The sequence below is a fragment of the Syngnathus typhle genome, linkage group LG4 (genome assembly GCF_033458585.1).
Source record: "Syngnathus typhle isolate RoL2023-S1 ecotype Sweden linkage group LG4, RoL_Styp_1.0, whole genome shotgun sequence".
Lineage (NCBI taxonomy): Eukaryota > Metazoa > Chordata > Actinopteri > Syngnathiformes > Syngnathidae > Syngnathus > Syngnathus typhle.
In genome coordinates, this window is record NC_083741.1 from 17,622,405 (window position 1) to 17,766,583 (window position 144,179).

Genomic DNA, 144,179 nt, shown 5'->3' on the forward strand with positions numbered 1-144,179 from the left:
CAGGCGTCCCTCGGTTTCTTTATTTTGCAATCTGCATAGAACAGCATTTTGGATTTTTTAGACACGTTTTCTCCATGTGTGTTTTATGGCTTCGTGCCATCTGCTGCATCCCAGCCAATTCATTATGGTGATGTCAGCATGTGTTCGCAACTCACAAAGGGAGCGGCTATAAAGGCGCTCTCATCTACTTAACTAATATGTATATATGCGGCCGCACCCGTGTTTTCTAATGGAGAATTTAAACTAAAGAGTCTTCTGACAGCAGTAATGAGTCTTGGCGGGCCAAGCTGCATTAATTCGTGTAGTGAGTAGGAAAAACAGAAACAGGAAATGTCGACTTGATCAAAATGCAACTTCCAAGGTTGGCGTTGGAGGGCTTCCAATGCTAGTGCAACTAGACTTCTGCTTTGGAACTGCTGGAAGTTGGCATTTTCTCACGAAGTAGGTTAGACAACGTCAGGCCAAATGAAATCTAAAGTTATAAAAAGGAATATATGCTCCGATGTCAGACCAATATAAGAGCTGTTAAATAATAATTGGATTTAGTTTTGATTGACACGTTCTTCTGACAGTCTCATCTTGATTTAATGCTGCCACCTTCCATCTGAAGCATTTTGTTTTTTGACTTGAAGTTTTGAAAAAGTACCGTGATACAGATGATGATGTAGTACAAGTCAAGTTTTCTGCACAAATAGGATCTCGTGCATATTTTTTGACTCACTCATCACTTCCTGTAAATGTCAAACTGTGAAGGATAACAATTCTGTGCCTTATATTCTAAATTGGGTGTAAGAATGACAACCAATGGAGCCAAATTTAGGGTATGTAATATTATACTGTTAGGGTTCCCACAAAATAAGATTAGGGACAGGTTGGTGTGCTTTGGTTCATGTATGTCAAACTCATTTGTGTCGCGGGCCGCATTGTAGTCATATTTCCCTCCACTGTGAACGTTGTCTATATACATACAGTATCGGCTCCCCAACAAACTGACGGATAACTAGTTTTGAAATCAGAGACTAGCAAAAACTGTTCAAATAGTTTAAAAAGATGCTAAAAAAAAATGCTAGCAATAACTCTTATTTTTCAAAAAGTGTATACAATTTGTAATTTTAGTAATGACACAAAGTCGATGCAAAACTTATCTTTGCAGGCCAACATAAAATGATGTGGCGGGGCGTATCTGGCCCCCGGGCCTTGAGTTTGACACCCATGGAGATTCTCCAGTAAATGATGTAGTGAGGTTATTGAGCGCATAGTGGGCGTTTGACTGCCCGCTACTTGTATATGTAATGTCATCCGACACGTTAAGCCACTTAGTCTGAGGTTAGATTTCACACACTTTCATTAGGGAAATGTATGCATGTATACACCACATCTTCCAAAAGGTTTCTAACTGATTGATCTGGTATGAAATTCAATCCAAAATGCCTCTTTGTGTGTTATGAGCATGCATCCTCATTCCCGAAGATTCATAAGTGAACTCTAGCTCATCATGTCTGCTTGTGACATTTGCTCAGGTTCAAAAGAAAATCAGCCAGCACTATGGAAGATCCAATCCCAGAGTGGCAAGCCATTACTGTCAACTGAACACGTTTTTCTCCGTCTGACCTTTAAGAAAGAAGAAGATGGCATATCTCGCTTCTTCTGGATGACTTCCATGAATAGTGCCAGATAAAGCGATGAACAGAGAAAAAAAGGCTCTGATGAAGCTCTGCTGATGGATTGAACGGTATGTTCCACTCAGTGCTTTTGTGATGCATTTTTTGGCCCCGTACATGTGTACTTTGTCCAAAACACACAATTTAGCCTTCAACTACACTCTGCATATAATGTAATTAACTTTGAGACACGTTTATCTAATATATAAAACTGACATATCATTTGATACTGCACGGATTACTAATCAGAATGTGTAATCATGTACTCTACTTGAAATAATTTGTTGTATTGAAAGTGCACAATGTCCTCAGATATCTTATCTGATTTAAGCGTCCATTATTGTGAAGGAGCTTCCAAAGCTCATTAGATTGATTGGAAAGGATTGAAAAAAAAAAAAGGTATACTCACACAATCACAGTAGCCCCGCCCACTTCATTCTCGGATTCCATGACACAGGCAATGATACAATTTCCCCTATGACACCTGGCACATCACATCTGAAAGAGGCAGAAACATAAATTCACCATTGCGTCTAATTCTTGTTGCCGTGGCGAACAAATTGCACACGCCCATCCTGTTGGTGTACGGATGTGGGAAGAACAAATGTCTTTTATCCGGGGTGAGCCATGATATTGGATAACCCCACGGAGGTTGGCAAATTCATGTACCGTATTTTCCGCACTACAAGGCGCACCTAAAAACCTCCAATTTTCTCAAAAGCCGACAGCGCGCCTTATAATCAGGTGCGCCTTATAGTGCGGAAAATACAGTACATGTGTGGGAGGGAAACCTTGTTACTTATTCTGGAGTAAAACTAGAAATATAAAATACAACTTTTTTTCTAGAGATGCGATGTGATAATATTCATTTGATGTCATAAACTTTGAGGGAACTTGAGAAGTACATATTCTCACATTTTACATCCATCTTTGAGTTTTCTAAAATTCCGTTGGGTCATCAGTGAGTGGTGAGATATTCTCTTCCTGACAGCCAATCACGTACGAGGAAAATCCAGAAGCTGAAATGCATTCAATTCATTTCAATTTTACCAATTGACCATTTTTAGACACATTTTCCTCGTCTCCTTATGTGACATTGGATATTTCTTTGCATGAGATTTCTTGTTTGGGGAAACAAATTGAACATAAATGAGATTCATCAAGAAAATACATTTCTCGAATGTCGCTCCGTGAAGCCAAATTGGTAATACAACAAATCCATCACAAGAAAGCAATGTCCCAATAGAACGCTCCATGTGGTGGAAAACTCTGAAAGTATTAAACACTGAGTTTTATTTGTTTTGGGGCTGTACATCCCAACACATCATTTATAGGTAATAAAGAAAGAAAGAGTCTATTAAAGACAACAACTAATTCAAAGCCACTCGGCTTCCCACTGGATTCATCTCCTGTTCGCCGGAAAATCATAATTACCCGCCGCAATGTGACGCTGTGATTGCTATTAAAAATGAAGAGATACCGAGTCAATTGTCATCAACCTCTCAGAGTCACTCTCATCAGGACTTGTTTACTTAGTGCTCAATTAACACATGCTAGCTGCAATTCCCCATCTTGCGAGCATTCACACTCCTGCCTCTCCTATCTAACCAGGTAACCTCCTTATCTGGTGGCTACCAATTGAATTTCTTTGCGCATAACATTCAGTACACTCTTTTTCTTTGGGTGTTATTGGAATGGATTGATTTTTTCTCTCTCCACTGTATAGAGAAAGAAAACCCATCGAGGTGAATGCCCACATTAATAGACGAAGCAAACAAGGGGCACACAATACGAAAGAAAATACTCCAAATTGTGTCTTTTTATTGGGTTCATGCTTTTGTTTAATGTGTGTGAATGGCTTTACACATGCTTTACATGTGATCTTAGAACAAGTTAAACTCATATCCCAAGGCAACACTGTATTAGGAGCACATATTATTATGCAAGATGTGGTTTTCGTCCACATTTGACCAGTGAAGTACCGTTTTTTTCCATGTATAATGCGCCCCCATGTATAATACGCACCCTAAAAATGGCATGTCGATGCTGGAAAAAAGCCTGTACCCATGTATAATACGCACCCAAATTTGGACTCCTACTTAAGTCTGTAAACGTAAAATTATTTCAGAAAAAAGATCATCTTTGGGAACAACCGGATGTTATTCTGCCGGTCAGTATCACTGCTAGCAAACTCGATAGCGAAGAAATGTTTCGGATTTGTGTAGGGTACATTGTGACAGCAAACGAGCAGGTGATCGAGCAAGCGTCTGATACGAGAGCATTGAGTTCGTATGGAGCGTGTTTGAAGTGAACAGCAGAGAAGAAAGCGCATCTGTAATGGCGGCCTCCGTGTCATATCCGGAAAAAAAAAAAATCTTTTTTTTTGTACCCATGTATAATGCGCACCCCAGATTTTAGGACAATAAATTAGTTGCGCATTATACATGGAAAAAAACGGTAATTGATTGCGTAAGAGATTTTCAAGTATGCCTTTCACATAACTACCATCAATCGAGGCTTTTGGAGGCAAGTGTTTCACACACACACACGCACACACACTCGCACACTGAGTGCACTTCTGGGAGTGCAGAGACCTCGAGACACTCTTTGTGGCAAATCATTCATTATTAATGAGCAAGATTGTCACACAGCTTTTGATGTCGTAGCAGTCAAGCATCTTAAAGTGTGTGTGTGTGTGTGCTGGTTGTATGCTAACTTCTCGGGGGCTGTGAGCGAGTTGATAAAGCGCATGGTTTTTATCTGCGGGGTCAGAAGATGAGGGCTGACATTTCTCCTCCACTGATGATTTCCTGTGGGCATCGCAGCTTTCAGATGGCTTACCACTAGATCTGCCGAGGTGGGCCGTAGCTTGTTTTTTGTGGCGCTCACTCGTACCATTGCACGGGAGAATGCAAAGCTAATTGGAGTAATCACTCGTCCGGCTTTCGAGTGGTTTTCTTGTTAAGTGCTCGGGATGCAATGAGCTGACCCTGGAAATGCCACCACAACAAGGATCATCCCCTCAGGAGCCAATCTCTCCATTTGACTGCTTTCTTTCTCCTCCTCACCCCTTCCCTCCCTCCTACAGTTCCAGAATAGGCTTGTTACAGAAATGGAGTGTTGAATGCTTGTGCGCTGTTATGGAACAAAAAAAAAAAAAAAACAGAGGCCGAGGGCATTAGTGACCAAAGTGAAAAAATGAAGAGACTTTTTGAAGTAAAAGCTCCTGTGGTGTCAAAGTTGTGAGCAGATATGTCACACAGCCCCATGGTGGTGCATAAAAGTTAACGTCTTCTGTTTTCAGTTTTTTTCTTCTGCGATTTGGAGTCGAAAGAAACACTGAGGAATTTGTCAACATATTCTTTTAAATGGAAATGCAAAAAGTCGGTTGTCTTCTTATTGATCCTTTTGTTGACTAAAAATATTTGTTATGCTTCAGCCGTATATTTTTCATCACGTTATGGCAAGAATTGTGTCAGGTTTGGGTGGTGGAGCCTGAGGCAAAAGATCCCAAGTCCTGGGAAGCAAAATGAAGCTTAGACAAAAAGAAGAATGTATTTTCAATAAACAAATATCCAATATTTTTTGTTTGGAACAACCTAAACAAGCAAACAATCACTTTTAATAAGCACTCAAATATGAAGGAGAGCACAAAAATTAATAGAGGCTAACCCTTTTTTCCCCCCCTACTTCAATGATTGATTAAAAATGACAGGTTAATAGTTTCAAAATGTCTTTAAATCAATTATTATTGTTTTTAAATGTTAACATTAACCATGCATCGTGAATGTAATGACTTTTTAAACGACAGAGTGAGTCATTAACAAATCGTCACCGACTGATTTTTTTTCCTCTGTCCTTGTGTGATGTTTTTCATTCCCAATCAGTTCTTCCTCACCTATTCCTCGCCTCTTCTACACGTTGCATCTTTCCCAGCGCGCTGATCAGGGTGTCAGCAGCTGTCGCGGTAATGAGGATCAGTGTTGTTTTAAACATGAAATGGTGAGGAGAGCAAGAGAGTGAGGAGATCAATAAGAGCCATTACTTCTCCTCTCTAATGATGCAGCCCCCCCCGTCTCATCCCCCACCCACCAGCTCCTCACCCCTTGTCTCAGACCATTTCTACACACAATCCGATATCGGAAGGGAGGAGGTTATGAATTATCGAATCCCGAGAGCGTGTGCCTTTCCGCCAATTACCCAGTGAAAAATGGCCCTTTCTGGTTTTGTGTGTGTGTTTGTGTGTTTGGTGAGAGGAGAAGTTGATGACGACCAGCCAGTCCGTGGACAGCCACAACATTTTGTCTCATGTTGGTCTGTCTTGCAAATGTTCCATAGATTTAATAATGTCTGAGTGTTTTCTAATTGTTACCAAGCCAAAAGAAAATACACTATTTGTTTTTTTGACCAATCACATTTAAGATTCTATTTGTTGCCATGTAAATGTAAGAATCCGGAGTAATGGTGTCCAACAAACACACATTGTTGAAATATTTGTTTATTTGATTTTTTTTAGCTAGATTTTCGATCCACCGCTATGATTGGCTGAGCTAAATATGCACACCAAATATTTATTTCATGTTGTCGGGTGTGATTAAAAAAAGTATTTTCATGGTGTTCTAGACAGATCCACCCACACCTTTGATGGCTAGCTTGTTTGAAATGGACAAATTGGAATGATATAATGCATAAAGAGACATTAAGGATCATTTCAAATGAAGCCTTTGTTCACTCCAGTAGTTCATTAGCACAGTGTCATCTTCATCATCCACTAATTCCAATCTATTCTTCAAACGTGTTTAATTTGCCATGGAGTCTGACATCAAAGTTTAATAGTTGTCTTTCTTTTGTATTTGTCTAACGCACGTGCACAAATACAACGAAGTTATTGATGGTCTCAAGTGTATCTTTCCTGTCCATTTAGCCGTGAGTGTGTGCGAAGTGCTCAGCGCTGATATACAGCACTTGGAGCTCTTATTGAATTGCACTGATGGAACATCAATTACAGGCCTTGGTGCCAGAGAAAAAAGCGTTAACTAAGCTCCTCATATCACATTACAGTATGCAGCTCTCTGATGGCTGCTCTAAATAAAATCCCATCGTATCGAGTGTTTGCTGCATTGTCTCTAAGTTGGTCCACCGCAAACCTCAACAATGATGGACTGTGTTGCTTGCAAATTTGTCTGGGCGTGGACTTTTTTTTTCTTTCTATTTTCTAAGGAAAGGGAAATCATGAAAGAAACCTTTTGAACATATTAAATGCATACACAAACAAAATAAATATGATATGTCTTAGTAGCTGCTTATCAATAGCTGCACTTCCCTAATGTATCTCCAGTTTACTCATCTCAGACGTCTGCAAGAATATTACCCAGATGTGATTGCGTGCATTAGAGTCCAATGTCATTTCTTACAAGGATACTTTAACCATTGCATTAAATTATGTCCAAATTGAATTGAGGCTCATTCCTGCTTAGTGGGGATGCAGGATGAGAATTCAAATTGTGTTAATGTCATCACTTAAAATTGTTTTACGTACTTAACGCTTTCAGTCTGCACTCACTGGTCAAAGGATACGATTATATTTATGTTGCGTAACTGTGAGTGTAGTTTGCAGCGAGGTACATACAGTACGTGGGTCAAAATATTAGGAACACGTCTCAGTGTAATGCAATGCAAACAACCAAAATTATGATCATAACGTTAAACTGATTGATCTATCAGTACTATTATGTTTTGTGTATTTGTCTATCCTGATAGCAAATATGACCTATTGTTTACATGACTCATACTTAATATTAACAGATGAATATATCGCTCTGAAATAGACTACAAGCATTAAGCATATAGCTAAAGATGTACTGTGCTTTATAGTTGCAAGCAGACAACAACAATAATATCATGATTGCATTAATCTGTACATCTTAATATTAACACAATGTCCATATTAGTTAACCAAAAATATTACCAACAATACAATGCAGTAAGGAGCTGAGAAATAAATAAAAGCACAAACTCAGTGTTGAAGATGAGATTTGAATAACTAGATGCCTCCTTTGTCATGCTAATAAACATGTGGTTGACCCCCCCCCACCCCAATATTCTAATAGCCCATTTAAATAAATGTCACAGAAAAATAATTGAAGCTACAATTCTTAAAACACTAAACTTGGTACTTTGATGTCACACAAGCATCAACGGATGGAAAGAGTTTAAACTTCTGACTAAAAATAGTGTAAATTAGTGTACCCATTCACAATAATACAGCTCTTTATAATGCAGCTGGGGTACCTAATATAGTGTCCAGTTGAGTACAGGTACAGCTGTGTTGAGCTGAAAGTGTGCCCTCTTGTGGACAAACATCTAAGTACACCATTCTGAAGTAACAGCGAGAGGGGAGGGACGGAATCAGTGCGGAATCTTTTTCTGACTGTCATTTTAATTGGTCTGCAGGCAAGGGGGTTAAAAAAACTTTCTTAGCTCCTAATTGGTGTTGAACGCCTCCCAAATGGTGCACAACTCCCCATGGTGACCCATCGGAACCAAGAGGAGAGCTCCCTGTTCGTGTTCTTTTCGGACAACCTGTTCCTCGCGACCTCACCACTGTGGAGTCTCTGTTGTCCTCCCTTTCGCTCTCCTCCTCCCTCTCTCCCTCTCCATCTCCTCCCTCTCTCTCTCTCCATCTCCTCCCTCTCTCTCTCTGCGCACAAACAGGCACGCTCGTTCTCAGTCTGCGCACATCTCGCACTTGGCCAGCATCACTTGGAGTCCACAGACACGGCTCTGATTGAGCCTCCTCACCAGAGCGGAGGTCCACGCCGCTCCACCCTCAGCCACACACAAGCCTTGTAAGAGTCGCACCGTCATCCGCGCAACAATTGGAGGACTGTGTGAGGAGAATTGCTTTTATTGATTTGGGCTTTTTTGTTTTGGTTTGAATTTTGGCAGTCTGGATTGGAGCTGGTGTAAAAGTGTTTAAGGCACTGTGGAGATTTCTCTCAAGTCGATCAAGTGATTTACGGGAGGATTTCTAACTTTTCTCGTGGTGCAGAAGCGGGAGCGGTGGAATTTTCTGAGCGGAGCCCGGACGAGAGCGCGCTGCGCGGGGGAGCTGGCTGACCCACAGAACCGCACCGAGATAAGGTAGACGGACACACGGCACTGTCTAGTGGACATATGAGTTGATTTAGTCGTATCCATAACGATTTATGTGCAGGATGCATGTGTACGCACTTTTGCATGCATTTAAAATGGTTCAATGATTAAACACACCATGTTTGAAAATAAACTGGCGTCATGCCGAGCAGCGCTATCTTTGAAACAGTCATTAAAACAAAACTACTATATTATAGTGCTTTATACAACTCTCGGGTCATTTTCGTTGAGGGAATAGCATTTCTTTTTTTTTTTCTTCTTTTTTTGAGGTTTCCTAACGCGGAAAGTTCGGTCAAAATATTAGGGACACCTGCACACTTCCTGTTCAAGTCGTGACAGCTGAATGAATTGCATTTGATTGCGCAATCATTCCATATACGCCAATTGCATCGCTAAGCAAACACATTAGATAAAAAAAAAAAAATCGAGGATAAAGTCACCTGATGATCACTGGATGCGAAACATTGCGTGCACAGTGCAAAGACTGTAAGTTAATTTGAGATCAACTTAATTCATGTTTATTGTTGTGTTGCCAAACTGCACTGCATCATATGAGGGGGATGTTCCTAATATTTTAGTAACCTCCAAGAAAGTACCAAAGCACATTTGCAGTAATATTTCCTGTTTTTGGTTAACTGTCCACCAATTTTGTTTGTGATTACATCCCTGAGAGATTTGCACTCTTTGTGCAAGTGTACCTAATATTGTGACATTCCTGCATGTTCATGTATTTAGTTTCTTTACTGAGTGATTATAGCAACTGTCTGTGTTTTTGGGTCATCCCCTCCGATTACTACAGTCCGGCTCCGGTACTGACTTGGACCAGGACAGTCACGCTAAATTACTCCCAAATACAATGCATGCCCGTTGATGCTCTACCATGCCTTGCTTGTAAGCTTCCTATAATCCACCGTTTGTGATTGAATTACCCGCCCTTTAAATTGAATGAAATGTTGTAGGCCATGCAGTGGGAGCTTGTTCGAGAATATTACTTTCACGGCTTAAAGGTTTAGAATGGGGGGGGGAAAAAAACAATTGGCCAAAAAGGTTTACTGTACGAGTGCTTTCATTGTTTTTCTTGTTCATGACAGCAATCGCTCAGCTTTTTAAAAGATGTTCTCTCTTTTCCTTTGTTTAGGTTATGACGGAGCACAGCTGAACATGGAACCTTTTTGGATTTTGTTGTTTTCTACCATCTATCCCTTTGCTCGCTGCCAAGGTGTTTACGGTAAGATTGAGATTTTGAGATTTTTTTATTTTTGTTTTTACAAATCATGCTCTTCCTGCATCCATTTGGACTGAATGAATTCCAATCCTAAAAGATATTGCTTATCTGGAACTTTAGCTGTGGCTGTGGAAATGAGTGCTTCAGGAGAGCTCAAGTTTTTCTAAGTTACTTTGGCGGATTCTTCAGATCAGAATTGATTGTAGAAATGATTCTGTATGGATAAACATTTAAAGTGATTAGTCATGTTTTTGAAATGGGAGTGTTTTGCTGTTAAACTAAATTGAAAGTTGCACTTTTGTGCAAGTGGAAGATTGATTGCTAAAAACTATAATGGCAAGGTTTTGTGAGAAAAAAAATCCCATTGTCATGCATTTTGTTCAACATGACATAAGCAATGATGTCAGACGCAGAACTAACTAACTTAATGTAACATTTTTTTTCCTTGATTGTCCGAAATTAAGCACTGTCAATGGTCAAATTCAAACCTAACAAAATGTATTCACAATTAATGTTTTATATTTGGGGTAATTCACAAGTTGGGGTTATCTCAAGGCACTTTGCATACAGATCAAGAGACATGCTCCTTACGCGCTAAGAGACCAACTGAGCCCCCAATGAGCAAATGCTTAGAAAGAGAAGCAGGGAAAAACTGAGACTCAGCGTGAGGCAGCTGTCTGCCTTACTGAGTGTGTGTGTGTGTGTGTGTCTGTGGGAGGTGTGGGGGAGGTTGAGAGAGTGACAGTCAACATCATATCAAAAATCATATTGCATAGGAGTTCAATTAAAATCGCACGTAAAGATTAAATGCAAATATATTGCATCTTAAAGTTAAATACAACTGAACTGTAGTTAAATCATAGAATCAAAACAAAGTTGAAGCCACTGTAATACCACTAAGTTTTAGCTTTTAATTCAGCGCTTTACATATCACTATAGGGAGCCCGCGTAACTTTACATAACGTTGCATGCATATTTATTTTCTCAATTTAGTTTTTCATTTTATTGTTTACATTCAACATTAGAGAACATTAGTCACATCATGAGTTATCTAGGTATGGACTCTACGTTGAGGAGCAGAACTGGTGTTGTCTTGGTTTCCCCAGGCATGTGCTCCGCCTCAAAGCAAACACACGCGAGCCAATCTGTCGCCTTGGATACGCCGACTGGGATGTTCGAGGCGTTATGGCAGCCGTGGCAAACAAGGTCTGTTTTGTCACGGTGGCGTAGACCGGCGTTGTCATGAGCCAATCTTACTTCACCACACTTGGAAATCATCCTGATATCATTTTCAGTGTTACAGTGAACAATCAATACCGCCTTCAGTATCATTTGTTTTCTAGAATTAATGGACAAAGAAAGACGAGAAAATAAAAACTCTAGCCAGTACTCTAGCTGTACAGGCTAAGCCTTAGACGAAATGGATGGATTGGATCTTGCATGCAACTCGAATCTTGTCACATCTTAAAAACTCCAACAAAGATTACAGTTGTGTGCAAAAAGCTTCAAGTATCTGAATTGTTACAGATTCTGAGCAGCAACTAAATCGTAAAGTAACAAAATTTCGGTGGCTCCCCTAGTGGCCAGATGGTGTCTAGCAACTGCTCTGTTAACTTAGGCTTCAGACTCACTCCTTCGCTGGCATAGTTGAGCGGTTTTTCTTTGTGGTTTACAAAAACTGTTGGGAGTCTCCTGGGCTGTGTCACACATACAGAGTGGGTCACAAAGCCAGCCTCAGTTACTTTTGTCCATGAAGTTCTGGAAACATTCTTGTGTTTGTTTCATAAGTGTTCCTTGGATTCTTTGTAGCTTTGTATTACTTTATTTTGCAATTCTTTGATCACAAACACTTTTATATTCCTAACAGAATACTATGATGTATAAATTTTAAACTAATGCAAAAAATTCCCTGCTTCACAAGGCAAACCTCCATTCATTGCTGAAGAGAACATCACAGGAAAATGTAGGCCAGTATTTAGTGAAGATTTTTTACTTTGTGTGGTCACACTCTCTTTTCCTAGCCGCCATTCTCATCCTCTTGGCCCTTGTTTTGAATCTACGTCCTACGTCGCCTCCTCTCGTTTGATCATAAATAGCGAAGAACGCGGCCCATAACCCATAAACTATTATCTTGGGAAAGGGTGTCATAGGTAGTGCACAAAAGCAAAGTGACTTTTCATTTTTGGCCCATTTTTTTAAAAGGTGCTTATCAAAATGTCCCTATCATCACAAAGCTTGCGAAAACTGAGAACTTGACAACTTGTAGACAAAAACGATTTACAGTTGTGGAAATGTGGAAACAGTTAAGCATCCAAAAATGTTCTTCTCTCTTTTATTAACACAGTGGGATAACTTTGTTATACATATGTGTGTCAGTTAACAATGTTAAAAAAATGTTACTTAAAACAAAACTTACAATGGTGTTTCACCGTTTTATATTGGGGGACAAATTTTAATTGAGTTATATTTCCCTGCTGGTGCACAGGTATTGAACAAAGGTTAGTTTTGCACCTTGAACATGTGGGTACAGACATGTGCCAAAGCAAACACTAACACTGCATGTTATTTGTGCTATCAGATATCCTTCTCACAAATCCACTCTAATTCCTCATTGCAGGACTGGTCTTGAAATCTCACATTCTCATAACCTGTGAGCGTCGCACAGCTTTGTTTATAGTTGTACATTACTGGGTACCCACGTTGCCACAGATTTCCATGGGGCCCATCTGTACCATCCACCCACCTCCACACGGAATGTGGACGACGAGACAAACCGATCCATTGGTTTCTAGAAGACATCGTATTGGACAACTTCCTCATCAGCCTTTCTGTCTTGACAATTGCCAATCGACCTCCTCGTCTTTCACAGTCATATCGACTCTTGTCCCAATAATTTGTAACGCCCCGCTTAGAAAAGTAGTAGCATTTAGCACCTATTCGGTTCGGCATGACTTGTGGGCATCCCGTTCCTGAAAGAAGCACAAAGTTGATCATTTAAATGGAACAAAATGCATTCAAAGTAACCCTTACTTACTAAGTCTTTCCAGCTTTGCTGCAAGTTGTTGTGTTTCAGCCTGCATGTATTCCATCTGACTTTTGAAGGCATCAAGCTTAGCTTTGAGGTTGTCTCGCGCCACCTCACGAGCAATCTTCTCTTCAGTTAGAAAAGACAGCTCGGTATCCAGCTGATTTTTCAATTCTAATGAGGTGTTGTAACTGCCTTGCAATTGGAAATATTGTAATTTCAGATTGGGACACGCGCTAAAATCACTGGTTTGTTCCATGTCATTCCCACGGCACGGTCCGATGTCTGCAACAAAACAAAGCATATTGTAAATCCTTCAAAGAACCACGTAAGAATGCAAGTGTTGGTACAGCACAATCATGTACTCACAATGGCCCAGCATGGCTATGATGACACCCAGCAGGAGAAGAGCGACCAGCCCCAGGCACACTGCAACCGCTCCACTCCGCCTTGCTGAGTCACAAATACAACATTAGCAGTGTTTAAAGGTACTATTTGTTTGGAAATATCATTATTACCTGATCTTCGATATCTCTTCGAACCATCTGCAATCTGCAATTTTCTGCGATACGCCATGAATGGATTGATTTGTGTTGACACCCACTTGGATGTTACCCTACTAAAAGTTGAGGTTTGGAAATCAGGCTGAATCAAGAGATCAAAGTTTAGCTGCGTCTTTGGATGACCTGTAATGAATGTATGCAGTATTAAATAAAAAACAAAATAAAACACCGCTTGTATTATCTGTCAATTCTACTGTAGGTGGTCAACACATATAATTGCGCGCCATTTGGGTTCTGTCTTATCGCTAGAAGGCCATCCATAAGATCACAGCACAGTCCAGCAAATTTCATCTATCTTTGCTATAACAGCCCAAAGTCAATTCCTCAAAGTATTTAGGATAGAAATTTGGTCTGGCCCAAAAGTTTGCCTTTAAACTTCCATTTGTGATCCTTTGTGCCGCTATCTGACGAGGACACTTTGTGCGTTCAGAGAAATTCGTGGGATAAATATTAGTATTTATCAATTTCTTCATACTTCAATTTTGTGCGTATTCTCATTTTTTTTAACCTCCTCAGATCAAGTGAAACACGCTAAAGAATGAACTCTTGAAAAAACGGCCAACGCGTCTTTTAGCTGAATTGTGGTCATTGACAGAAATAACTTTTAATTTAGCTGAATTGCAGTCATTGACAGAAATAACTTCACATTTTGGATAAGTTGTTTTGTGTTCCACTTACCGATGAAAAAGATACTTCACACCCTCGCTCGGTGTGTGTCCACCGTGTTGTCCGTCCAGCGTCTGTCTGTTAAATAGTGTCATTTAAGAACACCACTGTGCAGGTCAGCTTTGATCATGTACCTAGAAATTCATCCAGCCGCTTGTGTTCAGAAAAAAACAAAGACAGGTACCGTAATTCTCGGACTATAAGTCGCGTTTTTTTTTCATAGTTTGGGTGGGGGGGCGACTTATATACATATATATGTTTTTTTTTTCACTTTTTTGGGCATTTTATGGCTGGTGCGATTTATACTCTGGTGCGACTTATAGTCCGAAAATTACGGTACATTTTTTGTTTTGTATTAAAGTCAGTTAACAAAGCTTAGGATCATTTGTACAAATATAATAGTCCACAAATGTCATTTCAGGAAAAAAAGAAGAACGATGAAAAAAAGAATAAAAGATTGTGTAACATAATAATTAAAATACTATATTGTAAACAATTTGAAAAAAAATATTAAAGCATTTTTTTAAGAAACTTAGAGCATCAAATGTGACTTATGCCCCTGATGGCTTGTGCACGACCAGGATGTTGACTGTCATTTACAGATTTTAGCAATTTCATCCGTGTCGGGTTTTCAAAAATTGGAAGATTGATGGAAAGCCCATTAATTTCTGTTAAGCAATGTGCCAGTTCATGTGTTTCTACTGTATTGCCGTGTGTATGCATCCATTAAAAAAAAAAAAAAAAGATAAATCACAAATAAGAAGTTCACCACAGTTCCTGCGCTGGCAGCCCATGTGGGACCAGGCTACATCTTTCCACCATGACCACAATGGCAAATAACCACAAGCAGAGGCAAATTTAGGAGAAAAATAGCCAAAAATGCCTGCAGTCGTATTTTTCCTCACATTGTAATTGTTTCTCACTCACTGTGGTAGACAGATGCGACCACGGCGTCATTCGGGAGGCCAAGTGTGAAAGCGTGCGTGATGGATTTCAGAGTGTGAGCTTCATTTACTGTTGTCCTCTCTCGAGGCGGTCCGTGCGGACATATGCAGGTGGCTTGTGCGACTGTGTGTGTGTGTGTGTGTGTACGTTACACGGCAACAGTTTGCTGGCTCAGCAGGGACTGAAGCATCAAAGCGTGCTTTGTCTTGCATCTGTCTTGTAATAGCTTAGCAAACATCGGGTGCCATGATGTAACATATCTAACGTATATGGAACAGGACTATGCAACACATTGCCATCAGTCTGCCATGATAGTTTGAGGTTTTTCAAAAACAGTCAGGGTCAGCAAAGTCTTCTCTATTGGACTAAACATTATCACGACCTAAACTGTAAGTGAATAATGAGTTAATTTTAAAGAGGGGAATCTGTAGTTTTTGTGTTTTGACAGAGAAATGTTAGAAATAATGTTTCAATAAAACACCTAGGAACTTTTTGAATTTGTAAAAAAAAAAAAAAAAGTTGCTTTAAATCTCTACATAGTCCCCGCCACACTTCCCTGCCTCCATATTGCATTTATGCCTTTTTCCTGTCCATTTAATGTGGATGGAACATAATCCGTAGGCATTACACGCGTGAACTGACACTTGCAAGCGCTAACTCGCAACTTAGTGAAGGATTAGGAGCAATACGCCGAACTTCAAAACTCTCACACACAAAGTGACTCTTCAACTCATTCAACACAACACGCACGCACACACACACGTACACACGGTCTATTTCAACATAGATTTTCTTGACAGTTTACTCCTTGTTACCTGTAATTTTCATGCAGTACTTAAGTAGCACCTTCTTACGGCACCTTACTCCGCAGTTGACCTAGAAATAGAAATGTTTCTTGGTTTCCCTCACTAGTTTTCCTGCAATGTTAACTCTTCACAATCTCATCATCAGCACTTTTTTTTGTTGCTTCCTCTTTTCATGTCCATTGCTGCTCAGTTTGTTTGGGATGCTGAATATTGCCCTTTTCTAATAAGCATCTATAATTTATCTGCGGCTCTGAGCCGGAGGAGAGGAAGGAAGAGGAGAAGGCAAAAGGAAGCGACCGGAGTATTAAGGTTGAGATAATTCCGATTTTTTACCTCCTACATGTTTAACACTTTTGAGCACACGTGCAAACTTAAACACACGACTGAGTAATTTTTCTTTCAATGTATGCTCTACCTGATTGTCATCTGTATCGTCAGCTTTTCAAGTGACATTTTCCTCAGTAGATATCAAAATTAAAGTCTGTGTAAATTTAAAAGTACACCCTGTTCTGTTTTCTCAAATGTCCACTTTATAATTCAAAGGCCAAAAGAAAGTGCAAGTGGATGGAAGTGAAATAGCAGACGTTCCTCTGGAGGAAATGAAGGTCTTCTTTCTTATCCTTAAAATTGTCACATGCTATTGCCAATCGCATGTCCTAAAAATACCAAATAATGCAAACCATATATGTAGAATATGACCAAGATATGCATACTAGGTCGACAATTAAAATTGTCCACAGATGTGAATGCTTGTTGCTCTCCACTTAAAAAAAACACAAATATATACATTGTGACCCAAGTGAAGATAAGTGGATGGATGAAAGGATGGATGAAAGGATGGATGGATGGATATATATAGTACTGTTAGATTACTATCTAGCGAGCTAGATAGACAGAGACGTTTTTATGTGCCCACAAGGGACGAAAGCATTCAACCATTCAACCAATCAACAGTATCCACAGAGACAGTGCAAGACATTTGCCTGTCCAGTCAATATATTATTGCTTTTTCTATTATTCCTTCTAAGCGGGAAAAACATACATTATAATTATGAACAAAATGATTCTACTAAATGGCTTGACTAGTTCCCCAAGGTTGGATGTTATCTGTTGCAATGTATAGTCAGTCTTCAAATACAAGGGAATGGAAAAAAGAGAAAAACAAGGTCGGAGATTCTAGTTAGCCAAAGCAATTTCCTGTTGTTTTCTTTAATTTATTTAATGATTTCATTCATCAGGTCTAGATGGGAGCTCGCACATGAGAGCGCTTTTTATCTTTATCCTTCTCCTCATGTATCGGTCATCCCCCGCCCTGTTTCAAATGTTGTCTCTTCACCTGATGTCTAAATAAGCTCTTTAGTCAAGGTGTTTTTGTTAGTAGAAGCTGTGAGATGGCTCTCTGCCTGCCTGTTTTGGGTACTTACTCAGCACATTGTCCGCTACTATCATCCCTGTGTATTCTTCCCATTTTTTCCTCTGCTCCTTTCCTTGGTGGATGGCTGAGCGCATATGAAAGCCTGACGACGTTTCTATTAACCCGCAGGTCAGCCAGAGGACTATGGCCGAAGTGATATGTTGACCGTGGTTTACACTAGCCTTGCTACCTGAGGTTAAAGGATAAGAGCGTTTAGATGACGTCTTGGGAGGTGTGATTTATCACCTCGTCCACCGGCGTCAGCAGTTAAGAGTATATCTTCTTAGCAAATATGGCAGGTGCTGCCTTCCATTCAAGTGACTACGCATATAGGAGAATCCAAAATAGATATTTCACTGGAATAAAATGCTTTCGGTGTAAAGTCGATCTCGCTAAAATAGCATCTACTAAAATGATGTAATGGTTAATCATTTTAGTTTGCAACATTTATAATTACTTTTTTTCTTTTACTCTAAGGGAAATGACACAAAACTGTTATTAGTTACAATCTTTTTGTAGCTCTTTTTTTTCTTTTAATTGAATATTTTGATTGCAGGGTGTCCTGAGTCTCCTTGAATTCCATTTTACAAAGTGAAGCCCGTAATTACTCTTAAAAATAGCTCTCCATCTGTCAAATCTACCTCTTAAAGGTTTTAAAAATACTCTACAATTTGCATGTCATGTTAAACTGGATCTTTCTTTTATGTTTTCAACAATTTGGAGGTTGAAATGTATGAATATAATCCAGATTTTCACACAATTAGAGCGTGCTTTTCCATTAACTAATAACAGCCATATGTTTTTAATGAGTCAATCCATTTAAAACAAAGACAACAAAAGCGAGCATGGTCGTTACCATCGCAGCAATTTATGTGAATCGAATGACACGAAAATGAGAAAAAAAAGTGTACCGTTTTATTGATGTCATCACATGGGAGCTTGTTTTTAACATGGCAGACATTAATGTGTGAAGATTTTCGGATCAGTCGCTGGTTAACAATGTTGATGCTACTCAACAAATTTGTTTGACCTTAGAAGTTTTCTTTTTGAGTGAAGCAAACTTCCACTGACAGCATGCATGAATACATCATGTGTGGTACACCTATTGAAGTGTATATTCCGGGTTAAGACTGGAGCAAGTCAGAATTCACAAGTTTGATAAGGAAGATCTTGCTTTTGCATGGTGGTGCCAACAGAATTATCTCTTTTGTTCAACTCTTCATTGTTATTTCATGTTGCCATCTTTGCTTCGACCAACTTTTTTACACTGTTGATGATCAAAGATCATTCTGCATTTTCACCTTTGGATGAACTTTCTAGTTTATCTCCCGACTTAGTTGTGTCAGGACCGCACACGTACACAAACACGCTTTAGGATATGGTTGGGGGTAACTTACACAGGTTGAATAGATCTTTATTTGCTTGTGACTTTGGGCATAGCTTGTAGACAGCGACTAGAACAGAATACTTATGAAGGGTTTGCACATATGTTATTAATGCCGGCGTTAAGCTTTAATTAGTTGCTATAAATCATCAGATAAGAACAGCCAGGGTGACTTCCTGCCTGCCAAATTGTGAGCCCAAAATTAGCTCTGCTGCTGAGACTCTTTGGTAGTTCAAATAGTAGCACAGAAATTATATCACGCATAGCCTACTTTTTATTTCATTCTACATTTATAATGCGATGATTTTTTTTTCACGCTTTAAAATAGTTCCCTTGTGTTTTAATAAAAATAAATCTACATATAATAAATAATCAATAAATAGTTAAAAAAATAAATAAAATAAAAAACAATAGACTTTACACACCTGCTTTTTTGAGGGAGTGGCACTAACGGATCGGCCAATGATAAGTACACATTTAGTTACCATGACGACAAAAGGCGCAGAGCTCCGGGTAGCGATGCATTGAGCTGCATATCTAAAAATAAATCAACTGTGAAGCAGGCAAGAGGGTCCAGGAAAAAAAGCATGAATTATATTTTCCCTCGTGGAAGCAGCACTTCAACACCAAACCACCTAATTACTGTGTGGATCAGTATACGTGGTGCATGCAGCGGACACATCATCAAATACCGTCCCACCGTTCCCATCACACTGACAACTTCACTGAATAGTCAAGCATGTGCCTCTCATCAGAAGCTAACACTAGTGGTGAAGGGAATTTGAAATGCAGCTCTGCTTACCTATCATCATCTTTTGCTCAATGAAGTCCTTTAGACCTTCCTGATTGTGCCTCTTGAACGTGACTCTGGGGCTTCACCGAGCTGAGCTTCAAGTCGTGGTAGAGAAACTCTGAGGAGTGGTTTGTATGTACAATAGTGTCATTGCTATGTAACGGTGCTCATTTACAGAAATAGGTGGGAAAGGTGGGAAGGCACGCTATAGAACCAACTGTCTACATGCAATACAAACTTTTATGGAGGACTTTTGTGATGTGACACTTTGACATCGGGGCGGGCTATTTCTTTCCCAATTATCTAATGCGACTTTGCTCTTGCAACTTGTGTGTGTTGTGGGTGGCGTGCATGAAGCGGAGAGGGTGGGGAACATTTGGCATGTGACTTATTCATGAAGATGACAGGATGCTTGTGAACAGCGGCGCGAACACGATTCACATCAGAGCGCCCACCTCCTCCCGTACGTCGCTCTCACTGTCACTCTCACTCTTCTTCATGTCCTTCACGTTCAGTCTCCGCCTCTGCTTTGTCTTCTCTTCACTTTGACGCCGCTGTTCTGCGCTAACCAAATCAGTCGGGTCAAGCAGTAATTGGACAGTGCAATACTTTTTTGGGTCTATAAATAAACCATCCTATTGCTGTGTTCCGAACCAATTGGACTGTTGATTGACAGTCGCGCTTGACGGCCAGGTACGGCCTCTTGCCACCTTAATCCATGACGAATCAATTAAGCGGGTTCGAAATTTGCCACTGTTCTTTATTCACGTGTGTGACTTGCTGTGGCAAGCCCTGATGGAGCAAAAACAGAAAGTCAACCCATCTGCGTTTTTCTGCTGTATCATCGACCTTAGTGTTGGCACCCCTGTTCATTTTCGCCAACAGTGACTTTAGAGGTGCAGCGCCGCAGCCTGTTCAAACCACAAATCTGAGCAACAAAACACCCACAGTGCGCTCCTGGCTCCGTCTAAACTCTGTGACAGCAGGGAGGCATCATCGCTGTGAAAGTACCTCATGTGCCGAGACACGTCTGGCCTCAATAATTCAGCCTTTCTCACTTTCCCTCCACCGCGCACCCTTTCCTCACCCATGACGCTTTTAGTGAAAAAGAAAATCCTTCTCTCAGAGATTTTTAGCTCTCTGAGCTCACACTTGGCCATGTTTTTTTTTTCTTTTCTCAGTGCCATGCATCTCGCATCTCACTCACATCGAGATGCTGTTTGTCGGCAATGTTTGAGTGAAGTTTCTCTTCTCATCCTGCTCTCCTTTAGTTTACAGAAACTAGGACAACTTTCACAGGTCAAGAAAGAGGCTTACAACTGGTGCTTGACATGCTTGAAAATCCTGGAATCTTTTTGTGCTTGTTTTAAAGCGGGCTTGAAATTTGCTTTGACAGGTCGAAATACATTACTTGATGATGAGCAGAATTTACGTGCCTTCAAGCCCAATAATCACTTTTGTCTCTTTTTCATGGCAATTTGTAGCCACAGAGAAAAACAATCCTTTGATTGCTCTCGCCTCACTCAATCCATGCCGAACTCTGACATTTTCCAGTTTCGAAGCACTTCCTCCCGCAGATTCCGGTTCGTACAACTTCAGGGGCTCTTCACTCGAGAGGTTTCACTTGAGTTGAAACGTGCTTAAATTTGGTGCGTGAACCCTTAAGAAAACGTTTCCCCATCATTTCCGTCCTCTTTCAACTCCTCTACAAACAACTTTCCTTTTCCTTAGTGTTCCACTTAAATGTTGTCCAATCTCATCTTCTCAGTATGATCCCTCCTCTCTGTTTGACTTTTTTTCCCAACAGCCGCTATCTCTCTCCTCGCTGTCAGGTCCTCGCCGATTGATTCAGCGGCGAGCATCCGCCCACCTCTCCACTTAGTTCGTGTATACGATGAGGGGCCCCAATTGTGGCTGAAATCTGCAGACAGCTGTTGGGAAGCTGAAACTGGAAGGCTGACACGAGAAAACAGGCGAGGCAACAACAGCGAGTAGCCGGTCAAAAAAGAGTGGGTGGCAAAGTTAAATAATGAGGATGAGCGCTTGAATCAGACTACACAATTTGGTTGCTTGGCCACTAGGGGGTGCTTTGTGACGTTTTCCAATATGGGCAATTTTAACTTCTGACTTTAAAACATATCCATAATAGTCTATTTGTACTTCATGTTGTCCGAACATTGTATGTAATATGAGCACTGATTATTCAAAGAGAAAAAAGGCATAAAGAGTGCTGACCTTTACAAGCAGGTGCAAAAAAAAAAGGGAACACTCGCGTCTGACGTCAGAAGAGTAAAAATAAAAGCGAGCGAGTTTATATCCGCCGCACCACCTTTCCACCTTTTACAAGCAAAGTGCCATTCGGTTCCTGTGATAGGGATCTAGCTTATGACATTGTGGAGAAAAGGTGCTCAGCGGGGCGAAAAGGTTCAAATTAAAAGCAGACAAAGGCGCAGTGAGGGCGACATTGCAAAGGGCATCCGGAGAAGCCGAAAAGAAGAAATACTTCTCTGAAGACAGCGAGACACATCGGCTCCCGAAATGAAAAAGAAACCGAAGCAATGAATCAGTGCGATGAGGCTACTTCCGTTTCGGAAATATCGTTTTGGCTCCCGATTGTTTGCGCAGCAGTGTCAATAACAAAATACAAAGAGTGACTTAAAATGACTCAACTATTTTGATTTACTGAACCATTCAGACATTTCATTTACATCAATCATTGTGAGACTTCACAACCGAATTACAATTCAATTCAATTTGCAAGAAATTCTGTTCTTGTTGCATCGTCATTACTTGTTGCTGGTTGGAATTTCATTCTCGCATGCCAGATAATTAAAATTCAATCTGTCATAAAATCTCAATGTGTCTTTCCCTGTCCGCAATTTACATTACGGACAGGGAAAGACGGCAAATCAAGTTTGTTATTATTTACAAAACCCATGGCAGTGTGAAATCATTTGGAGTGACAGTGAGCAGAATATCAAGTTTCAGCATTCAGTGACTTTGGCACATCACGAGCCGGCTGTCCGCATCTTTTTCCTGATCCCCGCTGTGCCCGGGGAGCCTTCTCTCAATGTGTTGTCTAATTGGATGGCCGGCTGCCATTCCTCGACGCTTTGCCTCTTCGGACAACGTGGCTCCTTTGAGGTGACGCAGACGAGGGCCCACTTTACCACCCTCCAACCAATTCCCGCTTGTTTTTTTTTTTCCTTTTGGTTCAACTATCAAAAACCCTCATCTAGTAACTTCTGCTTTATTGTTCATTGTATCGTCTTTTTGTTCCTTCTTCCTCTGCTTCACTATTACCGCCCGCAGCACCCTGCAATGCAAACAACCTGTTCAGGGGGTGGAAAGTGAATTATTGAAGGCACCGCCGTTGTTCGCCGGGTTCAGAAGTGGGCTGTGGAGAGAAAGTCAGCAGAGGAGGAGAGAATAGCGCTGGAAGCGAAGAATGGAGAGATTTGTAAAGACAAGGGAATTGTAAGGTTAATCGACAGGACGTAATTGTGTTTACATGCTGCGATATGGAGGAGCTTACGTCTGTTTGTATTAATCGATGTGAACGAGGCAAACTGGCCCAGATAAGCCGAACATTTCTGTAAAGTTCACTTGAGGAAGTTGGCTCATGACTAAGTCATCCATTATCCATTCAGCTGCCTCGCATGGAAGTCTGCCTGAGTGAGAATTTAGTGGGATTTTATAGAAGATGGAAATAATTAACAGATATTTTGAAATGATTTTTCATAGTTAAGGTTATATGTAATTAAATACCGATTTGGGGTTTGAGTACAATTTTCAGGGAATAGGGATGGAACCCTTCATATAATAGATGCCATAAGAATCCAGACAAGCACTACTTTTGTCTAAATGACGCTTTTTCGCTTACTTTAACAAGTAAGTAAAGGTGGTTTTATTTCTTTGACCTGAAAACAAAACACTGACATTTTAGACATCAGAAAGATTACGAGTACCAGTTCTCAGTGTCAGTCAGTACTCGCGGAGCGAATATCGGTAGAACATCTCGACTGGAAATATAACATGGGTGCGTTGCTGGACGTTTCACAAAAGCACCTTTTTGTTTTGCTTTGAGTTTTGTTGTGAATAATTTATTTTATAACTGCCCCCCCACCTACCCCCCTCTGCAGACTTGACAGAGCGCCTTAATATCATTTTTCTTAGTGGGTACACTTTTATCCAGGTAGTAACGTGAATACAAACTGAGGAGTCTTTTGGTATTGAAATGCAGACTGCACAGTCTTTCCACCTGGCTGGAGGACTGCGCTTCACTGCCTACGTCTCATGTTTGATAAGTGTAAAGAATATTAATCATGACATTTTACATGAAAGGAGACATCATATGCATATATATATTTTTTTTTACACAATGTCGGACAGTTCTCAGGTGTCTTCATCTCAATTTTCTGTGGCTCTGCTTGTTGTTTAATGAAACATTTTCAAACTCCTGCTCGATTTCGAGCATATTCACACGACTTGACCTTTTTTGGTTTGTCGGTTGAATGCGGACATAATTCAAGTGAAAACAAAGGACACAATGACCAACTTGTTTACATTAATGGCCACTTTGTCATAAAAGATTCATAGCTAAGCATGCAACATAGTAATTAAATCTTATTGACAGAGAACTCATTAAAATTCCATATGGCCATGCATTTGCCTTGTTGTTTAAGCGTGCATCTCATTAAGAGGCGTCAACATTTGTGTTGCAATGGCCGGACAGAATTGTAGCGCTTGACAAAGAGTTAAAATGATTTCACTATACGCAAAACACACGACATAGTTGATAGAAAAAGATAAAAGTTATAAATAGTCCACCAGAGGGATGTGTTATTTGTTGCTATGTGCATGTTTGGGGATTTAGTGCACTTTCATCTTCATCCCACTTGTGGAATTGCTGCATTTTCAGCTTGGCACTGACAGCTTTGAACACAAGCCCAAGAAAATATGTTCTTTTATTGGCGCCAAATTGATTTGAAACTTGTTGACGCAATATAAATGTTGTTCACCGGAGTGTCGGCTGTCTGCCAAGTTGTTGATTCATGCGCGCCAGCTCGGCTTTTAAAAGCGCCGTGACTACCTTTTGGTTATTTTGCGGAAGCTTCTCTGTTGTTCTCTGTTGCTGTCCTTGAGCTTGACAAGACATCTTTAATTTATCTCTTTTATTAACGATAATGCCCGTCGGAGAATAATTGTAAGCGAGGAGTGCTGCACAAGTTCAATAAATCTCTTCTTATAAATTGGACATGTTTATAATGAATTGCATTTTCCCCCGTTCTACTAGATAGTTGGTGTTTTATGTCAGCAGGCTTGACAGGAGTGTGTCTACGATATCCGCCGATGTGTCCTTGAAGTGTAGTCGATGCTGGTTTCACGGGTCGCTCAAAGGCTCAACCGGTTCTGTGATGCGAGACGAGTCTTTGGAGAATACCCTAGACAAGTCATCGGAGGTTTTCCCAGCCTGAACCTTGACTCACTTTTGGAAATAATGATAACAATATTGTTGAAGGAGAAAATTGTATCCATCCATCCATTTTCTATCGTTTTAGGCTGCAATAGGGCCACAGGTGAGCCAATCCCAGCTGCCAAAGTGGACACGACAAATAATGATGATGATGATGAAAAAAAAGCACCTGAGGAAGATATCCACAGCAAAAAACATTTCAATGGGCAGCAAAATTTCTTTGTCTAGATACAGATGCACACGCTGTAACTGAATTCCACAAACTGAATAATGAATCGCACCCATTGTAGCAGCACGAGTGTGGAAAATGTAGAGCGAGGATCCATCAGCCTTATTGACGACAAGGACACACACAGGCTTACGGTACAAAGTCTCACACAAGTACACAAACACACTTCCATCTAAACACGCTAACGCATACAATCGAACAGAAGCAGATGATGCTCTGTGGTCCGCTGTGGTTATAATAGCCTCATTATTCATCTCTGCCTTGTGCTTAAACAGCCAGCAAACGTACGGCGAGGTAGAAGAGAAGCTATTAGAGCCGCTACTACATACACACTTACATTTATCTATAAAGACATATAGTTTTTCTTAAATTACTCAATAAAAATCACCATGTTCATAGAAATACAAGCCCAAACCCAAACACCCCTTAAATGTGCGAACTTGCTTATTTATTGATTGTTTGATGAGGGAACTGGATTGAATGTGAATAATTTAGCTTGAGTGTGAGGCTTGCAACGTGACCAAGTTATACTTGTGATATTAACTGGGAGCGTTGGTCTAAACATGAGAACCATAACATACGACACCGGGAAAAGTATACAAGGAAGATTTTTATCTCCAGACACAGACTGTGATATTTGTGTCGAGTTTATTTGGTGAGGTGAGAATTTTTTTTGTAGTCACTCTCTGTTTATTGGTAGATTCTTTTAAAAATTCACAGAAAATTCCAGAATAGGTAAGTCAATATTAGTAACAGATAATGTTTTTATATGTTAAAAAAAGTTATTTAGAGATGTATTTTGATGAACATAAATTTGTATCGTCATAAACATATCTGGCCATCTATTTAGATTAGACTCATGTACTTTTCACAATTAAAAACGAATGGCCTTAGCGTTTGCGTATTTTGATAACGGTATTAAGGACTATTATGTTCTAGCTTTTAGCCAACCTAAAATTACCACAAGACAAGACTGGAGATTCAAAAAGGAAATTGACCTTTACTGTGTTTCCACCATTATGAGGCAGATTGCAGTATAAATATATTTACCAATAAGGCAAGAAATGGCCGTTTTATGAGGTCTTTGGTAATATTTAGAGAGACGTTAGGAGCCTGTTCTTGGCAGTTAGTCACTATTTGCCTTGAATCCCCGCAAATAACACAACCGGGGCTTTAAGCGCGGACCTAAGCTGGGCTTTATTTTATTTGCTTGTCAGCCGAGTGAGCCCCAAATGTGAGAGTCCTATGCCTCTAGTGCCAGTGACTATGATATTCCCAAGCCTGGTTAATTGCCATGGCAACGCAAGGAATATTGGCGACGTGGCTGCCGACATGCCAGCCACGGATGCAGCGTGTCTCCACGCCACTGTTCATTTTAGAACGTGCTAAAACTAAGAGTCACGGTCGTAACTTTAATAGTTTAATGCGATGGTAAATTGTGTCAGATACAACTCACACGTCACATTTTATCGCACTTCAACCGAGGGTAAAAAAGTTGAGCCACCATTTAGTACGTCATAAAAATAAACTGACTCCAAACACAATCTTTGAATGCCCTCACATGACAACTGTAAAAAAAAAAACAATCTGATTATTAGGGCTTATTTTTCAAGTTAAACACAGTTTATCACCACTATCAATATTTTTAGCGCCTGTCCTTTTCCATACCATTCATGGAAAAACACATTTTTATTTACAAGATTGATTCCCACTGCAGTGCCATCTTACTGAAAAAAAACCCCCAGAAATTAAAATGAAAACACAATCAAAAAATCAAGAGGGCAGGACTCTCATCTTTATGGATTCTGCGAGAAATCCCTCAAAAAGCCCAGTTAATGTTCCACGGCTGACGCAGTTTCATCAGAGGATTTAATAAGCTAATTAACCATATTACTGGAAGAGTATCACATGTATATTGGACAACGCTGTGACCTACGGAAATAGTAGAGCATCATTTGGCGCGTGCGAGCATTTAATGAAGGCTGGTAGATGGCTTCTTGCCTTCGGTACATTAAGCATTAGCACGCCGCACTTGAGCTCAGCTTTGATCAATTTACACGGCCCCCAAGACACGCAGCCATATGCGGAAAATTTGTTGTGGCTCAGAGCGTGGCTCTGAACTACATTTTTATTCCTAAATTAACGGCCGCTCACTGAGAAAAACATCTCGGTGAAGGCTCGGTTCTCCCAAGGCGAGCGAGAACTTAACGACTCCATACTTTTTCCATAGGCGCTCATGTACATTAGACAGTTTTATGCTTGAGTAAGCATGCAAAAGTGTGTGAATATTTTTCTGTATCTCGTTTGCCTCCATTAAGTCCATTTTAAGTGCAAACATGAATCGCAGGGTCACCCTCGTATTTTTTTTTCCCCACTCTTTTCTTGTTAGCTACAATCCACTTCAACATCTGTAGATTTCGGATTAGGCTGTTATTATAAAAAAAAATATCCTGCCACAACTAATACCTCACCACAGGTGACAGAGTGTTTTCTCCATGATTTCATCATTCACTTCAACCGAAACTATAAATCTTCCTCTTCTATGTTGTCTTGCCCATTTTTCATCCTTGTCTGAGCTGCTGCTGCTTCACTTTCAGTCCTCCAACTCATTTCCTCCTTCTTTTTACGTTCCCCTCATCACATTCTCTTTTCTGCCAAGAGATACTTTTATTTTTTTTTACACTTACCGTGTTTCCTGTTTGAACCTGGGTATATTAATAACACCAATTATCACAAATTTCTTGCAACGTTCCAATTGTTTCATTAAGTTCTCCTCATTTGGAAAATCAGTACACTGTCCGCGATTGCGAATATATCTGACGAGATGGACAAAATAGGTCTGAAGTCAGAGTTTGATCAAATTCTGTTTGTATGCTCGGCTGTGTCATAAATTTGCATGGCATCATCTTGTTTGCTGTTGTCTCTATTTTATTTTGTGTTGGTAATACAGACTTGATAACCCTATAAATGTCTTTTCAATTGCCGTTGTCAAGACAAATTTCAAAGCCGGGACTGATGATCAATTTGCAATCAAATACAATCATAAGTTTGGCCTACGGCCTTGAAAGCGCCTTCCTTTTTGGCCATTCGTGGCACTGAAGAGTCATTTTTTCGCAAGCAAACCTCTTGAGCCGCAAAAACTCTTATTTACTATGTGCTCGATTTCCAAAATAGATCTTCTAAATTTCTGCTTGCGTCCGTTTCCCAGAGAGGTGAAAATGGCAGTTCTGATCTATCGTAAAAAGAATTGCAGTGTGTAGCCAAGACAAACACCCACAAACACACAATTTGGCTTTGGTACCAAGCGTACACAAAGATGCTCACACAAGGTTTGCCGGAATCATGCACTTAGTTGAAGGACAAGGTCAAGCTTTTTCTTCCCCAGCAAAACAGTTTTGCTAATGGCGTTATTTAGTGTTGACCTAGAATTGCAAAGATCCTTTTGTGGTGGACTAACCTCTCAAGTTTGTGCGCATTTGTGCTGACAATATGCAGCAGCCAATTCTCACCGGCGCTCAAGTCGTTTGTAATTCTCGACCAACATTAAGACCATTGATTTTAAACGTGAGAGACATTGATGGTTTGCTCGCCGGACTTTTTTGGGGAATTCAGTTCCATCTTGGTCATGGTGTAAATGGCAGTCTGAAAGAATTGGCTGCTTGGAGTGACTGATGGCCAATCCGGGGATAGGAAAGTCAGCTGGGATCAATTGATTATAACCATTTTTATGACTTCATGACTCGGTATGTTTGGGGAGGCCATAAAACAAATACGCTACTGTATATCTGCTCCATTTTAAGCACATGCTGACATTTAATCACATTTGTAATGATCTTTTTTTTTAACGCTCATATCATGACACACACATACTTTGGATGGAAATGTAGGTGAGCCTCACCTCCTTCTTTCTGGCTTTCTTTAGAATTTTATTACCTACGCTCGCAGCTTATTGATCCCGTTATATACACGAGGCCAAGCAGCTGCTAAATAATTCAGTTTGGTTAAATAGGACTCTTCCATTATTCACAAGTGTGGCACGGGCTAATTAATATTGTAGAGATATGTGACAGGCTGGGTGGCATTTTACTGACTGACAGTACATCGCTCTCTTTCTACCTCTTGCTCATGTTTTTTTTCTCTCTCTCTCTCTCTTTTCACTTCACTCCCTCTTCCACCTTCTATTTAGTTTGTTTGTCTTACCGCACCTTTTCTGTGTTGCTTCTACCTGGCTGCTGAATTTTCTGCTCACTGAACTCTGATATACGTGTGGCAATGTTATGGAATATGTCTCCATTCTACACATTTTCTCGTTGTCGATCTGCAGCGTTGCCACGGTTATGCCGCACAGTGATGTTACAATGCAATCTATTCTAACCTTGATACAATACCCCTGAGCGTAGAAGAGTGTATTCAATACTCTGGTTGTTTTTGTGATACAACGGATCCCAAGATGCATGGCTATTAGAAAAACAAAATATCTTTCGTGTATAATGTTGTCATTTCTAAGGCCCCAATCTAACCCATCTGAGAGCAATTTAACCAAAAAAGCAGCGCCAAAGCACGATAAAACTTTCTTAGGTGAGTTCACAGGTGGAGTCATGTTTTTTTTTTTAAACTCCACTTTCACTTCATATATAATATTCTGGTAACATTGTTTAACTGTGTAGGTCAAAAGTGAGCATTATTTTTCTGTCAAGAAATTAAAAAAAATGGCAATCCTTGTAGCGAGCCTCATCATATGGAGGTGTACCTAAAGAAATGGCCCGTTGGTATGGACTACCTCCTCCTTGTTGTGCCTCCCTGCCTGCCGGATCACTTTTAATTCAATCAGAGCACCTCTTTGGTCCCATCTTCTTCTGCACGCTGCCAATTAGGAGACATTTTTCTCACTTTCAACAATCTTCCTCCACTTGCGGTTGTTTGACGACAACAGGAGAGAGAAGACTTCAAAAGAGCCAGTTATGTTACGCAGGCACTCATGCAGCTTTTACCAAGACGCAGAGTGAAACTACAGAGGCACCTAGATGACAAGATGAGAGCTCAAAGGGACTAATGCTTTTAGATTTGTGTACGAAAACAGCATACAGAGGGATAATTAATAATATCTCAGTATTTCCTGTGGAGGCCTAAAAATGTGCCAACTTCACCATCACTGAAGTTTTGCTTAAGTTTTATTGGTCAGGATTCTACACTACTACAAATTACACCTTTATGGAAACATAATTACCTCTCCAATCACGGCAGTCAAAAGCTTTTTGTATTGGATGTTGAACAAGTGGACCTAATTTAAAACAATCAGGGTGTGATTGACACTTGCACTTTGAAAATGAGTGTTTAGTTGGAGTTAGTCCATAAAAGTAAAAAAAAAAATTGACCTGATCAATGAAATTGCTCAGACGCAATCCATCATCGAGTGATCTTTTAGTCTTTGGCAGAAATCCATTATTTTCTCAATTTCATCCCAGTCTTGTAAAAATGGTTTGGAGATCGTATCGGAATGGATAAATTCACGCGGGACTCAGTTGACAGATTGATGAGATCCTGTCATTGGCCAGCCGCAAGATTATGCTTCATTTAAGTTTGTCTGCATTCGAGACAAAGGATGAGAACATTGCAGTCAATTGACAAATTGTTCTATTGAACGTGCTTCATTAAATTGTATTTGCACCCATGTTTTTTTTGTTTCCTAATTCCTGTCATTGTACAAGCCTCCACCACCAGATCTGGGCTTTTGTATCTGGTGAATCCGTTGTTAAATAACACCTCGAACTCCTCATTAGGACTCGATGGCAGCTAAAAGCGAGATGACACATTAACAATGCGTCGTTGATCAATTAGTGAAGCGACTCCGGTGGGTTTGTGTGAAACTAATATTAATATCCAAAGTCGACAGGCTCATATAGGCCGTTGTGCATTGACGTCTCCTTGTAATTGTCTTTAGCTTTATTGAATTGAGACCTTGTGTTTCTTTCACTTTGACAGACCCACCCTTGTGCTTTTTTTTCATGTTTTTAAATTGCATTGCTTTTTCATTCACTGCCAAAAAGATGTTCCTTGCCTTGGGTGTCTTTTGGTATTTCTTGTGTCTTTTCAACAGACTTTTTTTTTTTTTAATGAATCTGTCGAATTTCAGGAATTAGCTGCTAATGATTTTTACTTTTTTTAATTAAAAGATGGCTGAGGGTTGTGGAATTTGTTTTTATTTTCAATCCAAACAAATTAGAGTTGACCAGCCTCCTGGAACAAATTACTTTCTGCCCATCCACTGTATTAAAATCTGAGATTATAGATGAGTTCATTTAATATTTCTGTTCCGCAGCATTCAGAAACAGACTTTCAAACTTTACATCCAACCCTCCCTCCACCTTCTCCCCTATCCAGTCCAGCCTTTAATTCCCGCTCTCCGGTTCCTCCGAATCCTTTCTTCCTACCTCCTTCCTTCCGCCCACTTCACCTGGCTTGCCCGCCGCTGCTTTTCCGACGACTCCTCACGCACGCACAAGGAATTCTTCTTCTCGTTATCCGCTTCCGTATGTGTCATTAAAAAGGAGTTGGCGTAATACGGTTGAGTCGAATTAGGTCATGTCGACAGTCAGGCAGACGACCTCATCGCCTTGGAAATATAAAGCTGCTCTCTCCTCTTCCCTCCCCGTCATCCTGAGGTTATATTCTCGTTGGCCTGCGCTGCCTCCGCTCTCCTCTCTATCACGGCACACTCGTAGAAGATGGAAGTATTATTCCATGCCTCTCGTCATCACACCCGTGCTATTCTAGCTAGCTTGACCAGAATCACCATATGTTACACCTAAGGAGGTTTAGGTGGCATATGGATGGTGCCACGCTCACATACTCAAAGGAAGCTGAAGTTTTTTTTTGGTCTCCTCACCAGATGTTACCATCCCCTGTCTTTCGTTCACATCATTGGTTCTTGCCTTAACAGATGCTCCGAGACACCCAGAGGTTGGTGGGAAAGATGTGGGGAAAGCCAAGGAACAAATCAGAAACCTTAGTCTTAGAATGGGTTGTTTGTTACCAGTCTCTCCAGTGTCCTTTCAATTCTCAATTTTGAATCTTGATAATGATACCAAATGCCAAAAAGGAGGATTTCATGGGACTTAATAATAAAAGAATTGAAAGTCACATATACTAGACACTCACATGATCCCCTCACAGTAGACAGAGACAAGTCATTTCATTGATTCAGCCTGTTGAAAAACAACAACCTCATGCAAGATCTGATTAATCTTTCCAACCAAAAGCCCCTTCTATTTCAAGTATCTTTTGGGTTTTAATGGGAAAAAAAAAAAAACTGCCTCCAGCAGGTTCCGAACGCGACTGACTTGAATAGACAATATCATCCTAACTTGAACATCTTCCAGTTCCTTTTAGATATGATTTTAACATTTTACCGAACACTTTTAAACCACAGCTCCTTGCTACAGTGCCAATTTTTTAAACCTTTATGAGCCAGCCTCGATGAGAGCCTTCTTGTGCTCCTGTGTTTTAATCAGGTTAAGTTATAATTACTTTCAAGGAAGTAGATGATCCTATTTAAGAGAAACTGTCTTTGAATTCCCGTTTTCATGCTATTGTTGTACAGAGAGAAAAAAATGCTGTCGTTGGGGACGTAGCTTATCTTGTCATAGTGATCCGTTTTTTTAGGGTAGATCTTGAGCACATAATAAATATGGCACACAGAGATCAACGGTGACATTAAGATCTGATTTAAGTAGCTTGTCAACCGTTTATTGTATCATACACAATCTGTTGCCTGACTCATTAAACTCCTTTTGATGTTTTTTATTCACAAGGCTAATGCTGACAGTTAAACTGGTGTCAATGTTAGCTAATCGACAGTGTTTGCTGTGTACATGGTATTCTTATTGTAATCTTACATGTATTCATAATCCAAGGCAGCAATTTCTGTGAACTGATACTTTTTCCGTGAGACATTTTTGTTTCACTTCAACACACCTAACCCTTCTAATCTCATCACTTCCATCCATCTTCCAAAAAGATCCAAGTCATTTTTATCTCTTTGATTCTTTTCATCCTGGAGAAGAAACTGTGGAGTTGCTGTTGAAGTCGAAGTCAAACTTCATTCTAACTGCTCTGACAAGCTTAATTTGAAAAAAAAAAGAAAAGTTTTTTGAAAGAGACAACATCATATGGCCTTCAATGCTACAGCTTCTTGTTTGTCTGATGTTTTAGAAATGGACTGTGGTGACCATGGCCATCTGCAAATTAATTTCAACAAAAGGACGTAGGATTTCACACCTGTGTCAAATCTATAAATCTTTGTTCAATAAACGTTTGTTCAAACCCTTAATCAAAATGTGACCGTGATTGCTGCAATCTTCTTTTCTCCATGGTCACGTCAGCATAGGCTTTTCTTGGTTGCCATTATGTCTTTTTTGGAGGCTATTCAACAACCAAGTCTGTTTAATTGTCTGCTTGTAGAGTGTTTTTCGCTCATTACTTATGTCTAATATTACTACTTCAAACTCTCTGATCTGTGTAGTATAAATGCACATGCTTGAGTGTTTCAACTTTATGGGTAAGCACATAATCAGCAACTTATATTTGATTGAAAGCACCACTAAGGTTACGTTGGATAGTACTTTCATGTACGGCGGCCATTTACCGGTCAGGTCAAATGTTAAATCAATGCAGCAGCCGTATTTTGATATCCATAGCCCCACTTGAGCCTTGATGAAAGAGAACTCATGGGAGTTGGATGAGGGTCATGGCATCAACTGTTTAGATCTAGTCACTCTGTGAGCTAAGAGTATTTTCTTGTTGTTGTCTGTATGCTGGTGTGAAGGAATCCCTTGGTGGCATCAACACCAGTGATGCTTCTTCCTTTCCGATGTTAGCCTTTCCTTTCCCGCCATGATAGGAGAGGAAGTGCCAAAGCATCTCAGCGGCCTCCTGTGAACGAAGGGAATTGAAACGGAGCTAATCTGCATGCATGAGCGGCCCCATAAAGTAACTACGCATATCAATCACTTTCCTGCGTGGCTCCGCCTTCCAACGGATTCATGAGCCTCAGTGGGAATTCATGAGCCTCGGCGGGAATTCCTTCGCGGAAACATTCGGATAGACACGACACACAAACACGAGATACACCAGGCGCTCTGACGCACACACATTGCAACCGGCGATCTGTCAAACACTTTTTAAGCACCCCTCCAATGGCGTTGTTTGTTTTTGAGAAAGATGTCCTGTCGCCTAGATAAAACAAACAAACATGAGGACTCAATTAGTCGGAGCGGCTCCTTGCAATGTTCCACATGTGACTAATGTACATTGAATGTTTCCAAGCATGTGGAGACAACACATTCAATCAGTGTCTTCATGTACTTTTTTTTATTTTGATTGATGGATCAACACCATTGGAAGGATTCCTGGTGGAGCAGCAGCAGATTCAAAAGATTGATGTTCGTCTTTCACGCTAACTCAATTGATGCGTGTCTGAACAGCACGGAACACGGCGCCGGTGTTAGTAGGAAGAGATTTTCACAAGGGGGACCTTGCTTAATGTAGTCCTCACAATGTGACAGCACGACATAAGATTTGGTCCCAGTTCACACTGTCAGACATTTCTCATCCGCTCATCCATTTTCTGTAGCGCTTGGTTGTTTTCAAATGATCTTTTTGGAGCTCTACAGGTGGAAGCTTAGAATCTTTATCGGGCAGGGTGACGAGAAATTCTTTTTTTCAAGACATGTTGAGTGTCCTGTCCTGAGTGGTCTGACTGTACCCTCACTAGCTGTTTTTTTGTTTTTTTTGTCTTCATCACTGGTCCATTCAATAATTAGATTGTCTTCCATGTCAATGAGAGGTGTTAGAATCGGTTCCCTTCAGTTGTTTGCGCCTTTCAGACAGAACTCACCAAAGCAGTGTAGTAATCCCCCCTACCCATCACTCCTCTGTCTCACATTTCTCGCCATCTCCCGCATATCCGCCTCTCTGCCGTCACGCCTTTCTCCGATCAGACAGCCGAAACTGCCAAGCTGCCAGAGGCGGTAGCAGACAGAGAAGCTGCTCTCTCCGACCTTGCCTCTCCGGAGAGGCAAACTGATGCAGACACGCCAATCAGCGATAAGCAGACAATTATTCACCATTTATATCAGCTCCCTTTCTTTGTAACTTATTCCCACACACTCGTCCTCGATCAAGCACACAATTTCAATTGTGGGATCCTGAGGATGCCGAGACTCTAAATTCTGAGAGCATGATCATGTGTACACAGTGCATGCTAAGCTTTACCCTCCCTCCTACACTAACAGCTACGAAACTGCCCTTCTAACAAGGAATCCAACCTCTGGGTTCTGCTGTGTAATCATCAGGGAAGTCCTTGAACCAAACAGCTACTTATAAAAAACAAAACAAGACCCACTTGTCAATTAAAGAGGTTTTTTTTCTTGGTTTTTGTGTTTCGACGGTTTCCCAGTTAGAAAAGCGGAAGCATGAACTCAAATGTTGAACTTGAGATGAGCTGTGACATTACCTGACACGATTTGAACTTGTGAGGTGAACAGGCCGCCCACTCACACGCTGTCTGTTCAGTGCTAACAATTGTTGAACACTGTGTGGATTTGTTCTCCGCGGGAATCGATTCTAATCACATCATTGTGCTGTCCCGACCCCCGCGACTCTCCCGAGGGTTTAACGCTCCTCTCTGGCCTTTTTCCCTCCTCGCCCGCTGGTTTGCTACGTCTGCCCCCCCCACCCCCTCCGCTCTTCTGTCTCCCATCGTCACAGGGGGAGTGAGGACAGTTGATGCTAATTGCTCACAAGCCAAGGCTCTTCATAGGTCACTGCGAGCCTTTGGGGGATACATTAGTCATGAATTCCATTTAAAAATCACCATGCACAGGAATGTACGTGTTGCATAGCTGAGGAAAAAAAAACGATTTTGGATCTGTTTGAATATTTGTGATATTTATGTCAGACAACAAATATTGTATTATTACAAATCATTTTCTTTGCATGTCTCTGCCATTACCATGGTGATGCCAATTCATCTCCTTTGGTGTTCACATTACCTCACACTGCCTACACAGCTCGCACTGATCGTCCTAATGGTAGTAATCAGAGCAGTGCATAAAAATACCTTGAAATTTTGATTCAATTTTTGGGTGTTTTCTACGTGTATTGATAAAGTATCCAGATAAAGTTCCTGACCTTTATCGCGCTTCCGAGATTTGACAGATTACATAATCTGCTTTTTCTCCCCCCTTCTTCTTATGGTCTGTCTGTCTCGCCACCTGTGCACGCACCAAAGCTCCTGCCAACGCCCAGATTGTGCACTCGGGTGCCGCGTGCAACGTCAAGGACGATAACATCAGTGAGAGGATCTACACCATCAAAGAGGGAGACACTCTTGTGCTTCAATGCATCGTGAAAGGACACCCAAGACCGCAGGTGAGATTTTGCATCTGCTTCTTGTTTGGGATGGTTACACACATTGCCTGTCTTCTTGGGAGGCCTTCTAATAATAAGTAAGGGTTTCAAATTTCGGCAAATGGTTTCCATTAAGAATTACAGTAATGGTTGAGGACCGATGAGGACTTTGCTTTTGTTAGGATGCATTAGCACCTTGTGTAGCTTTAGGGACAAACATCACCTCGGAGATATGAGCAAACTGGTTGTTGCGGAGACATTAATGCCCCAGTCTGGATGGAATTCTCATATTTATTTTGAATTTATCGGCGCGTCCCTAGCTCCTTTTTCCATCCCTTTTGGTTTTCACGTGCTCAATGCAACCACAAAGCATTTCCATTCGTCATCCTCTGTGTTTGTACACAACCAAAAGCAGTTGAGACAAAAGCGAATTCCTCCGACAAGATTCTTTCCATTCACTTTGTCGCTTGACTTGAAACGTGCCCTGCACTTTTTAAAGCCAATCTGGCGAGAAGTGAAGAAGAACAAATGAATTTACGCAGCGGCTTTATGGGTCGCACATGCTGGCTTCTTTCCCGGGATGGCTCTCAGTAGAGACTGCAGTAAACGTTACAAGCACAACAAAACACCCACTTATAATTCCCCTCGTTCTTGTACGCCTTTGGGATTCGTATTCTTTATATGGATTAATGGAATACAAAAATGTGATTCTTTTGACTACTTGCATGATTCGGAAAGTGGAAAATAGACCCAAACCTAAAATCAAGAACCTCAGAAAATTTGAATATCACGTAAGGCCAATCAAAAACGATCAATGTGGCATAGAGGCGACCAGCCTGCGGCCTTGCAGGTGTACTGGAAACCCAGGTTGCTTTGTTAGCTGCCTTCGGGTAGTCTGCATTGTTGGGTCGACGCAGTGTCTCTCATCTTCCTCTTGACAGCACCTCATAGATTTTCCTTGGAGCTCAGGTCAGCAGTTTCTTGGCCAATCAAACACAGTAACGCCCATTGAAGCCGCCTTTGGCATCTGTGATCAAGTTCTGTAACAAAATTAAGATCAGATCAAGTCAGCTTTAAAGCAGAAAGAAGCATGAAGGTCTGGAAACCACTTTAAAGTTTGCATTTGATTTGGAAATCAAGGTGTTAGACTCTGGAGAAAAAGTGGAGAAGCACAGAATCCACATGGATTGATGTTCACAGTGAAGTTTTCACAGTTATGAAAGATAAAAAAAGCCAAGGCAAAAGAAAAACTCTATGGTGTCCTTCTTTGCCTACATTCATCTATCGTCATCTCACATGTGATTCTGAACATAAGAAAAATACTACCGTAAATTCCGGACTATAAGCCGCACCGGACTATAAACCGCACCAGCTAAAATTGGGGGATATTTTAGTTTTTTTCCTATATAAGCCGCACCGGACTATAATCCGCACGTGCACACGCGTCTTGACGCAGGTCACCTAGCGTGCATTCCTACTAAAGCTCATAATAGTCACAAGCAACACAGCCAGAATAAGCAGCAGCCATAGTAGTGTTTCAAAATAGTATTTTTTTTTTTTTTTTTTTCTTCAAGATACCGCAGTGTATAAAAGTGATCAAGTCATCACAAAAATCACGAAAAAAATCCCTATATAAGCCGCACCTGACTATAAACCGCAGGGTTCAAAATTTTGGAAAAAAGTCGCGGCTTATAGTCCGGAATTTACGGTAGATGGAATTTTTTGTCGGAAAACCGCGATGTTCTCGACCTCTTTAAAGTACGTCATACTAACATCCTCTGATGAAGCAGGAAACTCTTTCACACATATATGACTCAGCAACACAACAATTAACACCCTCAGACACACTGCCCCCGGCAACAGATGACTTTCTAATCCATCCCAAAAAGTGTTGCTTGAATGCCGATTTTTGTCACAGCCTTTTCTTTCCTAAGGGAATTCTAATTGGAAAAGATTTGTTTGGTGTTCCCTCTCTGGAGCAAACAGACTTCAAAATGTTAGTGTGTGAGATTTATCTATTTTTTTTAGAAACTGCCCTCAGGTTTAAACGCCTCCTGCCACGGTGCGTGCTACACGCGTCGACTAAGTTTAGTGAAGAATCTGTGAAAATTGCCTCGTGACAAACAAACCACTGGTGTTAAAAGGGGAAGAAAACAATAACAACCTGCTTTTCTGGGGGCCAAATTAAGACCAAGAGCAAATAGATGTTGGAAACATCTGGTGTCCTGTGGTGAACTCTGGGCTGTAAGGGTGTGTGTGTGTGTGTGCGTGTGAGTGGAGTTTACAGAAGGATTGTGTGCTTTGTGTGGGTGTGTGTTAGGTGAGAAAAGCTCGTGAGGTGTTCCTCACGGGTGCATGTCCACTAGCATCACATCAACATAAATAAAACAGTGCTTGCGTGTTTACTCCTTGTTCTTCTTCTGTTTGTGTTTATATGTACAAAGTGCGTGCACTACAGGCCCTCTTGCTTTCTTCAATTTCGTAAGATTTATTTCGCTTTTCGAAGAGCGGGAATAATAACTATTGTGAGAACAAAAAGGGAAAACACACAGGTTTATTTCCTTGGAGGTGTAGAGAGATGGAAGGAAATTTGCTATCAGTTGTGTAGAATTGTAGTGTGGTTTTGGTAATGCGGGGGAACTCCAAAAGATCCATTTTATATGATTTGGAGCAAATATGTCTCATAAGTAAAAAAAATAAAAATAAAAAATCCTTCAGATTTAAACAAAAATGTGCTGCTAACCATAGAACAGGAAGTCACTGCATAGATAGAAATCTGGCTGCTCTGGAAAATATGAATAAGGACAATTCATTGAATAAGATTTCAAACACATGAAAATAAATCTGACCACAATTTTATACAACACACAATGGCCTTTGCAAGATATAATATCACTCTAGCTTGAAAAAGAAAAAAAGATATTACTCCCTTCTTAAGGTATTTTAAACCAGTTAATACTTTTCTACTTTATTTTTGTTTTTTTTAGTACATACGTAAGCCACTATAAATTTTGCAGTTTCGCACCACACTAAAAATCTGCCTTTACAAAGAAAATGCTCAATTTCGATGATGGATGAATTGAACAATATGACCATTATTGTCGTCGTTGTTCGCAATAGTGCAGAACTGCTCTGCATCATCATGACAGCTTTTTATTTTGGTATATATGCGCATCACTACAAGCCTTACATTGTTTATGCATGCACGGATATGTTTCCAGACAGGGAAACCTTGGGGGTAGCGAAAATGAAACCGGATGATTAAATTTTCCACATATAAGCTGATAAAACAATATCGGGAGTTAATGTACTGTAACCACGGGGGAGAAGAATAGACGTTTTTATTATTGCTTTTATAACTGCATTTAGTTTCTTGTTCTCACAATGTGTAAAATCCAGCGTGAAGCCAAGTAAGGTGCAAACAGCTTGTTAATTTCACACGTGTGTCACGAAGAGCAATTTCTGATACTTGATGATAATATGAAAACAAGCACACGCGTGGATGAAAAAGCGTACGACTGGGAAAGATTAGACGGTTGGGGCAATATAGCTGAAATTGAATGATGCAAGATTACAGGAGGAACAAGGAAAGGAGCAAAAAGGAGTCATAAATGTGATGAGGGGAAGCAAAGCTAGATAGTATATGCTATTTTGTATTACTACTTGCTGTAGAATATATAGAACCAGAAAACACGACATCTTCACTTGATCACTTTGGCACAGGGTACAGAAAATGGACAAAAAAAATGAAATCAAGCAAATTATTTTTTTTAAATATTCTGACATCTTTCAAAAATATTTTTAATGCTATTTTTATTAATCAAATAATATTCAAGTTGTGTAATATATTTTTAATTCAGTTTTTAATTATTTTGTGGAGCCAGTAGACCTTTTCCAAATATTTTTGAATTTTTACAAATATATATAACTTTTGGAGTAGAACTAAAAAAGTCATGGTAGAATTCACAGTCTTGAGTTGACTCCACACACATCAGCAGTAAATATAACTTTTTCTATAGTCATTTTTTCCAGTGAGTATTTGACGGATCATTACCATCTCTTGCATTATACAGTGTGTTGCACCTTGACACCCACAAGACAACTTTTATCCATTTTACAACACATAGAATAGTGCGTAACGCCTATAGAGAAGAAACTTGTAAAATAGAAGTGATGAGTAGTTGTGCTGACCTCTGCGCCAGTGTTGTGTGTAGGATAAGCATACTGCAACGTTCTCCGTTGTCTCCCTTTGGGCATACTGCCTTTCCATTGCACTCCATCAGCTGTATTGATCATGTGATCCGTGTCACCTGAGCCCCTGCCTTCTTACTTCTTCTTCTTTTCCTTTTCTTCTTCTGGCTACAGTCGCTTATGGAATATTTCCCCAAATAAACAATTCATACTTGCTCTCAATAGCGCAATACAATACATGTATTAATTGTTTTTTTTTATTTTTTTAAATATTTTTAGCTGAAGATGTGAAATAACTTGGAACATCTAAGTATAAAAATGCATAAGTGTTTAGAAATTAGTAATTGTTTGTTAGGTTTTAGTCTTGTTCCAGTCTTTTATTGGCCAAAGGGGATTTTCCGTAAATACTGAATGAGTCTAGTGCTGATCAACCTCATCAATATGATAAGGCGAAACAGTTGATAAAAGTGCAATGACTAATAGCACTTAATTCTATCATTAAATTGTGTTAATCTACTTAAACAATTTCCAAATTATTTGTAATGGTGTACTAGCTAGTTGACTTGAATATTTATTGTACAATTTAGTGCAAAAAGTATCTAAGAACGGGGAAAAAAACATTTATCTTAAAACCATTGAAAGCTTACAAAAATTGTATAAATAATACAATGAAAGGATGCACCAAATGAAAAAGAATAAAACAATTTTTGCAGTCAACAAGCACAAAAGTTACATAAAGTTGAGCTTGTGATGTCTTTTTCTCCTCCTTTTAGCAGAAGTTTGGATTGGCCTGTGGCTGCTCAAAGTCTACTCTGGCTGCTTTATTATTTATGACTGCATTCCAGTTTATCAAGAGCGTCCTCATAATTCTCTCTGTATGCAGGCATCAGAGAGACAATACACCAAGAAATTTGTGCCGACAACATTGAAATCCATTTATTGATGAGAGGCCATGCGTTGTAGTTAATTTATTAGATAAGTGGTTTTATTTCATTCCAGAATCTTTTATCCATATTCTTGGGCTTTAGAATAGCAAATTGCCTTGTGTAATGGCTTCATTTACCATCATAAGATGTCCTGATTGAGAGTCTTTTTTTGTGCTTTTTCAATCAATGCCTATTTCTATTTGCTTGTACTCTTCCCTCAGAGGGAGGCTCCCATTTAGGCAGGTGAGGCCGCTTGGGTCAGAATGAGGCTGATTGAGGATTTGTCCAGTCCTTTATCAGGGGTGATTGTTTACCTTTGCCCGAGCTGGATGGGATTGAAAAGAGAACTCACCCACAGAGCAATCTGATCATTTCTCATTTTGGTCTCACATCTTTTTGTTTCACGTACTATCTTACTTTAAACTTCGGTTGATTGCCTCATGCTCTTCTCCGTCTCTCCCCATATTAGGTTGAGGGATTTTTTTTTAACATTTTGGACCACTTTTGTTCTTTTAGAAGAGTTCCTCTCACTTTTCTCTCTGTGCTTCACTTGAGGCAAACTGCAACAGTCAATATATCAAGTCATGACATCACTGCTCACTTAAGTGTCATTGACGGCAACAAAGAAACAAAAAAAAAGAGAATGTCAGGGATGGTGAAATGCAAAAAAGAAAGACAGAATGAAAAGGGAAAAAACAAAGGCATGACGGATTAGTTAAAAGGCAGACAAGAAAGATTGATGACTGAAAGGGAGCAGCAAAGCTTACTTGATGATGCTAAAGTAACCAAAGAAAAAAGCAACAGAAGGTAAGGTAGAATGGAGGAAAAGAAAGATGGGAGATGAAAAGCAGCAGGCTCCAATGAATCTCAGGAGGTGGAAAGAGATGGATGGAGGACGGGAAGACGGAGCTGCCGAAGAGGTCATGGCCAGAAAGAGTGATGAAAAAACAAACCATGTAGGAAAGAAGAAATGCTGTAGTAGGGGGAAAAAAAGAGGAAAAACACCCAAGGTCAACACAGAGGTGATTTTTGCATCACTTAAGTCAACTCTCTGGCCTGTTAGTTAACTAAACGTTCTAGTCGCACTCAGCAACCTCACACTCATGCACACACACACTGAGACACTTACTCACATCACCTCTTCAAGAACACAATAGGACAGTAAATGGCTTTTCTGAAAGTGATTCCTAGCCACTTTATTATTTATTCATGGTTCTGCTGGTCACTGCAACCTTGAGCTGTGGAGCTAACCATAAAAGAGTGAAGTGGCGAGGCAGAGGAGGTTTGGAATGTGGGTTTGGATTTCCGTCCTTGAGGGGTGAGTGGAGGGCGATCGATGGCGAGGACGAAGGCGGGCTGATCGGGTGGCAGCGTGAGGCTGCGCGGCTGCTGAGTGGCCACATGACTTGGACACAGACAAGGTCATAAGCTTGACCTTTGACTGGATGCTGGGGTGGACAAAGAGATGATGAGGCATGGAGATAATAACAGTTGACATTAAAGAGGCTTTCACAAGACTGAGGAATAAAGTTTTGGAACTAAGTGCTAATATTGAAGAATTCCGACCCGCTCCATGTTCTATACTGCCCCCTGTTGGCCAAGGCTCAAAGACAAAGAGGAGCAGCACTATGTCCATTGAGCTGAGGGAAAAATACGACTCCTGTGGGTTATGTTGGGTAGAGGAAGTTGTGCCCCATCTCTCATGTTTCTAGAAAAGAACATCATCATAGTGTCGCATTTATCCTATTAGTTTAATTAAATGGTGAATGACCTGCTGATGTGTTACAATGATGTCACGCTATTTTTGTAGCAAAGGAAGCTATCACCAGGCCATAGTGGAAATGCAAGCCTGGTCAGAATGCATTGATCTGAACCTAACTGAACCTGACTCCTTAGCGGCTATGCAGACGCGAAGCTATAATTAACAAGTTTTAAAAGACTTAAGTGCTTGTGATGAATCATGCGCAGTGTAAAGGACTAATAAGCCGGGGGAAGGAGCCAAGTTGAGAAGGTGGGCTGGCAAAAGAAAATTCCAAATATCTTCACCATTGCGTGTTCGACCTCAGATGATTTATTTCAAACTCGTGAACTGGGAAACATACATTTGTGACGTCAATGGAAAAAAATGATCTGCCAGGGTTCTCTGCTTCCAAGAGCTGGCTAAGGTGGAACATCTCCTGCATGTTTTGGACACAAAAAGCTTGTTCACAATTGCTCGGGATTTATTTGTGAGAGTTCACCATTATTGAGCTTAATTGGACCCATTTAGGTTTGTGGACAAAGTCTTTTTTCCTCAGTCAATTACACGAATTCTGCCTCTTGTTTGTCTTCTTTTAGGAACTTTACATTTGCTTGGAGTTTAGATAATAATGTGTTTCAACTCGGTGACCAATGCTGTTCTTATGTGCTTTGTTCCAAGTATGATCATTAAATATATTCGTTACAAATATGACGCCAGCTGCCATTCTAGTCGATAGACCTTGTGAACTCTACTATTCTGACTTCAAAATCTCTACACAGATATATTTTTTCCCATCAATTTTGATCTCTAACGCCGAGATGCAGTTATTTATTTTCCTCAAGCTTCCAGTCTCTGTATTATTATTATAGGGGGATTTTAAAAGACAAAATTTGCACTGCATCTACTTTATAAATATACTTTTTTTTTTTAAATGTCACACTTCATGTTGAATTGACAGATAGCGAGCACAACTTCTTAAAATGTGTTGGTGAAGGTGTTAAAGAATGAGTTGCAACGCCTTGGCAACTCTATCGCTAACTCCTTGATACACAGAGGCAAAAATAAAATGAAGTTGATTTTGAAGAAATAAAAATAAATGATTAAGTGAAAAGACATCACCACAAATGCAAGAAAGTCGGCTACCGTGGTAACACACTTTGCACAGAGGGCTCTCTCTAAGGTTAAAATAAAGATGTCATGAATGTTGATGCTGCAAAGTTAAAAAAAACAAAAAACTGGCTTTTTTTTGTAGGTGGTACATTGAGGCCAAACATGAACGGCATTTTAAAATTACAGAAAGTCTCCATTGTCGAAAAAGTGCATTCACCAGCTGTCAACTTTGTCTGCCCATCCATCCATCCATCCATCCATCCATCCATCCATCCATCCATCCATCCATCCATCCATCCATCCATCCATCCATCCATCCATCCATCCATCCAAATATCTGGCATATTTACAAATACAAAGAAAATTAAATCGTAACAATAAATCGTAATAATTGCAATTTAATTCAAGTTGGCAATCCGCTGTAAAGACATTCCACCATCCTTAAAACCTGATGATTCCACTGCTTCCTGTAATGTTATCACAGCTTGGGAATCATATTACTCTGGCGAAATGACCAATGGAGTCATTCATATCGTATGACAAGGTTAAAGAGAAGGAAGGCGTGTTCAATATCAATGAGTCAGTTTTATTGAGCGCTGTGCAGCCCCACCTCTACTCCTACATGGCAAAGTTGTATTACTCTCTTTAAAAGATGGATTTGAGAGTATATGCATTTATCATTTCATAAATGGTAAAGTTCAAGCTGATCTTGGACCAATCAGCATCCTCTAGAAACAGATAGATAGATAGATAGATAGATAGATAGATAGATAGATAGATAGATAGATAGATAGATAGATAGATAGATAGATAGATAGATAGATAGATAGATAGATAGATAGATAGATAGATAGATAGATAGATAGATAGATAGATAGATAGATAGATAGATACTTTCACTGGCCTTGATTGAAGTCCAGTTTGGCCACTCCCACAGTGGTGCACACCTCCCTCTTGTAGATCTCCTGACCCCACGCTCAACTCTAACCCGCCGCCACTGAGAATTTACATGGAGAATTGAACCCTCCTTTGTCACTCATCTTCGTCAACAACCGCCTGAACGTGTATCCGCTGAATCCACAACTCTTCGTTCATTCAATGCAATTTATTGCAGTATATCTTCGACGACTTGCGATTGTGTTCATTTGCCGCTCTCATACTTCACTCGGAGAAGATTATGCAGCCTCTGTGCTTTTATACGGTCTGTGCATTTCTAAGGCTCTGTGTGTGTGTGTTTCTGTATCTGTGTGTGGTTGTGCGCTGGCGCCAAGTAGTATTCCCTGATAACAGGATTACCATCTTAAGCCTATTCACGGTGAGTGAGCCAGCTGGATGGATAAAGCAGTGTATCGTTGACTCCGCTGGCGTTACATCAACAAATGCATAAAAAGGAGTAGACAACGAGCATAGCAAAGCTCATCATGGGTTAGTGAGGGGGAGGAGAAAGGATTAGAAACTTTTTAACACACAAAGAAACCACAGTGCTACTGAGGGCTGGTGCTTTGAAAGATGCCAGACAAGGAACAGATTCAAGTCTCACATTGCTTAATTTCAAATGTTGCATAACACCTAACATATGCATGAAATGTTGACTGGTACTTTGAAAGATGTCAGACAAGGAACAGATTCAAGTCTCACATTGCTTAATTTCAAATGTTACATAACACTGAACATATGCATGAAAAGTCGACAGGGATCATTCCAAAAAAAAACAACCAGTCAAACTGGAAATTGGATCCACATTAAGATAAGGAATCGACTGGTCAGCTGTGAATTTGCTTTTTGATCCTGGTTTTGATCCATTATTTGATCTGGATAGCAATTATTTGCTAGATTATCGACTTTTAATTAAGCTGTCAGATATGTAAATACAGTATCTAATCCGATTAAATGATGTTTAAGCCTTTCGACCCCTGTGGACCCCTTTGACTTTGTGGATATAGCCTTGACTTGACACCTTGCATAGAAGCATGGACCATGTCAGCATTGTAATGGAGCAAATATGAATTTTTTAGTTGATGTGTCTGGGAAATTTCCTGTCTGATGGCTGTTTTGTAACTTTGAGCCTTAACAATTTTATGTTCCCAAAATACACTTTTTTGTGACAACCTTTTAATGGGAAAAAACATTTCAGTATTTCAGTATCTTTTTTTGTTTTGTGATGCCTCAAACTGTAAAAAAAAAAAAACATGACTGAGAAAGGCCTTTTGAAGGCCAAATAAAAATTTAATTATATCTCTACAACTAAGAGACCCGTTATGACCCCATCGCTGAATCACTGGATGACTCGAGCATGGCTTGAAATAATGTTGACAATTTTTGTGACACTGATTGTGACACACTCTCTGTTTACACAACAAACTGTTTTTTTTCCCTTATGGCCGACGATCTGAGAGTCTCCAAAATTTTACCTTCTACTCAAATCCAAAAGTGATGGATCTGTTGCAAGGGTTTGTTAGTGGTAATTAGTGGTTTAAAATGTTTTACATAAAATACCCTCTTCCACATCGACCCTTTGAAAATCATACTTGACGAATATATTCGTTGAGGGCGGTAAAAATCTGGATTCCATCGGACAAATATAAACATTCACGGCAGTGAATGAGCTGAACAAGCACGTGAAAGCCCCTAACGACAGCTACACTGCAGCAAACATCAATTGTCCTTTCGACTTCTTTTTGCGTGAGAATTTCCAAGTCACTGAGACAGCTAGCAAGTGATGTCAAAGCCATGTTTGCTTTCCTTTTCTGCACTCCAGTCAATGCAGTTCATTGCTTAGGCCTCTGGTGTTGTTTAGTTGTGCTGACAGCTTACACTTTAGACAGCGGGCCAAAGAAGTCTGACAGCAGCTGGGTGAAATCTGCTGGATCCTGTTGTGATGTGTCACTCTGATGAGAGAAGCGAGCGGCTCTCAGACAGATCAGCAGGCAAGAAGCTGTGCGTGTGTGTGTGTTTTTCGGAGCATGGCCCGAAAGATATTTTTACATGTAAGGACAGAATGTCACAAGGATTCAGAGATTGAGACAGACATCTAAAGATGATAAAAGGTATGTTCCAGAGGCTAATACAGACGAAAAAAATGAAATATGAGAAGCCATACTTATACGGAGACTAGGGGTGTCCAAACTTTTTACTCCAAAGGCCACATACAGCAAAAAATAAAGATGTATGGGCCACTGTGGCATTCTTTGTTCAACATCAAGCAATTATAATCCATAGTTTATAAGAGCTACCCGGAATAAACGGACATCTTTAAAACTGTGTCTACTCGAGGACTGTGATAAATCATGAATGTGCATGATATGTTCACGTATCAGACCTTGACAATAAAGTGAAGAAAAAAAATATTGATTTTATATCTTACAAGCTATATTGTCAGTTAAAATACTAGCGCATATAAAGTCAGCCCACGATGCATCATGTGAAATATTATGGTTGCTCTTCAAATGTACATTATTCAACGTGCTGCCAGTAATGACCGCACAAAATATGACCGCTAATGGGAATTTTACATGCCTGCTACTTTAATGTATTTCTTATAAGCGCACTCTGATTGTGGCCATAATGGAGCCACCTTCCCATAAAAACAGTCAAACCCTCACAAAGAAATCGAATACTGACACTACTGTTTTCGCAGAAGTCCAGAATGGATTCCTCACACTATCTTTATCTTCGCCTTGAATTAAGGGAAAATAAAAAATCACACAGAGCCAGGTTGGGTGTGTCAGGATGTTGCTCCAGCAGAGTGAGGTTCTTCCGGGCCTGGAAGTGGACGTTTTTATGAGGACGCGGGTTGTTGTGGTAAAGTAGCTGCCAAAATGAACAGAATGAAGCAAAGATGTCTTAATTCAGACTGTCATCCAAATGTTGTACTACAAAAAGTATTTCCTCATTTCCGCAGCATCTGATGTTCCTCTTTTGAAATTGAAACATATCTACAAGTGACAGCATGACACAGCTGAACTCAAACTGCATTTTATGTCGAGTCATTTCCCAGGGGAACTGCACATGACACCCTAAAAGGAAAAAAAAGGGAGGCTCTCAACAAATGTAAATGTGGTTGTCTATCGGGATGTGCGGCATTCAAATGAAATGTATTTCAAGTCAAGATCTAATACAAATTGAGAGTTGGACTTTGCTGTAAAAGAAGACTTTGGAAGAAAGAAGCTGCCAGACATTGAAGAGATGAAGGGGGGGGGGGGAGCATTGGAAGATATTCACACGGCTCCATCCTCAAGAGACTTACACACACACACACACACACACACTGAAGAAAGCAAGTAAGGAGCGCACATGCAGGTGATGGCATTCAGCTGCCGGTGTCACAGGCTGACAAAATCTCCCCTCTCGGCTGCCTGTCATCTGCATCACCTTCAAGATCTCTTTTATTCACATTATCACCTTACCACTCGGCTGTATTTTCAATTCAGCCACCTCCCCAGTGAAGGAACTTTTTCTCTGCCCGTCACACAGTTGACAGCTGCGTTTTTTAGATACTATACAGTCGAGCACGCTTTTTGATTCCTGCTCTTTCTTGCACATACACACATAAAAGATCCTATACACACAGGCCCTTTAACTCAAAAGACCTCCACTACACGTTCGGCTCATTGTCTACATCTACCATGTACTTTATTTTTTAATTCTTGTTGATTTTTTTTCTCCATTCATTCATTTACATCCGGCTTGTTAACAACACTCCTCACTTTGGTATGTCAAATTTAAAATTTTCATTTTTTACTTTAACACTTTGCCTTTCACAAAGTGACACACATGCACACTCAGGGTAAATGACAAATGGAGTCAGCAAAGCATGGCCAAGCAGTTTGGGTCATTGCTCACCTTGACCAGTTGGATCAATGGCAGAGTGCCTGATCTAAATCCCTCCTACAAACAGAGCTGAATAAACAGACACACAGTTTTTGCATGGGCCCCTGATAATCCACTAATCCATATGGCGCAAGTTTTTTTAACACACACACTAATACACACACACACACTGTACATGCAGTGACTTTTACCCATTATCCTCTTTGACCTCCTCAACAGAACATGGCTGATAACCACGAAGGTTGATAACTGATAGAGGAGTTAATAGGGATTAATGGGATGCACACACAAACACACAGTAAGAATAAAAGTCACCCAGGCTGAGTTTACAGGCTGTTGGGTATCTGAGTGGATATTTGTGCAGTGGGTTAGTGGAAGGAATGCTTCGTTTCTCCTCATGGTGTAATTCGAGCGTGAAAAGCCTTTTAGAGTTGGTCTCCATTGCTGAATGGTCCTAGATGAGCGTCATGGACGCCACAAGTGCTGCAGTGCCTAGTGTCACTCACTGTGTCCATGATTCCATCTCTACAAGTCACACAAACTAATAATTTCATATTGATCCCGCCTGTTTTTATATCACTAGATTGTGTTCACATGACTTTCTGCTCATCTCGTCCAGGTTGGAGTGACAATGCCTAAACAGATCTATTTTTATCCTCAGGTACGATGGACGAAGACAGCCGGCAGCGCCTCCGATAAATTCCAGGAGACGTCCATCTACAATGAGACGTTGCGCATCGAAGGCATCCAGAGGGTGCAGGGGGGTCGCTACTACTGCAAAGCCGACAACGGGGTGGGGGTGGCTGCCATCAAGTCCATCCGTGTAGATGTGCAGTGTAAGTAAATGAGGAGGAGCAGCACTCCTTCCACATGTAGCTGACTCTCACTCGAGCCATTCCCACGGACGAAGGAAGCCAGGGACGATATGATGGGGCGATTGAGGGAAGAGAGAGATGAAAGACAGATTGAGGAGATTTCAGGTGGGAATGGCTTCCAGGAGTATCTGATGACTTACGGTAGAGGGGATGAAAAGCACAGCGCGCATTGAAGGGCAGATTCATCGAGTAAGTAGAACTTTGGTATCTGGGAGTGAAGATAAGAAGATGCAACAAAATTAAAAAATATATATATACATGCTAGTAAAGTGAAAGATAATGCAGGTGCGTGGTCCTTCAATTGGATTTAATCCCCCCTGGAAAAAGGTTTCAGATGCTCCTGGATGAAAAGTGAAGTCAGCTGGACTTTCTGAGAGCTTTACAACAGTTAGTCCGAGTAGTACGGGCTCCCTAACCCAATGCTTCTCTGGTCACTCTCATCACTCAAAATGTTCCAAGCCATTAGACTTAAAAGTGCCTGCTGCAGTCAATTCTTATTGAAAAGAAAGTTCTTCTTTGAAAAGTAATTTGAACTGCAGTCTATTACAGTAAGTCAGACTTTTATTGTTTGAAAGGTGCAATCTTTTACAATAAAACATCTCCTTCTGCCCAGACACTAATAATTACGAGACGAGTAATTTCCCAGAGTGACACTAGCCACATCCTGGTTATAGACGTAGTGCTAACAAATGGGGGAGAAAGAAAGAAGAAAGACTTATAGTGAGAATTATTTCAATACAAGTTGAGGGCAATACTGTACTGTATGTACCAAATGGTTTGGATGAGCTTTAATAGGCTGGAGACTTTTTTTTTAATATTCATTGTGTGTCTTTAGTGGACAAGCTCATTTTTAAGTTCTGACAGCTCTCTTAGATCATAAATGGTTAGATAACATGAGATCATATTACTGTAATACGTGATAAAATCACCACAAAAGACCAGGGGTGTCAAACTTGTTTTTGTCACGGGCCGCTTTGTAGTCATAATTTCCTTCGGAGGGGCATTAAGACTGTCAATGCAGTATAGGCTACCCAACAAACTGATTAATAACTAGTTTTGAAATCAGAGACTAGTTAAAACTGTTCAAACAGTTTAAAAAGATGAACGGTAATATGAAATTGCTAGCAATATCTATATTTAAAAAGTGAAGAACATGTGTAATTGTAATAATGTCATAAAGTTGATACAAAATATTTCTTTGGGGGCCACATAAAATGATGTGGCGGGCCGTATCTGGCCCCCGTACCTTGAGTTTGACATCAATGTTCTAAGCTATGTTCTCTGGTGATGGTCATTAAACCCGTCAAATGGCAAAATGAGAACATTCTAAATTCATGCTAACATGTGACCACTGAGAAGCCTTGTCGTGTCATAGGGGCCCCATGCTGCTGTTGCTTGTGTCACTGCCCCACTGTCCCCGTGAGCCAGGAGCCAGGTCATGGCCATTTGCCGTACACCCTTTCACACACAACAACGAGCAGTCCCACACACTCGTATCTCCACTTGCATGCTTATTTCCCAGCAGGCTTAAAATCCTTATTAATTCACTCCAGGCATACGTTGCCCCAAACAGTTCCTTCCATCATTGATCCAATCCTTTAAATGGCCATTTTAAAGCCTGATTTTCCAAGGGCTTATAAGACAAAAAAAAAAAATCAATTCCGTGTAGTACATTTACTAAATTCATCTTGCCTTCAGTCCTGTTGTGTGCGCAGTCCTCAATAGCATTTCACAGACCCTCAAACCTCTTAAACCAAACAATTTAACCTTCGCACGCTCACCCAGCCACACACACACAGATTTATCCTTCATCCACTCCCCTTACCTTAATGAGGGCCCCCTCTTTCCGTGCCTCTCCCCATGGCACCCCTCAACTGGGGAGCTGGTAATTGCTGGGGTGTCTGCCGGCTTGTATCGTCGGCGTATAGGCAACGGGACTTCTGTGAGGCTAACCAGCTCTGACGGCCAAAGCTTGTTCAATTACCCATCCCCCAAACGCAGGGTTCAGGAGCAATTCTAGCGAGCCATTTCCTACTTGGCGGTGGAGCTAAAGCGATGTAACAATTAGCAATGGCTGCCAGGTTAATAGTAGAGATATCAGAAGAGACTGCTGCCAGTGATTCAGAGAACTCACATAAAAGACACTTTCAATGGCATTAAGAGCAGTTAATACAAAAAAAAACAGGTGGAGGGCAAATTATGGAAATTGTCATCTACAAATAAAATAGACGTCATATTGTCATCTCATTCCAATGTCACGTTTTTTCCCAAGGAACTGAGCTACAACACAATTTCACACACTCAGTTAAAATCTCTATAGCCTTCACACAAGATGAAAAATGTACTTGGATTTTGAAAGGTTGGAAGCAGACTGAATGGCAGATGGAACTACAAAAGAAAAGAGGAAAAATGAGCTGAGAAATTCAAGACTGGAAAAAAATACTGCCTGAGTGCAGTCGTCCGAGAGGGAACATACTCGAAGCTAAAACAATCAGTCGTTTTCAGAAGGTTTGTCACATTTGTCCTTTTTGTCACCAATCTAACATTTATTAATCTCACGCTATGCTCAATCACTAGTTTAGTCCAAAAAAATGAGATCAATCGTATTTCGTCTGCCAGTCCCATGCATAAAAACTTCCGTCACCTCACTTCAACCCCCAACTGCAAACACTCTCCCTAGTTCTTTTTAGGGCCCCATCACATAGACTCACCCTTATCAACCAGATGACCGATGACCTGGAACCCTAACGACTGAGACAGTGGGGCAGTGTGCAGGCGAGGGTTAACTACAAGTAGCCTCTACTGATGGGATGGACTTGGTTCAGAGACCCAACCAATGATACATATTTTGTGTGAACAGAGAAATATTATATAATTATATGGGGGAAGGGCAGATGAAGGGTTGATGTCCTCCGCTGGCTATTCTTCTCCGGACAGCACCAGGTAAGTGGCAGTCTCCACGGGGCAATGCTTTTGAATACAGTCATTAATAGTGATGATGACAAAATGGATTCCCATTATGTCGCATGACTGACTTATGACAGCGTTGATGAAGCTGATGATATGTCCCAAATGCCTCCTTAGCGAGCTTCTATTTATTGCCGTCAATTCAGACATGTTATCTAGTCATGTAGAGAGTTTTAATTGGATATCATCTGCATGACATTGAATATGACGACAGCTCACTCAACGAAGAAATACGACATACGATGCTTGAGTAAACGATCAGGAGCGAGGATATAAGGTGTTGATCGAAGTGGATCCGCTAGTAGGAAAATTGACAATTTTGACACAAACTTAATGATTTGTGCCAGAACTTGCTGGATGGTGATAGTCATGTAGAATAACAGCTTGTGGTTCTTAGCAACCTGTTGATAGTTCACTGGGAAATTGGATGGTAAAAGTCAGTATGGTCGCTCGCTTTTATCATGGTGATTCATTGGTCATGATTAGATAAACTGTTTTTTTTTATTCATGAAACCGATCTTTGACATTAATTATCATGCACAATTTTCATTTGTGCAGTCTTGGTTGTTCCCATGCGGTCATTAAACTTGATGATGCTTATTCAAGTGGGACCTGATGTACTCCTTTTGTGGTACAAAAAGAAAAAGGTCTGACTCAGATTTTGCATTTCTTTTTCTCTTGTCGTCTTATTGAAGAGACATTTTGCCTTAACTGTTGTATTTTTTTTCCGCTGAGTGGTAACCTTGATTTACAAATGCACCCAATGTCTATATTTGTGGAGTTTTGAGTCATCAGTGTTTTTTTTTTTTGCAATATGTGGAAAAGCAAAACACATTGAAAATGGCCAACTGAAGCTGGAGTCTCCTGAGGTCACTCACTAGGTCACGCCCACCTAAAAACAACAAATAGTTATGTTTTTGGGGGGGTGGTTGGGTTGCAACAAATTAATGGTGTTTGAATTTATTTTAATGAGAAACATTGTTAGACTATATGGGTAAACAGACAATCTTTGTCACGGAACGAATAAAATCAAAGTCAAGGTAGCGCTGTAAAAAAACCAAAAGAGAAAAATCCCGCAAACCTTCCACATGATTGTGTAAACATACTTCAGTGAGTTTTTGTAACCTTGGCATGACTCCACACCTGGCTTGTCCTCACAACTCGTATGCTTGAGAGGACGCATGCAAGGAGGCTGAAACCCACGAGGGCTAGCTTGTGACGCTTGTATCTTCTCCGCCGGGCCTTTGGACATGCCCTAGCTGGAGCATGAAGAACACAAACTGACACGAAGCAGGAAAACTTTTTTGTGTGAGAAATGGAAGAACCTCTGGAAAGATAGTGTGACCTTTTGACAGATTAGAAGTTAAAAAGGTGATTCATTGTTCCAAGACGCACGGAAGCTCACTTCCCATTGCTCTTCATCTCAGTCCTGTTTTCTGATTTGTTTTTTAACTTGTTCTTTGAAGCGGTGAATCGTCCTCTTGCTCTTTGTGCAATGTTTTATTCGAGGTTCGATTGATTTTCCTCAGTTTGCACTTTACAAAGTGATTTGTGTGCGTTGCAAAATGCCTCGTCTCCTGTTTTTCATCTTTTTAATGGTACTTTGTTGGACACTTCTGTGCCAGTTTTAACTTATTAATATTGAGGCTCATCTGTGTCTTGTTAAGGATTAAATACTTACAGTTCAGTGCCCCTGCTTTGTGTTTTAACAGATTATTGTGCAATTGTTCCAGTGAGCTTTGTTTATTTGTATATTTTGTCATTTTAAATCATTACTTGTGTCTCTTCATTTAAATGTTCTTCCTGTGACGAGTCTGCTTAGGATTGGCTTGATGGCTGCTGCTGTCTACCTAGTTGTCATATAGGAGAGGTCATACTGTATATACACATGAAAAAGTAAAGATTAGTTTACAAAAATACTTTTTAGGGTTGCAATTAATTGCCACAGGGCCACTATCTTCAAACATAATGCGTTTGTATTCTTAATTAAGGAATTAACCCAATAGTGTACCTTAGTGTATTTGTGTGTATTTTATAACTTGTGTATTTTATAACTATTCTTCGTCTTTGGTTGTACCGATGAAACGGCGTACAAGCGTGACAAGGATGGCCTATTCGAAAGACAGATTCGAGTTCAAGTGTGTGACCAAAATGTAAATTCATTCCCATGTCACTGTTTTCTCCATCAGGGGAAAATGTCTTGATGCTACATTGGGTGCGATACTGTTGGTAATGTGCAAACGTCCCGGGGCTTTTCACACGAGCACGCACTGCTGTGTTTTGGCCAGAAGGTGTGCAGCATCACAAAGTGTGAATAAACAACCGCACAGCTATTGCCAAGGATAGCAAAACTCCTGTTTTATGGTTTGTAACATCGACATAAAGGGGAATCAATGTTCCATACGTGACTTGCGTATACAACATAAGGGAACAACAACAACAAAAAACTCATGTTGAGGACGGATTTCTATATACAGCACATAATGTCTAGACTTTAAAAAACATAAAGTCCGAGGTACTGTATTAATGTTATGTTCGGTTGAGAGATTCAGCTGCCTGTCATGATGAACTTCGAGCTAGATAGTTTAGATTAACGATCAAGCCACTGATTTACATATTTACAAAATCACAAAAGCTGGAAAACGGGTAGCACGTCCGCCTCACAGTTAGGAGGGTGCGGGTTCGATTCCACCTCCGGCCCTCCCTGTGTGGAGTTTGCATGTTCTCCCCGGGCCCGCGTGGGTTTTCCCCGGGCACTCCGGTTTCCTCCCACATCCCGAAAACATGCTTGGTAGGCCGATTGAGCACTCCAAATTGTCCCTAGGTGCGAGTGCGAGTGCGTATGGTTGTTTGTCTCTGTGTGCCCTGCGATTGGCTGGCAACCGGTTCAGGGTGTCTCCCGCCTACTGCCCGATGACGGCTGGGATAGGCTCCAGCACGCCCGCGAGCCCCGTGGGGACTAAGCGGTACAGAAAATGGATGGATGGATATATATATGTGTGTGTGTAGCTGAAGTAGTAAATTAGCCAGGTTCTTTGTTTTCTTCATCTCTCAATTGTATTGTCATTTTTTCATCACTCCTGACAGCATTCGTTTCACCTCTGCTCAAATATGCTAATTGAATGATCAGACTAAATGGAAAATACACGACATACTCGCAAATGATATAACTGCAGAGTGGGTAGAAGATGAGCAGAACTGTGGTAATTTTCACCTTCATGGCTGACAGATTATCATGCCATTGTCAACTCTGTTGGAAATTAACGTGACAGAACACTAACGTGGATTTAATTTGCAATCACTTATATTGGATGACCGCATTTTGTTTATAGACTTGCTTAGGTTTCAATTAAGAAAGAGGATTTTACAGCTCAGTTTAGACTGACATGGTTATATCAGCTCATCGATATGGACCTGGCGTCAAAGAAAGATATTGTAAGGAGGGAATATGTCACTCTTTCTATCAAGTTTAATTTAGTCCTGTATTGTCACTTTTTGTCCTAGTTTTTCTAACTCAAGCAAGCAAAAATGTATTCCATAGATATGGCTAGGCGCTCGATATGAAAAGGTACGCCAGCTATTGTCCTTTTCCTCATGAATACATCTGTTTTTGATTAAATTCATCTTTGATATTTAAGCTCAGTCGGATAAAACGTCTGGCGAGGCATTTCCTTCTCGCGTGACATTCATCTTTAATGTCTCGTTGCTTTATCTGCTTCATGAGAATATGAATAAACGTGCGTACTGTGTTAAAATCACTACATTTATTCCAAAGGACTATATTATGTTTTCTTGAGTTTTAATAACGCTTCTTCGACTTTTGTGTTTTGATTAAAAGTAAAAAACACCAGGGCTCACTTACTTTTGAACATATTTTTTTTTCGTTTAAATTGTTGCTCCGGACAAAGGGACACCATAGTGCCTCACATTTCCGTTAACTTGATTTTGTTGCAATTATTCCGAACAATGCTAATAAACAAATGTATTCGATTTAAAGTGTTTATTGTGAGCGCAAAGATTAAATGGAACCTAGCCAGAGATTGGATGAAGCGCATTAAAAGCCTTAAAGGAAATTGCAGGATGTGAAAAATACCTGGTAGTATAAAAGCACTCATGATGTGTAGCACTGTAAATGGAGCACGCATGCAGAAACAATTGTCTGGACTCAAATGGTCTTTTAATGAACCGGCTGTCGGAATGCATCTGTGTAATGATCACGGGCTTATCGTGCTTTTCTTTACCTGAGCTCTCTGCACTTTGTCTTATCAAATAGATGTGAGTGCTTTCTTCGGGGGTGGCCTTCTGTCCTCGAGCCTCTGTGGTTTTTCTTTTTAGTGGCCTGCGTTCTGTAAGGGCGCCTGTCAAAATAGTTGACGTATAAAAGCACCTCAGGTCAAATACAAACCTTTGTGGGATGCTACTTTTGAAATACTGTTGGAAGGAGAAATAAATGGTTGCGGTATTTTTGTTTTAATTTTTAACTGTTCAGCTAAGGCACGTATTTATTTACTAAAGAAATGACTTTGCTTTATTAGTTTAGTTTGTGTCCTTCAGAGTGCGCTGGAAACTTTCCTCCCAGGAATTTCTGGCAGTTTGACAAGTATGCATCATCGATTTATTTTTGCCTTCAGCATGACTTCTTGTCGTCATAAAGATGTTAAATCAGGGTCTGATTTTGAAATCAAATAAAAATGCTCACCAGTGCTTTTCATACATACAAAAGAAACAAATCATCTCACTTGTTTCAGACTCTGATTATATTGTGCTGGAAATCCCACTGGCCTTGGATTCCCCCCTCCAATTGGGCAGGTTTTTACTTAAATAACATCCTATTTTTTTCTTTTTCTTTCTCTGTATTGTCAATAGCAACCAACATGAAAATACCTTAGCAACCAATACTAAAAGCATCCCAATAACCACTTTAGTGGGAACTGGCCATTTTTATGTGCCTACTCCACTTTTGCTTTTTATTCTTCACATTGGTCAGCCAACTGACTTGCCAAGAGGTGCAAGCCATGCCACATTATCCATAATGAGTCAACTTTAGCACCCCCGATTTTTTGTATTTCCGGTACTAAGAAGAGCGCAACATTAACCAAATGAGCCACAATTTACACTGAACCCAAAAGAACTAATTTGATATGACACAATGCTTTTCCACCATTTAAACGAACATCTATTTTCTGACAACATTGACAGACCGCATGTATTAAGCGAAGCCTGTGGTACATCACCTTTGTATATTGAACAGTGGTGATTAATGCCTGACAGGCTGTGTGTGAGCAGTGTGTTAACAGCTTTTGCAGTCACACTTGTAATTAGCTCAGTGTCATTTCCTCAATAGAGCGTGACATAAGGTGCTAAAGGTAAACACCTCCGTCTATTAGGTGTATTCATTTGCAATGTTGAATTAACTCATGGGTGAAAATGTTGGGCGGTATGTGCTCTATGGATTGTAATAAGTGTTTTATACTTTCAAAATAAATATAAAAAAAAAATACAATAGATTTTTACTTAGGTGGTCGTCTTGCATATTAAAAATAAATTTGAATGGTCTAGACATTATATGCACGTGGAGAAGTTTCATAGTTTGTGTTGTCAGACAGACAGATGGATGAACAGATGGCGATGAAGAGCATAAATCACAATCAGTGTGCCATTGCGTCCCAGGCATATGCTTAATATGACAATTAATATGTACGCTTTGACAACATGGTGCCATATATCAACATTTCAGGCAGTAGTTATATCAAATAGATGCAATTAAAAAATTGGAGGCGTCAAAATCATATTATGTGGAAGTTGCTCTTTCAGACCACTTAATTTATAGAAAAATAGGATTTGGAAGAAAATAAATGGATTTCGGTCCCTTAGGGATTATTTTGAGTGTTCAGTTAATGGCAATCTGATGATGAAGATCTGAAAAACTGTTCACTAAACAAACCATTCAAATGACATTGCTCCGATATACTCCACAATTAAGTCATGAACAACAGTACACAAAAAACAGATAACGGTTAAAAAGAGAAGACTTAATGTCAGTGCAGTGACAAATAAGAGCAATAGCAACGCAAGAAGACAGAGCAAACAGATAAGTGAGGAAATACAAAGGGCCCTAGAGGTAAACCTTGAGGGATGTCACCTTTAAAAGTCACAGAGCAGGTCATTTCGAAATGGAGTGAAAACCCTCGAAAAAATGGTATCACTATTATTTGTTAAGAAACAATTAACAGAAGTAGAAATAATGCGATGTGTCAGTTTGATAAGATGGCTTTAAATGTCTTTTACGCATGCATGCCCGCACATATGGAAGAGTCTACAACTATGTTCCTGTCACTAGAATCTTGAGTGTTCATGCGCCATGATTGTATGTGCTGATAACATGTGACATCGGTTTACATGACATTTTGTGGATGTGCATGTTAATATATAAGCACGAGAAGCTACCACACTTGGAAGAGAGAGAGAGTGCTTTACAATATCGCAGAGAGTAATATATTACATGTATTTAAGAATTAAATAAATAAATTCATAATGATGCGAGAAAAACGTCCTGCATAGAAATCTGCAAAGTTCTGCAAACTATGATGCCCAAAATCACTAGGTTAACAACAATTACATAAGATTTTCAGAGTACGTAGTGTAATATGAAAAGCAGTGCAATGATATTGATTATCAGAGGTGGCAAATCTAGGTAAAGAAAGTAAAAATCCAGCCAGAGTTTGGCTTTAGCCAGAGGCGCTTCCCTCAACCGACAGGTAAACGAGATCCCTGAATAGAACCACCTTGAAGGCTGGTTGAAAAATGATCACCGTTCTTATGTGAGGTTACAAATACCATCCCTCAATTTTTCAATATTTTTTATGGTCAAGAGTTACAGTATGTGGATTTCTTTCAGATGGCAGTTTATCTGTGTCTCATGCATATTTAAGTGCAGGCTTGACGTTCACACCAAATGTCTAGAAAGAAAAAAAAAATGTATGTGATATACAGTGCTTAACAAATATATTAGGCCAGCACTCAGTGAAAAATGTATGCCATGGGTTCTGAATTAATAGCAGTTGACCAGAATAATCGGCATTTTATTCTATTATGTAAAACTATGCTGAAGTGCAATGTTTATAATTGTGTAGATTAATATACATCAATTTTATGCAAAGTCCATAATGTGACATGTGAAGAAAAAAAAATGGTTGAAGAAACTTTGTGAGATGCTGCAAAGTTACTTTTGGGATAGTTTTATATAAGGTATATTATGTTTTTTTTCTGTTGAGCTTTCCAGGAAGCGCGCGATGCTGAGTACTGTAATTGAACACGGTGAACTATAATTTGCGCAAGCCAAAGAAGTGGAAGTTGAGACCACCTGTTCAATCCAGTTATTCATTTATTTGTTATTTTTACCCATTATGACGCACGCTGCCATATTCGAGGTTAGGGAAATATAAAATACATCAATTTTTTTCTGGTTGGTTTCCTGTGGTGATTACATCACAGACAACACATGGCAAAACATTTTACTCTGCGTTTATAAAATATAATATCAATCATACCATCACCAATTGCCACTTTTAGATTTGTATGTAAAACTGTTTTATTTTGAGCACATTTCTGAGGTCACATCAAAGCATTTGGAATTCTAAATAATTATTAAAAGTTGTTTTTAACAATGTGAATAAGAACAGCTTTGCCGAGAAGCATTACGCAGATTTTAATTTGAATTAACATTTAATTAAAGGAATTTGTTAAATTAGCATCCCCATGACAAGGCAGCAAATAACACAGCCCCGTCCTTTTAGTGGGTATCCATGATCACATTTCAGGGCAGTCTTTTGAGGTCAATTTACTGAAATTTATGGACCCACTGGTACAATTATTGATGATGATGTGTTGGAGTGCAATGAGCGCAAAATGAGCTCCAATTTCAAGTGGGCAAGGTGAAGCTTTGCTTTCATTCTTGTCTTGTCATTCGCTATTTGTTACACTTACCACGTTATTAGAATGGAAAGCTAGTGAAGTTGTGTTTTTTTGTATCAGAATAAATCAAAATGTTATTGAAAAGATAGAAGCAAAATCTTTTTGGAAGTGGGTGCCAAGGGCGAGGTAATCATTTATGTAGGCGCAGATGACAGATTTTTAGTGTAGGGCAAAGAGTATCAAGAAATGACTGAAACATTTGACTTCTCCTAAAATGTAAAACATTTCCGTGCGTAGTTTTGATGTTTGATCAAATCATTCAAATTCAAGCAATGGGCAACGCTATTAATGAACACCAAGGACTAAAATTGGGTCTCTGTGGAATTGAAACCTCTTCTGAAGTCTTTGCAAAAAAAAAAAAAAGGAATTGGTCATTTCTTTCCGCTATTATTTTAGCACCACTTCAGGCATCAGGACCATATAACATTTTTTATTCAGGGTTGGAGAAACATTTCTATTCAAGAGAGAACAAAATGCAGTTGGTCGCAGAGAGGTAGGGAAGAATAGCGCTCGATTAACGAAAACTGTTGCTTTTGGGAAAATGAACATTAGGGAAAAATTTTTGATCTGGATTTTTTTCCAAGATTTAAAAAAAAAAAAAAAAAAAACATCCCAAAAGTAACAATGTGCTAAAATCATCTATCCTTCAATATCTGACACAACACCTTTTATGAAATGGGAATTAAGCAAAAGGGTCTTTTATTTCTTGAGTATTTGTACCCGACTTCAAATTGGGCAACCCCCCCCTCACGGCATCTGTATTCATCAGTGCCATAAAGCCAAGACAATCTTAATATTATTTTACGGCAATGACATTTTTCATCCCACTCTGTCGCCAATAACTTCCAACTAAGGTTTTTATGCCTTTGCCCTCGCATCTCTTATACTCACTTAGTTTCAAGCTCCATATTCATCCTTACTATTGCCTCCACAATTGACTCATTGTATGCATTTTGACCCTTCCCACTAATTCTATCCTTTCTCTTGTGCAAGCTTCCCTCCTACCACATCTTCAGTGTTCCGTCTATGGCCAGCTGCAGTGGGGCTGGGTAATGAAGGCAGCATTATAAAGTATGGACGGTGCCTCGGGGCGTTCTCACAGATAGAAAAATTGAAATAGGACGAAAATGGAGATGGGGGGGGGGGGCAGCGATTGGAGGATTAAGTCACGAGACGCACAAAAAATGTTGAGAATGTAGTGGAATACACCAGAAACAAAGTCGAGGATGATGTATGAATGATGTCGTCCTAGTGGGAATGCGTCTGCCATTACTATTCAGTCATAGTTGTACTAGGTTCATCTTGTTTTTTCTTTTTCAATTACTTCTCTGGTTCTTCTATATCAAACAAATTTGTTTTAGGTTCATTTACCTGACATGTTTCGGCGGAATCTTCCGCCTTCATCAGAGTGTCACTGATGTGTTTGTGACGCGTCTTTATCAGCTGATGGATGAACAGGGACGAGGGAGCATACATGTATACAAACACATCAGTGACACTCTGATGAAGGCGGAAGATTCCGCCGAAACATGTCAGGTAAATGAACCTAAAACAAATTTGTTTACTATTCAGTCAGTTTACAGCGAGATCGCACTCCAATATTTTGTCCTGCTTTTGTTACACCAAAATGTTAGAAACAGTTCTCAATGAGATGTGTAGTTGTAGAATAGTGCCGAGGCAAAATATGAATATTTTAATCTCTTGGATGAAACACTGATGTCTCATGTCCAATTTTGTCACGCGAACAATAGTGATAATGTCAAAAATGGCGCCAATATACTTTTAACTAATATTTTAGAATATACTTGAAATAGAATAAATTAGATTTAAAAGTGGTGTTTGTTTTAAACTCCTGTCAAATAAAACTGCTACCATTTTTGGTTCTTTATAACAATTTCCCCTACTTTGCTATGAGGTGATGCTATGAGTTTGCTATGAGTGTGTTCTCCCAGTGAGACAAAGATAACGACCGCTCTGACCTTGCAGTAACCTCAAGCAACTTCAGAAATTACAGCCATATGTCATTTAAAATTGCTAGCATTTTTTTTTTTTGTTACAAACGATACATACAAGATGAAAAGCAATTGTTTACATTGTGGTGATTTTGGACCAATAAGGGTTGATCTGCCAGGTCATCTTTGATACGAATCAAAATGAGTCGTATTCTGGCTTGGACAATGACAAACGATGCTCGGAAGTTTGAAGTAACTATTCTGACCTTTATGAAATCCGAACAATACAAACAGGAACTGTGTAAGTCATTAAATTTGAACCAATGGTACTAAATGACAACTAAACGGGATTGATAATAGGATTTACCAATCAAAATTATTAGCCCAATTATGAAACAATAATTATGCAGTGTTACATAAGACCGTAGTGCTAGCAAGATGATTCCTTGCCACTAGCCACACATATACCGGTAATATAGGCACACCAAATCCACCATTTTTTCCTTACTCAAAAAGCAAAATGAAACATGTTTCTTGATTCCAGAGTATAACAATTCAACAAGCTTTAGTTGCGTTCTAGTGCAAAATATATTATGGTGCTCAAAGGCAATAACAAATATAATCAAATGACTTTAAATCAGCCTGTAGAATAATCTCTGAAAGAAGTAAAAAGAGAAATAAAACCTTCCCAGGATACAAACAAATATCTAATGAGAAATATTCAAATCGCAACCATCCCTCTCATGGCCCCGTGTAGTCGTTAGTAGGGGTGTAACGATACATCGATACACATCGATTAATCGATATAATGCTCTACGATTTATTGGCATCGATGCTAAACGTAAACATCGATTTATATCGCCGTGTTTGACCTCGGACATTAGACGCGACTTTATTTTGAAATCCAGTTCATTGTTGCTTGCTTCCTCTCTCCGGGAGCAGTGCGCCCGGCGTTGTTGTGTTGTGAGCAGAGCACGCGCGTGAAAGGGGAGGCGACAACTAGTACGCGGCTCCTGGGCTGGTGCTATGGCTAGTGTCCAAAGAGACGAGGAAATTTGCTCCCCTTTAGGCTTCAAGTCATTCGTTTGGAAGCACTATGGATTCCAAAGAAAAGATGGCTCAACGGACAAGACACGTGCAGTTTGTAAATCCTGCCATGCGGTGATCAAATATTCAGGGAGCACAAATCTCGCCGCACATTTAAAGAAAAAACACGACATCAAAGTTCAGTGTTAAAATAAGCACTTTGTATACTACAATACTCTTGTAATTTCCTAAATAAAGAGTTTGCAGTACCTTGTTGATTTTGCGTATGAATTGTTATAAATCAGGATATTGTTCTATATTTTTTATTAAAAAAAAAAAAAAATCGGATCGTAGAGCACTATATCGCGATATATCGTGAATGAATCGCAGCAGGCTTTAAGATATCGGCAAGTATCGTATCGTAGTTCTTTATATCGATATTATATCGTATCGTGAAAAAACCCGCGATTTACACCCCTAGTCGTTAGTATCATCTACTTAGGACAAATAAATGGCTCCCTCTAATATATGTCCTGTCAAGGAAAAACAGGTAGTAAGTGTAATTATCTTAGTTCATCGCCTCTTCTTCACACACAGACACAAAATGGTCGAAGAAAGGTGAAACGTGTCAGGTGCTTGCAAGACCACAAATCTAGGAAGTAACAGAGTTACATTTTCTTAAGTGTGGTCTTGCTTGGCTCAGCAGTTTCTCGATGGTGCAAGCAAAGATTCTGGTGGCTGTTTGGCGGCCTGCCCCCACCCTCACATAAATCAGTTTGGAGAAACAGGCTAACAATTGCAGGTGTGGTTATTTATTTTCAAAAGACTGCCTGATAAGCACAATGATGAGATAAGCAACTTCTGTTAGGCGTGTGATAAGGTGGATTCCGGTCTGGAGCAGATCTATCTTGGGGCTTTGTAACTCCTTCAATCATGGAACTTTTTCCTTTGTCAAGTGTGGAGCTACCATACATAGTTCTAATATTTCCGGCTTTTGCTATAACATACACAACACTCACAGCGGGAATGAAAGGAATTCAATCAAAACCGAGTACCGTAAATTTTGGGCTATAAGCCGCACCGGACTATAAACCGCACCAGCTAAAATTTGTGATTTTTTATTTTTAAATATCATTTTTGTAAAAGACAAATTTGTAGCAGATTTCTTTTCCTAATTTTGTGTGTGTTGCAGATTATGCACATATCCATTTTTTAATACTATGCACGCACTAGATACAACGATGTTGATGCAGTGTAACAATGCAGGCTGTTATGTTACACCTTGACCCAGAAGTCATTACGTCCAGAGACAGCGTTAGAAGGGCATTTTCTATCTTCTAAGCTCCTCTCCCTGATAACTTCAGAAAAGATTTATTGGCACATGCCTGGATTTTCTGCTTTTATACTCCTGTGGGCTGAACCCACAAAACTGAGATTCATTGGTGGTTTTATCTGTGTGGAGAAAAAGTGTAGCGGCACGCCTTTTTGAATTTAGCATACAAACACACATTTAAAGACAAACAGGCAGATCACAAAAAAACTTTTGTGTTTTTAATTTCATGCAGGCATTGCACGACCAAAGTGTTTGTATTTTATGCAAAGAACATGTTTTTTTTTCAACTGATTTGTAAATCAAAACATGGGCTACTTGCAGTTAGATATAAATGAATGCAAAAGTAAAAATCAAAAATTCATTCACGATGTGCGTGAGTGCAAATGGTTGAATACGTGTCCCCACCGTGCATATAGTTTGCATGACTTGCACCTGATGGCTCACAAGGTGAACTCGCAACACCCACCTGACTCTGTGCTGCGACACCACAACACGCACTGTAAACAACAAAGCCAAAACGAGTGTCTTATTGCCCGAGATAAGACGTCATCCCGCCATTAATGTTTAATGGCATTGTGCAGGCTCGCCGCATAATTATGTCTTGTACATAACACGTTGCCTCAGTAATGTTCGGGATGAACATTTGATTTGTTTCCTGTAAACAAAGCCCTAAATATAGTACCTTTCAGCTTTTCAACATCTTATCTTAGCTTCAACATCTAGCAAAGTAGATGTCCACAGAGAAGATGAAAGAGTAGTAGAGTGAAATGAAATAGGAGCTAATCTAACCATGAGCTTGCCCATTAACTACACGCAAAACTGGTTCACCTTGACGGTTTTGCTTTCAAACTCATATAAGTGGTTCTTCGTCAGGCACGACAATTAAAGAACCCTGCGAGCTCTCCCTTTAAGTTGAGCAACTCTGCTCCTCCATTTATGTAGTCCCCCTGACTATCCTTTAGAAATATTTTTTGGTGAACACAAGCCATCTGCTACATGATGCAATGTCTTATTATCACAGTAGCATAAGAATGTTTGTGCCCACGAGTGAAGTAAACTCAAGACTTTTATGCAGTCACGCCATAGTGATGCAATTGACTAGAACAGTATTTAGTTTTTTCACATAATTAATGATGTCATTATTAATCGGCATAGCTCAGTTTTGCAATATACAGGTTACCCCGTGGCAGATATGCATTATTAAGATAATGCAGGGAATTTACATTCAAGAGCTGTCGAGCCTTCACTTTTAGAATTTCATATTGCACCTTTGCAGCACGATCGAGAATCTGTTTCACCATGGATCGATCGGTCCGTGTTATTTCAAGTTATTTAAAAAGAGGAGACCAGTAAATGTAAATATCTGCCTTAATATTTATGGCATTAGCGAATACAAAAGATCCAAAGACTTTTGTTTTTAATGAAAAAAGGAGAGTGTGGTAGACAATAATCCCATATCAATAAATCAATCTTGACTCCTTGCCTTTGCCTTTTAAATACAGGCTCTTGTAATTTCCAAACGGGGGTCTTGTGCATGTTTCATGGCCTCTTTAGCGCTATGTCTATGCGAAGGATGCTGAATAATTGACGAGACGTGAAGCTGGATCAAATGGCAAGTCTGCCTCCCTGCAGGCGCAGTCTTTTGCATCGTTTTATTTTTTGCATTTGGTTGCATGTACATTTGGGGGTGTGTGCATTTATGATGATATTTGTGTGTCTGTGTGTGCACAAAAATCCACAGACACGTGTGTTTAAACATCACACATATGGGTTGTAGCCATGGAAATTTCATCCCAGTTTCAGATTTTTTTCCCAATTTTTTTCATTTGCAAGTTATGAGTTTTGAATGAACTACCGTTAATAGAGAAAATCGGACACTCAAACTTCATGCAGAGTTGTTCCGTTGGTCTTCATTAAATTTAATTCTCGTCAGATATGCTGAGAGCAAGCGCTATAGAAAACGAATTGGGCTGTGTTAACTTTTATAATGACATTAATTTGACTCATGCCTATAATCAACATCAAACTTTTAAAGATCTAATCACTGTCTTTCTTATTTCTTGTCATTTCATTAGTGGAATGTCAGTCTTAGGGATACTCTAAGCTTTTTAATCCATTGCTGAGAAAGCAAATCCTGCAGAGGAAGCGAATTTAGCTAGTATTTTGTTAATTTCATAATACAATAAAATTTGTTGAACTACAAACTAAATCGAGTGTCAGCGAAAGCACAATCCTCGAACAAACCATAATAATTTAACACACAATTTTGTATGTACTGAGCTGCTAAAATGAAACAGATGGCCACAATCGATATTTATCTTATAATGCACATTAAATGATCCCGAAGAGCACTCATTCTTTCTTAACTGAATAGAAAATATCTCCTCGTTAAAGCACAAATACAAATTCTCTTCCATGACACGCTCTCACTCAATTGAGCCTGTCATCTTCTCTTTGCTGCCTTAATGGCCGTCTACTCCCTGAGTGCTATTAGGGAATAGAGCATGATATTGGAAATCAAAGAGGATTTGGAAGCTCGCAGGGCGCCGTCCGTCCTCTTACGGGGGCGGTCGGGGGTGATTGGCCAGCAGAGGTCAACTTGTTATAAAAACACAGATGACTTGTTACAAAGGCACACTTGCTCAGCCATGGCTGTTACAATGGATTATTTCTAAGGAGATCACTGCCATGGTTCCTCTTGTATAAGCTACTTAATGAAAGTATCTCATCCAGCCAATATGCTGCCTTTGGTGCAAATTTTAATTGGGGAACAGTGTATCGGAACTAAGCCCTGCCGCCATTAGTGAAAATCCGCTGGTAATGGACTTGCCTCAAAAAGATTTCATCTTGCCAGTAGCTGCCACAAGATGGCATAAAAACATTATTCTTATCTAAATGGAACACCGCAACTCACTTCTAAGTAGTTCTTTGGCATCAAGATGCCACAAGCACTACTTTTGTCTAAATGAAGCGCTTCAACTCACTTCTAAGTAGTTCCTTGGAATCAAAAGTTAAAATGTTTTACTGTTGACTAAAGACGTAATTCTCTTCTCTTCTATAAGTCCTTCTGGCAACATGTGCTTTTGTATCCAAAATAAGTCACATGTTTATTGTACATGGCTAGACACACATTTATATAGCACTCACACCTCAGTCGCTCAAATAACACAATCCTTAGTGACTATGAAGTCATTTCCAAAGGAATCAATCCGCTGTCTCTCTTTATTTGTGTGTGTGTCAATTGTGTACAGACAGAATGACAGCACTCTTTTGCCTTCTGTCACACACAACCGCCACACTGGAAATAATCTACCAGGCAAGGACCAAATCTGCCTGAACACAATCCCCAACATCAAGTAAACAAAGTTGATTGTGTTCTTTTTACCCAATCTCCTTCAAACGCAGGCACACGCTGGCAGTGCCAAGACGAGGCATGCGGAATTTTTTGACAAGCGCCCAGCTTTTGAAGGCCCTGTTGCTGGCATCGCCTCTCATGGCGCTCGCTGTTGCTACGCTGTCACGCCTCCCGCTGGGCCTTTTGTCGCGAGCGGCGTGTTGTCGTTATCAGAACCAGGGCGTCCGCACTGAGATGAAAGCTGGGGGGAAACAGGTGAACACTTCAGAGTGTTGAGGAAAATCTCAGCCAAACAGATCGAGAGCAACGTTAAAATGAGAGATGTATTAGAGTAAGCAGCTTAGCTGGGTCAGTCACGGTACGCCGTACTCAGGTTTTACTTGAGTTTGAACTTTTTAGATGACTTCAGTGGAGGAGTATCTGCTATGCAACAATATTTGAACATTTTTATGTGCTAATATTGGCTGTTGGGACATTGTTGGAGGTGCTGCGTCTGTATCTTTGCTAACTTTATAGTTTGTCAGCGAAATTTAAGTATGATGAAATCTTGCACCATGAAGCAGATGCTCACAGCTTTCCTGCTAAGCAAAGGGAAGATGGAAAAGTTTTTTCCTTTTGGGCAAAATAGTCTTTTTTTTTTTATTTTTTTAGATAGGTTTTGGGATAAATACATAAAGTTAAGCATATAGCCATATTTTTGTATTATCCTAAAAATAAAATGGTATATTTTTAGCTGATTTGTAGACAAAAATCAAAAAGCACATTTTTGTTTGTTGAGCATGTATCTCCAAAGTTGCATTTTTGTTCCCAAACACTTTTTATGGATAAATAAAAGGAATAAATCATGAAAATGAGGTAGTCTTCCTTCGTCCTACATGCTCCTGATATTGTTCTTGAAACATCTAATTATTTATCACTCGTTTTAATTGCTGCTTTGTTTACGTGCCATCTGTTCTGGCCATCTCCAGTAACCAAGGGCACGGAATCCAGATTTGCGTGTATAACGCAACCCATTCGTGACAAAATTGCCCTTTCCAGCATCGCACAAGATCTAGCATGCTTAATCTACCACACACGGTTCCGCCCAAATATGTCAGATTAAGAATGCAATCAGATCAGTACATGTACACCACTTCCCTTGTTACTTTGCCATACTCACATGATGGAATCGAGGAACACGGCAGTGACACGGACAAGTCAGCCCATTCCTTCGAGATGGAATGCAGTAATGATGACGTGTTTTCATCATGACCATATTATTTCATTTTGGACGCATTAAATACACATAACTTCTGCATGGAGCAAGGGGAAAGGGATTGGGAAGGACGGATGCTGATGAGAAATGGAAGTGACAGTGAAATTTGGAGAAATGGCAGATACAGAGGGAAAGCAACATGCTTGTGACAGCAAGTGAAATTGCATCCACCATGGGAAAAGGAGATGACACTAACATTGAGGAAGTGAACATGGGAGCAGTGCAAATTGTCAGATTGGATGTATATGACCACAAAAAATAATAATAGAAGCAATTCAAAGCAACAGAGGCACATGGCAAAAAGAAATCGTGGAGAGTAAATCGAATGAAACGTCTTGATGAGTGGCGAGATCTTACTTGGTATTGTATTTTTTTTTCAGACCTGGACACACCAGTTCTGACCGTTCACCAGACCATCAGTGACGTGCGCGGCAGTTACTACCAGGAGAAGACCGTGTTCCTTCGCTGCACCGTCAACTCCAACCCGCCCGCTCGCTTCATCTGGAAGCGTGCAAACGTGCTCATCGAACAAAGCAAAGACAGCGGTGTGGATATCTACGAGCCACTTTACACTCAGGTACCAAATGTTCTCCTGATTTGCTCTACATTGCAATAGTTTCAGTCAACCAAAGTAGCAAAACCAAGAAGGGATGAGCAATCAATCAGACTCCTTCATTTTACATCTCAAATGCCGACGACCATCCACATCTCCTCTGGGCTCCACCTTAATGACGCTCCTGATTCCTCAGCTCCTCCAGCCATCCATCCATCTAGTCCCCCTGCACTGACATTTCGACTGAACAACACGTTAGCAAAAATACTGCCCCGTGGCCGTATAAAGCAGCAACGATCGAATAGCGCCAGCATTCCCCTCTATAAAAACGACGATAATGCAGGCTCGAAATGATGCAACCATCCAGTACCAATATTCTTCTTCAATGATCGTCATGGGCAAAAATAATGAAAAGAATGAACACTGGGTTTACAAGACATACAACAATATATAGTGTAAGTGTAAAATTAGCAGGCCGCCATCTTTGAACTCCAAATAATCCACTCACCATTCAAGCAACCCAACTTCCAAAATTTCTCCTGCTCATCTGACCAGCCTTCTTTACCTTGACCTGCCGACGCATCCTCCTGTCTTCTAATCTCTAATCTATTTGCGATTATCAGCACAACCTGCTCCTCACCAGACATTTCAACCAACTTTCTATTTGTTTAAGAAAAGCCGTACTCTCACTTACTGATCAATAAGTTACGGTAAACAAAAGTTTTCAAGCATGTCTGAAAGGACAAAGACAACAGTTCCTTTTTACTCAGTTTCTCAGCGTATCAGTCAAGCACAAAGCAGATTCCCTGGAGTTCAATTGTCCCGGCAGCAGAGTATGGTACTCGTCAAGACTGGCTACGAATCGATCAGCCCAGTCATCGCCTATATGGTATCGAACAAACACAGCGGGTACCGAAACAGTCCGGAACACGGGTCTGCCATCGCACATGATTGGCACATATGATTGTGTTTGCACGGTTCATAAAAATGAAAAAGATCTTTCAGACAAGATTTCAATATGCAAAACAATTAAAATGAAGTCAACCGATTTGTTTGTCATCAGATTATGTCTAGCGTCAACAGCAACAGTGGTTCACTTTAAAACGTGTTTGTTTTTTTTGCACTTCAGGGTGAAACCAAAGTCCTGAAGCTGAAAAATCTGAGAACAAAGGATTTTGCCGATTATACCTGCCAGGTGTCGGTTCGAAATGTGTGTAACATTGAAGACAAGCCAGTCACCTTCAGGCTCACAAACAGCACATGTAAGTAAAAACACATTTGTTACTGCTCACCATCCAGATGATCACCTCTGACCTCTTTATTTTTCAACCACCTCCTCTTCTAACTCCACCTCATTCAGTGTTTGTTCTTCCACCTTTTCACTTTCCCCTCAAATTTACTGGGTCTCTCCTCTCGCCTGCCTCCCGGAGCGCCCAATTGCCAAGCCGTCTTGTTGAAAAGGCATCAGAGGGCCGTCAGCTGCAATTCAGTTGTCACGTTGCCTGTTATCTCCAATTCAGTCCGCAGCGCTCGATCCATCTCCACACCGCCGCCGCCCAGCAACAACATTGCCATTGACAGCTCTGTCAGCCTCGTTATGGTCAAACTGATACACTGGCTTTGTTTGTTTTTTTATTCTTGAGGCTGGCTTGTTGTTTTTGCGTGCTGTTTTCTGCTTTTTCTATGCCTCTCTTTCTGATACCAACTATATGAGTTTATCCACGGGAACCTTTCAAGAGAATTCTTTGCATCTAAAGCATAATATCCACAGCCTATGGCGGTCTGTCTGTCTGGCTGGCTTTATTCTAGTTTTATTTGCTTCAATGTATTTTGTGACACAGTTAACATTTTTCAAAATTTTGCTGATGTGACGCCGGAAACGGTAAATTAACTTTACATTTTATTTGAGAATATTTTGGAAAAGGCAACACTGAGCTGTTGCTCAGAAGTCAACCAGCCCTGTGGAACACATTGTGTTCAAAGTTTGAGGTCTCTTCCCTTAATTATTAAAAAAAAAGGATTACAGTGCTTATGGCAGTCACACACACACACAGACACACGCGCGCGCACTCACGCATGCATACATGCACACACGCGCGCACGCACACGTGTGCTGGCATAAAAGCTCACTGAGTTACCAAAACAACCAATGTGTCTGAACTTCATAGTTTAATAGTGACACGAAATCCTCTGCTCTGTGTGTGTGCGTGCATGTGTGTGTATTATAAAAAGTTCTTGTATGCCTGTAGTTTTGCAATATGCAAAGACTTTAAATAAAATGTACGGTAATCAACTTTATTTTCAATGACTGCAATCCAGTGGAATGAAAAGCAATTCAATTTTTACACCAACCTAAAATTATACTAAAGTGCACAGCCTGTAAAACTGTACTCATTTTTGAATGATATTAAACGAGTATCTTCATTCCCCCAAAAATTATTTTATATATAGGCACATCATATTTAAGATAAAATGAGTCTCAGCACTCGGGAGACTTTTAACGGGCTATAAAGTGACGAATGTTGTAAAATGGGGTCATGAATTCTAGCAACATTACAGCAGTCTGATGACTGGTGCAAAATCCCATCGTCATTGTTAAAAAAAGAAAAAATGACGACAAGAGAGAGTAAGTAAAATAAAGTAAGACAAAGACCGTTGGTTTCCATCCTCCGTGATATTTAGTTGTATTTATTCTCCGCTGAGCTTCCGTGTGTCCTTGTGGCGTCCGTCACTCACCGCTTAGATTGGATTGCCCCAACTGGGTCACGCCATCACTGCTGCTTCACTGCGGTGGGAATAGGAGATTGATTGATTTTTGGGATCATAATCCCAGTCCTACCACTTACTGACGGCAGCTGCCAAATCCTCTTCGTGCCTAATAGGAACACAGGGACAACGGTGGAGGGAGGTGAGGCCATGTTGTGGTAGGCAAAGTGCTATTAGAACTTCTGAGAACAAGATTGGAAAGATTTCGCGTGATCCAACTAAATATTAGGTTGGCACCACTGCAGAGGAGTAATCCTTGCTCTTATATCACTTTATAGAGCACTTGTGTAAATGTTTGGACTTGACTAACTTTAAGCAAGATAAACACATTGAATTGTAACATCAACAGTGCTAACCAAAGAAGCTGACAAGAATCTCTCCAGTTCCTACAATCTGTTTGAAAACCCTCAGTGGGATTTGGACCTTAGACCTTGCTGACACAAAGCCAAGTCCTTGTGGACCAAGCTACTGATGCCTCCATAAATGTTTCATTATTATCAAGACATGTCTGTGCAGATTGGCTCGAAGAGGTCATGTGACTTCTCAGAGGGGATTTGGGGTGCCGTTTGAATACTAAGTTGCTGAAGAAGGGTTAAGACACTTCTTTAAAAATGAAACGGGAGTGGAGTGGAAGTGGAGAAAAGCCGCCGATACATTCCTACGACCTACCGTCGATTTATTTTTTTACGCAAAGTCGGTGTCAAAAGAAAACAATTACACAGCAGTCTCTAAAATCATCCTGAGTTGTTTTAAGTGCCAACATTATGAGCAATTCACTTTTTCTTTATGAGCATTGTAAGTGCTTTATCTGGCCAGTTAAATGAATATCACTCTGATAATGTCAATAAACACTGAGCGGGGTTATCTTTAAAGGCAGACTCTTACTTTTATGCTGTGCTGGTATTGGACGTTATCGTGCTGTGCAGGTGTACTGAATGTTACGGCCAGTGCGTATGAGACTGGAGAGCCTGTCGCGCAGAGAACAACTATGTAAAATGTTGACAGCGTGACAAAGGCAAAATGAAGAGTGGAGTAAAAAAGAACGTGTGTTAAGGAGGGAAACATTTGTTAGCTGCTTGTAAAGTGCGGCGCTGCGCACAAATCCCATTAGCTTGGCAACGAGTGGCGGGTGATCCCGCTGTTGCCACACATCCCGGGAAAATTGAAGCTATAATTCTCAGATCCTCACTTCCCCTCCTCGGGTCACTTATCTCCTCAGTCACATATTTGGGTTTCTCTTCACAAAACACATCTTATATTTTATCTTTTCTATTTTGAAATGACAATGCTAGGTTTGGCCAATGAACATGTGGTGACTCCAATGGAATCCAATAATCTGTAGTCTTATCTAAATCTGATTTAAATAAAAAAAAAACTGGTCTTTTGTTTTCTGTACACTAACATATAGAGCTTTTACCTCGTTAAATCTGCAGTGATCCATCCAAAAATTGGTGGAGCGACTGTTTCCCCTGACATTGTGGCGTCAGAATTCAAACTGATAAGTAAAAAAATAAGGGTAAAGTGATTAAATGGTTCCAGTGATAAGCATTAATTAATTTTTTGACAGTGCTGGCACTACTGATAAAATAAAATAGAATTCTATTGATTGACTCCCAACTTATTTTTTAAACAAAAATGAGTATGCAATTGATTACAGCAACACCAATAGCGATAACCAGATCAACCAAGTGAATAAAGCTTGGAGTTATTGATCTACTTCCACCTCAGTCACTCTAAAGTCATTATGATGACAAAACTACAGGCGGTATGTAAACAGATTAGTCTCTCAACCGCCATGTCTTTGGTTTGCAAATATAACCTGCATCCAGTATTTTCGGCCTTGTTTTTATTACCCATGTGTTCGATTGGAGATCGTGTGGTGCAGTCATGCTTTTGAAGTGCAGTGTTCTGGTCTGGAAGATGTGCTGGATAATTATCAAAATCAGCAACAAACAGCTGCAGTTTTGCTCTATTTTTGCATGCTGTGATTGCTTAGTTCCTTTCACCAATAAAATAATTCTATAAATATATAAATATAGTAAATAACTGATCAGGATCAAAAGAAGGGAACTAGCTCTCGAAAGAATTACCTGATACTTAACATCATTTTGTTATAATTAATATATATAATTTTGAGCCATGACCTTTACAAGGACTCTCCACTGTATCCTAAGGGGCAACATTGCTTGACAGGATTTGTTCCAGTGTTCAGTAATTACTTCACTCAATTCCATTAATGCCAAACAATTTCCTACCAGAGCATTTTCCGCGCTTTTACTTGAAATTGCCCATCGGTGTTCGGTTTTTACAGCATACACACAATAGACTTTACCAGCCATTGATTGAATCATATTTATTGCACACTTGTCGAAACGGCACATTACCGAGGAGCTATAGTGGTGAGGGAGTTGCGCTAATCAATGAGGGGCTGAATAAACTCTCCCGCTCTTTGGATTTACTGGCGACTGTTCAAATTCAGTCAAAAAGGGGCTGCACGCAGCGTGTGTGTTGTGTTGAGTGGCGTCTGTGTATGTTTCCACAGATGTATCCTTCTTTAGGAGAAATTGCAATGCGCTGTAAGTAAATGTTTCTAAGCAGCTAGTACATGCTATATGCTTAATTACTAAAAACAGAGATGTGAGTTTTTTGACCTCGGACAAGAAACAGTAGAATATAATCTATTAGTATTGTAGCACTTTTTTTTTAATCGCAAAGACACTCTTTTGTATGGAAATTAGTGTGTATACACATAAATAGTTTGTAGATGAGTAATTCGGTAAAATGTTCTTCCGACAAATAGATTTTGTTTGTTTTCCGGACCGCTGCTGAAAGTCAAATTATCGATTCACAAACAAAGCAAATTGTAGCTTATCGTGGGCTGTCAGCCATGTTTTTTTGTTTACTTTTGGCTGGGACTTATTAAGGTCAGAGCATCAAAGCTGCCGATAAAATATTTTTACTCGTATCAGCAGGGGTGGCTGGTAATTTGCAAAAGTTGAACCACACTGCGTGCTGACTTTCATAATCTTTCTTCCGAAAATGCATCATTATACTATAGTTGACTACATTGCGTCCTACTCAGCATCATCCAAATGTTTATTATCCTTTGTAGCTCGTAGTGTTCATTCGTATCCATTCATTGTGTGCATAGGGGCATGTGTTCTTGCTTTTAGCAGAGACGTGCAGATTTTATTTTAGGTCTCTGTGTAATGTGCACCTCTTCAATTTAGGCAATTGCAGTCTGTTGAAAATTATTGATTAAGTGGATGTCCTGGAAAAAAAAAACTATTAGAGGAATGGAAGGCTTCAGTATTATGCGGAGGATTACATTTATCTCAGTTTGATAAAAAAAAAAAAAAAAAGAGAGAAATCTGCTTTAAATCCTTGCTGGAGTGTCCTCCTGTCAGCTCAAATATTACTTTGTAATCATTGTAAAACCCAAGTATATTTAAATTAATACACATACATTGGTCAACTCAATTTTTTGTAATCAGTGTTTTTTTCTGTAGCACGTCAGGTTTCAACATAATATATAGACGATAATATATTTAGTAATATTTATGAATTCATGGTTGGGTTCAGCAACATGTGGATTTTCTTTCCCTGAAATGTCATGGCCATAAATGGGTATTAAGCAAGCTTTTATAGGTCAAATTTAAAACAAAAAAGGAAAATGCCTCAAAAACCTGGTGTGCTAGAAAAAAACCTAACGCCATTTTTGCAGCCTCAGTGAGAAACATATTGAAGTTTTCAAGGTAACCTCATTAGAATTTTAATTACTTCAGGTTGCATCATCAACTCATTATATGTGGAGTAAAAGTCCAAACTAATAATCTATGATCGCATCACTTCCCAGCTCCGCCGATGATCCGGCTGTCCGTCAACGACACGGTGGTGGCAGATCCCGGCCAGGATGTTGTCATCACATGCGAAGTGACCGCAGGTTTCCCTCCGCCTACTGTCACCTGGTCACGTTACCCGGGACCGCTCCCCCTCAACGCCAAGGTCCGCGGTCCCCAGCTGATTCTGAGGGGCGTCACACCAACAGATGCGGGCTTCTACAACTGCACGGCTGTCAACAACGTGGGCAACCCCGCTCGTAAGAACATCAACGTTGTTGTCAGGAGTAAGTAGCCAAATTATTTCCACTCAGACTAATTGAGCTCAGTTAAAGTGCTGTGCCGAATCAACATAAAGAGCAGTCAGCAAGCAGATAAGAGAATAAAAAATAGAATATATTGACGAGAAAAAAAAGCTTTAAAAAAACAAGGTGTGAGCCATCATTGGGCTTTTTTTTTTTACCGCTTTGACATTTAAGCATAGTATGGTGGCAGTGAACTAAGGTGAACTCATTTCACAACTATTCTATATTAAAGAGGATTCAAGATGTAACCTCGAACAGTGGCTGCAACACCCACCTACATCAGAATGTGTATTTTTAATGTAAGCAGTCGATCCCTCATTATGACAAACTGGTGAGAATCATGTCAGAACGTGCGGGTTAACTATTCCTCTTTTGTTCACCCCCCACCCCCCACCGTTGATATAGAAAGCCTTCCATCGCTTCTCCCTTGCAGCTATTTTTAGTCCCTTTAATCATCTTTATTCACTCCAATTAGTTGGAGCGGAATGGAGGCAATTAGCGAGAGTCTCGCCCGTTAGCTAACACCGTTGACAATGTATGCTGGATGGCTTTTTCCTGTAAACCTAATGGGCCTGAACGCATCATCGCACCAACACAGGTGACAAATGAAACCCATTCAGTGCGTGCTTGTGTGTGTGAGCATGAACAGAGACAATGTCAATTTGAACACACACAATGCATGTGAAACATATGGTCAGTACCTCATGCGTGACATTACCCGGCATCTCTGAGAAGATGTTGAAGTGAAACCCCCGGCCTAAACTGCTCGCTGCCTGTAACGAGAGAAACACACAACTGTTTTGTATTCAGCGTTGAAATCTTCTGGGGAATGTGTAGCTTTTGAAAGTGAAAATGAAATGTGACACTGCAAGAGTTAGTCTGTCCTTGATTTTGCTCCTCTTTTGTAGCGACGTTCAGTTTTATTCTGTGCAAGGCTCCTTTTATGTCACACGCTTTCTCCAACCCCCCCCCCCCCAACCCCCTCATGCTTCCTTCTTTAATCAACTTTTTGCTTCTCTTTTTGGAACTTTGAGACATTTTGCATCACGTTGGTAAGGGATGATTATTTATGGCTTTTTTTTTTAAATAATAAAAAATAATCGCTGACCCACACATTTATATCATAAGTGGCAGTCGTAATCCTTCCACTGTCAAAAATGCAAAAAAAAAAGGAAATGTCAGGAACTCAATTTAAAATGAGATAGGATCGCTTACAAAATGATTTTTATTTCACATTGCAGCAACGAAACTTTCAGTTTCCTTTTTATTTTGAGAAATGTTTCTGGCTTAATCAGCTTGCAGTTAACCAGCTTTCGTCTTCTGTTGGCCCAGCTATGAGCAACCTGACCTTCCAGATTACTCCAGACTCCAACAAGGACAGCGAGAGCATCCAGATGGGTCGAGACCTCAAGCTGTCGTGTCATGTCGATGCCAACCCTCAGGACAAGGTCAACTACACCTGGTACAAGAACGGCGCCTTGGTCATCAACACGGACAGTCTGATTTTGCTGCGCAGCGACCCCGATATGGCGCCGGGTACCAGCAGCTTGGAGATTGTGGACTTGAAATTCCGAGACTTGGCAACCTACAGCTGCGTGGCAAACTTCCCGGGCAGCAGCGTGCCAGAGCTCCGAGTGGATGTCAACATCTCCCAGAACAGTGGTAAGGTCTTTGTCTTCTCTTTTACATATCTGACATATTTGCATGACTTCCAAAGTGTGTAAGTTAAAAGACTAAATGTCAAGCAGGTTTTGAAATGTGCTGATTTAGCACATTAGATAATTTCCCATTTTGTTTTTCTTCTCTCTTATTAATACAGTTCAATAACCTCAACACCTTTCAATTTGGCCCCTGTTCTGTTTGACAAAATTTCATGCCAACATGTATCTAGTTCCTCCTTGCGTAATTAGCCACAATGTTAGCGCCGAACACTGAGCGGCCGTTGCTTTTCACGATTCCCATGTTGCATTAAAGCGGTGTGATTGTTCAATAAAATGTGCCTTGTTAACGTCACTTTCTTTTGTACCTTTTTTATTCGCCATCTGCCTCTGTTTTCAAGTTTAACTGTCAGACACCATCTGTGGGTTTTACAACGTTCACCTCTTAGCCTCACAGATCCTAACCACTGCCTTGCATACTAAGCCCTAAGCCACTATAAAATGTCTATTAATGAATGTTCAATCTTTTGCATCTTCTCTCCTTCTAGTATCGCCCCCAATTCTGATGGTCCTTCCGAGCGGTCAGGTGGTTAGCGCACGAGAAGGCGGGACAGCTGAGCTGGTGTGCTTAGTGGATGGCAAACCACGACCACCAATCTTATGGTCCCGCGTAGAAAAGGACCTGCTGATGCCTTCTGGGAAGGCTGTGGTAGAGACGCCCGATGGCCGCTTGAGGCTGAAAAACATAAGCCGCGACATGATGGGGGCTTACCGCTGCCAGACTGCTCCTTACAACGGTCTCAACATCAAAAGGCGAGAGCTGCAGGTCCAGCTCAACGTGCAATGTGAGTGTTAAAGTGAATAGTTTCACACAAGAAATCCGTTTTTTAGCTCCATAACAGGAGCACCTTGGAGCTGTTCAACTTGGGCAATGTTTGGTCCCATAATATAGTAATGGCATTTTTGGTGATATTGCCTTATAAGTGAGTATACTTTCCAATCAAAAATTCCCTTGGAGAAATAAAACTTGTGCCAGAATTAAAACAACAGTTTATTGTCAGTATAAAATGATTTCCAAATCTATTTGGCACCCCTCTGACTTAACACCCACTGAAGAAGAGAATTCCCATCCCTTTGGTTTGAGGCTGCCTTTATCATTCCTCGCGTCTGTTTTATTGTCCTTTAATTATTTAAATCGGCTAAATCCTTGAGGTGCTGTAACTGAAGTAGTCTAGAGTATCGTTAAATGTACCCGGCATAAAAAGAAAGCTCAAATATTATTATTCTCTTTGAGGCACCCAAAGGCCAAGATATAATTTATATGATATACCCGAAGCAGAATGAAGCAGTTTAAATTACCGGATTCCATTGTGCTCCTTTTCTCCGCAAGGATTTACAGGGCTTGCTAATGCAACCCGGGCGGAAGGGCAACAACACTGTGTGAGCCGCGCTGTCCACACCGGCCAAGTCTGATTAATGGACCAGGTGGCCGCTCCACTCTGGGTGCAGAGAGAAACACAGAGATGAGACACACGGATAGAGTGTGTGGACCAAAAACAGGTTCAAGAGCGAGGATGAAATGGAAAAGTGGCATTTGGGAAGGTGACGAGATGGATGGTGATGTGCTAAGTTTAGAAAAAAAAGTGTTATTGTCAGGTTATGACAATGGAACAGGAGGGTAGATAACACAGCAACAACTCAGGAACGTGTTGGAAAACAGATGGGTCTACATTTCACACCATACTTAATTTGTTCTTCATTAAATGCGGGCTTTTTTGTTTGTCCATTTAGCATTGTTAATTGATGTGAGGGAACAGTGACGTTATTTTTACGGCAGACGCTATGCAGTCTTGGCACACTCGTCCCCCCTCTACTCTATTTTCTTTGCATGCTATTCTTCTTCTTTCCATCCCACTTGGCTGTTCTTCCTCATTGCCATTCTCATCATCATCAATCAGATGACGAAGGGAGGAGCCTCTCCCTCTCTCACCCTCTGTCTGGTCCGGTCTTTCCGTCTCCCCATCCTTTCGCTCATATTCAATCATCGACCTCGCTCACTTTCACGTCGCACTTTCCACGTCATTCGTCTTCCTCATTGTTGCTTTCGCCCTACCTGTCATTCCTCCTTGCTGTATCTGCACACCACCTCCTTCTCTAAATTGATTTCTACTTTGTTTATTGTAAACGTTAGGCTTGATCAGTTTTGCTGTCACCGCAGAGGAATCTATTTGCATTCAACGAAACCTTTGTTTACATTCGTTGCGTTCTTCTGATGAGACAAAACATTGCGGTGTGTCACAAAGACGGGTGGCAAACAAACCAAAATGGAGATGCCTGAGAGCTTTCGAAGGAGTTTGTGAGACGTCACGGACATATTTAGCTTTTTAAGAGATGCAAAAGTCCGATGATGGCAAAGTTTCCAAAGATCTCAAATACCTTTAACGTAGAAAGGACTGAAGTGTAACACAAGCTATAGTGAATTGAAAGACTAAGAAATATCCAAGCACATATCAAAAAGAGGATGTATCTAGGGTACTATATTTAATGATATCCAGAGAGAAGTGATTTAAAATGCCACCTGTGACCAAAGGGTCATGCTTAATTGCCCAAAAGGGCATAGACACTTTTGTTATGCTGTTAAGAAGAACTAAAAATGGATCACATAAGGGTCTTCTCTTCACAGTTTACCTGCTCTGCGTCCTTGACTTGTGTCCAAAGTCAGACATCAGCATGCATACTGTATGTGCCTATAAACGGCATCAGGTTATGTGACCGTACACTAATCAGCGCACGGCATTACAAGACGACCCTTCACCGCTCAGCCAACCTTCAGCTTCACACTACATTAAGTACATGTATGCCGCTTTGAACAAGTGGCCATTATAAAATATCCAACAGCAAAAAGTTGTCTTGTATTTCAGTGTTTTTACTGTCTTTGCATCTCCCATGAGACTGTTCTGCTCATTACGTAGATTAGACTATAATTACACCTGCGTCTGATAAACGCGACTCATAATGTACTATAGAAACGCTGCCTCGCCTTTGGGACCCCGAACACGCAATCTCATTGCCGTTAATAGGGCAATACCATCATTAGCAGGCATGTCTACGATGCACATGATTAGCCGAGGGTGAAAGACCTGCCTGGTGATTCGGGGTGGACTAATTTATCTGCGTCATGTCTTCGTTACCCTCGGGGCAACAGCGGCTAGTCAGTCATTAGTCACAAAGGCAGGCATGGCTGTACGTAGGTTAATTGTGACCTGTTAGCATAAGTTAGCAAGAGAGACGGGTATGCCCTTCCTGGAAATTCTGAATGTCTTGGTAATATTGGGTATTATCAAGAATTTAGATCTTTTAATACATGAGGAAAGGTTAATTGACCAAAATTGTCTTCACAGATCCTCCCATTCTGGACCCAGTGTTTCAGGACACACGTGCAAAGAACTCTCAGATGGTGACCCTCAGGTGTTCGGTCCTACGTGCCAACCCGCCACGTATCACGGACTTCCGCTGGTACCGCAACGGCGAATTTGTCCGGATGCCCATGCCGGACTTGAAGGAGACCCCTCAGCTGAGATTCAAACTGGAGCCGACCAATAATGGATCTTATGAGTGTAGAGTCAGCAATAGTGCAGGAACATCTACATGTAGATTCCAGGTTTCTGGTGAGTAAACAAAACAAATTCACGATGATGTGGCAGCAAACACTCAAATAAAATGAAGAAATTATGGAATTGTTGGTGGAAGAGGCATATATAAACAACAAAAATGGTTTCTTTCCTTTCAATGCTCCCCAGCACAACCTTACGAGGTTGAATTCTACTTTGATACGCCCAACCCGGTGAAGATTCTGAAAGGGAACAACTACTCTTACAATCTGCAGTGGACCCAGAAAAACCCAGAGGCCACAGATCGTATCATCGGCTACTCGATTCATGTCCTTAAGGTAAAGTCAAGCCCAAGTATGCACTGAAGGAACCTGCGGAATGAGTTGAAAGTTGGAGCTTGTGGTTTATCTCACAGTTCTGGGTTGGAATTTTGTCCATAGTTGTGATTGGCCAATGTGCTGTGTCTTGGTCCAAAGTCAGTATACAAAGACTTTGGGTGGAGGTACCCGTGTAATCCAAATACACACACATAAACACACTACGAGGTCTGCTTGTTTTGTGAAGCACGGGAACACGCATCTGTGTGTGGCGGGGTGTTCGTGCAAAGTAACCGTGAGCCTTGAAGAGCTGTGGGAGGGTGAGTAAATGTGTAGTTAATCAATTGGGGACTGAGACTGAATGAATAATGGTACCGTTCTTTTTGATGGCCTCTCTTCTGAAGCTCTCAACTGTCAGTGACTTTATTTTCACCTGACAGATCATTTCACACCAAGGTCCAGCATGTAACATTACGTGAAGTAAAAACACAGGATGGCTAAATATAAATAAAGTCTGTATCATGAGAAGTGAGTGAACAGCACCAATATTGCAACATATATAAAACAAAAGTGGCTACATTGGAAAAATTATTTTCTTTTTTGTCTCAACTGAGCCCCTCAATGCTAGACTGCCTTTTTCAAAGTGTGTGTGCGTGTGTGTGTATGCGTTTGTGCAAACCAGAATGCAGCCAATGCCAGCTTGCTTTTGTGCAGCTGAATAGTTAATTCTTCTCTTTTTATACCGGGTTGCCAGCCAAATGAAGTACGGCTCTAAAGAGAGGAGGAGAATTAGCTGTGTCCTTCCTTGAGATTTCAATTTCATTGTATGCCTCAGACCTTTCCCCTCGATCGCGACACTTTGTGCTCTGATTAGGAAAAAGTTGATAAACCACACACACGCACACAAGAATCCTTTTTATTCATTTTATTGCCGGCTTCTATGCCTGCAGCTCTTCTAGCTGTTATATTGTGTTCAGATGTTCATAGAATTGAATTAGTAGTCAAAACCTATAGTTGAGTAAAATACTGTTACCTTGGAATAACTTGCTATGATGCAATAGCTTCAATGGCACTTTCTTCGGAATATTTTTTTTTTTTTTACAATGAACGGCGTATATGTTTAGTGCAAATGAAGACAGAAGCGGGAAAAAAAAGAAAAAACGTGGACAGTATTGAAAGGGGAGAAATAAAATGGAAATGACAAGAAAAACATGATATCTCAACGGTCCCTTCAACTATTAACTCGAGGGGCAGAACATTGAAAAGTAATACCATATCCATTTCACAAGCCATCTATTGCGGCTACACTTTCCCCGGCTCATCCTCTTAACGCCTCAGCACTCCATCTTTTTAGCACATGCCCGAAGATGTGGGGCTCCCGGGGGACACGTTGAGACGGTAACACACAAGTGCTCATATCAGACGTGGAGCAGATGTCTTTACTGGAGAATTGATTTACTTTTGAACGTCACGTGTTAGCTTCTTCTTGTCTGAAATGTTAATAAATGTTGAACAAAAAGTGTATTGGTTTAGGTCATGTTCAGTCTCTGATCGCTTTTTTAGTGAGTTTCAAAAACTTTTTTGCTAGACTTGCACCGGGCTCAAAAATAACACCCAGATTGTGTCACGACACCTTCCATTATCATATATATGCGAAATGACCAAAAAAGCAAAATAAATCTAGGTGAATTAAAAGTAATAAGCATACAGCACACACCAACAATGACTTTACGTCCACACGGCTTATAGCAGCGGACTGCTGGATCAAGTCTTGAAAAAGATCCATTAATAGAGCATGAGAGAATAATTAACCTCACACTCATTATTATTTGAAGTGGCCGCCTCCTCCCATGTTCTCAATCCGTAGTTAGTTCACATGCATAATTGACTTTTTCCATTGTGCGAATGCCTCCACCATCTTACACTCTTTTGCTCATCACTTGCCGTATCTTTACAAAAGAAAATACTCTTGTGGATTTTTTTTTAATGAAATATGCAGGTATGTATCTAGTGAGGCAAGAAGTCTGTAGAGAACACTTTGATGTTATCCTTGCTCAGAGAAGTTCCATAATGGAGAGTGGAGTTCCGGATTGAAACAGTTGTTGACTCAAGAAAGCCGCATCCATTTCATGACTTATATAATCTTTTATGTCTGTTTTCATGGCTGAAAACAATATGCATACAACCAAACACACATTTCTGAGGCTCATTGCATCAGTGACTCATCTCTCCCACTTACCACATCCTGAATGCATATTACATGCGGACAGCTCCGCTTTTCTCTTATGTTGCGCCTCATTATGCACGCCGTATTTATGTGATGCTTGACTGTTTACATGGGGTGTAACTCTTGCAATAATGTGGGAACCTAAATGTTGATTAATGAGTGTTAGCTGGTAGTAAATTGATAGGAATACTGTATGACAGTGTGGGCATATGCAGTTTCTGGCATGTGAGCACAGTATATATGTGAAGGACAGGCTCTTCTGTATATTTTATTAGAGCAGGTTGTTGACAGAAAACTAACATTATCAAACATTTATTGTTTACCAGTATGCACCATCTGTATTTCACAATGTCCGTGTCTGTTGGCCACTGTGTTAAGTCACTGTCAGATGTTTGAGACACGCACATGGACACACAAACGCACATACACTGCATGCATTATCTGATAATTGCATGCTGTAGGTGTAGCAGCGTGTCATGGTCGAGTGGCTGACCTAATACATTAGAGGTAGCGTGCTGTCAGGTCTTTAAGTAGCTCGGATCAGCGGCAGATACACAGCTAATGGAGCCTTCGCTGCAGGGGTGGACTAACACAGCTAAAGCGTTGTCAATTTAAAATGGTGCCAACAAAATACACAAACCTTTTGGGGTTAAATATTACAAGATTACAACTGCACTTAAATTAGCATTTGTTCCACTCGGCTGTGTTTTAGTGCCGTATCGAATGAGGTTTGAGAAGTCAAGAGATGAATGAAGCACAATATCCAACCATTACAGCAGTTCATTTTTGTACCAAAATGCAAATAAATTTTAATAATTTCATATCTTTATTTTTTTTATTCCTCATAATCAAAATAAATAAAATATTTATCTTAAATATTTTAATCTTTTTAAATACCTCTTAATATATACTTTTCTTTTTTTTTAAATGTAGCAGCAAATTGTATCAGTTTCCTACTATTAAACATGAGCTCATTAAAATCTCTAAGCATGCTGGTAAAACGCTTAGAGTTGAATCATACTTGGTCGTTAAAGGAAATATGAAGGGCACGCACCCTCGTAAAATCAGAATATGAGGACACGCAGATCAATACGATACCATTAGCGGTTATCCACTGCACAATATCTGTAGTGGTCCAATCAGTGTTGCTCTAATCTAATTATGTCGGAATGGTGTAGATTTAGAACAAATGTCCTGCTTAACCTTGTATCCTCATTAACTGATCAGTTTTATCCACAAGGAGCCGTCAGCATGGGTGGAAGATACCACAACCGATGATGGGTCTGTTATCATATCTGGGTGATCTGGTACAAATCTTGAAATTATAGTATTTGGAAGGAAAAGAATTGAGAAGACAGCAAAATATGCCCAAAGGTAGCAGAGAAGGGAATTGGGTTTGGGAATGAAGTTATTCCGGCTGTAGTGCAGTCGCAATCTTTCGAGTGTATCTTTCATTATAGCTTCGTCTCAAGCACATTTGTTGTATTTGTGATCCTATTTGTTGAATATGTGGACTTTGGGAATTTATTTGTACTCCCTAGTAACTTTTTTCTCGTGCATTATGTCTGAGTTCCACTTTTCTCTTTCTACACTTGTGTTTGATTCAGAACAAGCAAAAACTGATGTCGGACCACATCGAACTAAAGGACAAGGAGCCTGAGAATGGGGTGCTGTTGTCCTATGCCATTCCTGACTTGAGAATACCTCTTTCCTATGAGGTCCGATTGGCCGCCATCACCATGTGGAGCAAGGGGGAATACGTCAGTCGCATCATCCAGTACTCAGAACGTGAGTGATCCATAAATAGATTCAATGGATACTGAAATGATTGAACACAAGGTTTTTCATGGATTCACAATTAACAAAACATCAGTGCATAATTTGACCAAAAACACAATTGTTTGACTTGAAAGGTTTTACTTCCTTGATTGCTGTGGATCATGTTAACCAGTGCTTCGTTTTCTTACAGCGTACACCTACCCAAGATCCACAGGTGAGTTCTCTCAGCTTCCATTTTCTAATCTTCTAAACTTGTTGCTGCCAAATGATTGATGACAGGGTGGTAAAATTAGCAGCGCATTTTTATTTTATTTTTTTACTTTCACACCGAAAAGCCAGTTTGTTTTATGGCCCCCAGAACTGTCAACAGTGATTTGTAAAGTCTTGTGATGATCAAATTTGGTTGCTTTAGGGAAGAGTGTGTGTTATGAGAAGCGTGTGAAAATTACACACTGTCTATATTTTTGATAAATGTCTGGAACAGATGATAGCCAAAGGGTCCTATGATGAAGTGTAACTAGACCTATTAAGATGTTTTTTTTTAAATTAAATTAGGTTTTGATTTCAGTAAATATGAACACATTCAATGAAAGGCTTTTTCTAGATCTTCATAAATCTTTAAACTGTTGAAACTGTTGTGCGTAATAATTTGGAATGATTTTTCTATTAAAAAATAATACTGTTATTATGGAGAGGTTGAAAAAGAGAACTAGTTTTACTCTAATGATCGATTGCTTGAAAATTATGCTGACTGTCATTTGGATCAACTGTTAAGAAAAATCAGACAAAAGTATCGTTCGCATCATTAGCGTGATTTGGTCCAAGTATTGAATATTGCCGATGAAAATGAAAGTAACCAATGTAAGGAGCTGTTTATTTGTCTTAAGATAATCCCACAGCCTTCAACTAATTGGCAAAAAAGAAAAAGTTTGTTTGCCCAGACTGCTGAGAGCCAGATTGTCTCTCCACAAACAAACAAAATCTTATTGCATTTGTCAGCCATATTTTTTGTTTACGTTCCATACTTTTCTCCTGTGGTCGAACCTCATAAACTCATCCAATCTGTCCTCTTCCCCGTTTTATTTTAACGCAGCATTCAACCTACATCTCTTTTAAGGTTGTGCGTCTCAAACTTTTCTTTTTGTAAAAACTTTTCAGTCATTCGTCTTTATCAGACCGCCTAATGTTCTCTGTCCTCTTCAGTAAGCGACATGCAGCATCTGTCTGGCACTGGTGTCACTCAGCTCTGCCAGGACGATGAAATGAAAATACAACTGCACATTGGAACAAACAGACTGTGAGAACAATGGCGCAAATTGAAACGTGTGAATGTCGCGGAGCAGGGTGTGAATAGTAATAAATTACCCCCTCGAAACAAATTCTAACACAGATGCCATTTGCTTATGCAGAGTAGCAGATATACTAGTAAACACGAGTCCGATGAATGAGTGGTTTTATTGATTTAATATACTCTTGATTATGTAGATCTTGATTAAAGTAATCAACAACGGATCCCACATGCACACGAAGACTCTAATTAGCAAATGTAGGATACAATTAATCGGCCAAGTATCAATAGGCTGGGCTGACTCATTATTCATTAATTATATAACACTTGGCTCGCATTTGAATGTGAAGATGTTAAGCTCCCTTTTTGTGATGTCATTATTTAGACATGGGTAAATATACAGAATTTAAATTACATTTCTGGTGTGTGGGGAGTTTCAGGTTATGCCAGAGTGTAAATGGACAGCTGAAAGTGGGAGAGATTCCTTGGTTGTTAACATCTAAAACACAGCGCCACAGGGTGGGTGGTCGGCGCCTGGGGCGAGTGAAATAATTTGATCTCTTAGGGCAGCAGAGTCTTCAGGTTATCATCGTTGACACCTTGCGAATGGATATATATACAATGCGAAAAAAGCCAAAGAAAATTCTTTTAGAAGAATGAAGATGCCATCTAGCTGTGCGAAGGAGATCCACTCATGGCGCTCAGTTTTGGATTGGGTCATTGAAATTGCCTGTTGAATTCTTATTTTTTTAAAGTAATTTGTAACTTCTGAATTTTAATACCTTACAGACAAGTGCAGAGAGATCCTCCAGTTTCCACTTCAGTATTCTTTGACTGAGGTTGTCAGGTTTACTTAGTAAATCTTACCCGGTAATGTCATTTACAATAGAAAAAAAAAAGATTGATTATCTTGAAAACAGTTGTGAATACAATTATGAAATCAAAGTAATATTTATAGGACTCCCTCAAAAAAATATTTCTATCAGCATAGCGAGGGATAACAATTCTCTTTTTTTTGTAGATTCTTGGCTTTTGAACCAAATCTTTTGTAAAGTTAAAATTCCATGATGTCCGACGTATGCAAAGGCTTTCAGTTCCAAACATGTTAGCCTTCTTTTTTTTTAAGTACCGTACGCCCATGCAAGCAAGCACAGGAACATTTCCTGAAGTGATCTATGTAGTGGCATTCTAGGAGCTTTCCCTTGTCCAGATTAGTTGATAAACTGCACTTGGCTCCAGTCCAACTACACAAAGAAAAACCCGAAAAGTCACACGGTGCTCTTTGGGAGGATGTGTCAGTGCACACATGTACATGAGCCGGGGTGGGAGTTGGGTCAGCGGTTTGAATTAGAAACAGCGACCAAAAAAAAAAAAGGCAACATTATTTGATGGTCATCCAGGTCAGAGTGATTCTTTTGCTTGGCTGACTGCTAGAAAATATTGATTTTTAGCCCATGAACATCCCAAGATACAAAACTGTCGGCTTATTCGTTTAACTCGCCTTCTAGTTAAGTCACTTGGAGGTTGAAGTTATTTTCATAAACCCATCCAATATGTCAGACGGATTCAAGCAGGGCAGTTGCCAGGGTGCAGAATGCCAACTTGGCTGGTTTTTTTAAATTTATTTATTTATTTATTTATTTATTAATTTTTTTATTTTTTTATTTACTTATTTATTTATTTGTTTGTTTGTTTGTTTACTTATTTATTTAAAAGTAAAAACCACCGGAGAAAATTATATGATAAAGGAACTTTTGATAGTTGTAGAAATAATATCATATTTTGTTGAAATTTTTACATATTGAACCACTTCAGACTTTCCACATTATCTGTAAAAAAAAAAAAATAGATGTAGGATTATCAGAAATGTATCCCCAATCTAACAGTTGCTTTTCCACATTCACGCACCAGACCACGTGTGTGGCTTTGAGGATGAGAGGATTTGTGGTTTTTCACAAGACCGAAGCGACGTTTTTGACTGGACGCGACAGAATCACCTGACCCAGAATCCCAAGAGGTCCGCCAATACAGGCCCGGAAACGGATCGCAGCGGAACCAAAGAGGGTGAGGAAAGGGGAATGAATATAATTTGCAGTTCCACGCAGCTATGCGGATCTCTGAATGTCGCTTTTTTTTTTCTTTCAGGCTACTACATGTACATCGAAGCATCACGGCCACGAGTTCTGGGGGACAAGGCTCGTCTGCTCTCTCCACTTTTTAACGTGACCACGGTCAGGGGCCCCAAGGGATCCGGCAGAGTCCCTTATTGTGTCTCCTTCTTCTACCACATGAAAGGCAAACACATTGGTGAGTGAATGAGAGGAGAATAATACATGCACACCTCAAGGTCCGTGATGCCGATTTTTTATTCTCGACAAATAATATTAAGGTGCATTAATGGTAAAAAAAAAAAGCAGCTCTTGCTCTGCTCTTATTTTTTTTTTTTAAATGATCTGTAGAGTTTTTAAATTCACTCTCATAAGACTCGTTCCAAACAGTCACATTTAGTGAATGCGAGGTCTTAAATTGAATCAAAATGGCCTTTAAAAAAACTCTTAAGAAGTCTGTAGATACTTTTCCGTTAGGACATTCAGTTTTCACTTTCAACTAAGATCACAGTCAAATTTCAACATTTGACATGCGCTTGAGTTTTTACTTTTTGGACTTCTTTCCATTGTGAGGGTTCAGAAGTGAAAGTTCTCAGATCTTCTCGCTTCTGTCCGACTCTTGATTTCTGTTCCAGAGCCATAGAGCTTGACGTGTAGACAAACCCTGGGGTGGCAGGTCTTTGTATGTTTCCACTTGTGCCTTTGTGTGTGTTTGTTTTTGAAGTGGGCCGTGGGTGTGTGATTTATGGCAATGGCGCCATAGACTCAGTCACTTGGCCAAGCTGTTCATCATAATATGCTCGGTCACACAGCTACAAGGCATTCAGCTCAGAGCCTGAACAACCTAAGACGCACACACACATGCACACGCCACTTGTTAATTTAAAAACCGCTTGCTTTTGCTATTTGTGTTATTTAGATGATTTGAGTTGGTAAATAGTCATAGCCAATAGTTGTAAATGTTAATTATGAGAAATATTTAGCATTAAAAAAACATTTTTAAAAATGTGTTTTTGTCTTGCTTTTCTCAGAAACCTTTTTTTGACATTTCCAGGTATATCTCTAAAATATCAATAAATCAAGTTCATCCTTTTTTTCTGGGATCTTACCTCCACCAAGCACAGAATGCTGAGCGAGAGTATATAGGAATACTTTAGGATTGATGACCGAAACACAAAAAGGGACTGTTTACAAAGGTAGTAAATTCTCCGAGAAACAGGGCAATTTTCTCTAAGGCTCAAAGTTCTCATCCCTGATGGTGGTGCTTTGCAGCAAGGCAACATCTGTCACCTGGTGCTTGCTTACAATTACAACAATCTGTTAGCAGTTCACGCCAAGCTTCTCTACAAGATCCCCTTTCATCCATGCTGTTGTTCTCCCATTCGCTTACAATTTGTTAACTTTAATTGCCTTCCACCGGCCGAGCTCACGCTGCAACCGTCTTGTCGCAACGTGTTTTCCTTGGCCATAATAAAGAAGGAGGCGAGGTGCTGTGGATGTAGCAAAATGAGGAAGCATGAGTGAAGCAGTGTTTCAGAAAAATGTTACGAAGCTTTCAAAAGAGCATGAAAGGCTTTGTTAGAGATGCAAGGTGGTGTAAAAAGGCTTGAGTAGAATGAGCTGCCGGAAAGGCCATCAGCACATTGATGTTCGCACGCAGTCCGACGACACAAAAGCACCGATACGTACGCACTCGACCCGTTTTCAAGAGGAAGTACATGGAGGTTATTGAAAAAGGCACTTTTCGCGTATCTTCTGTGTTTTGCGTTGCGAAATGTGGAACATGAAAGTCCGTATTAGGCTAGGTGAGGGTGCCATGAATAGTTTAGGTCACCTAATGCAACTCTTCACTCTTAGCAGCACGTAAACACCATTTGCTAATGTTTCTGTATTCGAGGTTTAGTTTGGCTGTTGCTTGGACCAAGCCACTGGCAAGCTGATTTGGAACGGTTGGATTGTTTTGAGTGCACGGCGATGGAAAACAAATGAACAGTTATTTAAATGATCCTCTGTTGAGGTTTTTAATTAAAAGCATTCCAGTGTGTTTTAAAAGTTTTTTTTTTTAAATCTTCCAGTCGTAATCCAAAAAGATTTCGATGTCATTTACAGTACACTTACCCTTGGCGTGCATCCCCTGCGACAGACTAAAATGTTAATTACTTACTAGCTTAATTATTTCAAGTCTCGAGTCACATTACCTCCAAAACAAATATCACCCATGAGAGTCGGTTGAACATTTTGTGGGCATATGGAGTGATGAATTTTCTAGCAACAAAAAAAAAACTCCTACCAAACTGAAACACATAAAATACCTTAGCAGTGCTGCCTAGGCATGTGTTAAGAGATTAGATGTTGGTTAATATTCCACTTGAGAGCAGTCTGAGAATGCTTAAGAAGATGAATAGTTCTTTCAACTTTGAGACCTAAGAGAGTTCGAGGATCTGTGCTCTGAGCTTGTGTATAGGACCTCAGGGAGGTTGTTTTACATCGCAAGTGAATAACTTTTGCGATTTTGTAAGTTAGATGGGATGGCCGGTCAATCGCCTAAAATTTGTGGCATAATATTAAACAGAGTTCTGATGAAGGCGGAAGATTCCGCCGAAACATGTCAGGTAAATGAACCTAAAACAAATTTGTTTGATATAGAAGAACCAGAGAAGTAATTGAAAAAGAAAAAACAAGATGAACCTAGTACAACTAGAGTTGTCAGTATACTCAAATTCATGTCTGGCAAAAAATGTTTAAAGCTAAAGTATAACTTGTACTCCAGTAGAGTTGCTTGAAAGCCACTAATGTTCTACTAATGTTTTGTTTATGTTATGGAATCTTTTACGATATGATTTAAAAAGGCTCAGTGAAATGGCCAGCACACATTACAATGAGATGGGTTCAATAAGTGGGCGCAAATCAGCCATGGTTCAAAATCTTAAAAGGTTTCAAGCCTTTGGAGTTCGATGTCAAAGCCACAAGATTACAATCTGATGTGCCATCCTTGTCCTCACTTGGGTCATGCGTGAGCTGGAACCCACAGGCACTTTTGGATCAGAGGCGCTTTTACTCTCTTGACGCATCATAGCCAATCACAAGGCACATAGAGAAGGGACAAACAACATATTCACACCTATGAACACTAAGGAATTTTCAATTTGTATTTATTTTTGGGAATGTAGATATAAGATAGAGTACCAATAAATAAATAAATAAATAAATAAATAAATAAATAAATAAATAAATAAATAAATAAATAAATAAATAAATAAATAAATAAATAAATGTAAAAATAAAAAGCACAGGGAGAATACGTAACATCTTAACAATCACAATCTATTGAGATCTTTGTAACTGGAGGTACGGCTCTTGAATTGAATGTCACGGTATTATGCGCTATGTCCAATGAATGTATTTAATCAGCTTTTCTAAATCTGCAATTCCGTTTTACAGGCACTCTCAATGTTCTTTTGAAAGTGAGGAGCATTGCCTCAGTGGATTCCATGTTGTGGACCAAATCAGGTCATCAGGGCCCAGACTGGAAGAAAGCGTACTTTGACATCAGTCCCAGTGGACCATTTCAGGTAAGAGCGCAATGAGAACAATATCCTACAGTGTGTGTTTTATCGTTACAAAACAAAAACAAAAAAACAGCACAGCACAGCTATAAGGATCATAAAAAAATGATTGTGTTGTGTTTTGGAAGAAGAGAAAATATGAAAAAGAAAAATCCTGCACGTCAGGGTCATTGATCATTTGCTGAAAACAATATTTTTGTTTATTATTAATATTATTTTTATTGTTATTATTACACCTACGTATGTTGCATGCAAAGCCATGACTTGACCTGAATTTGTGACCCAGTCATCCGTAGTAGAGACCTCAATACAATTTGTTGAAACTGGATCAGGCCCACGGCATGTTTCAACTCTGCTGTGAGTTTGCTGGTCTAAGAAGAAGACAACAAAAATAAAGAGTTCATGAGGCTTTTATTTCTATGGTATTACATGGTATTTCTTGCTTTTCTTGTCAACTCTCTTATCTTTGGGAGATTTCATCTACTGAAGGATTCCTCTCATCTGCATATTTCCCAAGAGGGAAGTTGGATAGAAAAGAGCCGGGGGGGGAGGGGGACACTCTGGGGGGCTGCTTGGAATAAAAGGAATCAAGCGAAGAATCGAGCCTCAGACTTTGTTTGGAATTTGATTCATTTTTCATCGGAAATTGTGGTGCAGAGAAAGAGGTGAATAAAATTTTTAAAACTGTAATTATGAGCTCACAGAAGCCTACTTGCGCATGCAGTTGACGCAATTCTACTCGTTCAGTCTTTCTTGTAAATGCAAATAAATGTCGGTAAGTAGCTAATTGCAGACAAGGTTATTGAATTCGTTTATTCTAATGTGTTAAAAAGAAATCTCAAAGCATCTGTCCTGTTGGTGCCTGTGCCAGAAGTGTAGCTTTTGAAATGAGTTTTCTTTGCCCAATCCGTAAAGTTTGTTAAACCAATTTTGATCAGAACTAATGAGAGCAATTCAAATAATGTCACACGTCTACATTAACTTTAAGTTTTGATATTGCCAGTGAATTGTTTTCAAGCAGTTTTCAAGATATTTTTGGATAGAGGTCCGTATTGATCAGCGAGGACCTTTTGAGCGAACATTCAGCTCCTTTTTCTGCTGAATGTCAGCAACAAGCAAAAGTATTGGAACAACAAGGTTAATTCCTTTGATTTTTTTGTACACTGAAGAAATTTGGGTTTGATGAATATCAGACAAATAAAATCTGAATTGCAGCTTTTATTTTTATGGTATTCATATCTGGATGACTTTAACAAGTCAGGAAAACCTTTTGGATCCATCCAGCAAGATCACTCTTTGCTTCTTTGCGTCAGGCCGAGTAAGTTTCCAACTCATTGGTGTGAAAAGTAGCGACAGCAAACCAATTCGGGTTTTTTCCTCTCTTTCTTTGTATCAAACTTTTTTTTTGTCTTTCCCTCTGTCTGGTTCTGCGGTGCAACACAGCTGACTGTTTGGGTACTTAGTCCTTACTAAAAAAGGAAAACAATAATCACACATATTGTTTAATCAAACATCTGTCTTTGAAAAAAACACATCCACCTGCGTAAGTACCATGTTAGATCCAATTACATTTGCATACACACACACATAGCAGCAGCAGTCTCCTATCCCCCGCAGCAATTAGCAATGACAGGTCAATTAACATGTTTATTTATGTGCAGGGGATGCCTGCAAGTTGTGCTGTAATGATTCCTGAGTCTCTCTGTGTGCGTGTGCATGGGGGAAATCGAAACCATGATGAATGTAGACTGAAGACCTACGCTGGGGGGTGCGTGAGCCCTTCATTAACTTTGTTTCTGCAGCAATGTGCTCCTTTCACTTGGATGGGGAACATTGGGATACGTGTAAAAGAGTGAACGGGCAGAGGTACACTCCTCGGGGATGTTAGGCAGTCTCGGCGGTGTATTGATTGAGCAATGTAATGAGCACCTTCAGTAAACACAGCGCACACACAAGTTCATTTCTAATGCATGGAGAACACCTTGCAGATAAAATCCATTCATTTCACGTCATGTATTTTTTTTAATGTTTTTTTTTAGACAGTTTTGATAGCCTTTTCAGGGTGCATATCATTACTGTGTCACATATGGCCAACCTGATGATGAATATTCATAAGGCAATGCCTGTGCTTTAATATCAAATCACTCCACCTTCCCCACAGGATGCGTCTTCCAAGTCGGACTCAAGTGCATTAAAAACCGTGTGATTGTGGTATCATGTATGTCCACGAGTCGGCTTGTAAAATTTTAAAATAGTGGTTGAAAATTTACCAGAGCAGCACATGCTGGTTTGGACAAACTACACAATTTCCTGCTCACAGGAAAACTGACAGCAGTCTGTAATATGAGAAAGCGTGTGTGACAAAGAGGGAAAAAAAAAACATGTGGCACATATATTTGCAGCTTCAATAAAGTGATTACTGCATTTTAAAATATTCATCATGTCGAGACTCGTAAAGTAAGATGGATGAGAGAGATGCGGGCGAAAGAAGCGTTGTCTCCATGGCAACCGATACGTGATTTCCAGCTCTCATGGCAAAAATAGAGCATTGTAAACGTGGACCTTGAATAATATACAACGAACCCAGATATAAATGCACTGAACATTTATCATTATTGTAACCCGGGGATTTCTTAGCATAACATTTGTAATCATGCTATTGGGCTAAAAATATTTACTTTGATGCCGTTACGACACTGCTCACATTTGTATAATATCAAAATTGGAAAGCCCAATTGGAATGTCTTGTCGAGCGGAACAACAACTGACCGGCTGCATTAGGCATTCGGCTCATGTGCAAAGCTTGTCTTATAATGAAGGTGGAGCGGTAGAAGGCCAAGGGGCAAGCAAACTCAACGTGGTTCTTAATGAACTGCAATAAAACATTCACTTCTTCATGCAAGCAACTCGTCCACTTATTGTCAGAGTCCGTGACGTTCAATGTTTGAGCTCAACTGAAAGGAAGAATACAAATCAGTCATGGTCACCTCAAGATGTAAAAAAAACTACAGAAGCTGATAATGTGCTAGACTTCCTCCTAAATGTCATCTATAAGACTAATGACCCTCTATTGATAGTATTTCTTTAAAGATATTCAAATATGGAGTGATAAATTATTAATGCGCCCCAAACTACACGCGCAAACAAATAACAGTTGACATTTGACTCTTTCGGAATTAATCAAGTTGTTTCTTATAGCCTCATGAATTTTATATGCCATTTTTTTAAAGCAACGCCCCAAGATATCCAAATACTTTTAAGCTGTTGAACATATACGGACACAAAGTACGATGAGTGCCGTGAATGTGGCAGGCCATCTGAGGTGAGCTGATAAATGACTTTTTTTCGCGTTAGCCCTCCCTGTCACACTTTCTCCCTCCTTCTTAAAACTTTGTTATGTATCAGCGGCCGCAGGGCGAATCCCATTTCTCTCTCTGACCGTTTCATTCCTCCATCGTTTTCTCTCTCTCGCTCTCTCTTGCTCTGTTCTGGATTTTTTGCCCTGATTAAGAGCGCCTCCGGTACCTCCGTGTCTTCCTCCCACATTGTCGCTCCTTCCCACCCTGTCGGCGGTGAGCGTTTGTTCTGTTCCGATCGATAGTGATTAATCTGTCTGCGGTTGACAAAGGGAAATACACGAATGAACTGGTTGTTGTTTCATTTTGGTTTTGATATAGTAAAGGGTTGCTTTGTAAAGTCTGTTTTGCCCTTTTGCCTTTGTCGACTCAAAATGTAATTTCCTTTTATTACATTATTACATATCTGAATTGGTTTTATTGCAAAGTTATTCTCTGCAGTTCTCCAAAATCCGGTCCTCAATGCCGTTATTGCTTCACGATGACACAATACACTTCATTAATTGAAAGTTGGATTTGTTTTCAACTTTCAAAAAAAAAATACTTGTATTGTGTTTTGTTTTTTTAGCAAATGCCAGTCCAGCCACTTTGCATATATTAGAATGAGAAGTTGAAAAATAACAAGCCCCTGCCTGTAGTGTAGTTGAGGTACGCCCGGGGACACGACCGAAAAGACAACACCGGCTTTTCTTGCTCACCGTGACAAGTACACTGACATTAACATATAAACTTCGAGAAGTTGCCCTTTTAAGTTTCCGCACGCGTGTGTGTGCGCGACTGCTCGCTTGATCTTTTTGGGAAGTCGGGTAAATGTTAAATGTCAGTAGTGTTGAGTTCAGGTACCGCGAGTGACCCGTGTTAACCTGTTCTTGTTGAAGTGATCACATGATCTTTACCTGTGAAAATGGCATTTGTCGCCAGATTTTGAGTCACTCATGGCTTGGAAGACCATGTAGTGACATCTTAACTTTTTAGATGTAAGAAAAGTTTCAAAAATATATATTTTTTCTGGTTTTACCTTTTTTCACTTTATCACCTTTCTTAAATGTCAGAACAATTGTCAAATCTATCTCTGAATCCTCCTAAGAGTTTTAAGCAAATGTTATCTGTGTCAGCACATGCGGCCTCCCATGGATGTTTGTTTCATGTCGAAAGCGTCTCCGCAGAGATGGCAAACTTTTTCCGTCCTGTGTGCAGCGTACTGACTGCAAACGCCCGAGGCCTTTGAGGTGCTGCCACTCGTCTCAGCAGCTCTCCCTCGCTTTGTTGCCACTGCCAACAAAAGTGAATGTCTTTGAGGGCCTGCCTCGCTTCCTGTCCCTCCAAAACAAGAGCTCGGCCAAACGCAACTGCTGTGAAAATATTCAAATTGTTCACTGCTGCGAACAGAAACATGATGTAAATTCATAAAATGAAAATAGCCATTTTATGAGCATTTCTTTTTCTGTTCTTAATTTTGTCTTTACTGCACCGTCAGGGGAGGCGTGTAACCGAAATAATGTTTTCTTATTTTGTTTTTAGCTTGGCGTGCACATTTCAAAATTGCCTCGCATTGTCAGTCAGCAGATCTGCGGCAATGGCTTGTTATTGTTCCAGCAAATCGCCATCTGTCTCGCGCCTACAAGCTTGCCAATCAGCATCCTGTCTGAAATTGATTTAGTTCAAGCTACTGGCCTCCATGCCAGTTGTTTATTCAGGTCAAGAACTTCTACGTACACATCTCCATTGTATTGTATAAAAAGAGCGTGTCCCGACTTGCTCCAGCGTAGACTACCCAGGGGCCATCTTGTGTTCCGTGCAGAGTTTGCTACCTGGGTAGTTTTTTTTTTATTTATTTATTTTTTATCTCAAGTCACACTCTCCTGCAGTAGCGTCCCTTGGGGCCGCGTCCTCTCTTGTACGCAAACCGCACATCAATGGCAGCGGTAAAGGTTACAAAGCGACACATTGGTAGTGCCGGCTTGGAAGCTTTACTGGATCCCGGAGTCACACACTCAAACACGCAGGCGAGTCCCTCGCCGACACGCTTCTTCGACAAGAACTTAAAAGTGAGTGCATCTTACACGTGTCACAATGTAGGGTACGTAATTACTGGTGAATGTCAGCGTTATATATCAGGCATAGTAAGGACAGCGGCAACCTTCTGTGACCCGTAACCCCATTTTTAGATCTATTTACAGTTTGACCTGACATAGCTGACAAAGTTTACTTTTTAATCGTCGTCTTTTGAAGAAAAATAGATTGTTACATTAAGGATTGCTATTCACATTTACCTGTCTATATTTTCCCTTTTTTTCACTCTTCGTTGTTATTCCAGAAAAGTGGGGGAGTGGAACACGATCCATTCTGTGTTGCTGGGTGACAAATTTCCCAATAGGAAATACAAACTATTCTAAAACCTAATGGTCCAGGCTGAAATAACATTCTTTACTGTCACAGAAGTGTAAAGGTAATATAAATACTAATGAAGCTTCTCACCTTTTGAAGATGCCTGACTACAACTTAATGGAAAGTGGCATTCTATAAGAAGAAGTTTATTGTGTATTTATGTTACATTCTTTGGATTGCTGAAAAACCAAACAAGATTTTTTGTGGAAGAGTCAAAAACCTGAATTCAAAAATTGACTTTGCAAACAAAGTGACAGACTCCTCAGATAAAGCAGCATGAATTATCTTTTATGCAATTTGCTATGCATCTTATTTGTCTTCCATACAGGTTCAAGGAAACTGTGCTTGTTTGTCAAGGTCACTTGTTAATCTCTGGATTCGCATCGCCCAATTATTTTTGCCGTGTCTTTAATTATGCGACAAGCTCAACTTTGACGTGTTTTGAGTAAACATGTTTGCAAGTGCACTGATGCATGCGGCCATGTTGTCATAAGAACATGCATTTACACAGCAAATGAAGGTCGTTCATAGATAATACATAGACTTAGCATTGGCCGTTACGGAAGAGGCATAATAGAGTACTTTTCATTTTAGAGCCTACCAATTATAAAAAAAAAAAAAAAAAGCCTGCCATCATGGTAATTTACTTTATCATGCCCCGCAATTAGTAGAAAAAAATGCAATATTTTGACAAGGAAGATTTTCACTGCGTGTTTTTTTCTTTATATGTGAAACATTTTTGCTGCAGTTTTTGATGTATTAACTTCATTATTAATGTGTAATTTAGCCAACTTTTTTTCTGTTCTTAGCTCACGAGTTAGTTGCAATAAGGAATGTAAATAAGCACACTTCAATGTGGCGCCAATCCACACCTATGACATGCCATTACATCGCTATTTTTCCCCGGACAAGATTACTTGTCATGTTTTATACAAGCAAACATTTGGCAGTATCTGCTATAGTTGTGCCATTATTGTTACTTTACCCCAGCAAAGTAGTTTCCTTGTTTGTTTGTGCTCCCCCGGTATATTCCAGGCAGAATATGCTCCGCATTTGATTATCTGGGTGCGATGGGCTTTTGGAGCCTCAGCACGCCACAGTAATTAGACTGTCAGTCAAAACCAGATGGCTTTTGCCTGAAATGGGAAAGTCGCCTGAAAGTTTGTAAATGAGTCTCTTTGTTGTATTTATGTGTTTGTTGTTGTGGTTGCATAAAAGAAGATCGCTCCTATACATTGGAAGATTGTTGGATTTATAATTCGATTCCAAAATGTTCGTTCCTACTGTAATATGTTTTTGAGAGTGACACACCTTCATTGAACTGTTGTCGTAAGGGTCTAAGGACTGACCCTTGAGGGACCCCACCGGTCATAGCCATTCGATCAGAGTTAACTTACTTAAACGTCGAGTTTCATACTGTGTTTCCATTTTTGGAATTACTCAGACCCCTTTGTCTCATTTTGTCTTTTCCAGATTGTTTTTGAAGGAATTCGAGGGAAGAGCTTCGAGGGTGACATTGCTATCGATGACGTGTCTATTACAATCGGCAAATGCAAACAGCAAAACACTATGGCTAGCGCAGGTAAGACAGGTAAGATAGATTGGGACTGTTTTTCAGAGGTAAACATGAATTATATGAAAAATCATGCAAGAGCAGCTTGTTACAGTTTGAAGAAAATTACTTAACAACTCAAATCAATGTCATTTATACAGCATTACTATGTACAAACTACAGAACATAAATGACAATAATTAAAATAAGAACACAATCATGAGTGACTAAAAAGAATATTTTTTATAAATAAAATATATGAGAACTTCTAATATGCCATGTAAATGAATGAATTAATGATAATAATAATAATAATAATGGAGCATAATAAAAGTCCATACCTGGCTATTCACAATGATTGTCTGCCAATATTGAGTCATGTTTTATTTATGGAGTGACAGATAAATGTAAAGGTGACTCATGACAATTTGTTATTTGGCTGCGAGGTCATTGTGAAAGCAAATAATGGGCGAGAAAACGTTCACAGCCAGCTTGGCCCGTAACATGAAAGCCCGGGAAAAACAACAAAACCGAGAAAGTGAATTATTAACACTCTGCTTTTTATTTAGCTTCTCAAACCCACAGCTTGCCATGTGTGCCTGCTCGCTAATGTGAGATGTGGCACATATGTGTGTGTAAAGACACTGGCGGATGCTTTGAATAATGGATGATGGTGTAAACAGGAAGGGGAAAGCTCTTGAGCGCTTCAGACTTGTATGAGGTTGTCCTGCAGGTTGTGCGCGAGTGGGAACACTCCGTGCAGGCAGATGGGTAATTATCAGGCAGGCGGGCGGGCGGCTGAGCGTTCGCTGTAAGACACAAACTCGTCTGTCTGCCAAAGTAATGCACTCCGTGAGCTAAACACAAGGAATAACAAAGTGTTCAGAAAAGTGAGAAGAACTTTTTATTAATCTTCAAGACGTACATAACATAGTGTCTATCGAATGGATTAATCAAAACAACGGAGTAATGTATAGTCCAACAAGATCATTTCTGATCGTCTTTTTGTTGGAATCATCTTGGTGGTTCCGATCTTTTCACAAATTAGCCAGCAATGACATAGACTAAAAATAATATTTTGTACACTTATACACTAAAACATATCTTTCCTACAAAATAGGTGGGGAAGGTATAACTGAATTAGCTTACTCTGACTACTTTTCTTGTTGTCTCTCGCTCGAACATTGGTTTTCTTATCCACAAAGAAGTAAATAGAATTTGCGTTCATCGTTTTGTTCGTAAATATGACCTCGTTCAATGGCTCTTCTCTTTCTTAGTTCTGATCGGCGGCTCACAGGCGCCATTAGCCAGATGGATGACCACCATCCTCTCTTGCGTCGTCGCCCTGTTCTGCAGATGATGAGCGGTTGACCGCAGCGCCACCTTCTGTCTGTGCTGACAGACACTGCCCTGACTCGCGCTCTTACTTCTTCTCTCGACCCGACTCCCAGACTTCTTCCCCCCACTCGCCTTTTGTCCTCCTTGCATCCATGATCCGTGCAAACGCAGCTTTTTACTTTATTTAAACACTTTGCTCCAATGACACACTATAACATATTATCATGTATTTAAGCCAAACCCCTCCTCTATTAGCCCATTAGATTTCATAATATTCATGTCAAGTGTCTCCTCGTCTTTATAGTTAGCCTACATTTATGACCCCCTTCTTCCCTCCTCCACAACCCCTTTCTCTCTCCCCGAGACACACCAAAGTGTCGGACACTCTTACCAAAGATTACCTGAGGGAAAAGCACGAGGGATTCCGCCGAGCTGGCGAACGAGACAGATAACGTGGTGGGATTTTTCCTTCTGCTGACCTTCGTCACCGGCCGAGCTGCTGAGCGACAGGGACGGCTTTTACGAAGTGAAAAACGAATGAATGAACGGACAGAAAGAAAGGTGGAGGAAGAGGCCGTTCGTGGTAGCCTCTTTGCTCACCATAGGGAAAGTAAGCTCAGCGTGGATTATATGTACGTGTACATTCATCATTATATATTAAATATAAGCAAAGTTTAATCATAAGCGGGGATGCTGAAGGACTCTATGTAACAAAATTAAAGAAGCACAACATTTATACGTCCTCTGTTGTTCCTTTATTGAACTTATGTGACGTTACGATTTGCCTGTTTTTTGATATTTTTGGATTTGTTTATGCCGCTATGGGCAATGGGTGATGTGAGTGTTGTAACACAGGTGTCAGGCGGTAACCATACCGAGCATAGTGAGTGTGTGCGTGTGCGTGTGCGTGTGTTACATTAAGAGCTGAAAAGTGCAAGTCATTGAATGTCCCGGAAGAAGAAGCTGGAGATGTGTATGTAGCTGCTGTGGAGAGCAGATTACGTGTACAATTCACCTTTACGCTAAATCACGCCCCAGAAATGCAGACTATCTTATCAGAGTGCAGGACGGAACGCCCAACTCGAATGAAGATGATTTGCAAAAGGCAATTGGATAAAGTTATGCGACTGTCAATGCAGTCTGTCAAAGGTCATGAGCTCAGTTTGGCAATGTAATGTAGCACAGTAACCAAATTGCTAACGTTACATTAATAACATGAGGCCCTAGCAAGCTAAGCTAACCACCTGAATGATTGTATCAGTAAACAGAGCGTTTGCTGGCTTTAGCCGCAACGTGTCGCGCCTTAATATCTATTGTCCATCATCTCGGTCATTAGGCAATGCAGCAATTCACTTTTATTTTGCAGGATTTCATTTCATCACATTGAAAGTTGGATGTGACCTTCGAAGGACTGCTCGCTGAGGTGGGCGGGTCTTGGCGAAAGGTGAATTATGGAGGAAATCTGCCTACATTGTTTAGCGCTTGAATGTCTGTCTTGTGAACAGTCACACAAATATTCTCGCTGTGCAATGAAAGCGTGTATCGCCACATAACCGTTCGTTTTTATCGACATAGTGATTTTCCTTGATACGTCACAAACTTTTGGGGTTACATGCTTTACATTGCGTGGTATGGATATGATTGTTAAAATCAAGCAATACTCATATCTATAGCTCTATAACCCATAGTTTACCATTGCATTTATAATCACATTTTATCTTCTTGTCCAAATGACATCAATAATGAGTTGTAATGTGTAATTATGTGTTTATTCCTACAGGTCTAAACTGTGAGTACAACTGTAGCCTGTTTAATCATTCATTATGTTCTGTATCGCAACAAAAATTCTCTACGTCGATTACGGCGTGTTTTCCAGTGTTTTCTGTATTTCGCCTGTTTCACCTCACATTTTTATTGTTCATTTGTTATTTTTTAAATCTCATTTTGCCTTGACCACATGCTATTGCTAAAGTGTACATTCTAGAGTATCTCAATGTCACTTTCGGTTCCCACGTATGTCGCTCACGCTGGACAAAGCGCTACAGATGGATGAATTAAATCAAGCAAAGCAAAGCAGACCTGCGCTTTTAAACGTGTCCCGTTTTGATCTTTGTTGTGCCTCACGGTGAACTGATGCTTTTGTTACATTTCCTTAATGTAGTAGCTATTTTAAAAAAAACATGTACGCAAAACATTTGTGCGTATTTTCTTTCAACTCCCAGCGGTGACGGAAGAAACATTTTCTGGTACAGTACATTGAAACCTTTTACCAACTAACTAGAATCTAACTAGATAATGTTTATGAACACGACAAGGCTGAAAGGGTGCTCATTTGTTTTTGTCTGAAGAAAAAACTCTTCAGTTTTATATCATTTTATAAACACTTTTGTTTGGGTAAGAACCATGCTCGAAATATTTCTTTCATAAACACCACCCGGTTGCTAATCTACTTTGTGTTTATCAAAGAAACATAAAGCTTTATTCCATAGTATACCTTCTGTGAATCTCGCAGATTCCTTAAAACGGTGGCCTTCAATCATTTTTATCGCTGGCGTGCTGTCTATTTGAGCAAATAAATGCCCTGCTTCAAATTGAGACCCTCAGGAAAAAAAATAAATGAAATGTCATAATTACCTTTATCACCAACACCACAAATAAAAACACCCACAATACGAGCATCAAAACAAAATAAACATGTTTTGCTATTATGAAGCTCTCTTATCACGAGAATGTACTAGAAAAGTCATATTAGAAAACAGTAGCTGGAGGGCATCTGTAATGCAATTAATCTGAACCCTTTTGAACAAATCCTGCAGCACGTCCAGATGGTGTTGCCGGCCGGACTTTTGACTCCTTGAGCAACAACCCATTTAACAACATTACTATATTTCTTCACGACATCATTGCTAGTCAGTGAAGTGCAGATTATCATCACTGGGCAAAAGTCCACAAAACGCTGATGCTTAGCATTCCACCTATTATATACTTTGTGTACTCTCTTGAATAGTTTGAATTTGGCATGTGAGAAGCACTACAGTGTAATATCAGTCCTGTTGCTTTGAGTTTGAGGTGCTTTGGCGGATTATCCAACTCAATAGAAATATGGCAGTCACTTGTTTACCAGCAAATGGGATGACTTTATTTTTTACAGTTGTGCGCCTAATATCCATTTGTAACGGAAGAATCTGATTTAATTTGAATCAATTCTAATCCAAAGCGTTTTTAAACAACACCTCACAGTCTAATATGGTAGACAAATAATGATACATGCTAAATGGCAATTCACTTGGATATGATTAAACTTTTAAATGAAGTGAAGATTTTATATTGTTCACTATCAATGTTGCATCTGTAGTGAATCATCTTTCTGGCTCTCTCTGTGGATATGATTGATTGAACAACACACGTGACATTTAATGAGATTTCTAAGGAGGAAATAAATTACCCACACGCACCCCACACACCCACCGCACTGAGAAAAAAAATCAGCATTGGCTTGCTAATGAGTTTTATATCCAAAGATGTGCAAGGCTAATTTGTGCGTAACGTCTAATGAATCACACGTATCATCTTTCGCCGTGTCACCACAAGGTCTTTCCGTCAAAACAAATACCACACCATCTATTACACTGCAGCGCTCTGCCTTGTCACACAAACATTATCACTCACCATGTATTGTTCATTTATTTCACTTATTTATTCAATCATTATCTAGTTTGTGTTCCAGCCTGGCCCATGTTTGATCTTGCATATGTATGTACGTACATACGTCACTTATAACAACACTGATAATATAATATAATATAATATAATATAATATAATATAATATAATATAATATAATATAATATAATATAATATAATATAATATAATATAATATAATATAATATAATATAATATAATATAATATAACGTTTACATTTGAAGAGTTGTTTCCATTGGTTTGATATGTGGCCACGCGCATCCCTTATGTGTTAGCCACGAGTGTGCAGGAAGAACAATTGAACATCCTTACGACTGTCCTCTTTACATTATTCATCAATCACAGCTCTGCTGTCTTCAAATGTTTCCTCAGTTCAAAAAAAAAAAGAGGGCCACCGCAAAGGTAAAAGGTGGAATTGTTCCGATAAATGTTTCACGCTCTCATGAGAGCGTTAAAAGAGTGCAAATGACCTGAATGTGTGGTAAAGGTCAGCTTTTTCTCTTCCAAGACGTACTTTTGTGCTTGCATGCCAAATGGCATCTCCATCATGTACACGTTTGGACAAAAACTGACCTTTATCAGTCTATAGATGCCCACAACCAAATCAAATGTATTGCATATTGCCTTTCATTGCCTTTTGAAATGATTATATAAATATAAATGTAGAGATTAATTATTACATTTATAATAATTCTCACACACAAACAAACACACTCATACACACCTGCAATTGGGCGATGTGCCTTGACTTGGAATATTTTAAGGCTATGCTCATGGACGAATGTGCATCTTTTCAGTTTTAAGTAAATGTTGAGGTCCGACGTTCCTTGGCAGGCAGCTGGAATTCAATTCCTATCGCTGTAATGATCACAGATATCGATTGGTGCATGCCGCATATAGACAAGGTCATGCAGTAACTCACGGACAAAAGAAAAAAAGAACGGAACAGGAAGCTGCTCTTTGATTTTATTTGGATTTACAAGACAATACTAATCCATTTTCCATTTAGGGTAATTCCAGTTTGTCTTAAAGTTTGACATGCTGAGTACATACTGTATCACTTTGTACATCAGTCTTGTGCAAAGTTACGATGGATGGATGGATGGATGGATGGATGGATGGATGGATGGATGGATGGATGGATGGATGGATGGATGGATGGATGGATGGATGGATGGATGGATGGATGGATGGACGGACGGACGGACGGCCAAATAACCTGAACCAAAGCGATTCTTTGCATTCTTTGATCATGCCACTGACTTACCCACCATCATTAAAAGCAGGATTGCAAAATGAATTAATTGGCAAAATGAATCCATTCCTAAAGTAAATTCCAATATAACCCTCGAAAGCACATTTGTAATTCGTTCCTTCCTCCCGCACACTCCTTCATTATAGGAGACCAAATAGCATTTGTCAGGTGAACACTGATTTGTATTCCTTCAGCTCAAATTAATTTTGTTCTGGTAAAACAAAAGTGAACGCCTATCAACAAATAACAAGCAAAACTAACAAGTAGGGTGAATACAAAAAACAAAATGAGGAAACCTGTGTGTGGGTGTAATTATGTTCCAATGGTTCTGCGTAGAAGAAGAAAAGCGGCACTGCTGCTGCTCAATGCTCCCCCAGGGGATGGATCAAAATCACACGGGGATGGGTTAAATGCAGAGGACGAATTTCACCACACCCAGATGTGTGTGTGACGATCATTGGGACTTTAATTTAATTTACGTGGTACCCAAAAAGTCGATTGTCCAATGATGCCGATTTTGCCACACTGATTCTGGACAATCACGTGACTTTATTTGCTTTATTTGTGAGCTTTGACACCTCTATACTAGGTTGGTGAGTTCTTGTGAGCTCACAGCTTTCCACTTAGAGTTATCATAGCAGAATCAAACACCTTCACAGTCCACCTTCCCTCAAGCTGTGAAGTCTGTCACTCACTTGTTCAATCCCGCAGAATGAGCTGGTCTCCTCAAATGAAGATTTGAGCTCATGCTGACAAATATCTCAGTCCTTGAGTTAGAAAAGAGATGAGTGGATTTGACCTCCGTCTGCATCTTAGTGGAGGACATGAGCAGGAGAAAGTGTTTTCTATTAGGACGAGGCAGACAAAGAGGAGGACTCGGACTCCTGTATGTTTTGCGGACGACTCTTTGAATGAGAGTCTGATTGGCCAAACAAAATATCTTTAGAAAAGGCTGAAGGCCTGCGTCTTTTATTTTTCCTATCATTTAAAATTCTTTTCCCCCCACACAAGCTTGGTCAAGTTAGCCCTGAAAGGACAGAAAGATTTTAATGGCGAGACACTTCCATCTTCCTCTTTTGCTCCTTTTGTCTCCGCTTTCCCTCTTGCTCCAGTCCATTTTCCTTGTTCTGCGTCGCCTCCCGCATCCATCCGCTTGGAGCTAATCAGTATCTAATCTCAGTTTTAATTCTGCTGCTATTAACCTTGTGCTGGTTTTACAATTAGCCTCCACACACATGCATGCACACACAAGGGCACGCGCACATATGCACACTAGATTGGCGTCTGAGCTAAATTGTGCTTTATTTCCACATTGAGAAAGATATTCAGAGTTAATTACAGGGCGCAAATGAGGCTGGAGGAGGATGGTGGGCCGTACCCTGGGAGGAATGAATGGATAGCGCGTGAAATACAAACTCATATCTTAACACTGATACTCAGTCACGGCATTGTCTAGCTTTGTGTTGTTTTACTTTTACTCAATTATTTTTTGGCTTCTTTACACTGATATTGCGATGTCTTCTCGCCAATATATTGATGATCACATAACTGTAATGTGATGTTGAGTTATGATGGGGATCCCCACACCTACTCACTAAGAATCCTGTCACTCGTATGCATTATGGCTCATCTTGGTCAATTCAATTAATTCAATGACAGTTTATAGTCGTTGTTAAACCTACTTCCAATAGTGCTGCGTATGTATCCGTAAATCACTTTATGAGATCTTGCCACCATATTTTATTAGCTCATTAAATATATATGTGCATGGGAATAAAACGGGCAAATGAGGACAAGCGGAAGCTTCAGGCAGCAAAAACTTAGATGGGACTTTCACATGAGCAATTGAGTTCTCCCGGCTCGTATAAGCAGCAGTATCTGCTATAGGTAACAATAAGACAGGTGTGGGCAGACATCCAAAGAATAAAGGCAAGCGGTACATTTAACCCTCAGAGGAGCTGATTTTCAATATAGCCAACTTGCTCTCCTCTGGCTGAGTCAACAGTTCTTTGGAGGTGAACAGATCAATGAAAGATGCATATTCTATTTGCCCGTGCACTGCTGTGTTTTTTCAGATATATTTCCAATGAGCTGAAGTTGCAAAGGGCCACTGTGGACAAATAGGGACCATTAAGATGCCCGGGTTTAATATACTGGCTGTGCACTCAGAGGACCTACAGCATTTGACTACGATTTACTTCAGGGAGGGGGGGGGGAGGGGGTGCTCAAAGGTTGACAGCAGGGTTGGGTAATATTTTTGTCTTTAAACTTGTCCTTGGCTTGGACATAATTAGGGCTTGTGTCTTTGTCACCGTTAGTCTTGGGACAAATCAAACATTACTTTGAGGGCTTCCCATGTCTTACAAACTCAAGAAGTTCTGCAGGCTCGCAGTCACTCGCACAAAAATCTCAAAAGATGTAGGAAGTCAGCCATTTTATGTTGAGTGACATTTCAGGGTAATTTCAGCACCCTTCAATCTCCTCCGAGAGATTTTGGAACGTGGTTGCAACAATCCTTTCGATAAAGTTGGAGCATCACAAAACCCAACAATATGGTTATGATTTCATGTTTTTTGTCTATTGCAGCGGATTGTTAAACATAATCCCTACAATGAAACTAACTGCTTTCCTTCATACTCTTCCAGAACTTTCCACACTTCGTTCAAAAGCCCACTCATGAGTACGCGCAGCTTTAATCACCACGTGTGATAGCTGGAGAGTCTCCAGTGGAGACAATTGGTGTTCTTTAGAATACCGGCTTCTTCTATCAAGAAAGACAAAGAGCAAAACCTTTGGCTGTATTTACATTTCCAATACATATGTGCTGCTAGAGCTTAATTGGCCAGGCGGACTGATGGAATCACATTCCAAGTTAGAAGTGCACGAGGCATAGATCGTAGACCCGGAGCAGTTCCCAGGTGATAGCTCTATTGCGGGAAGCTGCCTTTATAAGTCTCACAGCAATTTGCTCAAGAATGTCGAGAGGAATACCAAGCGGAGTGTGACACGGAGAGGGCGAGATCGCTTTACTTGGTTTTAGATCGTTTATCTGCACACAACTTCAGCTTTGCTTCTTCGAGTAATTGCAGCTTTGCAATCGTGTCGCTCTAATGGGCACCTTTCCATAAATTGTTGTCAAACCTGTGGATAAGATGAGAAACGTTGCTGGTACACTCGAATATACGTCGAGATAAAGTTTTGGAACAGGTTTTAAATCAAAATCAAAATGATGACTTTTGTAGAGAGAGCCTGAGAATTAATTCTATTATTTGCGTAGCTACATCAAACAAGGACACGTTTTCAACAAGAGTTCCCAAATCTGCTTTACAATAATTGCCAGTAAATTCACTCGAACATTTGGCATGTTTATATCAGTCCTGTAATTTATTTGTATTGCGCAACAGAAAGCACGGTTAGGCAACTCCGGTCCTCGGAGTTCAGTGTCCTGCATGTTTTCTATGCCATCAACAGGGAGACAGACACGAGCCAAAGGAACATTAATTCACGTAGCGCCACAGTTGCATGAAAAAAAAATCTGGACTCACTGTGTGGTTTTGTATCATAGCTAAACTTAGCATCCTGAGGAGTGTTTTACTGAAGTCTTTGTTGAGCATGTCCTGGAGCTTTTGGGAGCGGTGCACTGGGAAAACGGTACATTATGAAAAACGGACGGGAAGGGGAGGTGGGCTTGAATTGAGGGAGGGAAGTGGCAGCAAGAAGGAAGGCAAGATCTTTGATGAGGCCCCGCGAGTGTCTCTAATGAGACGCAACGTGCTGCTTTCCTCCATCGCAAACAGCGGCGTGCCACGCTGCTACTGTGTTCAAGCCAAAGACATAACCAACGGCCTTAATTAAAAATCACAAAATCACCATTCCGCCCGGCTCTCTGTGAAATCCTTGCTTTCTTCCAGCAAGAAATCTCAAAGTGGCCGCACTACAGGGAGACAACACCATCAAAAGCTTGTTTTGACAGTGATTTACACTTTTTATTCCTAGTGTTTGCAGCAATCGTTTACTTAAACGTAATCTCGTGTGTCATGATTTTGTCTGCCCCGTGTAAACTCATTGGCCATCCTTCAGCAAAATCTCACTTTTGTTTGCCCATGTCGGAGAAGTATTGTCATGTCTCCTCAAATAATTAAAATAGTTGTTTTATGATACATAAAAATCTTATGATGGTGATTGTTTGACATTGAAATTGATATTTTCGCCAATAATATAAGACCCGTGTCTGGTTTTATTACCAAAGTAAATGGTAGACTGGTGTTTTGAAGAGTTTAATTTACTTGCAATATTTACTTCCCTATATCTCTCCCATTATAGTCCAGGGCTGAGAAATTGCATATAAAAAAAAGAAAGTAGCAGAGAAAGTGTCAGGGATTTGTATTTGTATGCATTTAAATATATTTTACTTTCTCCCTCACGCCCCAAACTACTTTTTATGTTAGTATGGATTTGTGATGATGTACAGCTCAGGCTCACACCTATTAGCTATTCGCTTCAGTGGCACAGTGATGAAGTCAGATTAAGCAAGATGTATTTGACACTGACGTACCTCGAAAGGTCTTAAAATAACCACTGACTGAGGTTTTGCTTGTCTCTACTTTTTCAATCATGTTACTGCAACAACTAAAAGATTTTTAATGGTTATAGTGTGCATACGTGTAGAATAGAATACCACAAATATAAAATATATTTTGATAATATCACGTAATTAAGGAAACTAATAGCATTTAAATTACCGGTGTGGTTTCATGTGTGACTAAAAAATGGATATCAGATCAACAGACTTCTAAGAAACAGTAAATCACTATTCATGAAAATTCCTTAAAAACATGAATGAATGAACCTTAAATGAAGTACCCGGCCTGTAATACATAAACCAAATTCACTGAATTGTCTGAATCTAGCAAGTCACTGGAAAAAGAGTTGAATCTATTGATATTGCATGCTAAACACGCATAAACTGTTTTTATTAGTTTAGTGATTTCAAATGCAGCGTCCTGGGAAGAAGGAAGACGCTTCAAATTTGGATGAACTCCAAATAATGATTTTAAGAACAGATTTTTTGGGTGTGGAAGGGATGATAAAGTAGTTAACATGCTTGCTATCGGGAGAGTAATTAAAGAGGATGACGAAACAGCATCCCAAGTTTTATATTAGCAGAACACACACGCGCTGATCAATGAGGCATGAAATGAAAAGCCATTGATCTTTGCTTAGCAACTATTCCAGCATGATAGACTGCAGCGGTACCTGTGACTGATGAAGTGCAAATCCAGATTTAGAGAAATGATATAAAAATGCAGATTATCGTCCAATGCGTAGATTAGAATGATTGTAATCATTATAAGATAATTACCATAGTTTGATTTTTATGTATTTTATTTTGACATTATTTTATCAATTAACTTTTGGAATATTTGGGTGAAGGATTAAACTCATTTTGAGTTTGAGGTAAGGTCCATTTGGAGTTGGGTGACTCATAATCTTTTAATTTTATACATTTTTTACAGCCTCTGTGGAAAGGTTGCCGTGGTTACGTTCAGACATCGTGAAACAGGCAGCCAAGTTAGAATGATCCCAAGCACAATAAAGATGACAGGACGTCTTAGCGGCAACAGCTGAGCTTCGACGATAACCGCGGCGAACCAATCCGCCGACTTCCTGTCCAAGCTTGACAAATGAAGAGGGAGGAAAGATGACATAGACGACGACCCCGTCATGAGAGATGACTCAAAAGTTTCCAGTGGTCGAGCTCCATTTAGTCACCACACGCACACACACACACACACACACACACACACAAGTGGCTGAGCAAAGACTTATTTTAATTTTTAGCCAAGAAGAAGCTAGCAAACTGAAGAAAACCAGAAACATCCAAAGCACAGCTAGCCCTTTTGATTTGGACTTCTGAGACTTCATTTTCTTTTGTTCAGTGCTTTTCCAATAGAAAGTAATGAAAATGCATTTGATATTCAAAATATTCAAAATGTATTTGATATTTCTTACATCATAAGAAGATGGCATGTGTCTTAATAGGGAGACCGTGTGGGTTCCATCCAGCTTTAGGAATGAGGAGAACTGCAGTTTTGCAGAGCAGCTGTCCCTTTTTTAGATTCACTCAAACCGAAGAGACGGTTAAATTAAAACGTCCGGATTTATTCCATTGATGCTGATTTTTACTCATTTGAAACTGGCCCAAATGTAAAAAATCCAGTGCAAAAAAATGCATGGGCACCACCGTGTTAAGCTAAAGGTGAATTCAGAATGCATCCCTCTATCCATCCATTTTTGATTCCTCTTGGCCGCGGGGAGCTGGAGCCTACCCCAGTTGATTGTGGACAGAAGGCAGTCTACATCCTGTATTGGTGCTCCGGGCACGTATAATATAGATACAGATAACAATTCACACTGTCACTGAACCCAAGCTGCCTTAAATAAAATCAGGCAATTGTTGGACAAAACTATCAGCATTTTCATACCACTGCTAGAATCCCAGGTTCATTTCTCGATTTGGAATAATGGGAACACAGGGCTGTCTCTGCGACTTTCCAAAATGTTCATTTTAATTATAATCTGAATTCATTCCAAATCCCACATGTTCTCAAAGTCAGTGGTGAAATAACCCTTGTTTATGAACCCAAATCTGTCTGTTTTTTTTTTTTATCCAGGCCACCTCCCTATGATGTATGGCCACTGTGAGTTATTCCAAAAGACTCTGGGCGGTTCACGATTTGTTTACTTTTCTGCTTCACAGCACAGCCTGTGTAACTTTGATAGCTGGTACTCTGGTGGGCTTTGGGGACACAACAGATGCTAGTCAGGTAAGCATGCAAGCACGCAAAGCGGATCCTCATATGTGAGCACAATGGCAGAGGTGTGTTAGCGTTATGGTGTGATTGATGCTGCGGTGAAGAAGGTTGTGCGGAGAAGGTGAGAACAATAGCTCCTGGCTTGTCCACAACAAGAGTGTAAATCAACTCTAAGCAGGAGCTGTGTGGGCTCTGACAACACGTGTCCCAAAGCGTGTGAACACGGGACATTCATAATACTGACACTCGAGGAACTGAAGACAAATGTTGGCTGTATTTAACTTGCTTTTATTATTTTGTATGATACCCAGTGTTGCTCAAGTTACTTCTAAAATACAAATGATATAGTACTCATGGACAATACCAGATGATTTGATTCAATACCAATTCAAAACCTGTTTCGCTGAAGATGATCCTCAGGTTCCAGACTTCTTCCAGATAAGCAAGTGGTTCTCCATAAGACATTATGAACTGACCTAACATTTAATAACTACTGCAAACGTTAACCCAGTCAGTGTGTCATAACTTTGAGAGTGAGAGCAAGTATGAGAAACTCAGTCTAATATGCATTTCACGCACATTTCACTCCCACTGCACAATATTTTCATGCCAGACCCAACTTGACTATCATCAAGCCCCTTCACCTCTCTTCTGCATGTTGGCCAAATCTGAAAAAAAAAAAAATCATCCACATTGAAATGTGTGAGTTGACACATGAGAACACCCTCGACGATCACCGTCACATGAACACATGCATGCTTTCCTAACACAAGCAGCCATGCTGCGTGTTAAGCTGGGAGACCCAGATGGCCGCCACCTGGGGTCCGACGATGGGCTCCGGACAGGATCTCAGACACGCGAGCACACAGATGGAGACCCAAGTTGCTGGAAGATGAACAGGACTATGATTACTTTGCTCAGATCAGTGATTCACAACCTGGTCACCTGACGTGAGGGGGGTAGAGGTTTCACCCAATGAGCTGGATTACGAACCGTTTGTACTCTGGGAATACATTTGAACAACATATTTTATTTAAAACCGGAGAATGAAGATGATGCAAGACGATTTCATTTGAGATATTTCTATTCATATCACTTTAAAACATTTTCTGCTTTAGTGTAGGCGTGTACTGCAGACAGAAATAAACACAGACAAGAAGATCCTGGGCTGCTATGATCAACGACTTTAATCAAGAAGCAACGGAAAAAAAAAAATGGGCAGAACAGTACAATTCTTTACAGATATGTGCCCTTACATAATTAATGATGAAATAGTGTTCTCAAACATTACATGTATCATATTTAAACTTTTCATAATGGCAAAGGTCGGATTAGATTTTATGCCGGATAGTCAGGTTAAATCCTAACAAATAGACGTAAATAGTATAGCGCTGTTAGCATAGCATTGAGAATCATTTGGACTCCAAAACAGTTACAGTGGCAGGTTGTGTCATGGATCAAACTGGCCTGAAGTAGTTAATAAATTATATTAAAACAACACATGCTTGTAAAGTTTGGGAGTTCATGACCTCGGCAGGCCCCCTTGGAGCAAGCCTTCTTTCTCACTGTCGATTCTGCAGTGTTCAATTCACTGTGGGGAAAAAAAATGATGGGGCGGATATGTTAATTTTCAGATGTAATTAATGCTTAACACCCCAGAAGCCATTTAAGTTTCTTGGCTTATTAATTATGCACTTTGTACATACTAAAATATCTTCCTATGTTGAAAAAAAGAAAAATCTGCTAATTAGTCCCTCCAAAATATTGGTCGTTTTTCTTCCTAAGACCATTAAATAGGACAAGCGGGTGTTGGGAAAGCCAGCCGTGTTCTCAAGTTTTTTTTTTTTTGTTGTTTAACATGATTTAAAAGCACAGATTAACTGTAATGAGGTTCTTTAGACCAAAAAAAAAATATTGCGTTGGCACAATATGCTCGCCACACTGTCAGTGGTAATGAGCAGGCTCTTTTTCCACTTCTATCAAAACTGTTGATTTAATTTTTTTTTTGTCTCAGCTAGTCTTCCAAAGTAGACGCCATTCAATCTGGTCTTTCTGGAATGAAAGCAGTGGTGAAGAAAATGAGGTACAGTAAACTCTTGTGAGTTTTCAACATTCTCTAGAGTCACAGTATAACATTAACATTAAAGGAATGACATATGTGGGAGATGCGCTTGGATCACAATGAGAGTTGCTTAAACCTCCAATGTACACTTATTGTTACTCCAGAGGTTGTAGTTATTGTTTTTTTAGCAACATTTGAAAGAAACATTTCTAGCCACTGGAGTCTGTCCTAACAATGACAAATCCCCACGTTGTCACTGATGACAATGACAAATACCCCAGGCTATTTTTTTTTTTGATGCCTCTACTCTGGGACTCATTGTTCTAAAGCCACCTCGGAAAAGTATATCTCTTAAGGAAGTAGGTTAGTAGCCCGTGTGGACTTCATTGATGTGAACTTATATAAGAGATGTTAGTTAAGTCATGTTAGATGGAAAAAAGTGTTTGATGAGGTTTTTGGGTACTTCCGGGTCTCCCACATGAAGGTTTCCTCTTGGTTTATATGGACAGTGACATCATTTGGGTCTGGAGAGCATCACTCAGTTGCTTCTCACTCACCACCACTGGCATTTCCACAATTTATTTCTATTTCGGTAGTATTAAGCTTATCCAAGACCTCACAGGAAGTTGTGTCACAAAGCCGACAGTTAATGTGTTGAGAGAAGCCGGTGCAGGGTCATAAACTGTGAAATGAATTCTTAATGGACTTTTTTTAAGTTTAATATGTGTGAAAGAAAATAAATCTGACTGGGATACCATCTGTGATCTGACATGGTTGGAAGACAACCTGCTAGTGTCAGATGATTAAATGTGACATTAATCCGTTTTGTTGTTGTTTTTTGTACTTTTGATCCAATCATGATTGTAGCGGCAATCTTTTGTGAGATCTGCGGTTAACACCTCTCTTCATAATATGAGAAACAAATGAGAATGAAACTTTAGTCACATTATAATATTTTTGTAAGACCAAAAATCAGTTCAATATACATATAGAAATAATATTTTTATTTTCTATTAGAAAATTATAATTATTTTTTATTTAGTCTAAAAATATAGACTTTTAATGCACTTTTAGAATACATTATAAAGTTTTTAAATAATCACACTAATAATCAAAGACCAAAGACCAAGACCAAAAATCAGTTCAATATACATATAGAAACAATATTTTTATTTTCTATTAGAAAATAATTATTTTTTATTTAGTCTGAAAATATAGACTTTTAATGCACTTTTAGAATACATTATAAAGTTTTTAAATAATCACATTAATAATCAAAGTAAATGAAGTATTGTACACCTATTTTTACCAATGTTATATTTATTATTAGGCGCCATCAGGACCTCCGCAGTTCTTTCTCTGCTCCTGCCCCTCCCATCCTGTTAAATAGTGATCAGCACTTACCTGTTGCTCATTAACTACCTGCTGCTCATTTCCACACCTGCTCCCAACTCGTTAACTAGCTACTTATGCCCTGCATTGCTGTCACTTCTGGTTGGGTAATCTGGCTGTGCTTCAGACCTGTTTTGGCTCCTGTTGCCAACCTACCTTACCTGACCACATCTGAAAATCTGCTTACCCCTGACCACATCTCGGTTCTACATCTTGTCTGCCGAGATGCTCGGTCAACAAAATTGACTATTGCATAGAAATGCAGAGAAACTGCATGAAAAAAAAATCCAATGCACATTAATATTATCAGACCCTCATCGTGGGGCTCCAACCACATATTGCTGTAATGAAAAATATATCCAGGCGTCTGCTTTTTGGAGGAATGGGGGCTGAACTTTTACCTCTATGTCTCGCTCCAGTAGTCCAAAAGGTCACAGGGTCCTGTTTACCTCCGTGAGGATCCATAATGCATCCTTTGTATCGTTTACTTAAGGGACTCCCTCTGCCACTCATAACTGACTCGGCATGATGTGACGGCAAGGCTAGAGGAGAGAGAAAATAACCAACTCTCAGGACACGCCTTGGGAAGAACTGTGAATATGCACTCGTGTGCGTGTGCAATCGCAGCATACGACGCAGACTTCATGCCTATTTCATGTTCTCTGCAAACATTTATTTATTGCTCGAGTCGTGCAGTGGGCAAATGGAGGTTCCTGAAATGAATCGCATTCTAGGAGCATTGATTAGAATCGATTCCACTCTACACTAAGGCAATCATGTTGTACATTTTTTAGAACTAAAAATGTGCCTTTAGTAACATTTCTGTCGTCATATTGAATCAAAATTGCCCAAAAGATTAAGAATTTTAGCCTTGTATTTCTTGCCTTGCTGGAATTAGCTGTACACTCTACCTTCACAACATTAACATCTTCACTGAACCATTTAGTCATATTCAAGATGCCGTTAAGGAGCTTAGATTTATTTTTTATTTTTTTAATATCTTACTTTTGACTGAAATGTCGTCCTCACCAACGCCATGACATGAATCACACAACAGGAAAAGCATCGGCAGCAAATAGAAGAAACATGCAGTCTTATTTAATTACCACCAGAATAAGTAGAGCAGAAAATGAGACGGAATACCCGTCCAAAGTGATCATATGGACGGATCAAGTGTTACCCCAGCATGTGACCTGAACACAAGGTGCCGGACCCTCACTGGCCAGCGATTTTGCTTATGCATATGCTTCATTCCATGAGCATGCTGCATGTGTGTGTTTGTGGATGTGCATGCCCATGTGTCAGTGGACCTTGGCACCTGCTGATGAAGAAATCAAGTCAGACAATCGCCCCATGGTCACAAGCTGCCCTTACACCCCACGCGTCCTTCTTAGCAGTCTGTTGAATTGGCCTCAGCAATCGGAGTGGGATGATAAATATGTATCTCAGGCAAACACACACAATAACACTCACCTCTACAAAGATCTGTCCATTAAATGCAGATGTTATCAGTCGTTATCAGAGAACACAAGGTGTGTTATGCCTTGGAGGCGTTGTTCAAATAGGCCTATCATTTTGGTTGCAGAATCACTAAAGGTGATTCCAGGACAACAAAGCGGAGTCATTTCTAGATTCACAGTCTTATTTCCATTTAACCCCTTCAAGGCCAACAATTTGTAAGTTTGAAAATAGGCAACGGGAAAAAAATCCACACACAAAATCACTGGAAAGTGAAAAGAAGTCTAGTAAATTTGGCACACGTGGGCAAGAGATTTGCTTTGCCCTTTTCGATTGATTTTCACAAGTTATATAGGTCACGTGTGGAAGGAAACTTGAAAGTATTTATTATATCTCTTTTATACAACAAAAAAACTTTGACATTTGAACAGGGGGGTACAGACTTTATAGCCACTGTATGAGAACAGGCATTTCCCAGGAGCAACCAATTACAGTACATCCTTCCAGGATGAGGAACAGTGGCACTGCTCAGCTGGGACGGATATGTCCCTAAAAAGACATGACCATCCTTGGGGGGATTGCTGCAGGCAGCAGGGTTAAAGTTCTGCACACTTTAATGAAAAATGGGGGAAGAAAATACAGATGTCCTCGGGTCTTCCCAAAAAGGTGCATTGGTTATTGGAACAAACTTTACAGGAAAGCAGATTCCTACTTTTACTTTTTTAATGTCAGATTCCTACTTTTACTTTTTTAATGTCACATTTTGCTTATTGTGTGAAGTATTTTTCCTCTTGTTTGTTAAGTTTAAATGTGTTTTGGACAAAGCTTGAATGTCCATCATGGAATGGATAGTGTTCCACTTTGGAGGTTTGGCGGTGCCTCAATCAACAAATACTTTCATCGATTGACAAAAGCATAAAAGTTATCAGAGAAAAGGTTATGAGCACTATTCAGAGCCTACAGTTTCAACCGTGAAGAAAATAAAACCATAAAATGCTAGAGGAGAACGTGTCTATAGAGCAGGACCATCTGTTTTATGATACAGCATCTGTGCTGTGCGTTGAGGCGGCGACATTAAATGTAAATTGTTCCTCATCGTTTGGGAACACCGCTAAGAGCGAGTGGAGCTTGGCCACATGCAGCTTTTTGAAAATCAACTTGAAGTTGATCACTGCGAGCGGCGCTCTGAAGAGGCTCCTGTCTGGCGTTATTTAATCACCGTGTGCGGCCCTATGTGAAAAGTTGTCAGACAAGCAGAGAAGAGAGTTCTGCGAGAATGAAATGGAACAAATGGACGAGACTAGTCTAGTATCTACCTACCTACCTACCTACCTACCTACCTACCTACCTACCTACCTACCTACCTACCTAGGTAGATCTACCTGTCTATCTAGCTAGCTATATATACGTATATCTGGCCATGTCCTCATTTGAGGCACAGGTGAGCTGAAGTCTATCCTTCCCTAGACTGGTCGTCAGCCAATCACAGGCCGTATCTATCCAATTATTTCCCCAAAAAGGCAGGCTGGTGGAGCGTGACAAGTCTCTTGTGATACTCGTGAATCAGCTTTAGTTGAGTGAGTGCACGGATTACACTGCTGGCTACAATGGTCTTGCTGTTTGGCCAGTGAAGGTAGAATTTAACAGCGATTTCCCCCTGGTAGAAGCTTGTCTTGCTTTGGTGACGTTTTTCCATGTAAAAAGAAGGAAACAGGAGTTTTGTTCCGATAAAATGTCATTTTAGTTTACGATTTATGCCGGCGTGTGTTCCAGCTTGCAAGTCATTCTGCAAAATTTTCCGGCTCAGCTGTATATCCCACCTCTGTGTGTAATATCGTGTGCATGTATCAGCAAAGTGGAGAGGAAAGGCTCAATAGATTGCTTTGTATGGCTAATTTACTCCGCTCATTAAATATTGAGGCGCTTGTGTGATTGCCAATATCGCGGCTCCGCTGGTCTTTGTTATGCCTCGCAGCCTACAAAGTAGGAGTGAGCAATGGACTTGGATGGAGGGAAAACAGCACAAAACGCAGGCACACACTGGTCACGGCAGTAATTTGCGCTTGAAGAGCGTACAAATCAGTAAAAGCATTTTCAAGGTTTATTACAAGTGCAAATTTGTTTAACTCAAGTGATTTTTTTTTTTTACCACTGCTTGAGTGGAAAGATTAAAAAAGGGGGAACGGTGCAATCATATTAAGCCATTACGTGTATTTTTTTAAGTAATACTATGCTGCTTTAATAAAGATTTCCCAGTCTCTTTATTAAAATACACAAAAACAGTAATAAAAGCATTTAGTGTGATTTCTCCTTACACTGCACTTTAGTCACAAACTCATTCACTTGTTTAGCACTCTGGGGAAGAGGTACATACCGTATGCAAATGCCCCGCCCACTTATACTCACGCTCATGCAGTAACCCTAAAATATTTTACCTTCCTTCATCCTATATATCAAGTTATGTGCAGACTGGGTCAAGATTATAGTTCCACATGGAGAAATCCACCCGTGGCTCCTACTTGAATATTCCCAACAAATCCCTCCAGCTACACCACAACATCTCTCCATGGAGTACTGCACAGTGCTAAGGTTAAGCATTGGAGCCCATTCTTCTCTGCTCTTCTCGCCCTCGCATGCTTAAACGGGGTGCTAGTATGCAGGACTACATCTCTGGGCATTCCCCCAGCCCAATTGAGGAACTCAAATTACCCCTGCACGTCCTCTCAAATGGCCACTTTAGCTTTTGTTGAATTGTGCTCCGGTGCAATCCCGGCCATTGTCAGATGCAGTTTAGAGGCTATTTCTTAATGGTGCAGCCATTGCTCTCTGTCCTGTTTTCCCCCTCTTCTAGTCTCTCCATTCTTTATTGGGTTGCAACGTGCCGCTCCCTTCCGAGAGCACAAGCCTTTTTTTCCCCAAGCTGCTTCAAGGGCAGTGAGTGCTGTCAAAACAGTTTTGCTCAGCATAACAACCAAGTAGGCAAAATAAAACCAAAATATTATTGGATTTTATCCATTTATATAGAAGTATAAATCAACTAATTAGAGATTCAAGTTAGTAAACATATCCTTCCCATTTTTCTAGCAGATTAAATAGGTAGTCATACACTTCACATACATTACATAATTAACTGCTGAGTATATTTGAAGTCAGCTGACCAAAATTGCATCACTGTTAAGTTGTTCTGGGTTTGAATTTTGGCTCAAAAGTCAGTCACAACGCTCCCGCAATATGAGATGGCTGTTGCTAACCAAAACAGCAGCACCTATCAATGTTAAAAATGAGTCTCTAAGTTGAATTAAAGTCCTGAGTATTGTTGAAAATGAGTCCACAACAATATCAAATATGATCTGAAGATGATCAGTGTTCTGGTAGACTTGTAAACAATCAAGTAAACAAATAGCACATTATGACAAAATGCAACCTTTTCCATTAATCCTGAATAGACTCCTTCAACTAATGAATAGTACGGGAATGTGATGAAACGTCAGAAGAGAGTAGGAGCAGGCGAGTCTCAAAAAGTTCCAATCTGATGAAGGCTTCCAAGATCTGATGAGAGGCCACGCTGTTTATATGCTCCGTGCCGAGTCTCTGACCATCTCGGTGCACAGCTGCAATCGAACGTGTCGCCACTATATCTGGCCTGGATAACAAGCCCCGAGCTGTCAGACAGTGTCTAACCCTCCGAGGATAGCTTTGTGTCTGGCCCTCATCTCACTGATGGACAACCTCAGTCCGACAGAGAGGAAGGGGGGAGTGAGGGATTGAAAGATAAGGAGACATGGAGATTTTTGTGTATGGAAAAGAGACTGACAGGTGAAGAAAGACTGAGTCACTCGTTGACCAAGTGAGAGATTGAGAAGCACTTTTTTAAAATGTAACTAAAAAAAACAAGCACTAAGAATACTACACAATCTGGGTTCAGATCATGTGCTCCTCATGGTTCTCCGGTGACTTCAGTTTCTTCCCACATTCCAAAACATTATATGAAATTCATTCTTTTCAAACTCTTAATGCATGAACCACAACAAAGCCTGGTGGTCTCCTGGTTAGGATTTACTGGCCTGGATCAGATTCCCAGTCAGAAAAGTAGTGAGGGAACTAATCCGGTCCGTTAGTCTTCAATGCTTACTGTGCTAAGAGTGAATTGCAGAATATTGTCGGTGGGATGCCAAAAAGACTCGTGCACAGCTGTGTATTGTTTTTCTCTCAGACGTAAATAGAAATATGCAAAGTCAGCAAAGAGAAAGTCACGACGATAAACTGATCTAGCTCAAGGTACCTATTGATGAGTATTAACAATCCATATGTGGGAAAGTTTTTGTCTATATGCCCTGTGATTGGTTGTTCAGGATGCAACCCACTTCTCACCCGTAAAATAGCTCAAATAGGCCTTCATTGCAACCGTGAGGAAAAGGATAGCTTCTATTAAATTGGGCGGTAACTTCAAGAATGAGAGTAAATTGAGGGCGTTAGGGTGTCATCATTCCGCTATAAACATAAAAAGCTACATTCCAAAAGTTGTTTAGCTACTGATGAAAAACAGTCTCATAACTTTGAATGAAATAAGTGATTCAAAGTGAATCTGAGTGAAATAACGGCGACAATTTGTTTCCTCAGAGGTGCTATTTGTCTTCCGTCCAAAATCAATGGCTAGTAGTATATTATTACCATCAAAAAGTCGAGGTGTCCTTCTTTATTTGGAGAAACAAGATGAGGTGAACTTGTCTTGCATTGAAAAATATGGTGTTTTGAATAATAGACGTGGAAGAAAGCCACAGGGAGCACATACAAAGTGGGCCTCAGAATCTTTTCATTGTGACTCAGCTCTATTAATCAAAATCATGAAGTCAAAGTCATGTCTAAAATTCTGGTTTATTGGAAGAGGAACTGGCTTGCTCTTTAGCTGTGGATTTGCTCTTTCAACACAAGGTTTCTCATTTTCCCCTGGTAGTTTTTTTTTAGTTTTTTCCTTGCCCTTTTGGGAGCTTAAGATCAGGGGATGCTTTGAGAATAATTGTCAATTTTTGTCTATGTGAAGCCCTTTGAGACTGCTTGTGATTCAGGGCTATACAAATAAACTTGACTTGACTTGAACACGAAATCAAGATGATGCATTAGTGATGGTTTCATTGGAAGAAATACTAGCTAATAGTTCAGATGAGTGCATTTTTAGTAGTGTAAGTGGTTCGCTTCCACAATTTCACTTTTGTGAAAATAAAATCACACAGTTTTGTTCTTTTTTTTGCTGAAAGAGTGTCTTTTTATTGACAAGCTGATAAAACTTACTGCATTATTTTTTTACAAGAGTGGCTGATGCAACTGTTCAGTGTCCTTGGAGTTGAAGAAGTAAGCGTTCAATTGTATGGCGCAGCGCACCGTGACGACTCCCATCTAATAAGCAGTCTGATTTACCAGTAAAAATAGCAAGTGTTGTTTGGTGAAAACAAAATGGATGCCAAAAAATCCTTCATCTTTCCTTTTGCATGCAGGCATGTCTGAACCAATTCCTTTAGAAGTTTCCACAGCACCTTCCGCATGCAAGGTGACAGTCAAAGTCACTTGTTATCAATCAAAAGGCGGGATCTACGTCACATGCTGCTACCTCTCCATAATTTACTATGCCTTGAAAGGAAGAAAGGCTTTGAATGCCATTTCCACACACACCACCACAATATGAAAGACTTTTTTTCTTCCACCAGTCTACATTGTCATTCTCTACACCAAGAAAAAAGGTCTCTTTGATATTATTGCATCGTTCCGGGCCCAGTTGGCAATTAGCAGCCACGCCAAATTCGCTCGCCCAGAACGCTGTGTTGAGAGATGAAGAAGAGAAACGGAAAAGGTGGCAAAAGAGCTTCAGGGACAAAAGACAAAGTGAGCGAGAAAGAGTAGATTTACGTGTGCCCGTCAACCACAAGCAGTAAAATATCAAATTGGACTTGTGGGCAACTTTGAAGGAAGCACCTACAGAGGGGTGAAGGATTTATGTTAAACTTGACGAGGAAAAGACACTTGTTGGGAATATATTACCACTGGTGAATGACAACCTCGTATGTCATATGTTCAAAATGTTAGGAACAATAAATAAAGAGAACTTGAATATAATTTTAGGAATAATAAATAAATAGAATAAATGAATGATTTGAACTAGAGAAATTACTTCAAAGATTTTTGAAGGAGCATTGTTAGGAACCAATACCTCGGTCACTTTGCCCCCCAACACACACACACGCTCACATGGATGAAGCGGATATTGGTTAGGATTGGCTTTGCCCACCTTAATCCAAGTATGACTGGCCTGCCTCCTTAATAAATAGCAGTCTTACCTGAGACTTATTGAGTGCAGAGCAGGTCTTTGCGGCCTCATGTTTGTTTGTTTTTTTCCCATCCCCAGTCCACTCTGCTCTAACCTTCACAATTATAGTAAATTGTTCCGGACAGGACGTGTAGGGTCATCTCAAGTGGATATGAAAAGTCCTCCCCAGGTCACTTCTACTTTATTAAGAATTTTTAGGATTTTTCTTTCTTGCGATTAAGTTGTTTGGCAAACGATTGAAGTTTGTGTTTGTTGTGAGATTTAGAAGTTTCAATCATCAACGACATACGTATATTCCACAATGCACTTAGAGTAGAAGTGACTTCTTAGGTTACAAGCAAACAAAAAATAATGAACAAGAGTAAGTTGCATTACTATGAAAAGAGTTGTACAAAAATAATGTAGACAAATTCTATAAAATACAATTGAAACATAGTTACAATGGTTACCCGAATTATTATTTTTGATTAAAAAAACATTATTGGAATAAAGTCCTAATTTATGAAAACTAAATTAATTTCTGACTAAAATTATTGAAATGCGCAAATGTCAAAAATGTTTTTAGTGCATTTTGGGATTATTATTTTATTTATCTGTCTTTCTTTAATTTTTTGTTATTATTTCATTAGTATTATTAGTTTTTCTTTCTTTTTATCCAAAAAGTTGAAATAAAATGAGAGGGGAAAAAAGTGTGATTTAAACATTTTTTAGCATGTTGAATCTAGTTAGGAGGTATGCTGTTCAGTGTGGCCCCTTGACAGTAATGATTCAAATTGCCCGTCCCTGTACTACATCAGCATTTATCTTGTGACTTTCAGCCATTACAGAAAGAGATCTTATCAGCACTTGTCGAACTCCGCACCTCCAATCCCTTCCATTTCCATGTCCGATGCTCAATTTTCCAGATTGGTAAACGTAGCAGGGGACTCATAAGAGCCCTCGGCGACTGGAATGAGAGTTCAGCCTCAAAGCAATAACTGGCTCGGGGATGCAAATTGCTTGTGGCTCACCAACAACACGCAGCCACCACAGTTGAGAATTACTCCCGTTTCCTGAGTTGCACGTGGCGGAAAGCAGGAAGGTCCATTTCTAAAGGGGATGCGGATTCAAAATGTCTCTTCCTGTTGATGTTTGACATGCATGAAAGGATGATTGTAGAACAACTAACGACAAGTATGCGTATCTCTCCGGTGTGCTTGGATGTCCAATTGCATCGTGTAATGATTGCAAATGGTGCGCCGGCGGTCACACTCTGAAGCCTTGATCATCACTTAGCTATACATATTGACCTCCATTGACTTTTTATTGATGTCTCTTTTTGCTTTTTTCCCAGCAATTTGGAACACCAGACAGGAGGAACTATTCAAAAGTTCTGAGGTCGGTATTATTGAAATAACACGAGCATTTTAAAGTATTGTGTTCAGAAATACTAATCATGAGAAAGCAAACAAAAAAATACAGATGTGCAGTCCGCGTTTGAGCACGACTTGTCGTCGCAAGCTAAGCGTCCATTGTGCCCTTAATGATCGTGCAGAAGAGTGCGAGCGCACTGGCTAAATGCGGAGGGAATCCCCCCCCCCGTACCAGTCTGCCAACTCCTCTCAGCCGAACCCCGCAAGGTGATAAAAGCAGACACTTGGCAAGCCACTTTCCAGAGCGAAGCATCTGCCCATTTGCAGGCAAAGGGTTTAATGTCAGACTCTATCATTCTTATGTTGAAAATGACCTTGGCATGGGCGTACGTAAACGCTAGCCACTAACTGATGCATGGCTCTTAAGAGCAGGAGGGAGAAAATGTGACTGCAAATCAATTCAAGTTTCAACACAGGGCCGTGTGACGGCCATTAGTAAAACAAAGTCACCTTCAAAATGAGCACAGACAGCCATTACTTGTGCGAGAGCTGCGTTATTGACATGTCGCTTGAGTCTTGTCACACTAGCTTGCCTTGCAACTTTTGGAAATTGGGCTCTCCATTCAGTTATGAGCACGGACTCGGACGACTCAATCAACTTAGAGAAACTCAATTTCGCCATCGACTTAGAAACTTAACACGTACGAAATGTGGCAGGAGTAGCAGCGGTGTGACGCCGCTACTTTGGTCAGCATCACTTGGAATGTGTGCAGTTGCACAAATGAAGCCTGCTCGTTTAATGCGCTTCTGGAAGACTGCAACTTTTTTAGGGGGGGGGAACCTCTCCTCTCATATTCTTACTAAATAAAAAAGGTGACAGTTTTCTTCACAAAATACATTTTTAAAACTAAAATGCTTATTTATTTCTTAATAAAATGATGATTCTTGATAATATGACATTTTTCTTAAAATGCTAGTTTTGAACTGTGTAAGCAAACATGCTACAAGCCCTCCTTGTAATCTAGAAAAAAAAAAACATTGAACATTACTTTTTTTCCTAGGCAAAAATAGTGTGATTCTATTCTTGTAGTATTGCCACATTTTGTTGATCATTTATTTCTCTGGTTAAAGTCTACCTTTTCTTCTCTAAAATAACACACTTACTTGCGACTAGCACTTACTTAATTGCCACTTTTGCCACATACAGTTCGCGAAATAAAATGTGTGCTTTTTGCCTTGAAAGAGCCGCAACATGCTCATACGATGGCTTTTAAGCGTCGTGCGAGTGAAAGAAGTTCAGATGGACACCCACTAGCTCCTGAGGGAAACAACTTGACCTTTCCATCCTCTTTTTATAGACGAAAAAGGCACCAGTTCCGGCACATATTCCCTCGTTACAAAGCAAGGCGAGATACTGCAGGGTCTTATATAATTCCCCATGGAACTGTAAATAATTATGGCTAATATAACCCATGGCATGTTAAACATTATATTTCAGCTCCTGCATTGATTGCTTGGTTGACATAAACATAAATAGATCCAAAGATTATATTCACATTGACTTTTGTGTTGTTTGACACAAATTTCACTGTCACAGTGACCGCAACAGTAAATGTAAACTTTGAGTAAGTTCTCCTTTTGTAGATACGATGAATCCTATTTGGAAACTTTGAACAGATGCAAACACAGTTGTTATCTCTACTGATGCAGAATGCTAATCGAGGCTAATATTGACAGGAGGAAAACCCTGATGCAGAAACAAAACAAACAAACAGAGCCAATGGTGAATTGGGAGTGTCTGTCTGTCTCCCGGCCTTTTTGTCTGTCCGTGTCATGCATTTCTAAATGTTTCATTTCTATTGTTGGCTTCTCATTTGCGATAAGGACTGCAAATTGACTTACGCTACCCATAAACACTTTAGCTCAGCTCAGATTATTGTGAATTATTAAAATAATTGTAAGAGTGAAACATTTTCATTTGCAGGTATCCAGCAACCTTAGATTAAATGGTATGCATAAAAGTGAATTATCCTCGGCATGTGAGATATGGGCCACGGTAAATGTTTCCCATTCATCTTCCATGCAAACAGTGAAAGAAGTGACACCTTAGGAATGACTCCCCTGCGCCTGTCTCGAAGTTCCAGCACTTGGCCGGCAATCTCTTTTAAACGAACTGTTTGTGTTCCTCTGACACAGTCAGTGTTATTTTAATGGTCTGGAAACCACAGAGCAATATTGTAAAGGATTATTATACCTTTAAATCACCTGTGAGAAGCAATCAGAGTGCATAGGTATTCCATTAATCATCTTTGCCCGAGTGCGGCTCAAATTAAATGCTGAGCTTTAGTCACAGCAAGCAAGCACAGTGAGAAAACACTCCGCTTTTCTGGCTCTGGCTATTAGTTTTCAGAGAGAGGGGGAAAAGGAACACTTATACATTTGCCACGTTTCCTATTTTATGATTTGTGCTGAGTAATTGATGGTTATCCAATCAGGATCTGCAGAAAGTCCAACCAGGAGGTGGGCGAGGACTAATGAAAAGAAAATAAACAATTGGACACTGGCTGCCATGTCCCTTTTTTTTGTTTTGTTTTCTTTTGTTTTGTTTTTTTCCGAGGAGCACTAAAGCAGCTACGGCAGTGGACTAGCTGAAGGAAAGCTGCTTTCTGGGGGTCTTATCTGGCTCGTCAACTGCGAGAAAGTTTTTATAAATCATGATCAAGATGAAGAGCATCACTCATCACCTAGCTACGCCTCACTACTTTTTAGAAATGATCTTCAAACATGTACAATATATATATATATATAAACAAATCTGTATTCAAGCCACTGGTTCGTTTATATTTGTGGGCAACTTCCAATATATATTACATCATCCTTGATTTTGGACAGTTTTGGCAAACAGAAACACGGTATTAAAAACGGTAATTGGTAATTTAGCGACAAGGGACGACAACGTTACAAAGTCAAAATCACCATTAAAGGGCGGCCAGGGCATTTTATTGGACAGATATTCATTATCATATGACGGAGGCTTAATTGCTAACTGAAATTAAAAAGCAATCTAGCAATCTCACAAGTGTATTATTTATCATCATATAGAAATAGTAGACAAAGAAAATAGATAAAAGACAAATACTCATCCAAGCACAGTGAGTCAATCGATACATCAGCCAACCGAGCTCCATGCCAACGCCTCTTTAATTGCCTGTTCTCAGTGAATGATTCAGGTTTCCTCCGAAGCCCTTAATGAGGTGTTGAATTTCACTGCAGGGATGGAAACGCAGGCAATTAAAAAGGCAGCTGTAGCGAGGCCCAAGTGAACGAAAGGATGGCTACAAGATAGCATATAACGTACTAACATCTGCAAATCTGATGGATGGAAAAAAGGTCTCGCTGCTGGAATAAAGAATTGAGAAAACGTGTTTGCACTACCGTTGCTAATACAAATGTCTTGCAGAGATCTACATGTCATTTTTTTGACAACTGTCATAAATTTGAACTCAGAACTGATATTGATTTGGGCATCAATTACTCATGACCACTCTGAAACACCAAGACAAACAAAATGGGTAATAGCGCAGCAAATGTAATCTTTTTTTTTTTTTCTACGCAACAAGCCTTGTTTTCGTTGGTTCATTCGGGTTAATGGTGCAAAAGTGTCTATTATCCACTAATCACAATTTGCTCCCCTTTCAACTCGGATGGATCACTGAGTCTGGCTTCAATCGGCGAGCAGCGAATTCTAATTAAGGCAATTGAGTGTTGTGTGAAGCACTTACTAACCGGCTAATGGCGTCTGTGCTAACATCCCATTTATACGCAAATAGCCTATCGTGGGGCAACACGATAGGGCACGAGGTTAGCGCGTCTGCCTCATAATGAGGGGATTGGGAACATCTCTGAGCGGGGTTGAAGCCTAAATCTACATTTGCCATCAATGTGATTTGGAGCGTGACTCGTAAAAGAAGGATTGACATTGGCCCTATTTTTAGACTTGAATCAATCCTTTGCTCTTCACACAAGTTGTCTTTTTCTGGAGCCACTTGCATGCTGCTTGGCTTAGCTCAGCCTTGATGTGCCATGTTCCATCCATCCGGAACCTTTATTTTTTACGACAGCAGTTAGCGGCGCCTTACTTCATCTCCTTTCTCTTCTTTCTACCAAGAGAATGTTCACTTTGGTCTTTTGGTCTTAGCTCCTTTGTTCAATCTCACGCTTATCAGTAAGCACCTACTTTTCAAACATTGCAAGGCCATATAACGATTCAATGGTAGCAGAATAGGTCTTCGAAGCCTGAAGCTATGAGCTTTTACGGCTCTAATTGTTTTTTCCTCTCTGTCTCGCTCTCTTCCTTTACCGTGACTAGTAAGACAACCACGTGCATACAAATTGACTACAAAAGCAGACGCCTTATCTTAGACATTCTCAGTGGATGCGGTCAAAAGAGGATGCGAATGGCTTTATACATGTGAAGGGTTGAGGAAAAAAACAATAGAACCTTGGAAGAGTCAAATATTAAACCACTGTTCTCTTGCATTATTCCACACCCCCCTACCCCACCTTGAGGCCCCATTGTCACGATTTCTAATAGCTGGGGATTTACATTTAATATACTCTGCTGTCGAGGATTAGAGAATAGGTGACATCGTTTTATATCTGCGTCACATCAGTGACGTGCACCCAAATTTCATCCAGGATTACTGCATGGAGATAAAACACAATGATAGATGTTGGATGTGAGACACGTTTGATTGTTCGAGACACAACCGGAATAGATTGGTCAAACCATGTGGACTCTCTCTCTCTCTCTTGCTTTTTCTTTTAAGTATAGTGACACATTCAAATGTGACCATTAATTATTTAATTCCAGATAAGGTGTCAGATTTGAGACCTTCAGGCAGGTTTGAAGTCGTCCATCTTTTTATTCTTTTTCATTTGGATTTGGAATATGGAAGGATGGACACAAGCACGATAACAACATGCACATTCAAAGAATCGAGCCAATGACCTTGCATCTGTGAAGCAGAAATGTTAACCATGACTACACTGTGATACTTTTGAAAAATACTTTGCCCAAAAATTGGTCAAGCTCTTATAATGTTTGTTTAACCATTGGATATTCCCACAGGACATCAACATGACACACAGAACGAGTGAGTTGAATGACAGAGCATAGCTTTTGTTGCCGCAACCCTCCACGGCTCCCGCAGCTCATCAGAGGTGACAGCTCCTGCATAAAAGAAGCAAACAGCCTCTTGAAATCCTAAGTGGTGGTTTCACCGCCATCTTTGGTCAAGGAGCAACACCAGGCCAATCATGGCTTCCTGCAGAGCAGAGGCTAATTGGGTGGCTGCATGACAGAGTGTGGAATGTCACGCTATCACGCAGAGCAGAGCGGCCATCTTGGGTGAGAGGATATTTTATTTGCACACTCAGCGTATGATGTGATGGTGGTTTGACCGCATGCATGCAACAAGTAGGTAGTGCCGCTACTATTGCCAACTTCAGCTTGCCTAATTTTATTTTTATTTATTTTTTTATTTAGATTTATATTAAGTATAATTTTTTTTTTCGGCAAACAGGTGGATTTTAATAGAATCTCTTGGAAAACTATTATTTATTTTTATTTTATCATTTTTTAAATTATTTTAATATTTCTTTCCATGTAACAAATTATTAACATTAACGTAATATGAGAAAAAAATAGAACAACTGGAAGCATAAAAGAATTTCATGCACCCACAGGATTTTTTTTTTCCTGAGGCAAAGAAAAGCATAACAATGCAAATGGATTGCTTTAATTAACTCATTTCAAATTGGGTGAGACTACAACACTAATGTGCATAATTCACCATGTCTGCTTTTATTTTGTTCTTTTAGTTGCTGCGTTTAAATGACAGCGACAAGCAGATGTTAGTCACGACTGCTAAATTAGTCACCTTAGGTGACCATTTTACCATTGTGAACTAGAAATGAGAAGAATTGAAAATTGCAGAATGGTCCATTTCCTGTTGTTTGTGCATGCAGATCCAAGGTCAGAGATTGGGCCGCATGTCTTCCGAGCGTCTTGCATCACTCACAATCTTCACATTGACATTCCCAAAGCGAGTCATTCGTCAGTCAAAATAAATCATTTTTCTTTCGCAAAGGTGCGCTGAGAATCAAGGCCTTTGTCAGCTCATTGTAGCGCCGTCAAGGTCGGAAGAATGATGATGGCTTCGTCATTGTCGGACCTGTTAGCGTGCGGTGTGTAGCGCGATTATTATTTTAAGAAATATATCGAAACCCAACCGTAGTTAAACAAGCATGTCTCACAACCCGTATGTTCGACTTTGAGCCAAGGTGAAGGGCTAAGAGATTTATCAAACTTTTTTTTTCAACCCGAGGCATGACTCAAAAGAGCTTCAGAGGTCAGTGATGCAATACCGCTGGTGCAAACTGCGCACGATTAAGTATCTCTCGGCTATCATTGGATTATAGTTTGAAAGCACCAAATCACAACAGCAGCGGCTTCAGTCCTGAGCCTAAATGGCATCAGATATTTCTCCCACTTCCAGTGACCAAGAAGATCTTTTTGTGGGGGTTTTTGCAAATTACCAAACTTCTTGCCAAAATACCGTACTTTGATCACCGCTGGTGTTGATGATGTGATCCCTGTCAAACTGAGTTGCTTCTGTGGATGTGAGCCGCCTTCATCATATCCTTTCAAGTTTCAAGAAAATCACATGCTGAGATCTGATTTTCTGCTCTACAGGACATAATATACTGTGATATTTTACTTTAGTCATGTTTTAAAAGTTGAAAACAAGTGTGCATTTTCTATTGTTTCATTTTAAGATGGCGGTAACTCCATGACATTACGGCCAATGACTTAATTGGCTCAAATATTAGTTAATAAATTAAGAAAGTTGAAACAGTAGTAACATTATGCACATTTTTCAAAATCACATTGTGTTTTGTGATATAAAAAGAAAAATAAGATTACTTAAAGATAAGTTGTGCTTAAATAGTAAATATGTGAAAACAAGCAGTGATAAGATGAGGCATACATAAAAGTTCAGTAAAACTGAACAATACTGTTTTTGGAAATTTATTGCATGGTACTTGAAGACAAAAAAATAAATATGGACTTGTAAATGAAAAGTAAAAAATTGTCAGTGCCCGATGTCGATGACTATTTATACAGGCCAAAGATATGTATGCATGGCCAAGGAATTTATATGAAGCAATAAAAATGCAAAATCTCAAATTATATCTAGTATGGTAATGTTGGCTGGTTCAACCAAGACACAATGTTATGATTGTAACGATAATTGAGTCTGAATCATAATAATTAGGATTGACCTTTCCGACTTCTGACCTCTTCATTAATTATGAATGATTAGTCTGTTGAATAGTTCAAATGACATGACAAAAATAAAAAGAAAACTTTCATACAAGTAATCCCCCAAACTTTTCCCTTTGTTCCCAAAATACAAAGCTGGTTGCAGATAATTAACCTTCAAATAAAATTAAAAATAAGACCGCTTCAAATTTCACTTGATTCCTAAAAAGTGATGCACATGGCCTTGTGGATTTTACATCATGAAATGAAATGGATGATTGAAGAGCATTTTGATTATTGAAGGAATCAAATGTTAATTTTAGACAGATCATCTCTCGCCCAAAAAAATTTTCTAACTCCATTATTTCCATTTGTTTTGATTTTCAAAACATCGTACCAAGTTTAATTTCATCCCATGGCTCATTACCCCTTATATATTGATAAAACCGCCACAGACATATTTATTTCTGTGCCATGTGGAAACAATCGTTTCCATTTTGTGAACACCTGAATCATATTTAGCTTCAAGCATCCTAACTTTTTCTGTCAGTGCTTGTCAACATAGCGGCCATATTATTCCAACCTTTTATCCTTCAATGCTCCCTTTGCTCTCTGCATCAAAACAGACAGCCGTTCGTGTATTCTTATGTATTGATCTATTCATTTTTAATGGCCCCCACGCTTCCCTGTGCAGGAACCGTCGCGTTGAGGTTCCGGCGGGGCAAATGATGCTGTCAGGCCTCGTTGCCACTCTGCGCTACTTAAAAGCAGAGAAGACAACCTTGGAAGTGTGTTGAGTATATTCCCCGGGGGATATGGCCTTGAGGATGGTCTATGTCCTTGTCTTTCACAAATGTCACAACCTTTTGGTCTTTCTCCCCTTCTTTCACGTCTGTCACCATCAAACAAAGACATAAAACTGGAGAAGAAAAGGTTTTATCAAGGAGATTGAGATCCCTTAGGTAAGAAGGAAAGAATAATTCTCTGATTGCATGTTCTCGCTGCATGACGACCTTTGCACTCCGGTCGCAAAATGTCACGGCGGCATAGGAACCGACGTGCATCAATATTAATTGTATTTCTAAGGCTTTCTATTTTCTGACGCATTTGAAGCCCATTCCTCTCGTCTAGCCAGTCGTCGTTTTGTCTTCTGTTATGACCCGTTCAACTCATTTCCTCATTGTGATGTTGAAGCGATGTTGCTAATGAAGGTCTCGGACACCTAAAGGCCAGTCAAAATTCACTCGACTGAGATAGGAAGCAATTATTTGCTAAGGATTCCGAAAGATATCGGGTCAGAACTGGCCAGCCGGAAGATGAAGGTTAGGACATTTTGGGAGTGCAGCTGGAAAGCCGTGCTCTAATTCACTGTTTGAAACTCCTGACAAATTGAACTGAGCTTTTTCTCCTAATGTGTACCACAAAATGCTCCAAGAGTTTGTTCCGTGCATTTAGCCGTCAAACTTTTTGACTTTGCCAGAGATTGCATGATATTATCCGTCGTTTATATTACTCAGTCTGAAATCACAAAGGAGGATAAGTCACTGTCTAGCATGAGGCGCTACATAGTCTTCACTCAGTTCTTGTTTATATCAGACAAATGAACTCAAATGCAATTCACCGGTCACAAAAGATCCAAATCAAAGTCTATGTTCACTGAAAGCTGTTTGAGTCTTATTCATCCGACAAGAATGAGAACAAAGGGCAGTACCAACATACCAAACTAGAACCTGATACAGAAACAACACTCAGACCAGTGGAGATTATCCCAAATTCTCATGACACTGAAACAGGTAGTAACGTCCTATTGCCCTTTGTGGGTGTTTGAACTTCCCTTGTCTTCCCTTTCCACTTAATTTAAATTCCATTTGTGTCTGCTTTATCCATGCACTTCTTTTGTTTTCTTCTACTTTACAAGCCTTCTGCCCATCCTCCGTCTTATTTGGGTGACTTGCTGTGTCTCCTGCTTTGGTTCCATCAAAGTGTCACTTCTAATTTGGTGTTTGTGCTGACTCCATCCCTGCTAGCAATCAACGAAGAAGACATCCATTACTCCTCGCTGTGACAGCTCCCCTCAGACTCCCTCTGGACTTTAATGACACCTGACAGAACACAGGTTTACTACTTAGCAAACTGCCCTCCCCGAATCCCCCATGAGGCGTCCGACGGGGCCGGTTGGGATAATACAGTACACAGTTACAAACACCACACTGGGGAAAGAAAAGCCAGTGATCTGCTATAAAAGACTTCTAAGAAAGTTTGTTGAGGAACTTTCAGATCTTTGGTTAGACAAGTCATTGGTACCTTTTGAGTTATTTTTTCTTGTACAGTGGACCTTATTGAGTAAATTAATATCTAATACATAAATGTATGTGAAGTGAATAATTATGAGTAAAATGGAACTGTTTCAGGTTCAAACTGTACAATGGTAAACATCCATTAACATTAATTCCAATCCTAATTTCTAAAACATGTTTATTCAGAACAATTTTATTGGACTGATAATTGTACCACTTTGGACGTTCGACTGCATTTCCAAAAGATTGGTTCCAGACCATAAAAATGATCTTTAAGTCTGCAAATGCTTTTTAGTTTGAAAACTATTTGTGTTTTCTGTTCATGTAAAGGCAATTCAAGTGTTGCTTGTCACATTGCTCGCTCCAGCCAAAGGCCGCTTGTGACATGCATAAACAAAATAAACAATGTGGCATTGCTGAAGCAAGGCTGACTTATACCCAAGGTTGCATGAAAGAGCACGCTGTGATCACCATGCACACTCGGTGTCCTACTAACAATATTTGCAAGCGTTGTGCGGACAAAACGGCTCGTCACAATTAGCTTTAAATGGTCAAGAAACGAGTGCCATCATCATTGCTTTGTGCTCATCATCAAATGTCCTCATGAAGTGTGTGAGTCAAACTCTTTTCGGACTATTAAACTACCTTTGCTGGAGTGGCTGACTCACCCTGGAAATGAAGTCATAATTCTTATATTACTGCCAGTCTATAGAAACTTATAAATGCACAGAAACACATATCACGTAATTTGGCAAGCGCTACCGCCGGAGAACAGTGTTTGACGTGAGGTAATAATTATGTAAAATTGACCCAGATCCAGTTATAAAATGGCAAGAGCCCTCAACACTTCCTTTGGTGCAAGTCCTTTGATTTACTCTTAGCTTTTCATCTTTTCAAATTCCATTTAAAAGCGTTCACTTAATTAAGTCATTAGCATTTGCATCTGTAAATCACAATGTATGAGCTGAGTTGGGAATATCAATCCATATTAATCCATTTCATATTGCTCTAACCGTATTTCATCAACACTGACTTGGAATGCTGAGTGTGACACACCAGTCACCCGTGAATGAAATTTTAAATGGTCACGCCGAGTCTGTTGTTGTATATCATTGCGTATCCGCTGCCAAAGATTATAAAATGTTACATTCTATCTCAGTTATTTAAAAAATACTGCACTTACTTCCAAGATGGACTATTTTCAATTGTTTAGTAATATAAATAGAAAACCCCATGTACACAATGATAATATAATACTCTGATAATATAATGTGTTCAAAATGTTTGTCTCGCTGTATGCATATTTTAATAACCAACGCTACAGATGGTGATTTACCGTAGGCTTTTTCAAAATGAAGAGGTAAAAGATGAAGGCCTAGTAAAATCTGGCTTAGTACCTGGCTGGTAAAGACTAGTAGACTCATAAAGAGACTGGAAAGCTAACCGCTGAATCATAAATCCCTCTGCTTTAGGCTTTATAATGGCAGGTCTACTAATATAGATGGAAATTTTGATCAATGCCTTCGAATTGGCTGTATTAAATGTGCTTTGTAAAGGTTTTACAGCGCAATACAAAGGCCGAGATTGTAGTCGGGCAGCACAACCTCTTCGGTGGTACTGCATGCCAGACATTAGCAGCCCAGAGGGACAGTTCCTTTCATTTCGTTTTTTTTTTTTAATCAATTATTTACAATTCATCCGGGGGTGGGTTGGATCCACAGTACTTTTGAACTTCATGTTATTTCTGATTTTGTGAATGCCTAACAAACTTTGTGAATGTCTAACACTCACTCAACCACCAATGTCTCCTTCTTAGCAAATCTTAACATCTTTATGCACATTACCATTTTTCATGATTCTTATTTTTTATCCAGTCTGACTTTAAAGCAATTCTGTTGTGCTCTCCAAAATGGCACATTTGGTTTAAATGTAGCACATTATAAAATGTCAGTCTTTTGAGAGATGTGCTAAGATGTTTTTGAGCTTGACGTCAGTCCGCGTAAAAACATTACGCTTGATAAATGCCACCTGACAGGGATGCTTCTTTACCACTTCTGTGGCGAGCTCATGGAGCATTAAAAATTGTAGCGAGGGGGAAGAAATGTGGGAGTGAAAGCGTGAGCTCGAGAAACCTCGGGGCATCGATGACCTTTTCCGGCTGCGAGAGGCAAAGTTGAAGTTTGTGTGAGCTGATGAGAAGTCAGCTGCAGCTCATCTGATGACACTTCTCACTTGTGCCTCACATTTGCTTTTCTCAGGGCCAGCGGGTCCTATGATAGAGGTGACGACAGCGGAATCTGCTGAATTCCTGAGGGGTGGAGAAATATCCATGTGGAGCATGGTGTGGATATAGAAGACTTACTTTTTTTGCCGCCAAGGTTGGGGTTTGTCAAATATGCCACAGTGTGGTTTTTATACATCAGATAATCTGCAAAAGAAAATGCCATGTAGTCCGGATATTTTTTCATTTCTTTTGTATACTTCGAATGAAATATATTTACACATGTATGCTCGTCTCTATTCAGTCCTTCCATTAATTTAATAAAGATGAGTCTAAAAAAAGGCATGGTACCTATAATAAGATACGTAACGTTGTTATTGAGAGAACTACGGCTTTCTTTATAACTAGAGAAAGAAAGATCGATCACTGCTGGAAGAGCTCTAATTACGGCTTCCATTCTCATAAAGTATTTAAAAAGGGCAAGTTGAACGCATTTGAAATCTTAATCAGCTTTACCCTCGTGTGTATGATTTATATTTAATTGTACCTTATTTGTGGGTGCAAGTGTAAATTGCACTCGGCACATAGCAGAACGATCTCTATAGAGACGAGGGGAAAAGGGACTAGCATGAGGGAGACTATGGGTTTATTCTGGAAATAGGTCCAGTAAACCAGGACAGTACAGTGACACTGCATTAATAGTGGTGTTGTCTTTCTGTCATCGACCAATGAAAAATGAGTTAACGTTTTTGTAGGGTGCACAGTATATGATTAAATTCCACCAACTGGATACAAATTAGTCAGGTTGGGCATCCACTGTTAAAAGTGTGCTAAACAAATCAAGCAAAACTTTCTATGCGGTACGTGACGAGGAAAATTTAAGCCACTTTTACAGTAAGTGCTCAAATTAGCAATTTATTTGCAATCTCGATGTGAAGAAATTTCTACCTTGAAGGGATTCTCAGAGTCTCCAATAATACCACAAGAAGTCCCTTCTGGGTGAAAAATAGAGTGTTTAGAAAAGTTATTAAATACAACAATAAATACGGTCCACTTCACTAAAATCAAGGCATCGCAACGGCACAAATTAATTTAATTCTATATATAAAAATATTTAGACAGACAGACAGTGATTTTAACCTGGCATATAACAAGTAGATGTTAAGTGTACTTTTTTTTTTTAGTCACTTCTGTATGTTGACGGTAAGCGGTTTCTTAATACACTCGGAAACTGTTTAAGATTGTGATGAAATTGCATGTCTCCTTTTAGTATAGTTTATCTCTGAGGTTGAATATTACTTCTTGTCCTGCAAAATCTGTCTCAGAGTAAAATTTTTTGGGGCAGGAAAAAAACAACAAATCCCGTCGACCACAAGTCATCAGTGTCACTTCTCCCTCCGACAACCAATCAAAATCAAACAGGTATGACTTACAATCAGCAAAATCTTGCGCACAGGTTCCCTCACCCTTCCTCCTTTCCATCCTTCTTCCTCCTTTCCATCCCTCCACAGTTTCTCTGTTCTCTCCCCAGCCGGGATTATTTACCAGCACATCCAGCCAACTGAAGCGGCGCGGCTCCTCGGCCCCGGGAATGCCCGCAGCCAAGCAGCAATCAAAGCAAAGCGTCATCCCTCTACCACTTGCTCCCGTGGGTGCTGCGGAGGCACTGCAGTGGGGATGAGAAGGGAGAGCCGGCACTTAGGTATGGAGAGTGTGAGGAACATGCAAACTCCACACAGGATTTGATGTTGTGTAACAATACCAAAACCCCACATAGCAGCGTAAGCATGGCGTAGCATCATGCAGTGTCGTTTATCATCACATAACTACATTATACAAAGTTACACGGTGTAAACAAACCTCCCTATAAACATTACATAACGATATTTAATACGGCATACAAGAGGCATAACACACAAGTCCGCCCCGCACGGAGGAAGTGATTAATTCTGTAAAATAAGAAAACATTTTATTCATACTCTATTTAATTGTGCATAAATCATATACTTGGGTAATAGATAAAAGAATAGCTCCAATATACAAGTTGTATAATGTTCTGCAATATAACTAATACTGTTTCTTATTTAAAGTACATCATCAGCTAGGAAGGGGATGTTGTCATTTGATCCTATTCTCCAGATGGATGTCAGTGTTAACAGCTGGTTCAACAAATATGCTTGTGTTTGGTACTGGAAGTCGCTCATTCTATTCAATTATGCTTCATCGAGGGAAAAAAAATGCTCTTCGTCTCTGTAATATTCAGAGATATTGCATAACCCATTGAAGTTGTTGCACGTTTTTATTCTGTGTGAATAACTCACAAATTCAAAGTGGTTGCATCCTTTGAACTGCTTTGTAGCGCCTCAAGCAACAGCCTCTCCTGCCTATTAGCCACAAACGTTCGCCAATTATACCATGATAAAGTGAGTCCGTCTTAATTGTCCATTAAGGTAATTATCACAGGCAGTAATTGCCTTTTAAAATAATGGGCACCCAAAATGATCCGGTAGCTGAATTCTGATAAGCGGTACACACCTAAATTAAACCCATGATGTTTAAGATGAGTGATAAAAATGCGCCAGGGAGTCATTAAACCACAGGAGAAACATTTGCTGGGATCATTAAATGTTGAAGAAAAACAATTCCTTTGAACAAGCTTATAAAGCAACCGATCTGCAAACAGCTCGATCGACTTAGTAGAGTGCAGACCCACATTATGACAAGTTAATAAAGTCGAAAATGAGATTGCAGGTTACCGTGAGAATGAGACACCATGGCGCAAGAAATAGTGTCGAGGCTTCCTGCAAAGTGAAAGCCAGAGAAACACCTGAGCCTCAGTTGATGATGATAGCCGTCATGGAGCGAGAGGCAGCCCATGTTTGCGATAATAGTAATAAACAGCGGCATAAATGAGCTTGCTGCTTGTTTGCATCCACGTGTGTGCATATGAGCTACCCTAAGGGTTGACGGGGCTTCAAGGATGGCTTGCGTATCCTCGGGACAAAGGCGAATCCATTTGCGACTCGCATTAGGTGAGCACGCGGGTCCATCGTTTATTCCGGGGCCATCATCCATCTCCCACCTTCTCAGATCAGATCTCATCCCTCCCTCTTAAAGGCTTTTACTCTGCTCTTTCCTTTTCATACAGGCTGTCGTTCTATAGCGTTAGCTTATCCGTACATATACATAGGTATATATATTTGTATGAATTAAAAAATACATTTAAACATAGATATAGATATGAATTGGTAATGTGAATATAAATACATATCGTGATTTCCGCACTATAAACCGCACCTGAATATAAGCCGCACCAACTAAAATTTGCAGAAAATAATGTTTTTCATACATATATAAGCCGCAACGGACTGTAAGTCGCAGCTGTTCTAAATGAAATGTACTCATCTTTATTATCAGTATTACCCAAACTAATTCTCTTACTATATTATAAATCATGAAAAATCCATAGATAAGAGGCACTGGAGTATAAACCACAGGGTTCAAAAAGTACCGATAGTCTGGAAACTACAGTGTGTATATATAGTATATTATTTTTTGGACATCTGAAAGACGCTGTATTGGTGCATGTGAGATGATTCGACAAGTTATATTTGATTTTGCTGAGAGCTTCCGCTTGCTGCTGGAATTTATTTATGAGAAACTACCTCAAGAATGTCGAGCCTTGCACATTAAAAGGCTCGCATTGAAGCTCAGCATGGCTTATGAAGGTGGGATGGTCCACTAATTGGTCAGCAATATACTCTGACTCAGCTCCACTGCCATCCCAACGGGGTTTGTATCATGCAAAGGAAGTCAAATTCGTGGACTGGGCTGCTGGAAGGAATTTGAATGACCTTAATTCTTAGTAACAACCTGCATGTTAATATCCCTGAAATGTGTTAATTCCTGCCAGGGTGCCTGACAGATGACTTTAATGGTTCCCATTCGACCAATGTTCCCTATCACTACTAATTCACTTTTAAGGTCCACCTATGGCGCCGGTGGAAACATTTCAAAGGAAAAGTGTATTTCTATATTACTGCCTGCATTTTAATCAATTGCACCTCAGGGATTATGCTTCACATTTTAATCTTAGTATCTTCAACATGCAGAAAGTGTATTATGTTAGTCCTTGGATGTAGTGAACCAAAATCTGTTTCATACAAGTTATGTGACGGGATTCCGCAATGTCTTGTATCAGAGCAAAAATCGCTCCCAAGGCTTTGCATCACACAACTCAAATTTACAGCTATGAATCAAAATGAAACAAAAACTAACAGATGAGCAAGATACTTTTGGATATGAACTGCTAAAATTGGAGTTTAAACGACGCAGAATGGCGTGATTGAAGTTTGCATTCACATCACATTTCCTTTCTTCTTGGTTCACTGTCGCCATCTTTTCTATATCAAATTATATACAGAACGCTGACCTTTTCCAAAGATGCCACTTTCCTGTCTGTGCTCTGGCATTCGAGTAAGAAAAACAAACGTGAAATTTAACTTGGCGGTAATTATAGTCACAATCTTCACACCTCACTTCTGCGAGGCTGTCACATTATAAAGAAATAAAAATACCATTTCCATCTCATTTAGACGACTTCTACCACAGCAAGACTTTTCGGAATTATATTCAAACTGGACATTCCGAAAATACTTGTAAAATTAGGAACTTTGAGTCTTCCAGTTTGATTATTTTATACAACACACACTTCTGTGACTTGTTCAGTTGTATATGTCTTGTTTATATTACACAGTGTCACCAATATATTGACAAAGGTCAATTGGCAAAATAGAAAGGACAATGCCAGGTTCATGACGTCATTGAGGACTCAAATGAAAACAGCACGAACGGACAACAACCAAAATCCTGCCTCATCTTGTCTGCTATTTTTATCTCCTTGAGATCAGCATCACTTCCGCTCGACTGTCATCCCGACTGGCGACGTAATCGCCTCCTCCGAGCACTTTCACCGTGAACAAAGACGTGTCTCACACCTCGGCCCATTAGTGAGCAATTGTGGCAGGTCCGCTAGCAGAAG

At 39.9% G+C, this 144,179-nt stretch overlaps 1 protein-coding gene across 5 annotated transcripts; it reads left to right on the plus strand.

The window, feature by feature from the left end:
* The first annotated feature begins 8,377 nt into the window (after positions 1 to 8,377).
* Positions 8,378 to 105,129, plus strand: LOC133153175 (MAM domain-containing glycosylphosphatidylinositol anchor protein 1). 5 transcript variants are annotated; one of them, XM_061277269.1, is made up of 19 exons: positions 8,378 to 8,509; positions 8,610 to 8,804; positions 9,955 to 10,044; positions 36,633 to 36,772; positions 50,211 to 50,385; positions 70,667 to 70,863; positions 71,969 to 72,101; positions 77,462 to 77,731; positions 79,082 to 79,411; positions 79,956 to 80,252; positions 82,809 to 83,075; positions 83,208 to 83,356; positions 87,170 to 87,350; positions 87,532 to 87,555; positions 90,541 to 90,693; positions 90,775 to 90,936; positions 94,179 to 94,309; positions 101,521 to 101,638; positions 102,877 to 105,129. In XM_061277269.1, exons 3-19 carry the CDS (start codon positions 9,978 to 9,980, stop codon positions 102,957 to 102,959), a joined length of 2,877 nt encoding a protein of 958 aa, XP_061133253.1. In that variant the 5' UTR covers positions 8,378 to 8,509; positions 8,610 to 8,804; positions 9,955 to 9,977; the 3' UTR covers positions 102,960 to 105,129. The 5 variants fall into 5 exon arrangements, with proteins under 5 accessions (XP_061133253.1, XP_061133256.1, XP_061133252.1 ...); XM_061277272.1 differs by having other exon boundaries at positions 8,381 to 8,509; positions 8,713 to 8,804; XM_061277270.1 differs by having other exon boundaries at positions 8,391 to 8,551; positions 8,713 to 8,804.
* Positions 105,130 to 144,179: the final 39,050 nt, after the last annotated feature.

Coding starts and splice junctions, on each gene's coding strand:
- LOC133153175 (XM_061277269.1), top strand. CDS start 9,978: ATGGAACCTTTTTGGATTTTGTTGTTTTCTACCATCTATCCCTTTGCT. Junction 72,102..77,461: donor CAGGCTCACAAACAGCACAT/GTAAGTAAAAAC, acceptor ATCACTTCCCAG/CTCCGCCGATGATCCGGCTG. Junction 79,412..79,955: donor CAACATCTCCCAGAACAGTG/GTAAGGTCTTTG, acceptor CTCTCCTTCTAG/TATCGCCCCCAATTCTGATG.